This window comes from Falco punctatus (genome assembly GCF_963210335.1).
Source record: "Falco punctatus genome assembly, chromosome: 15".
Taxonomy (NCBI): Eukaryota; Metazoa; Chordata; class Aves; order Falconiformes; family Falconidae; genus Falco; species Falco punctatus.
In genome coordinates, this window is record NC_137595.1 from 16687650 (window position 1) to 16830628 (window position 142979).

The window sequence follows — 142979 nt, forward strand, 5'->3', positions numbered from 1 at the left end:
CTAAACAGATTTTTTGGGCAGTTCCCAAAGCCTATCTCCTGTTTGTAGCCCTGGAGGGAGCAAGATGAAACTCCATTCCTCTCTTGTTTAACAAATCCTCCAGCTTTCCTTAGGGAAAAAAAAAATATCAGTGGCTGGGGGTCAGATGTTGTCCGATTCCCCTTAAATTCTATGGAAAGCTATTATATTCAGTACTTGTAGGATTCAAGCTCTAACAAATACCCACTGTGTCCTATCTATCAGACTTCAGTAACGTAAGATCAAACTCATATAATCAGCTGTTTTCCTTTAACGATGGAAGTGTGAATGATTGTTAACAGGATGCAAAGAAAATGCCTTACCTTTTTGCTTACTACAGATAAATGATTTTGCATTTGCCATGATTTTGGGAGTCACTGATGGATGACAAATTGATCCTGTTTTCTAAGACATTCCTTTTGTTTATTGCTGGATGTGAAAATGAGGACTGTAATGTTTCTGTAGGCATTACATTTTTACTGTGTGGTATACTTAGTCTGATGTTATTAATTTTAGGAAGATATTTACACGTACTGAGAACAAATATGCAACACCTTATAATTTCTTTTTGAAGTTTTGGTTCATCAAGGAATATAAATTCATGCCTAATTTCAAATGTATAGGCTGTTCTGTGATGTTTGTTCACACCATATCTTTGCTGTCTAGCATATAGGTAATCCTTTGTGAATCTTTTAGCAGTTTTGACTGGTTAGATGTATCTGTAATCAAACTTTTCTTCACCCTGGGACTTGTAAAAATTGGTGAATGTGTGTGATCAGAAGAAAAGTTTAAGTGTTTAATGAAGCACTAATATTTCTGATCTCTGGTGCAGAAGAGTACAGTGATAAAAAGAAAGAGATAATACCTAGGACATGCAGTAATCACTACTTTGTTCTAATGTATTTTTATTCATTCTTTTAGATGTCTTTTTAAAAAACAGAGTATTTTCTGTATGTTTTCCAGGGGCAAGATTACAGCAGAACCAATTATTCCTTTCCAAGAGAATTTGGTACCATTTCACACATGAGGGATGGAAGGAGGGAGAGATTAACGCTAGCTGGAGAGGTCACGGATTCACTTGGCAGAGGGGGATGAATCACAGGGACCTTCTTGGGACTGTGCCAGCAACTGAGAGTTACAGGTATTCGCCAAAGTTTTCCTTTTCGTGCAGCCCCAGTTTGCAGCCTGGGGAATAAGGATTTGCTGTGATCCAGACACTGTAACAAAGACCATACATTGTCAGTATAGTGTGACATCTGCAGTGCTTCAGCTGTGTATGCTTGCCTGCTCAGTGGTGGAAAAGGGATGACTGCCTATAGCTCTGCTGTGCTGTTTTTGAAAAAAATAGCTTATTATCTAAACCACGTGAAAGCTGTGGTTCGCTACTGCTCTGAGCAGATGGCAGTGTTTCTGAGCTGTTGGGTTTCTGGAGGAGGTGGTAGTAGGAAACCAAACCATTAAATGCTGCTGCAGGAAACTGCTGAGTCAAGACTGGGGCAATCACGTGAAATGCCAAAAAAAGAAACCTTGGTGGGGAGGTGAAAAGATCAGAGAGCAGCAGACAGCTGCAAAACTTCGTGCAAGAGCACTCTGAAATCTCATGTTGTGACACAGCTGGAAAAACACATTCCTGGCTTAGCAGGAAGAAGCAAAGGCACAGGCAGCAGTATTTCATCACAAGCCTGTTGTACAAACATAACTTATAGACGTGCAACTTGGTTTAATCATACTCCGGCTGCTTGGGTGGGTGAAAGCGAGGCAGGGGCTGGGCTTTGCTGTGGTGCTGGTACAGCAGAGGCTCCTTTCCTGTCCCACCGCAGGCATCCTCAGTGCTGCGGGATGCAGGGTGAGGTGATGCCATTAATGCAGGGGTACCCAGTTGTGCTCAGAAGTATTTCCAGCTGCTGCTGGATGTCATGTGGACTAGAGCACTCGGCAGCTGGGTTAACATGCGGCAGCAGATGAGATTTATGCATTTTGTGGGTCACGCCAAACGAGTTCTAGATGTAGATCTGCTCAACGTGAAAAAAACTTGACTGACAACTCAACATATTTTTTGGGCTTGTAACAGCAACATAGAAAAATGTCAGTACTCTCAATTTTGTTTTTATTGACATACATTACTAACTTGCTGGAGATATATCTGTCAGCTTCAGGGCAGGAATTATTTTGTGAAAATGGCTTTGCAGACAAGGCACCTCCCACTTCCAACTCTTATGAAAGATGTGTTGACTGTAACTTTTTCTGAGAAATTTCAGCAGGGAAGGAAGTTAGATCTGAAATACAGGTTGGAAGAAAGACTATGTATTACACAGTCATTTTCATAGCTGGATATTTTAACTGCAGGACTTCAGTGCAGGATCCCTTGTGACCTAGAGTAACGTTACATTCCTTTTACAGAGAGCACATCAGGGTAGACTATATATTTAATTATCCAACAGTTCCCAGCTCTGTCAGAGGCAGGAAACCAGGTCTCGCAAACCCTGAGCTAGCAAAACCTGTGCACTGCATTGTCCTGAGCAACAAAACTCTTGCAAGGAACAATCTCTCTCCAATTTGAGGTTGTGTGTCTGCATTGTGCTTTTGGAGCTAGGATTTGAAGCAGCAGCTGCTGCCGTAGGAATAAAAAGGAAGAAGCTGAAGGGATACGCAGGTGGTGCCCAGTTCTGCAAGCAGCAGAATCATAGCCTTTTGGTTGCAGAACCCGTTCTTCAGAGGAGTGACTTGACCTACTCCCTGGCTGCAGCCTACAAGCAAGCCTTACCTGCATGGTGACAAAGTTCCAGCTCACCTCTGCAGAGGCTGTATTTTTTGTTATCTTTGTTCCCACCTCATCCTTGAAAGCTGTACCTCCTCCCTGGCATGCACCCGGCAAAACTTGGTCTGCACAGTGTCTTGCCCAGCTTTTAGTGGGAATTAGTAGCCTTGCTTTGAGCCTCAAACTAGCATCAACTGAAAAACTTCCTTGATATAAAGGCCTGCTTTTGAAAAAGTACCTGTTTTTTTTTAACCATGATAACAAATTGTTCTCAGATATGCTTCAAGCTTCAGAGACTGCACAAGGGTAAAACAGAACATGCATCACGGTAACTTTGTATGAGGTCTGTTCACATATCAAGTGAAAATCTTGCCAATAATCCAGCGCTGATACTTCATGCTGTATTAAAACTGCTTACCAATCCAAACAGTAAAAAAGAAATCCATTCCATATAAACTTAGATGCAATTTACTTGCATGCTAGACCCTGTCCATTTGCAAAGTCCTAGTGACTAAGCTTTGCTAAAGCAGCACTGCAACGCTTGAGCCCTGCAGGGGCCTGGGCATTATCGGTCTGATGCCTGACCCTCAGCTTTAATGCAATCAAGGCACGTAATCTAAATGGTAGAACTACAGGAAAAAAACAGTTACTGCAACTTCCTTATTACTGAAAATATTATCAGATAGAGCAGAACTTCTAGACTTACACTTTTTTTAGAAAGACAAAATTTCATAGCAAAAGCAAGTTAAGATTACTTAGACCTTTTAACACATAAGTGACATCCCCGTTTTCCTCCAGCTCTAAAATACAGCTGTTTCTAGTTGACAAACAATCGATTGTTTTAAGGAGTAACCTAAAGAACTATCAATGTTCTAGAAGACATGTGGTTAACTATATTTTCCCTGAACAGTCTCCTTTAGCATTAGCAGCTTTGCATTTAGCAGCTAAAGCCTTAGGCTGCAAGAGCCACCCAAGCATAAGCTTTTTGATACAAGCAATGCTGCCAACAACGAACTCCCTGAATCCAGCAGATCCGAGCAGAGCGAAGTTAAGGACCAAGGAGACATTCCCAAGAGAATGCAGGAACCAGAAGGCGGCCAGCCCAGCGACAGCCAAACCCAGTAAGGAATCAGGAGACCACTGACAACACTTATCTGGGGGCTGTGTGATGGTGGCGTGGATGTAACCGAGAGGTGACTGGGGTAGGGGTCCCTCGCCAGAGGCACCCAGCTCAAGCTGTAACCCAGGAATTAATAAAAGACTAATTGGAAACCTTCACTTGGGCTTGGCATTCTCAGCAGGATCCTCCAGTCGGACCCTGCTATGGTGGCTGGCACACATAAATCTGTAACATGCAATAAAAGCAGCATTTGCTGGATGTGAATTATTTTTCTTAAGCTTAAGGGGTTTATCTATGGTGCTGCACAATGTCTTACTGATTTTAGAAAATTAACTTCCAAAGTTATTTTTTTTTCTTTCATTTATATCCTAATGCTTATGTCCCATAACTAGTGACAAGGCAACTTACGAGTAATTTTAAAGATGACCTTGTATTGAGAAGCAGTTAGTTAACCAGAAGAAAAATCTGCTCCTTTGTAGGCTGACCATCCATTGTTCCTCCTTCCCAGTTAAATCCGTATTTTACAGGATACGCTCTGCACAAAGTCCAGCCTCTCAACCCCTCAAGTAAGCTTTGAGGTGTTCATTTTCTAAAGACCATAGTAGATCCACAAGCCCTTGCCTCTTTGGGGCAGAGTGTGTGTGTGTGTGTGTGTGTGTGTGTGTGTGAATCCAGAGCTACCATCTTAAATTCGATTTGGCACCACTTTTTCTCAAAAATCAGGCGAAAGTTACAGTAACTGGTATTGTGCTCACTTCATACAGCAACAGAAATTATACTCTCTGGTATTTTTCTCAGAGTAGACAGAAGATATATGAATCTCCAAATATTTAGCTGCTTCTGTAGGATTTTTTTTTTTTTTTTTAACGACAAAATCCTGTAGGATCGTGGAGAACGTAGGAAGCAGGAAATACTCTCTTTAAGGAGAAACTGTTAGTGGAAAAACCATTAAATGCATTTAGATGCCTCCAAACTGTAACAGAGAAAGCAAGCACCTCAGCAGTACTAGTGGAAGACATTTACTGTGAATATTTAAAGCCACCATGCACTAGGAACATTGTGTGATTACAGCAGTACTGCGCCAGGCCTGCCTCCCTGCAGTACATGCAAGCCTTCAACAGAAATCAAGTTTGGAGGGTCAGCACTGCTTTGCTACAGCTGTGTTTCCAAATCGCCTCTCCAGAGCTCAGAGTAAAATCAAAACACTTCACCTGCCCTCTCCACTAAGTCCTCAGAGGGCCTGCACTGGGAAGGACCAGGCTGAAGATATTCCTGAAAAACTCTGCTCAGATTTAGTCCAGCAATTCTGTATGGCTGAACAATTAATAAACTGTCCAGTCAACCATCATCCATAACAGAAGTTCCCTGTCCAGCCCTGTCCCTTGTACTTCACTAATTGTACCACAGCCATTAAAAAAAAATTACGGACTGTACTGGGAGACAAGGAATAATCATACAGCAGGAAAGTAGCCTCCTCTACTAGCAACAAGCCACCACCTTTGGTAGTTTTGTACCATTTCTGGCACTTCTACACCTTTTAATCCCAATTCAGAGTTTGTGAGGATGCTTATTTCCTTCCCCTCCAATACCCTTGTAGAAGACTTCATAAAAAAACCCCACCCAACAACAACAAAAATTTAAAAAAATTCAGGAATGGAAGCCACTTAGAAAACTCAAGGGATTTTAATGACTGAATTAAGAAGGAACTACTTATTGAAGTAGCAAACAAGTATTTTGCTATCAAAGCACAAGCTAAAGAATTTAAAGAAGCCACAAACATTAGTAAGCCCAACATACAGACCTTTTGAGTAAGAAGGCATTTTACACACAAGAGTTTATCAACACAAAACTGTTTAATATTTATTAAATGACACAAAATACCTAGATAACAGACTCACTCTCTGAAAGGACATGTATTTACATTATTTACCAACTTAAGAAAGACTCTCTGTACCCATATCAGACTTATGAAACATAAAAAAGGTTTTGCTGCTTTTTGCATCGAAGGATGCAACGGTGATACATGCCCTGTTTGCAAGTCTGCATAAACTATAACTCTTTGATGCAGTGAAAAAGCACAATTTCATGTTCTGGTAGCTGAGGGAAGAGGCTTCTGAGAAGTAACAGGGTTAGTTTTTTCCCCCCACTCCAGACACACTCTGAAGAACTGTTATACAAAAAGTATATTACATTTCTGAATGCTGCTGTACTCTTACAACTTTAGTGTAACATTTCAAAGAAAATATTCTTCCTACTATATGAAATCACTAAAAAAAGTGGTATTTGAATATTTCTTTAGATGCATTTTTTTTTTTAAAGAAAGCATTAGGGCAAATGATATGTTTAGGAGAAAAATGAAAGGCTGACAAGAAAAAAAAAAAAAAAAAGACCAAAATATGAAGAACAGCTAAAGCAACTTAATTTGCTAGGGTTTGTTTTCTTTTATTAACTATTTACTTTGGCACCTTTGTGTAAACTATAGAACAAAACAACGTTTACAACACATTTGCAATTACAGCATTTAAACAAAATGGTCACTTTTTAAACCAGCCAAGACAAAAAAATAGTCCATTTATGGGTATAAAGATTAAAAAACCTAAAATATATATTTCTAAGAATAAACTGCAATTTCTTATGAACAAGGTGCTATAAACTGCATGCAAGTCAAGATTAAAAATGTGTGGCCAAACAGACAAGCTGTGTTATAGCCAGATGAGTTGTGGTCCAAGCCCACTTTAATTTTCTTTTTCTTACAGAGATATATATGGCTCAATAGGCAGGCACATGATCCCAGCAAGAAGTTGCAGAGTTGTACGGCTGGACAATAAATCTTGGCTGCAGCTTTGTCATTAACCAGGAATGAGCGAGACCTTAGCAGAAGAGATGAACAAGTTCTTGGGGAAAACTCATGAAGATAAAAAGAGAAGCCTTCTCCCCTCCCCTCTCTCACCCCCTCTCTAGGCCTAGCCGGGATTCTCCAAGTCCGTTCTTTGGGTTGCTTTAACTAGATCACCGCTTTGGGTCTGCCTCAGATCATGGAAGTCTGATGAGATTTGAGGACATTTTTCTAGGTAATATTTTCTGTATTAAAGTTACTGAAATGGATGTGGTAAAAATTAAATAAGCCTTTAGACCTTTCTGGTTAGTTTGACTGAATGCAACACACTTGTCTAAGGAGGGAGGATTTTACCAGAATAGGCATTTTAAACATGTAGTGGTGTTAGATTTATATGCTACAACAGACTGAATGGAACCAGTTCAATACTGATACTCATCATCTCCTGTCTCCCAGAGTTAAGTTTTATGCTCCTTCTCCAAAACACCTTTTAAAAAGGAATCTTTTATTGGCTAAAGATACAAAACACATACAAGAAAAAGGAACATTGAATGCAAAATACAGAAGGTTAGGGGCGGGCAGGGGCATTCTTTCCTTCCCAGTGGACCTCTATTTAAACTAATACTTAAAAGATCTGCAGGAGCAGTCTTCAAGTTTCTTACCAGATAACTCTACTGTTAGTATTTTTCTTACAGAGGCAAGGGTGGTCCTGGATGTCTACCAGTGGTTATGTTGCAACAGTGTCAAAGGATAAGGTAGATTATCTGCAGATCACAGAGTTGTATGACAGTTACTAGAGGTAACAGCAAATAATTTAGTAGGAGAAAAACACATTTGCTTCATCTGTCAGCTGAGGACTGCTTATAAAAGAGCTTGAGAGAAAACACAGCCAGAGAAAATATGGAATTAAACAGTAGATCAAAAAAGCAATAAGGATGGGATGTGTCAGGTACAAAACACACACACACACACTCCCTCTCTCACACATGCACACCCCTGAATGTGGGATCACAGTGATAAAAGTTATAGATCATAGAGAGCTAAGTTACACTGCCATCAAACAAAAGTAAAATCTTGCTTTCAAGAAGTATCTGGTATTCCCCAGGACTATCAGTGCCTGAAACAAGATGAGGTGTTTCATTGTGCTCCGCAACACAGCTGATCATAAGGTCTAAAGCCTGGCTGGGTAAGGAAGAACTGTTATGTGGAGGAGTTACCTTTTCCGCTGACACTTTTTTCCATATATTCCTGGCACATGCTGCTATAGCAATAAAAAAAATGCGTTTTGTCGAAACAAAGCTCTACATTCAAGTGACTTATTCTCCCATGTCTTATAAAGATGCAAAGAATGCTCTCTGGTCATCTAAGAAAATATATTTTAGATGCCTTGTAGCAATACTTAACTTTCTATATGAGAGGTAGGCTTCTGGGTTCTAGGAGGCCTGCCACTTCTAGGGCTGAGTTCTTAAAGCTTTAAGTTAAAGCAATCCAAAGCAGGACAGTCTTAGAAGAGCTGCCCTGTCTAAACCTTGAGGTTAGTTCAAGTTTAGAACGTTGCAAAGCAAAACAAGTATTAAAATCCACTTGTAATTTTTGTTCTTACAGCTTTACCACAAGAACAGTGTGGCTTTTCATAGACATCTGTAAATAGATTCTCTTTTCTAGAGTATTGCTGCCAAGAGGTGAAGGCCTCCTACCCATGACTAGTAAAAACTGTCACTTTTTCCATTATGGCTGTTTTATGCTTAAAATTCCCAAAGGTGAACGCTAAATCTTATAGGCAAGCCATATAAATCTAATCTGAACTTGTTTTGTTGTAGCACTTATTTAAGAATGGTGTTTGTATATACAGAACACATGCCCACACTGCAAACTCTATACATCGTTTTATATTGGTACCATTTTGTCTTAATTGTGACCAAGAATAGTTTCCATTAGATCAGCAATAAGCATAGCTTGGCTTATTCCCCATTTTCCCTCCCTCAAGGGAAAAAAAATCCAAGTGTGGGCATCAACCAAACAAATGGTATGTTACTAACTGAAATGCATTCTGTACAGTAAATTAAAAGTTTGCATGCAGTTTAAGCATTTTAAAGGCTATTTTCTTATATTAATTAACCTTCTGTTTCCATTTAAAGGTGTGAAAGACATCTGTCATATATCAAGGGACTCCCTCTTCAGACCCAGAGACAAATGGAATCACAAAGACCAGGTACTTTCTTTCAGCTTTCTGCACATCTTACTAAATAACATGCAAAGAGTTCAACAGCATTCTTCTTAAAATGTAAATAGTACTCTTTTAAATGGGCATGTTAACCACTGAAAGAAGTCCACTCTACTATACTTTTCCATTACACTGCTTTCATTCAATCATCGGTAGTATAAAAAGTCAATTAACGGGATCAACAGGCTAGTTTATCCACTGGCAACTGTGTATGACACCAAGTGTGCAGTAAAACAAAGGCCAACATGTTTATGCAATATAGTTGTACTGATTCGGGTTTTCTTTATCTCTTTCCATGTAGTCCCTGTCAATTAAGGATTCTATTCTCTTCTTAAGGTCAGCAGGCTGTAAAATAAAGCAGATGTCAGCATTATTACTTTGCAGTCAATGTTTCTCTGTTCTTTTTTTCTACTTAAGCCAAATATCTGTACTGTTTAAGATGGCTGCGGAAACAGAAGTCACAGCTAAAAAAAAATTAATCCCTTAAAGCATCAAAGCTTCTAAAGTCTGCAATGTATAATTGATTGAAGAGAAGGTTACAAAATTAGCTTGTCACCTGCAGCTTAAGCATAGACTTTTTAGAGCAGAGAAAGATGCTGCTGTTTAGACTGAACTCTAAAGAACTGCAATTCATGTATTATGTACCAAACTGTTTCTATTTCTGACTTTTACCTGGTAAAAGATGGCAAAAGTTTCATTTTATCTTGATGTGATGAAGTTCTGCAACAGTTTGAGCACCCTATGATTTTGTTGGGTGAAGGACATTATAAAAATGCCTCATGATAAGAGTGACAAAAACCATTTGTATCATTTGTTATAACCCTGCAAAGCTCAGCTACAGTTTATGCAATACTTACAGGCCTGTAGGAACTTTACATGGTAACAGAACAGAATGAGATGGCAGTACCTTTTATTTCACATTTCCACTGATAGAAAGCACTGCATATTTGAACTCAAACAGATGCATTGCTATTTGAAAATCCATTTCCATTTCTACACAATAAGCTATTCATTTTATATTACAGCTGCGGGCTTCTTTGAGACATTCCCCAATATCTAACTTTCATTCCATACATATTCCTCCCCTCCCCCCCCCCATTAACCAATATAACCTCTCTGGAAAAACTACTGTATATTTATTGGTTACTAATTAATTTGAAAGTATTGGCCAAATTAAGAATCAAAGCCAATTCTGCATCATGTATCTGAAACATTTTCCCCTCAACCCCAAGAACAAGGAGAGCTAGCTTTACAGTTACTGCTAACAGGCTCTGGTTCTGAAAGCCTTTTGTAACAGATTTTAAACCACTAAAAGCTTGAGGTAATATTCAGATAAATGAATGCAACTGGAACTTTAAAAATTCCTGAAAGTTAGTATTTGCCCTTTCCTAAGAATAAAAAGATGTATGTTTTAGACAGAAGGACTGTTTAACTGAGGACAGGCCAGGGGACAGAAAAGGAAGTAGTAAAGTTTCAGAAGAAGAAAAATCAGTACCACACCTTTACTGGGAATTTAAGCTGGTTGTAGACCTCTGACACAAGCAGGTTATGACTCAGTGTCTTGCGCATCTTCATGATTCGTACAATTGCAGCGTCAATCTGGTATTGCCGGTCCTGGAATACTCTCTCTGTAGTGCTTGCCTGTTCCTCTACCTGAAGGATCCATTTAGAAAAAGTTTTAAAGAGAACACTTGAACTGTCAAAACAATTCTTTGTATCTCTAAGACAATTCTCAGCATAAGACAGTAAAAAGTCTGTTGTCAAATATTTGACATAAATCCTTTACAAATACGAAGACTGATGGTCTACTAGAAAAAACCTTGTACAAGAAAATAAAATCTTTGCACAGATTATATATGTTGGATGGCTTTCAGGGAAAACTTATTGTGAACTTGTTTCTATATGCACAAACAATTCAGTAGGGTTCCAGGGAATGATCAAGAGTGAAAAGAACACTGACTAACTGGAACTTCTCTTGACCTTACAAACATCTAGCATCACTGGTGTCTAGGTTGGTATGGAAGCACACACTTAAATCAGCATTGTAAGGTATGTGCTATCATCCAAATTATACATGTAACTTCTACAAAGATACCAGCATGTACGTTACAACTGAGTGGGAAAAGGCTTGTAAACAGGCAGGCCACAAGACACTTAACCCAAGGATCTAAACCCCAGAGGATTAAAAAGAATATACCGTTTCTTTCATCTGAATTTGGTTGATCTTTATTCTGAAGAGCTTATGTCTGAAATCATCATTACATGTGAATTTATCACCGTCTTCCACGTCTTTGCCTTTGGGACTTTTAGTCAGTACTCGGGCTTTACCACAAGCCAGGGATTGGAGTGTCCTTCTCAGCTCTCCATCCTCTAAAGCAGAAACAAGTTTAGATTTTTTTTTTTTTTAAATAAGAACACTTGGAAGTAGTCCACTGTTTTCAATACCAACCTATCCCAGTGGCTTGTTTTATCTCCTCTAAACTGAACTCTTCTCCTTCATTAAACATGAGCAGCACCAGTGTCTGGAACAAGGAGACCTGAAGCTCTTTTTTGCCCTGTCACAAGGGAAATTAACAGACATCATTAGGCTGTTCAGGTTTTTGTGTGGTTTATTTTGGGGGGGAAGTCTGAGGGACAAGGCAATGAACAAGCCATTCTTGCACGTCGATTATTTAACTTAAAAGGATGTGATACTTTATTCATTTGGGAATACAAAAGAATAAAAGTTACTGGTCACCTGGTGTTTACTATGAAATGGAGAATACACTAGAGGTCAGAAGGTTAGACCATTATATCCAGTAACAACTGGATATCCGTCAACTTACTCAAGACAAATCTCAAAGCACTGAGTGCTTAAAATTACAGTCTGAAAGACCTTGAAGTGAAAGCGTAACACACACGTTAATTTAAGAAACAGAGTATTAGGAACTATAGGATCTTTGAAATAACCAAGTTTGATAATACTTGTTTTACCATTAGTATTTTTCTGAAAAAATAGAACTGGTAAGCATTCCTATTCCAAGAGAAATTTTCTTGAAATATATTTGTGCCGATGAAGAAATGCTGAAGGAGAATACAAAGAGGCCCTTTAAAAACTGTTGTATTCTTGTACAATCCAAAACTTTTCTTTATTTCAGTAGTGAAAACTTACTGTAAAGATGCTTAATGCTGTCAGATGAAGTAAGGTCATCTATGAAACACAGTGCCTTTTCTTTTTCCCCTCTTCAGTATAAAAATTAGTGCCATTTTTAATATGGAACAAACCCACTGGACATTTTCCCCAAGCAGTAACAAACAGCTTTTTTTTTTTTCCCCACCAATACAAAAATTGGATGCGTCTTCTTAGACCTTAATACATCTATTTCAGAAACTACTGACTCTGGAAATCATAGCAAGAAGTCAAAGTTCAATGTAACTGCAAAACACCGCTAACATTTCCCATCACAGCACAAAAAAATCTCCTGATGTACCCCTAAGGTACAACCCAGACTTGGAATTGGCAGAGCAACAGGAATAAGAAAAACAATACACTCACCTCTTTAAATTCTGCTTTTAGCACACAGTGTCCTAGTGTTGACTGCCACTGAAGCTTCCTACCACTGTGTTTTCCTAAATAAAATGTCTTGAAAATCTCCTGCAGTTTTACCATCTAAGAAAAGAAAAAACCCAAAATGCTAAAACACAATTTCTACTTTAAAACCATCCTTCCCTCCTCCACAATCAAGTAAGCCTTCAGTAAAGGCTTGGAAAGATGAAGGGAATTGTAAGAAAAGAAAACAAACATTTTTTAAAAAGACACTTCTGCATTTCTTTCTAGCTATTACATACATACTTAAAACCAAGCTGCAGCTGATATGATACTTGGTATTATACATCCATATTCATTACCTCTGGGGGCAAATGGACCTCCATAGGCACGTAGGTTGGCCAATAACCCATAGTCAGAATATTCACTGTTAGTTCAATGTTGCCAGGGACATTCTGATTTTGCATATACTGCAGAAAGAAACAAAGTAAATTAAAATAAAGCAATGTTTATTAAACATGTTTCAGGCAGAACTGCAAAGTTAGAACAGGCATTACAAGAGCACAGAAGACTAATTCTAGCTACATACACATACGTTAGCATAAGAAAAAGCACTTTTCTGAAGTTCTAAAGGCAATTCCATACAGGAAGAAACAGCAAAGTAAGTGTTTTAGCAGGCTGATGTGAACATGTACCTAATTATGTGTGAATGGAGGAAGGAATGTTAAAATTTGCTTGTAATCAAAACAATATAGAACTGCCAGAACTAATGGGCAAAAACTTGCAAGCCAGTCCATCAGAATATAGTGGTGCTAAAAATGCTTTACAACTGGCATTAAAATGTTTTCCAAGTTTACAATTCTTCTTTTATTACTTTAGGTGAGGGTTTTTTGGGTGTTTTTGTTTGTTTGGTTTTTTTGTTGTTTGGTTTTGTTTTTTTAAGCAGGTGCTTGTTTCAGGTTTTTTGCTTTGTTATTCACGAAAACTATTAATAAATTAAGGAAGATTTTCAAAAGCACAGATAGCACAGAATATTAAGAAACATATTCTGACTGATTTTCAGTAGGGACTGTTTTCTCAGGTGGGCTTTTGTCCACTCCTTTTCAAAGCAATCACTTACAAAGTCTTTTTCTCTGTAGTGGAAGAACGTTACAGTCAACTGGAATAATTCAAAAGGAGTTTCACTCCATTACAATAGAAATGTTCAGAACTGAAGACATCCTGCACCCTCTCGTTAGGTTTTCTGAGAAAAACTAATTCAAAAAGCAAGTAAATGAAGGAGCCATGGCAGGCTTTCCCACAGTACCTGTTTAAATTGTATCATTATGTCTTTTGAAAGCTCCATATCTTTAAACATTCCTTCAAGTTTGCTGGTGAAAGCAGCTCCACATTCTACGAAAGAGAAAAATTAAGTCTTAAAAATTAATCTTGTTTATTTTCAACACCACAGAGTAGCTATTCTAAGTATCAGAATGTACTCTGAAGCAAGATGACCTATTTCAGCATACCTTCTTGCATAAAGGCCTGGATTCTAATTAAGACAATAGAATAAGGTTATAAACAAGGAGGAGGAAAAATTTTTTATGTAGCAGCTATTCTGCAACCCAGATGTTTTTCCACATGGACGTGACTGTTCATCCTAGGACTCCACTGGCACCCTGTCACTCAGATGACAGTTTGAACCCCTATCAGCTGCCTGCCAAACTGTATCTTGAGGGTACAACACAATCAGGTTCTAAAAAATCTTACTCTTACCACCCAAAACCTCCATCCTATGAAACAATGAAGACCAGACTAAAAGACTGCTAGCTGGCAGCTTCACATTTCAGACCTCATATGGAGTGAATAACCAGCGGAAGGCATCCTTAAGGTCTCCGAGCACATCACTGATTTATTCAGCAGGGAACCTCAACGCTATCCCACAGGCCAAAATACACTGTGTGCTTTAAGCTCCTGTTTTTTGGCTATTGCTGCTACAATTACAAACCTGAAAGCAACAGGTCTCCTCAAAACCTATCAGTCATTCAAGACTTGCACACAAGTCTTTTGTCCTCATATAAAGGGGAAATGCAAACAGCACTTCTGGAAAGGCCTGTTAAAATGTTTTTATAAGAAAGCAAGCCGATAGACAGATATTTACCATGTTTGAGTTTGGAAAGCATAGATTTTTCAGCATCTACTGATGCACTCTTTCCAACTAATAGTCTCTTTGCTAGATCTTTTTTATAAAAGGCCTCAAAGACATCTTTTCCTGTAAGAGATGAGATTTGACAGTGGTTACAATTTTTTTCTTTTTTAAAACAAACATTACCTACAAGAGGCCCAGTTAAAGGCTCAGTAAAGCTAACAAGGGATTTCATGTTAAGATTTCCACTGATTTTGAGTCAGGTCTTGTTACTGGCATTTTAACATGCAAACTACTTAAACAACACTACACCAACAAACTGCAGCTACAGAGAATGAACACTTGACAATGCAGACTGCAAAAATTATTTCAAAGTATGTTACTTATTAAACAACTGTGTCCCTACAACCCCCCCAATACTTACCATATATGAATCTAAATATGATCATAATTTTATCCAGCATTTTTTCAAGTTCTTCGTCAGTAGCTTCTTTGTTGCCTGCACGAAGCTTTGAATCTACATATTTAGCTGGAAGAGTATTGAGGAATAAGTAGTTTAGCATATGCTTAGTATCACAATGAAACATTTTAAATTTTTAATTATTTAAAAAAATCTAATATTGTGAAATCTTTTCAAAATGTAAAGGATCCTGAAACAACCTTTTATCAGTTTCATCACAGCTAGCTTGATATATTTTCATCGAGGATATAAAGTTATTAGAACATTATAGCTTAACCTCTTTTTGCAGATAAGCAATTCCCGCATCTTAACTTTACTGGCATATATAATGTTAAAACAGATTTTTGTGTACATAAAAAATCCTGGTCCATATTATGATCTCAAAGTAAAAAGTCACTATTGCTGTAGATTGATGTGGCTATAATACAAGCAAAAAAGATAAGACAAATATGTGAACCAGTTAAATATGTTGTTTATACTGCTGAATTTCTCTAGCAGATCACTTTTTTTTAAATTTCAAATGGTTTGGTTAGCACATTACAGTTAATCAATCGATTTAAAAAAGGAGGGCAGAAAGCATTACTCCACAAGCCTAACACCTGCTTTGCAATCTGTTGTGCTGTTATTCACTGTGTGGGGAAATGATTTAGATACTCAAAAGTGCAGAGAGCCAGGCCTGTAATGCACAGATCTATGAATAACTTTCTTTGCAAACTATAGAGGCTCTGTCCCTGTAACATGAGCAGTACAGTGCATCCTCATCTCTCTTATCTTTAATGTATTAAACCCCAGATAGCTATGTAGACCCCTTAATAGCTCTGCGCCTGTGTTGCTGGCAGTTATGTAAGCTTCTGAAAAAGTCAAGTTATTAGCAGTATTCTCACATCGGGACACCAGTCAGTTGCTGCAATGCCCAAGCTCTAATGTTCTTTACTGGCTAGGCTACAGAAAAGCAAACTGATGAGCAGAGCTTGTTCTTAACATTTGACACTATCCTATCAAATAATTCACTTGCATAATAAGGCACAGTAGATCCCAGTTTGATAATGCATTGTGCATAATGTCTTTTAACACACAATTCCATCACATCCCATCTATGAGCTGTATCAGCAACTTCCTCTTGTTGCCCACCCAAATTCTCACATGGGAAGAAACTGAAGAAAAATACCTATAAGTTCAGCTGGCTTATTTGGTCTTTTGTTAATGAATGTTTCAAAGGCTTCTTTCATGGCATTTACAAACTTTTCATTCTTCAGAAAGCAAACATCAATAATATGGTCAACTTTGTCCTTAAAGTCAAGTAGTTCTTGGACCATGGTTTTGTCTTTTTCTGGATTAATTACTATGGTGCTGCCAAATGCCTGCAAAATAAAACATATCTTTCAATTAGTCTGGATAATGAATTTAAGTGATAAGATTTCTAAAAGCCTAAGTTATCTTTGTAATGTCTTGTTTCCGGTACTAATTTCACTAACACAACAGAAGTAGTAGCATTATGAAGTATTTACCATATCATCATTCCTAGATCTTGTACGTGGATTCAAAACCAATCTATGAATTATGCGAATTAAGAATCTATGAATTAATGAATTATGATTCAGAACATTTGTCTAAAACTTAAACATGACAAAACAAACACATGATTTTTAAGCCATCTGTAGCCTCAGGTTTTACACAGGCAAAGCTACCACTAAACTCAATTTTATTCAACAGTATTCCTACGTCATTATAAAGACTTCCTTCACAACAACAATATTTTCTGTGACAGCATTTTCACTGACTAATAAGATGAAATGTCTAAAGTGACACTCAAGCACCTTTTGAACTTCAGTTGGTTGGTAACTTAAGCTACCACTCATTCTGACAAGAAATTTTAGCAGGGAAAAGACAAACACTCTGCCATTACCAAAATGTCTACTGGAGAAATAGTTGTCCCTCATAACTAACTGTAAGCAGAATAAAACCTCCAAATTTATTTTAAGTTCGGTAAGTCAGCTCAACGTTCAATATCTTCTGTGACAGGGCTAAAACAGTTACTGTACTTTTCCTAGTTAATAGCCAGCTTTTGAAACTGTACTAAGTTTATAAGCAAGTAGTCTTTAATTCTTAGAAAAATGTAATAGTTTATAGAGATGACTCAAGTATCTGTGTATAAACCCCATTAATACAATAGTGGTATCTGTTCCGGAGTTCTAGGCACAGTACCTTTATGTACTCAATCCAATGTTGCAAGAGAACCTGTACTCCGCCTCTCACACGACTGAACAGCTGATACAGAAGGGACAGGTCTTGAATACGGTTTTCATCAAGAAGGTGATTTAAACCTGCAAATGAGAGAATTTCAATAGGAATTAAACCCAGAGTAATCCAAAGAAAGCACAGCATATTATTTCAGTAAGGGACCTCTTCAAAGCCAGTTTTTTATTAGTAATTAGTGGTGTTGGGTGTTATTTTTTGGGGGTGGTGTTGGTGGGGTTTTTTTGTTTCTTTCTTTTAAGCTACCTAATTTAACAGCGAAACACAGAATGGCTATCTGAACCGGCTCAAACCTTAAAAACTTTGCTATTGCACTGGCTATCTTCGGCTACATTTACTTTACATAACACACTTACCACAACACCTTTGCTTACTTCTGCTTTACTATTCCCTAAAAATTTGTAAAGTTTATGCTCTACTGATCTGTAGGAAAGGTTCCTTGGCAAGACAGAGCTCTGAGTCTCAATTTCAGCTGTAAAATAAATTTTACAGATGTTTGAATGCAAGCGGCTTCAAGAAATATCTTTACCTTTTACTTACTACCTTTTTGGCAGAGAAAGTCTGAAGCTCCACAGCAAGGTTCTAAGAAAGTAGATGGGTAAATATTGCAAACACGATCCTCCTTTCAATGAAGAGTTTGTTACAGATGGCAGGAAGATGCTCACATACTTGTTTCATCCAGAATCTGGCTAGTAAGGACTTGGTAATTTTCTTTTGTTATTCAACTCTTGCTGTACCCCTATCTATTTCCTGACTATCCCTCTAAGCAACAGAGGGTCACTTCACAGAGATTATTGCAGAACCGCAGCAACATAATCCACTGCTCAAATTGTACTAAATTTTTAAAACTAGCTGCTTTTTGCGAGCAGCAAGTAACCAATGTTTCCCCTTTCTGGGAGGGCCATAATTCAAAGGCTTCTCATTTACTTCCAAGCCTTCAAAATACTATTTAACACACTGAACTTGGGAGTCCCTTACTCTAGTTTTCCTTTTGTTTTGCTGTATATCTGCAGACAGCATTGCATCTCCTTCCTTTTGACAAGGAGAACAGTATTTGCCCTCTTGCAAAATCGTCAATGCTATTTTATGAACTGAGTAGCAAAGAGTGTTAAAAATGATGTAGCTTGTGTCCTCCCCCAGCACCTGAATATGCCACTTTCTTATTCAGCACAGGAATTAAACCCCAAAGCATTAATTAGAAACATTTCTATAAAGAAGAAAGATTACCTTTCTGAAGAATGGCTGTTAAATGTTCACCTAGAAGTTGCTTTTCTACAGTAGCAATTAGTGGCTTCCTATAGAAAAAATGTTTAGAATTACTTTTCCTTTTTCCATTACTGACAGTTTAAAATCCTTTGAGATTATGTTAACTACACTTGTAATTTGGAATGCTCTAATCATCTGTGGCCAAGGACCTAAAACGATTATACACATATTTATCTGTTTTCCTCCCCAGTAAGCAATCTTTTTTCTTTTTGCTGACTGACGGTTTAATTCACACAATAAGCCTGTTGTACATGACCTCTAGGCAGCTGGACAATGAGTCCATCAATGAAGAAATCGTGCAAAAGTCAAAAAATACAGCTTCTCCTATTTTGTGGGAGGAGATTCATGTCTTGGGAGACAAACCGAGGAGAAGAAAAACCACACCTCACAAGTCAAGAGGTATTAAAACAAAATAGGGGACTGGCCACTAATAATGGTGTGGAAAAAGGAAGCCACTAAACAAACTCAATGTTCATAACAGCTGAAGGAGGAAGGAAATAAAAATGTATGATGGTAGCACTAAAACACCTTCCTCTCAGAGATCCTCTGTACCTGCTCTTTAAGAAGTTGCTACCACTTGCTCAAAGTTTTGTTTTATCAGTGACCTACATTGTCCTCTCAGACACAACAGCTGTGGCTTTATGTTAGGAGAACATTTCTCCTGTCCTACTAGTCATGACCTCCACTTGATTGTATTTGAGGAAATCCTGCCTCTAAGTAGAAAAGATTAGAAAGTGACATTAGTCAATAGCTTCCCAGACTCCATAAAGCATCTGCAAATATTCTTATGTAAATATTCAGAGCCTTTAGCTTGAGAATTCTCTATCCCAGGTCCTATCTTTTCCAGGTAGGACAGTAGCTGATTAACTGCATTTCAGCAAGAAAGAGGCATTTGGACTGGGTGCGGCAGCCTATTTTTCTCCAACCAAATGCCCAATAACATTAATTCAAACTAACTAGTGGCTTAGAAGAAAAGGGTATTGGCTGTGTGAGCCAAGACAGTGCTTCACTGTAAATAAGGAGTTATGGGAAGCGGGAAGCATTTGATGGTCAGTCAATAACTGAGATAAACTGTAGCTATTAGGTGGCCCTCAGTAGAAGAAGAGCCAAATGGCTACCAATACCAAGCAAAGAGAGACTGCACTTACTGTGTGCTCTGATCTAAATAAGTGATTATCCTGTCTGCTTCTTCTTCCAAGCGCTTGTTCACATGGTGAAGATATTCTGGAACCTGAAAACACCAGAGTAGTTTTGTACATTTAAAAAAAAAAATAAATCAAAAGGGGAATTAAAAACAAGAAGGCAGTACTGGTCTGACAGCAGCAGCAGCTCCAGTTCTAAGCAGAAATCATTAGCACTGCGACTGAAGGCAACTGCATGTGAATTTCCTTTTTCAGAGTACTATAAAACATAAAGGTCACATTATTACCCTGTACACTGGCTAAGACAGCCGAATAGTTCCTCTCCCTACAAATGCCGCATCATTAAGTATAACAAATACTGTTAAATGTTCAAATACCTCTCGCTCCTGCATAAGCCTCTGTCCCTCTGCTGCATACAGGCGGTTAGTCTCTTCCAAGAATCGATGTTCAAAAGAGTCTTGATAAATCTAGGGAAACAACATGGTAGCAATCAGAGTAAAGCTTACTGAGCACTAAATTAAGAATCTGAGCTGTTTATTGGTTTAAAGGTGAAACAAGTTTACTCACCTGCAAGTCAGAAAGCATGCTTAAAAGGCTTCGCAGTAAACTCCTATCGATAGCCTCACCATTTCTTTCCCGCTCAATCAGCAGAAGAATGCCATCAATAGTTTTGTTCTGAACCTTCTGATCACTGATTATATGAGTTCTGAACAATTCTAGCCCCATATCCCTAAAAACAAAACAAAGACTGTTCAATAAATTGTGTAAGAATCAATTCCAAGTACTCTCTATTAACGAAACGATCTAGATCAGAGGCTAACAAATACTAGCATTCTCCAAATTCCTTATTCCTCTGCACCCAAATCACTCAAGATGAACACATGTATTAACACTAAAATAAACCATGACAAGGCATCAACAGTAAGCTACAGATTTTAAAGACCAAAGCACATCTTTTTTCCTAAATAGCCACCTAACTTTTCCAGCATCTTTTATTTTTCGGTTGGTTGGCAGGATGATGGATACTGAATGAACAGCAGCTTTCATGAAAAAAGGATAATGTCATCCCAGGTCCCAATTCCATGGCTAAGCTATTGGACAATATTCTTTTCTGTCCATCACTTTCTAATTCTTAGGCAAAGCTTAGAAGAACTCAGTGAATTGAAAGACAAGGATCTCTGCTTTGGGCATGCCAGTTAAAACCTTCCATGAATCTGAAACTGTGGGTCTGGATACTTTTAGGAAAAGCCATGCCCTCCATCCACCACTCGTTCACTCTCTGGTCAAGTAATTCAGGTAGCACCAAAGGTACTGCAGGTCATTTGCTCATTAGTAAAATATTGGGGTGGTGGTGTGGGGTGTTGAAGTCCAAAATGAGAGTAACTTGCTGTTATTTTAAGTAACTTTTTCCCTTTAAAAATACTTCCAGAACTTTGAATATTATGCATATTAAAGCCAGTAACTTGGCAACCCAAACCCTCGCACTTCAGTTGCTAAACAGGCCCTTTCCTTTAACTGTGCAAACTGGAGGTTGATATCTACACTCAGCTGAAATTCGCTATCCCAGCTATTCTAAAGAATCCTGTAATTCATAGCAAATAAATTAAAAATGAAACCTCCCATTGCAACAAGCACGTATGCATTCACTAATTAGAGGTCACTACAAATTTTGTGTTAAAGACACCACTGAAAATCAGCAAGATATGTGATAATTTAAACATATTCCCTAATAATTACATTCTTTGTGCTCTTACCAAATAGACGGCAGCATTGAATTCTGAAGTACGTAAGTCCGATCCAAAAACAAAAAGATACTTCTAATCATAATCTGTTATGAGAAGGAATAAAAAAGCCACAATCATTGTACTCTTGAAATTAGCAACACAAATCACACTCAACAAAAAAATAAACACACTGACAGGTTTCAGGCAGTGCTTTCTTAGACTGCCTATTTGTTTAAAATATTCTGCCAATCTTAGTGAGCTGATCAATGTGACATTTAGCATCTTTCTGTATAAAGGAGTAATTCCTTTGATAATAGATATAAAAGTGGAAAGGTTTACATAGAAACAACAGGTAGGAGTTGTGTGCGTGCGTATCTGAGATCAGACCAATGTGTCAAGAAACATGCTACAGACAAGTATTTTTAAGTCTTGATTTCTAACAAACGAGCTATGGTTGTAGTTCACAAAGAAGCCTTATATAAACTTAAGACAACATTTCAGAAGCACAGTATGTTTATAAAGGAACAAAGTTAAGCAAAACGCAGGCTGACTAGGCAACTGGTTTTCTTTAAAAAGATAAAAAACTTACCATTTGTCTGCAGTGATCTTGCCAACATTTGTCTATTTTCTTTAGAAAAAGGACACTATCCAATGAATCCATGAAGAAATCATTAAGAAAATTACAATTAATAGGTAGTACCAGCGATTAAATGAACCAACATAATTTTTTTATAGACACTTGATAGCACAATAAATTCACCTACTCCCAAAACCAACCAGTTAACTTTTTGCTATGTTTATTTTAATTTTTAATGAGGATCCTTGTGTTAATAACGAGAAATCAAAATAATTTGAACCATTTGAAAAAAAGCATCTACATACTTTTGAGTGTTTTGTCTGATCCCCCATCCCTGTGCAGTGGGACAACATACACATTTCCACAACTCAAAACCTAACAAACCACAATACATGCAAGAGCCTACTACTACACAGGTACTGTAATTTCAGCTCATGTTAAGAGATATATTTTGTCTCTGAAATTTAACTTGCTTTCAGCTCACTGCATATTTCTGCTACTAATTAATACCTGCTTATCAGGATCTCAACCAGATGCAACTCAAAACTTTTGAAAATAAAACATTTTGAACATCAGAATCACTAACATTGTATGCTACCAGACCAGCAGCAGTTTTCAAGAAGAAAACAAGAACTGCTTGTTGGAACACTTTTCCATTTACCTAAGCATGGCAAGTTCAGCATATAACCCCTCCCCGAAATGATACAGCCAATACAGCCTTTTTAAACCTTGCTGTGTCTTATATGAGCTTTTCTAAGATGTCCAAGTGTTTCATAAATACCAATGAAACTTTCTTACAAACCTTTTAAATGGTTAGTGACATAAAGGAATAAGTAGTGTTCTCTGAAGTGTCCCCCTCCCCCCCCCCCCCCCCCCAAAAAAAAAGACAAGACAATAGACCCTATTATGCAAAAAAACAGGAATTCAGACTACCATGGCCTACTGTCACGAACTAGTCAAAGAAATCCATCACCCCATACTGGCAGGTAAGAACATTTTGGATTGTCAGCAGGTAAAAAAAGGATATTCTCTGAACTGGTGAATTTGTGCTTTAATGTGGTCTTCACAGATCTGTCTCAACTGTTTGTACAAGTTTGCAGAAATCTTGTAGGAGCAGAGATTCTCAACAGCCTGAAGTAAAGAGAAACAGATATGAAGGAATCTGTTTATATTCTTCTATGTAGTTTTACAAGGAAAGGGGGAAACACCCCAAAACAACCATGGAATTATTCTGCTCTTCACTCAAAAATCTACCAGTTTTTAATTGTAACAGAGTTAACAGCTGCATGCAAAACACCAGAGAGAGACATGGCACTACATATGGCACTATAATGGTAACAAGAGGCAAAGGAAGGCCATGCCCTGAACAGCTTACAGTTTAGTAATTTCAGTTGGAGTACCGATATCGCGTAACGAACTGCAGGGTTTGCATCTCTAAGAACAAGGATGTTAGTTTAATATGTTCCAGCAGCTTGCTGGGTTTCATACTTCAAAGCAGACATTTAAGGTCTTAATTTTATTAACTGCTATGCTCTGCACGTCATATTGATATTTGTAGAAAAGCACTGCTAGCGTTACTTCCTTTTGCAGTCCTTTCCTTGATAAAGCTCCCTGCATCCCCAAAAGGACACACATACACATATTTTACATATATCTATCTCCATCCATCAAACCCTTGCCTGAGTAAGTTTGGTTATAATCCTGAACAATTTTTAGTAGTTTGACTATATTCCACATGTTTACAGTGACACATCTCAGATTTCTAGATCATAATCAAATATTAGAAGAACTGTTGCTGTGCTTCACAGCTAGAAGCGAAAATAAGTTTAATGGGGACATGTCTTGGATACCGATTAAGCAAACAAGCATTCTCAAGCACATAAGTGTAACTCAAGACTCTGGCAAAATTTATACCAATTGCCCAGATTTGGAAAGCAATTGAGCAACTTACTCTTTGTGGATTGGTGAATGACACAGTATGTGACTATTCTGTAAAACATCTGTAGAAGCTAGAGGAGAGGTATACATGATTTTCAACTAATGCCTCTGGATTTATGCCTTTTTTTTTTTTTTTTAATGGACAATACTTCAGTTGCCAATACAACCAACTTAAGAGGGAAAAAAAAAAAAAAAAAGAAAAAAGGACTGGAAGATCAAGTTTGCTCTCCAGCAACCACAGGCAACCATGCAGGGATGGCATAGTTCCGAATTATACAGAGCAGATCTACTTCATTACACTGAAATCTCTCAGAATATTTCCCAACAGTCCAAACAGAAGTCAACAGCAAAGAGTAAGCAGCCACCACTAAAAGCACAGCAACAATCAAAACCGCTAAACAAGGAATTCCTCAGTTTATCCGAGTATACCAACAGTAATCATTCTTAGTATCAACAGTAAACAATTTATGCTACAGCTATTACTGGCTCTAGGACACAGAGTTACAAAAAACACCAACCAACCACCTCCACAAAACCCCAAACCCCACAACAAAACCATACCACACAGTAACAACAACAAAAGAAAACCAAACCTGCATAGGCTTACTGTCAGAAACAGGTATAGCAAGAGAGCAAGTGTGCCAATTAAGACTAAACCAAGTCTGAATGACGATTATTAGGAAAGCCAGAATTGTCACTGAAGTCTGCATATCTTAATATTTGGAAATAGCAACAAATTCAACTCTCAGCCTTAACACTTAAGAAACCTCAAAGCCAGTGATTTGACTGGAAAACATTCTGCAGTTCACTGTTCAGAACAGGTTAGGGACACTGCTCACCTCTAGTCTGCTACTGTACCCACTGGCTCTAAGCGGAACAGCAGCTAAACAGGAAATAACTGCTACCATGATTTGAGAAGAAAAAGGGGATAGAAAACACTAAACTTGAAGAGCCTGATTACACATTCAGCAAGTGCAATAAATGGGTTGTTTCTTCTCTCCTACTTACTTTGGAGAAGCCAACTGAGAGCTGGGAAGATGAATGTTTTAGACAGAACTTGCTAGTCACCTGCATAACCACAGTTAAGTCTCATATCTACCTACCAGCCTAGGCCAGCAGCAGCCACTTTGCTGTATTTCTGGCCAGTTCATCCATCTCAACTACCAACATTTTCATAACTGCTATCAAAACAAGTGCTATTTAACCATGCTGCTCCAAATCCTAAAAGAATTAGCCTCTGCACTGCTGATTACCATTAACTCTTAGTGAAGTAAGTTAACATGTATTACTATACACTTATTTTTATGCAGTGTTCATATAAAGCTGTGCTTCTGCATTTGTGTATCAGAAATTCCAAAGTATTAAACATGTGTCTGCTAGTACCAAGTGCTTGAACATCAAGTGCAAAACTTCTGCATCTTCATTGATAACATCCATAGATATGTTCCAATTTTCATTTGTGAATTCTGCTTAACTGGCTTTTTTTTTTTAAATGAGATTAAGCTTTTGAAGCACACCAATAAAAAACCTTCCACTAAGATTTGTTCTGTGGAGCATAACACCACTACAGCAGTATTATGCTTTGCAGACTTTACTGGTGTTACACAGTGATAATTAAAAAATATCAAAAATTCCCCAACAGCTTTAAGGGCTCTAGTTCACAAAATTATCTTGTTCTGAATTAGGGGAATAAAGCTTTCTGATCTGGGAATCTGTGCCCTTAAGATCGTCAGAAGGCAAAGCATCACATTTCCTTTATGTAACAACTTTTTTTTTTTTCTTTTTTTTTTTTCCTCCAAACTGCAGCATCCACACCTGGGTTTGTGTACTGGGAAAAAGTAGGTAAGAACTGAACCTGATGAGAGAAAATCTCTCTGATGAGAGAAAATCAGAACTTTCCAGAAGTACTTAAATTTGTGATTGATTAAAAAAAATAATTAACTATGGATCTGGTACCAAATATTTAGATGTCTATTTTCTGGTACTAACATAAGGAAAATTACTCTAACAAAGAAGCTTTCAATTCTGTAGCACTTTAGTCAAAGATGTGTATTGCCTCTCTTGCTGAGGAGGAACAAAGCAAGCGCAAAGCCAATGTGCCACAAAGAAATAAAGCTTCAAAATGTTTTCCCAGTGGGGTTTTCCATCACAGACAAAATTTAAACCAAATTCAAGTAGTTTAACTCCATGAAAGAAAGCAGTATCTTATTTTAAGGTGTGCAACCAAACTTTTTCAGACTCTTTTGTAATTCCCCTCTGTGCTTGGATAATGGTGTCTGCCAAGGCATATTTGGCATCAGATCCATTTACCAAGCAGCTGTTCAGAAATGACATTAGTTTAGTTAGCATTTAAAAACACCAGTGATTCCTATCACTATTTTTAAATCAAGACATTTATTTTTAGATTTATATAAAAAAATCCTACTTGATTGCACTCTATTTCATTGAAAAGTGTCTAAGTTATTACAATGTCTAAATTGCGATTTAAAAGAAAAAAGCATATTTTTCGTTTTCTGAGCACAAGCAACATTAAATTAAGCCTGTGGTAAAAGTGAGCAGAAATTTGAGTGATAACTGAAGCAGAAGCAAAGCTTTCAATAGAACTTTGTATTTTTAAACTATTTTGGATACCCTTCAAGTATTTAATTAACAGTTATTTGTTCTGTTGCTCAGTGTAAAGTACTTTACAATACCAGCCAATACAGTGGGTTGTAATTTATTGTTAGTTTCACCAAGTTTTGTGAAAGTAACAATACTAAATATTATCCTGCCAAACTGTTAAAAAAGCTATTTTTAGATTAATTGAACATTATAAAATATAACGAGCTCAAAAACGCACTGGACTGAGGAACTTGGTTCCGCAAGGAACAGCAATTTATCCTTCCCTAAATCTGTCCCCAAACGTGTGCAAACAGATTTTTTTCTCCTCAACTTTTCACAGAAACCAGTCATATCCAAATGCAACTTCTACTGAAAAGGGGGGGGTGGGGGGAGGAGGGAGAGAGATTGAAAACAGATGGAGGGAAGGCTATATGCACATAGAGGAACAAATCAAATAACTAACCAGGTAATAAAGGCTTTCGAAGTGTAAAAAGTCTAAGTGCTTCTTAATACCTAGCTAAAGCAGTGCTGTTGCTAGGCCACTAAAGCCACAAGTACCACAATGTTAGTAGGGAAAAGGTGAGAAGGGGGAGAAGTCTCCCTAATGCATTCAGTTGAAAAAGGGGAAGTGAGGCTTATAAAAAAAAGGTTAGGAAATGTAGTTGAAGTCTAATCACTTCCTAAGACATTTAGGGCAAAGCAATCAGAGCTGTTGCTTTTAGTTTTGATTCTCAGTTGTTATAATTGACAGAAAGCTGAATGATAAAAAATTACAGTAAAGCCAAAACAATACAATTCACAAAGAAAAATGATATTCCATTTACTTTTAATACTTCAAATACAAAGCTTCAGTTTTAAAATGATTTATGATCCTCAATTATGAACACATACCATCTTCAGAAAAATGATTATATTTTAATATAAGTCATCTTTTTCTTAGCTAAGCACCAATGTTTTCATCAATCAAGGATTTCACATTTCTCCTTTAGCAGCTACACAATATAAACCCTCAACCAGTAACAGGAATACAGCTCCTCCCTGCCTTACTTAATTCTTGCCAGTTGTTTCAAGGGAAACCATATCTTGGGTTATCTTGTAGCAAGTAAAACCACTAATTTTTACTGATTATTTTAAAATTAGTGAAACTACTCAATGAAAAGTTTTTCAATGACGAAAGCAGTTATCAAGCAAAATGTGATATTCTCACCACTGTATCAAAACTGTTTTAAGCAAAAAAAATCCAACAACAAAGCAAAAAGCCCTAACGTATTGCTTTTACTTAAAGCACTTACCTGATAGAGCTCCTCTAAATTGTACTTAATTGAAGTACTGTTCTGGATAGCTTCTACAGCTTCTTTCAGTTTTTGCCAGGTTTCGTCTGTGTAGTTTTCAGGCAATTTAGGTTTATCTTTAAAAGAAATTATATACAGTTTGAGAAAGTACTTAGAAAAAGAACGTCTTACCGTTTACAGAAATGAAAAATATAGCTTTGAGTGGAAAGGTGTATAGGCTGATGCTCTTGACTTTAGTTTACACTTACATGAAAAGAAATAATTTGTCTAAAAGCAGTATCTTACTTACATTTGGAATAGTAACGCATTGTAAAAATTTAGCATTGGTCTTTTCATACACATCACAGCATCTGTTGCCCTAACAGTATGTGTGATTTATAAAAATCAAAATACCATGTCTGAGCAGCTCAAGAATGATCTACGTTTTCTTTACACACTTTTTCACTACCAGGAAAGCACAGCTAAGAGAAAGTGAATATCAAAGCTGAAAATGATGGACTAAGAGATACCGAGTTGTATAGAGCTTGGTGTTGTTTTGTTGTTTTTGGTTTTTTTTTTTTTTTTTTTTTTTTTTTTAATTTACTGCTCATTAATTCTACTCTGTGTTAACAGTTGGAAAAAACTGTCAAGAAACATGCATGGAAATACTGTGATTATAATACAGGCTTTATGGTCACAAGGCAAATATTCCTATTTTAAAGTAATCCATTTACATCTCTCTTGGGTTTGGCTGGTGGAAATTACTTAAGAGTTAAGCCCTCTTAATGTCTAAATAGTTCAAGCTTTGCAAACTTTATTCCTTCCACTATTTTTTTGGCCTTTTCTGTAGAGATGCCCTTGCTACGCAGCATCTTCAACAAGACTAAAGCATTTACAAGGCTAAGAGACTCCCCAAGTCCCATTTACAGACTACGAGGACTACATTAAAATTCTGTGTGTTCTCATAACTGGTTAAAAATGACTGGTTTTGTTCTAATAAGCACATTCCTAAATGGAGAAGGAAGGACGAGGAAATTTAGGGAGGCACACACGTGCACATCCATGGCACCAACAGGTGAAACTGGCCCAGAGCTCAAATGCTATTAAAATGGACTTTTACATACCTAAAGATAAAACCCAAATTGTAAAGCTTTGATTTCTCTGGAAATAACAAACAGAAGGAAGCAATTTTTTTGTCCTCTCAATATTGGCAATATCCCAACATTAGCTGTATCGTAAGAATCTAGAGACTACTAATTACAATAAGACTTGCCTATTTTCACTGGCAACCGAGTATGCTACTCAGCAGTAAATACCAAGATTCTGGATTTTAGGAAGTTATTTAAGTTGTAAAGTATGTTACTGCTATCACACTAAGATAAAGACAATAATATTAACATTATTATTCAGTTTAGCATCTGAGAGTAAATAAAAAGCAAAGCTGGCAGATTCTTGAGACAATCCTTTTCAGGCAAGTGATTCAAATACCAATTCATAAGCAATGATGATCACAGCACTATGCAATCCATGACATTTAACAAATATTTTAAACGGGAAAAGTTGACTTCCCTTAAAGATAACACTATACAAGCAACAGAAGAGTGGCCTTTATTTCTCACTATCATGCATCATAAGTATAAATTTTAAAATAATCATTCCAATTAAATGATGATGACATGATGGGAGGAGAACATTTTTGATAGTTAGGAGGACCTTAAAGCAGAACGTCACACTGTAATCATGAATTGCTGCAAAACATTACAGTGGCTAAAATAATCATTACCTTCTCCAATCTCACTACAAAACATTTTTATCAGTGGTGTATTTAGAAACTGATCTTAATGTCAGCAGTATCTTTTACACCCTCGAACCCTGAACACATGAAGAAAAAACCCAACAACCCAAGAAAGCAAGCCACTGGACTATTTTAGCAGATAGCAAAAGGCAGGAAATGAGAAAAGCACACGATTTCCCCATCTTTATGGGGGAGGGGGGAATAACAGAATTTTAGCTAAGCTTTCTGCCTAAACCCATTTGTACTTTTGTTTACTAGAAAATAAGCAGCATCACAGCAGAAAAGTTTAATTTCTCTGCTTCAATTGGTCACTAGTAACAATACTCAAGAATCTCAACCACATCTTTTGAGAGAATTTATAAAGGAATGTAAGCTTGTAAAATAAAGAGTATGTTAAAACAAAGAAAAGACATTAAAGAGTTAAATATTAAAAATTACAGCAAGGATATTGCAAGGAAAACACTCAGCAATAATCTGAGCTACCTACTTTAAAGGCAAGTGGGGAAACCAGAAAGGAAATCCGCCATAATAGCCTGATAATCACCTTAGTTCAACATTTAAAACTAAGCACAGGCAGATTAACCTATAAACAGACAATGTGAATAGAGGAAAGACAGAGATACAGGCCCATTTTTTAAAAATGCGTTCTGTGCAAAGACTTACCATGAACTGGGCTACAACACATACTAAACCCTGATTCAGAACTACCAGAAAAGAGGTATCAAACATTCCAAGTTTGAAGAAAGGCAATTTATGCACTTATGCAGTAAAATCTTTCGTCTAACATACAAGTTAAGGCCTTCTCCAGAGGCAGAGTAAAAGGAGCCTGATAAATAATCCCAAGCAGTGAAGTATAGCTCAGGATGTGTACATGACTGGGCAAGTATGCATCATAAAACATTATTCCCCCTTTACATAAGTATAGAAACATTCACCACAGAAAAGCATTTCCTGTAGAACTTGGAGCTATTTGAAAGCCAACCGGTTTTCATGTCGAAAACAAAACACAAAGCTGAGCGTCAGCTCCCCATAGGTTGTGACAAATTATGGCCTGTTACCTTTAAAGTTCTTGATCACTAATTTCTTAGCGGAGCCAGGTTTGCTGTTGGCAAAACTGGAAACAGTAGAGGAGGCAGCTTTGGTCAGGCCATTTGCATGGTGCCCCACAGCCACTGACGAAATTAAAAGGCTTTTATTTTTGAGCTGTTGTTGGTGCTGCTGTTGAGAAGAGGCAGCAGGAGAGGAGGAGGAGGACGACTCTTCAGCCATCTTCACATCGAGTCCAATAAAATCCACAGAATCCTCGAAGCGCAGCTTCTTCTGGAGATGATGGTTTGAGGAGGCAATCGCTGAGGAGGAGCACGAGGAGGTGGTGATGACGGAGGAGGATGATGAGGAGGTGTTTTTGGAAGGCGAAGAGGCGCAGGAAGATATGGAATCAAATTCTTCTCTTTCAGAATTACTGTTGCTGCTGTTATTTAACTTTCTCTTCTTGCAGGAGGAGCTGCTGCTGGTGTTACCATCAGTGGCAGGTCTGACCTCCTGGGCTGCAGCTGGGGGGTTGGGGGAAGAGAAACCTGTGGGAAACATGAACACACAGAAGTGAACAGGCTGAGGGGCATCAAATCCTTGTGGTGTGACAAAGAGAGAGAGAGAGAGTTTTAGAGTCAGTCTCTGGTGTCTCTCGCGGGGGGTCTTTTAACTCCTCTCTCTCATCAGTGGAGTCCTTCCGCGTTCCCTCTCCTTTGCTTTCTTCTTTTTCGGAGGAATCACTGGATGTCCTCTCTTCCTCTTTTCTTTATTACTTTGTTTTTTCTTGTAGTTTGTTTTCCTGCTTTTACTCCTTTCTCAGCAGAGCGTCTCCGTCCCTGTCTCTCGCCACCCACTAGTTCCTTTCGGTTCTTCTCTCCGACACCAGTGTCTCCCCGCGGCTGCCCGCTCCCCCAGCTTCTCCTCCGCTCCCCTCCGGCTCCGGCCGCCTCGTCTCCGCCGAGCAGCAGCGGGGAGGGCTGAGCGCGGCTCCCTCACGCCTCAGCTCCAGCGCCCCGCACGCCTCCCGCTCCCTCGCCGCCGCCCGGCCCGCTCTCCCCCCGCGGCCCGCTCCGCTCGGGCTCCCGCCTCCCCCCTCTCTGCCTCCTGCTCGCGCTTCCTGAGGGGGGACGGCCCGGCCCGGGGCTTGTTATTGTCAATACACGGCAGAGAGGGAGCCTAAAGATGGCGGCACATCCGGTCGCCGTGCATGCTGGGGCGCGGCCGCCCGGAAGCGCGGCCGGGCAACCCGAGTAGGCGGCAGGGCCCCACCTCCAGCCCGGCGGTCCCGCTCCCGCCGACACCCCCCGCCCCCCCGGCTCCTTTCCGCTGCCCTCTGACCTACCGGAAGTGATCATGGTTGCCGGCCGCTCGTAACGGGCGCGCTTGTTATCTTTTCGCGCGCCGGCGCAGGGCACGTCGTGCGGGGAGGGGGCGTGGCCGCCGCCCTCCGCGTGGCGGGAGCGCGAAGGGGGCGGGGCCCCGCGGGCGGGCGCGGGGCTCGTCCCTTGGCGAGCCCCGTACCGGGGGGGAGGCCCCGCTTCCTCTGAGCCGGTCTGCTCGCGCTGCTGCCTGCTGCCTGCGGCCTGCCGCCGGGCCGGGCCGGGCCGGGCCGGTGCGGTGCGCCGGGGAGGCCCCACCGGGGCTCGGGGACCGCCCGGGTCGTGCTTGTCGCTTCGCGCGCGGCCGCCGCCGAGGTACCTGCGGCACAGGGCGGGGCCGCACTGGCAGCGGGACGGGGGGGCCCTGCTCTTGGCCCACGGTCCGGCCACAGGCCTCGGCCTGTTGGGTTGGTTCGGGCATGATTTTTCTTCCTTTTACTTATAAGCATCACGTCTCAACGTTTTCGTATGATTTTAATAGATAGAGGCTCGCACTAAGGCTGTTGGTTTGGTGTTCTGTTTTTTTTTTTTTTAAAAAAAAAAAAAGGTCTGGAAGCAGAAATAGAAATCGTGAGCCTTTCCTGGCTGACTTTTTGACGCTGGTGTGTCTGTTATCGAAGGGAATGTAAACTCCAGGAGCGTTGTTATGATTCAGTTGCTGTTGAGAAATAGCTGCAGAAAAAACGGTGAAACAAGCGATGAGGTTTTGTTCCAGAAGAGATTCTCCCAGGACTTCAGCCGAGAGCTTACACCTGCCTCCCTGACAGCAGAGCCCCTTGGGGCAAGGCTCTTAGCAGTTCTGTGTTTGATAGAAAAAGATATGCTAACTTGATTTGACAGAAACTGTGGTTCACAGAGATACGGTGTAATTTTACTGAGGTTTTTCTGGAGCATGTTTTCTGTCTGAGTAACTGGCAGACAGCTCCTGAGGCCTGAAACCTAATGCTAGTGATGTGTGAAATACTTTTTCCAGATTAAAAAAAACAAACCACAAAGCTTCAGTCTGTTTTTGACTGGCTTTAGAACATTGTATAGTTCCCAAGCACTAGTCAGTTACATTCCAAAAGTCGGGTGTAAGAAATAAACAGGTTTGCTAAGTAAAGAAAACTTAGATGACTATGCTGTAAGTTTTTCCTCTGTTCCCAGTGAACTGTCATGTTTGCTTAAGCCAAATCAGATAAGAGGGGTACAGATGTAAGAAATCTTGAATTTCTACAGATTCTTAGTTTGTGGAAATGACTGGCTTTATAAAAGAGGAGAAATGAGTAAGTGTCCTTTTTCCTGGAGAAGCAGGAAGGCTTATCCTGTCGGTGCAGTCATTCAGGTGGGGAAGAGTCGGTGCCTGTGTCCTATCAGTCAGAATGCGCAGCACCTGACTGGTCACGGTCTGGGGGCACAGGTGAAGGCAAGGTAGAATCCTGGGAACCCAGGAGGAAGCAGAGTGCTATGGATTTTGCCCTTTTCCTACTGGAGCATATAGGGGGAGAGATTCTGAATGCTTTCTATTTAGCTTATGATCCTGAGGGGTGGCTTCCATCGGGGCTGGAGGGGTTGTCAAGCCATTTGCTGGATGTGCCTCTTTGCTTTTTCAGTCTTATCCGGGTACCATGCTTTTAAAATTCTGTTGCTTAAAAGTGACACAACAACCAGAGCAAATGTCTCCAGCTTTTTGGTGGTGAGGCTGAACAATAATGAGAGCTGTATTACAAAATTCCTAGGTGCTAAGGGCCTTTTTCAAAATTCCTTTATACAAGGAAATATAGAATGGGCAGTTAGCTGGCCTTGAAGTCTTTGCAGCCACACCAACAGAAAGCATTTGGAAGAGAAGACGGAAATGTTGAGACCAGACTTGAGGTTAGCTCAGCCCTGAAGGGAGCCTGTGGTCCAGGTGCTTTTTGGAAATTAGGAGCTAATCTTGCTGTTTTAGGCTAGCATGAAACCAGAGGTTCAGATGGTTTCGGTGAGATGTGCCGTATTTTTGGGGAGTCACAGGGTGAAAGTTTACTACATGTTTCTAACATTTGAGGTGGAAGTATTATAATTTTTTTCACCATAGTTCTTAAAAATGCAAGCATACCTGCAAGGGTTGTTTACATGGCAAAGTATTGTTTAATAAAAGTTATTCTGAGGCGCTCAAAAATGTATGGAATAATTTGAAGGTGTAATAAACTCCTTTTCTCACTTTCTGATCTGGGCATGAGCCATGTCGCTGTGTTTCAGTTAAAACTGAATTCTTTACTCTTAGTATTTTTAGTGATGCTACACAGTAGGTGGAGGTGGCATTCATGACTTAAAATGTCTGGATATTTCTATAATGCTATAGTTCATTCCTATCCTTTTTTAACATTATTAGTGTGTTCCTGACTCTGTATTTCACGATATGAATAAACGATATTGTGTGTAAAGGCTTGATTTTACTTTGTATGACTGATGTAACTATTAAGTATTAGGTTTCAATTAGTTGTTATATTATCAAAGCTGATTATTTTGTTTTGTATGGAAAAAAGAAGTTGGCAGGTAGCATAACTGATGAACTGGCCTTTTATGTCCTCTTCCTTCTCTCCTTTATGGCAGTGATAACATTGCTGTTACTCTAGAAAGAAACAGGTCAGTTGCCGATATGTGGGCTTATATAGCAGCTACCTGTCTCAAGAACAAAACCAGGCATGTCTGCTCTTAGAGCGTTAAAAAGCAGTAGGGTAAATCCCTTCTGTGTTTTTCCATTGATATTCTGCAGCCACCACCAAGCAAAACCTAATTTGATTCTAACAAGTGCTACGTAGTGTCATTGCCTTCAGCAGAAGCCATCTCTCTCTCTCTGGGGGTGGTGGTCTTCAGCACAAGCCATGTTTCTGCTGCTGCTTCTCCACCTCGAAGGATGCAGTAGCGGATTCCCTTGGGTGGCTCCAGGATCTGCGGTTTGAGAAGTGGATCCCCCCTCCCCCAGCGCTGTCCACAGGATCGCGTGGCCTGCTCTGAAACGGGGATGGCTTCGCCTTGGCTAATTTGAAGGTGGTGGCTGCGTTTTTACCCGTTCAACTGACGTTGTGTTTAAAGGATGCGAGCAGTTACCAGCACTTTGATTGCTCTTTTAAAGAATTTATTTTAATGAAGTGATACGTTACCTGGGAAAACAGCGCCGTGAAGAAACGGCTCCAGCGTCGAAGCTAACACCGGGCTGGCAGCGCAGGCCGCCGCAGGGCACTACCGCGGCCCGGGCCCGGCCCCCCGCACGCGCCGAGCCCCGCACAGCTCCCTGGGAATTGCAGTTCCCGGCCGCCCCGGTGACGCTCGCGCGTTCCGTTGTTATGGAGCGGCGCGACAGGCCGTAAAGCGTGCGGCGCTTCCGGCTGGCGCGGAGGGGAGGGCCCGGAGCCTCGTGTGAGGGAGCGCCGAGGCCGTGGGTGCCCGCGCCGCCGCCCGCCGGCCCCACGCCCGGCTCCAGGCACTCGCCCGCCCGGCGCCCACCGCCCCCAGGATGTTCAAAAAGTGAGTGGGGCTGGGCCGCGCCGCCGGGGCTGGGGGGCGGCGGGAGGGGGGAGGGAAGGGTGGGCCGGGGCGGGCCCGGTGCCCCCTCCGCCCCGGGGCTGGGCCCTGCCGGGCCGGGCTGAGGCGGCCAGGCCCTGCTCGGGGGCTGGGGCAGCCGGCCCCGCTCCCCCCCCGCCCCCCACCCCGGTCTTCTCGGGGCGCGCCCGCCTGTCCCGCGCCGCCCCGCAGGCGCCAGCTTTGCCCTCGGGCGCTGGGCTGGGCTGCCTGGGCATCTGGTTATTAAAAAAACCCACAAAACTAACCTAAAAAGTAAGCTGAGTCATTAACTTGTGTGAGCTTTGGGGGGGTTGGGAGCACAGCTCGTCTGGCAGTGGTGAAGGTGAAGGGCTCATGCAGACACATCCGAGGGGCGCCGTAGGTGCTGGGGGTGCCAACAGTGTCTGCTCTTAGAGTTGAGTGAAATAACTTTGTGTGCCAAGGTGCATCCGTGAGACTAAAAGCATGTTTCATGGATGTACGCAAAGCTTAGGAGCAAAGGCAGCCTACTAGTGGGGACCCCCTGCCTTCCCCCCAGCCTGGTGTTCCCAGGGAACAGATTTACACCTTATAAAATCTTAGATTTGAAAGTTGGGCAGGTGTGGTGCTGCTGAGGTCTTAGAGCGAATTTCTGCAGAATGCTGCTGAGGTATGGCAGCTTTTGGGCACCAAATTGTGCATTTCTGAAATACTTCTGCTCAATTGACAGATTTGATGAAAAGGAGAATGTATCAAACTGCATCCAGCTGAAGACTTCAGTTATTAAAGGTATTAAGAATCAACTGATAGACCAGTTTCCTGTTATTGAACCATGGCTAAACCAAATTATGCCAAAGAAAGACCCAGTCAAAATAGTAAGATGGTAAGTTTCTTTTCTCATAAACTTTGCTTCCAAGGTGCTGGGATTGCTTTCTTTATAGATTTATTTTGTATTGTAGATGAACCTAGTGTTTTTGAAAAGTATCTATAATTTCTTAATAGATAATAATCCATGTTATGGCCAAACCATAAAGTTTGCATGTGTTTATCATGCTCTTGAAGGCCTGTGCGCTAGTAGGATGTTTGAGGAAAACAAAAATGCTGCAAATGTCCAACATATCTGGGGACTCTCCAGGGATCAGCCTGCTGGTGAAGGGAAGCATTCAGCTTTATGGATATGGAAGCTCAAACTTGTTTGGATTGCTTCCAGTAGCATTTTTTTTACCATGTATTTCCATATGTTATCTGGATTATTTTCTTTCTTTTGAATAAAGAGTAGCATATTTCTGCTGATGTCTTCTCCTTGTCCACTCTTTGTATTGCATTTACAAAAAAACCCCAAAGAAATGCAGTTTGTGAACAGCTGGATGTCTTTTCGTCGTTTTTTTCTTTTATTTCTTTTCTTTAAGAGAAGGAAACATGCAGAAGGCCAGTGTTGAAGAAGAAGTCATAAAAAAAAAAGACTTTTTAGTTTTAAATTTTCTTGCTAATTGTCTATCTTTTCTCAGATGTCAAGACAGACCAGAGTCTGTGAAGTGATATATTTCATTTAAACCATAAGAGGGTTAAGTAGCTATTGGAATAAGTTTTTTTTAATCTTGCAGTCATGAACATATAGAAATCCTCACTGTGAATGGGGAGTTGCTGTTCTTCAGACAAAGAGAAGGGATTTTTTACCCAACACTACGGTTGCTTCATAAATGTAAGTTTCCTGAGGATGGTGGTGGTGGGGAGAGGGGGTGAGGGTGTGATTCCACAGAACTTTTGTAGAACCAAATTGAAAAGAACTTAATGCTTATATATATATATATATATGTATGTTCCAGAATAGATCTTAAAGGTATAGTGTGTATATACTCAACTGTAATTTATTGCTCGCTATTTCCGGCACCTGAATGGATTCCTTCCCCCATAATTACTGTAATGTTATATGTTAATCAATCTGAACTTTGATTTGTAAGAATTAAACTGTGCAAAACTGTGAAATATCTTGAGAGAGGTTTCCGTAGGCCAGAGATCTAAATCTCCTGTTGTTAGTCCCTATCTTTGTTCTTTCAACTCTTCCTTTAAACCCTTTTTGCTTCCTTCCAAATACTTGTAAGTTCTTACCAGAAAAATACTCTTTAATCATGAGGTTAATGATGTAATGTGTTTTTTTTCTCCTGTTAAAGTTTTTGTGTGTGGTTTTTACAACTTACTCTCATGCTAATTTTTCTTGCTGTTCTCAGTGTTCTGCTTGTTTGTGTTACTCTGATTTGGATGAGCACAGGTGTCGCTAAAAATGTTATTCAGTCAAATCTCAGTGTTTGAAATACTTCAAGAAAGTGCGTGTACTTGAAAGGTTGCTTGGAGAGTTGACAGCCTTCATGAATTTTGTCCGTCTGTGCTTTTTTTGTCTGGTTAACATTAAACACTTTTTCATCTAAGAGGTTACACATGTAATTTGAGGGATTTAAGACCTCTTAGTATGTGGGCACTTGTATGATTGTTTCTCGGGGCGGGGGGAACTTGTTACTCAGTATATGAGTGTGCCAGAGGCATAGGCCTAGTGTTGGTTTATCTTTTGGTTCTGAGATGAAAGATGTGGTCTGGGAGAACAGTACTTGTGTCCTTTTGGGACAGTACAGCTCAGCAGGAGCTCTGGTAGTGGTTTCTCAAACTTCCTACCCTTGCAGCACACTATATATATCTAATTGCCCCATCTAAACTGACTTGATGAGAAGTTATTTGTGTTGTCATCTTACCGTATTAATTGTAATGCTGTGTCTTTCTCCTCCTAGACCCATTTATTCTACCACATCAGCAGGTTGATAAAGGCGCCATTAAATTTGTACTAAGCGGAGCTAATATAATGTGCCCTGGCCTGACATCTCCTGGAGCAAAACTTTACCCTGCTGCCGTTGATACTGTTGTTGTATCCTTCTTTAACTACGAATTACTGCTTGCTGTAAGACCAGTGAAATTTCTGTTCTTGTGTTCTCAGCTGATTATAATCTGAATTACTTTGGATTTTAATGGTATTTTATGAACTAACTGGTAATCTGAAAAGAGCTGCAGAGGTTCGGATGTCATTTGGCAAGGTTAAAAGTGTATTTTTCTTTTACTTACTGTGATGTTCCAAACCAAATAATTATTCCTGCTGTGCTGTTGGCTGGGATGCTGTTGCATTCATGCAACCTAAGTGAAGCTCCTTGGTGATTTGATGCAGAACTGTAAAAATAGATGAGGTACAGTGCAATTTGTCCCCTGCCTCCTTAATCAGTCTTGTATCTCCTTCAGTTACAGAAGAATTTGCTGTGGTTCCTAGGGAATTTGGAAAGATGTTCAGGACTAGCTTTGCTGTAGTCAGGACTTGCTTTGCGTGTCTGATGGAATTAGCATTTGTAAAATGAGGAAAGTACGCTAATTCACTCCTGTTCATTATATTACTGAGAAAGGAGCCCTGAGCAAATACAGAATTAATAATACCAAGCTGTGCTGCTTTTGTTGATAGTTGGATGCTATAGGAAAAGATCAGCAGCAGTTAGCATTGCGTGTTGCTAAGCTTTGAAAAGGACATGTCTAATTTCAGTACTTCTGGTTTTTAAGATTTGTGTCTCAATTCTTCTGCACCTTGGCATCTAAAATGGCCCCACAAATGTGTAGTTTTGTTCCAGAAAGGATGAGATTACCATCACTGTGTTGGGCACAAAGGGGGAAATGTAGTGCTGGGAGATCTTTTTCTGTAATTGCTGTTCGAAGTTCATAAATACATGCTTTGTTCTACACACTGTGATTCAGTTGTTAAATGCAGTGCATTGTTTTGCTTATCTTTAAGAGCTAGAGCTCTAGAATTACTAAAAGGGTAAGAGTTCAACACGGGATTTTGAAACTTTTTGGAAAGTCATTTCCTCATATTGCTTTTACTTTTCTGAAATAGTTTAAAAAAATCTGTTTTCCTTAGCGGTAATTTGTAGGCAATAATGGCAGAGGGAAAACAACATGCATTATGTGTGGGAGTAATGAAGATGTCAGCTGAGGACATGTAAGTGTTTTAAAAATTGAAATATAACCTGTCCCACATCATTATTCTTCTGTTAGTTTGGAATATAAGCATCACTGTCAAGGTTATTGCATCACTGTTGCAGCATATGCCATTCAAGTACAGAATTTTTTAAGATTCCATTTTTTTGATCAATATTCAGGGACAGAAAAGGAGGCAGGGAACATCTTCCTTATTTAATAAATGGAATAAAAATAGTTCTTTTCATGTGGACATAGATTTTAAGATGCCAGCATCAGTACTACTACTGGATGTTAGTATTTTTTGCTCTCTGATTATACTTTCTCAAAGTTCATGCTGAACAAAGGAACGTTTGTACAGAGTACTTACTACCTGGGCTGGGCAAGAGATGTAATTTGGGTTTGAGGGGGTTGAAAGCATCAAAGTGATTTTTGTCTGCAGGGCCAGCAGAGACTCGAGTATCTGGTTGACCAGCCGGGCTTTCCTCTGCGGCCTTCTCTTTTTCTTTACTTTGTACCCACATGCAGCATTCCTGCTTGATGTGCTTACTGGTTTAGCTGAACTTGTGAAATGTAGAGGTCTGTTCTGGGGATAAACATCAACTGAAAACTATTTGAGAAGGAAAAGAGATAGAAAATGAAATGGATGTTCGTTCTTAGCATTCAGATAGTGCTGAATTATAAGTAGCTAAACCTCTTTGTCATTTTAATTTCTATAATGTGTTGCAGCAGGATGTAAGCTGCACCAGCAAGTTGGGGCTGTGTTGATTCCAGCCCGGTCTAGTGCTTGTGTGGGCAAGGAAGCTGATTTTGATATGAGCAAGTCACTGTTTCTTGGGATAACTCTCAGCAGGATCATCTGTACAGGGTCACTCCGTGGTTTGAAGTCATCATGATAGCATAAGGGAGAGAGGTGGGAAGGCATTAGAGGACAGGGGTCAGGTGGGGCTGCAGTAACCTGGATTTGGACCTGCAGTAGCTGTTGAGGAATCACATTCCTCAGGATTCTTTGTAGTGCCTTCAAAAGATTCCGAGGGTAGGTGGAAAGAATAGTTACTTTTGACCCAGTCCTGTATCTGCAGTGATCTGCTGTGATCGCTGCAAACCGAGATTACCTGTATTCCTAACCCTAACTTCAAATTCAGCAGCCTTGCAGCTGAATATGCTGTTCCTGTGAGAAGCAACGTGAACTGGAGAGGAAAACAAAATGATATGGATCTATGCAGCCCATTCGCATGCTTTTTTTGTGTGATATTGTTTAAACCAGAAGATTGTGAGACAGTATGATTTCAGTCACTTGCTGTGATTAGGATACATGATGTGTTAATGCAATTACCCCAGCAGTATTTTCCTTCCTGATTACTTTTGAACAAGTCGTAAATGAAGTAAGTAATAGAGCACTTAGTGTAAATACAGTAAATTATATTTTTCAAGGGGGCGAAACTTGTTCTCAGCCCTAGAATAATGAGTTGTCTTGTTTATTGTGACAAAACCAGATTTATCTGTGGAATAACGTATTAGAAATCCAGTGCAGACACACAAAACAATCTTTTAAAGATTACATGACTCAAAAGATACAGAAGGGTTGTATGTTTGTAACGTGCTGCAAGTCCTTGGCATGTAAATTCAGCATTTATATTATTAAGTGGATAGATGTCCTGCAACTAGCAGCAAAGCAGCTCACCTGCATTTCATTGTGTCTGTGGTGCACTTGGAACCAGAACTTGTCAAATTCCATGTTCCAGCCAGGTTACACCACCTCCTGTGCTAGGAAAGGGGAGAATCACTTAAAGCTGCTGTGCTGCTTTGATAGAGGAATGCTACAATTAAGAAAAGTAGCAAAATGTTGCCTGAAGAACTGCCTCCCACAAAGAAGTATTGTGGGAGGTTGTTGACAAAACGTGGAAGGCAAATATTTGAACTCTTATCATTCAGCAATGTGGTTATGTGTAGTAACAAATAATGTTTCTTGTCCACCTGCTGTTGGAGATTGTTAAATTGTGAATGATAGCTTCTCCCATTCCAGTTGAAAAATGCTGCATTTTCTACTTTAAATATTGCATTTTTATACTGCTCTAATATTTAACCTAGCTAATACTTCTGTACCTCTTTCCTACTCCTACAGTGAGAAGGTCAACAAAGGGATTGGTATCGAAAATATTCACTATTTAAATGATGGCCTTTGGCATATGAAGACATACAAGTGAAACAAAAGGAACTGTGTTACTCCAAAGGAATGCACTTAGATTAAATGTGGACTGCTTTGTAATTCCTTGTTTCTAATGTGACTGAATGTACAAATTATTTTGTTCTGTGGCTATGCTAAATAAATCAAGTGAATGCGAAAGTACTGTTAGGCTACAATATTTTTCTAGATTTCTTTTTATTACAGTTCTTTTTGTTTTGTCTTAAACCTAAGTCTTCAGTGACTGAAGATATCTGGTGGAAAGATCCTGCATGGACTGTGAGTAGACCATTTCAAACAAAAAGGAGGAAAAAGCCAAGAAATGTTTACATTTTTATGCTCTTCTAAGAGAGTGATATAAAGCATATGTGAAATATTAGGAATATGGTTTATAAAACCTCTGAAACATTTCAGATTTTTTCTTCTGATTAACATCTTGTTAGTCTACCTGTTGCTTGAATGTGGAGAAATCAGTTTTTTTGACATTTATTTTTTAACTTAATTTATTAACAGCATTAACTTCAGTATTTTACTTAAGGATTTTCTCTTTTTAATATGCGTTTATCTGTATAGGATTTATGAACTTAGACTGGTATGTGGACTAGAAATTCTTTTATGCTAGTTCATATCTGAAGAATATGTGCGTGTTAAAATTTCTACCTGCCAGCACTGTTTGATATCGCTCTCCTTACGGCGGAGTTTATACAAACGTTGGGCATACTCCACATGGAGTGTGTGCCAACTTGGTGCCTGATGCTCTACTCCCCGTTTGCTGCCTTATTTTAGGAGCAGAAACAAAATCACTGTTTAACAAAGGCTTGTTAGCAAACCACGGTTATCAGTGTAGCCAGGAGCAACTTCTTCAGGTGGAACTTCAAAAGAATCTCAGCTTGTGTACACTGCCACGTGTATGTACATCCACAGAACGGGTTAAAGAGCACTGTGTGTTTGTTCGGATAATCCAACTCTGTTCAGCAACTGCATACCCAAAGCTCTGCCTATGGAAAACAGCCTGTGCCATGGAATCACTTAATAAACTAAGGAAACTTTAAGGTCTACCACTCATAACTCTTGTCTCTGGAAGCATTTATTAATATTTCAAGTCTCTATTCTGACACTTATAATGGCAGAACTTAATTTTGTATGCAAGTGCCTTGTCTTGGTGTTCTGCACGTTTGGTTTCCCCACCCTGGGCCCTTCACAGAAGATGGAGGCAGAGGTGTTAGTCTGATTCTAAAACTGGATTAAGACATGGGAGATGGAATGTGTTACCTAATCTGTGCTATTTTTAAATTTCTCCTGTAAAATTTACAAGATTGTGCTTTAGAAAATGACAGGGTAAACCTGAAACTATTAATGTAGGATGACAAAAATTAAAGTGATTATTACAGCAGTGTTGCAGAAAAAATTTTGGTCAAACCTCAGACCTTCCCTTCAGAATGCTAATGGACGTTTTTATGCATTCGAAAGGCTCTGCTGTAAGTGTACTAACTTGCTAGTGCTATGGGAAATCAGTTTGTGGTTCTTTTTTTGCATAAAATGAGCTCGTCTTGAGTTCTTTGGCTTGCTTTTTCCCCTTCTGTCTCCTGTTGTGTTATGGTGCCGCTCAGGTCTGTGATAAATGACACTTACTCTGGTTTAGTTGTTAACTCCCCTTATTTTTCCTCAGTTTGCTCTATGGCTGCTGTTGTTCCAGTGGGGTCAGAACTGTCTTTAATATCAGAAACACCACTGAAATCAAAGTTTTACTTTCTTCATCTGGCTTTGTCAGAGTATTCCCAGCTGTGGATCTAACCTTTCAAAAATGATTCTGTAAGAAGATATAAGTTAAATCATGCTTATACTAATTTGTATACCAATTTACCAAAACATCAGAAATACTAACTTAAGTTTTATGTATGTTTTGGCACCGATGATGTAGATGTTTGTGTTGCTCTGTCGGTGGAGCTCTGGCTGAAGTGGAGGAGGAGAATGTGCTAACAGTGAGACAGGGTGTGCCTTCTGCAACAGCAGTGCTGTGGTGGCTTGCCTGGGGGTCTGAGCACTTGTCTTGCCATTCTTGTTCAAAAATGATGGACATGATGCTTAAAACAAAGATAGGGATATTTTCATTAGCTCTGAAGCTCTATTTCACTTCCCCACCTGCCTCCTTGCCGCTCAGGATAGGGTGAGATTTTTACAAATGGTCTGTTAAAGAAAGGTGACATGACATACCATCTTCTGGGGTCTTGTGTGGGTGTTGTAGAACCAGCAAAGCCTGTGCTAGTCCCAGATGTAGCAGATGGATGGAGTGCCTGCCTTAAGTCTTGAAACAGCCAGGAGAGGTCAGTGAATTCTAAATGGAGTAAATAATGAAGTGTGTTTAGTCCCACTTGCTGTGACAGGAAGGGAATGTGACCTGGTAACTTGTACAAAACAGATGTCAAGTGTGCTCAATTGTAAAAACAAGTAACCCAAACCCCAGAACAACAACAAAAAAAAGCAGCCCGCTCCCCCCATCCCAGCACTGAGGAGTTTTGCATATTGCTTTTTTTGTGCACAACACTCAAAGAAAGGCTGGGAGTGAAGCAGTTGCTTTCTGCATCTTAGTGTTAAAAATACCTGTAAATACATCTCTACTACATCTGTGTTGATGGTTAACCAGCTTCTTCCTTGTAAACGCTATTAGCACTATTTTCACGGGAGTGAAATAAATACTGTACCATTACTGTAATATGCTTATATGTGAAATGAAATCGGTGAGCAATTACTCTTGTGCTAACAGGCTATCTGACCATGATAATACTTATTCAAATACAGTTGTCTCTTTCTTTTGTCTGCTTAAAAGCAGCAGTCCAAAGGTCCCTTAACATTACACTGCTGCAGCTTTCTTAACTGATCTGTCAACTTGGCTTCCTGCTAATTCCTCGCTGGGTTAGGCTGTATGTAAAGCAATAGGTGCTGCGTGAACAGCACACCTCAAGCTGTTGCATAGTGTAGTGTAAAAGAAATGACTTAAAGTTAGTATTTGAGACTCAATCTGTTGTCAGTTTTATTAGTATATCTTAGAAAGATATAAAGACATTCTAGAAATGCCTGGAAGAATCGAAAGAATCAAAGTCTTGCAAAAATATATTTATAATGGTAGACTAAAGTTCATTTGAGTTTTCATTAATAAATATTTACAGGTACAAACCCCAATGGTAGACTAAAGTTCATTTGAGTTTTCATTAATAAATATTTACAGGTACAAACCCCCATATAAACTTAATTTCCTTTTATCATAAACTTTAACAACTTCATCATTTCATTCCAACACTGTCAAAAGCCAGAAGCATTTCTGTATAAAAAAATGTAGAAAAAAAGTTCTCCTTCCACTTAAGAGCTTTACCAAACCTCAATGTGCAAAAAAAATTGTACACCAGTACCACCAGATACAAAAGTCACAGTCATGAGAAGCGCCGACTCCATGGTGCCAGGTCTTCTCTGTAGAGATGTCAGTCATTGTCTGAGTCTGCAGGTGGCAAGAAGACAAGTGCATCCTTGTACGTGTGGCCGTAGGGTCTCAGCCTGTAAACACCATACATCATCACGTGCATGTGGTTCGGGGCCAGTCCGCTGAATGTGATGGCCATGTCGGAGCAGCAGCCATCCACCACCTGCTGAGGGTGAGTAGACATTGCTTCCTTAATGAGAGCACCAACTGATTTAGTGTTAAAGACGTCTTTTCCTTCCGAGTCTTCTGCGTTTTCAGCAAACACTCCAGTATACTTCAGGCAGATTGCTAGCTGTTTATCCTCAGCGAGTTTCCAAATCATACCTCCCTGCTCGGGACACTTGTCAGAGTCATCAAGAACACCGGAGAGTCGTCTTAGTGATTCAATGCTTAAGACGATGCCTCCCTCACCATCTACATACTCAAGGTCACCGGATTTCACAGTATGGCCTATATAAAAAGGCTGCGAGGGGTCTTTTTTCAGTAAGAAATACTTGAGATTTTCAATAATAGCAAATGTTGTTGGATACGCAAGGAAGAACCAGCTGAATTCATCTTTATAGCGTTCATAGGTTATCTTGAAAGCTTTTCTCATCATTGCCCACATGTCATTTGTGTTGAGGGCTACAGAATCAAACACTTTGACGTTTTCAGAGCTGTAGAATTCCACCTTGTCGCAGTGCTTGCTCCACGTCTCTTTCACAGCAGCCCAGTGCCCCAGATCTTTTGGTTTCACAAGGACGATACAATAAACACGGATACTTTTACTAAGCTCCATGCGTTCACCTTCTGAGAGGTTTAAGACATCTTCTTTGTTGGGAGCCTGGATGTGGTGATGCTCGTGGTGATGTGCCTTAGTCCCGTGGCCCACCTTGATGTGTCCCAGGAGTGTGACCAGCATGCAGAAGGCTCCTCCTAGCACCACGCCCTTCACGAAGGAGCTGCTTTCAGAAATCATTTTTCCTGGTGAGGAGACAAGCTGTAAGAATGTACAGGAGTAAGTTTCCTACTGCAGATTCCGTATTGCTTTAACGCGTTCCTCGATTTCTGCACCCGCTGCAGCTCCCTCAGTGCCAGGCCCATGCCGCTGTAGCCCAGCTGCCCCGCGGAACGTCCCGGCTCCCGTGGCCGCTGACGGTACGGCCGGCCCCGCCCACCGGGCTCCCGCCCCGCCGTCTCCTCCCTACTCCACGGTACGGACCGTGCGCAGCCGCGCGTACCCCGGGGGAACCACCCGCCCCGCTAACGGCGGCCGCAGTCCCCCGAGGCACCCGGAGCGCCGGGGGAGCCTCGCAGCTGCCGGGGCTGCAGCCGGTCCCCGCTTGCTCTTCCCTCCGCGCGGCCCGGTGACACGACCGACCAGCCCGCCCGCCGCTTACCGGTGCCGCCGGGGCTCGGCCGCGCCAGGACAGCGGCACCGGAAGCGCCGCCCCCCGCCTCTTCCTTTTCCCGGCCGGAAGCGCCGCGAGCGGCCCTTCTAGGCACCGCCCGCCGGCAGCTCGCTGGTGCGGCGGCTCCGCCTGCGGACGCCATCTTGCGGTGCGGGCGCGGGCCTTGGCCCGCTGCTCTGCGTGGGGGACAGCCGCCCTGCCGCCCGGCTGGGCCTGCTCCTGCCCCCGCCACCCTCCTAGGCCTGCCCCACCGGGCCTGCCCCGCCCCCGCCCCCTCGGCGGCGCTCACCGCAGGCGGGTGTCCCCTCGGGGCCGGGCCGGGCGGGGTGAGGTGAGGCCTCCTCACCGCTGCCGCCTCGGCAGGCGCCCCCGGTTCCCCCTTAGGCCGAGACCCGCGGGGAAGGGCCGCTCGCAGCGTCCCCCCGGGGCAGCCGGGCCCGCGGCCCCAAGCACCGCCCGCCCGGGGAGGGCCGTCTCTGCCGGGCTGCGGGCTGGGGTAGCCTCGGCCTTCGGGGCTGTTACCGGAGGGAAGAGGGGAGTGGTGTAAGTTCCAGGGAGTCAGAAGGTGAATGAACGGGACGGCGTGGCAAAGGCAAGGCAGAACCGGCCTGAAGCCATACCCAGGGCAAAAGCAGCTGGAGCCCCTTGGGTATACGGCCTTCAATCCCAAACCAATACAGTGTGGGAAGCATACATCGTTTGTGTTCCTTTCCCCTGGTGTACAGCACAGCACACAAGATTAGTTAGTACTTAAAGAGTAAAGCCAAAATACTTTTCTACCAACAAAACTTTTTCTTTCCTTTAGTGACAACTATTCCTGAGCTCCAGATTGAATGAATTCCAGATTCATCTCTCAAGATCTCAGAATTCTGACACCTGATTTGAAGGAGCTTCACTGAACAATAGTCTGCCCCTGTTTACCATTAACTTCTTAGAAAAAGGAAAGGTTTTACGTGTTTTACCTCTGTTAGCTGATTATAGTGTACTCTTAGGCCAACATGGAGTCAGGATAAAGTCCTGTAAAGGTTTTCCCTGATTTGTAAAGTATGCCCTGGTTGGATGAATTTAGTGGGGTTTATTTAAGTCAATTTACAGCTGAGCTGCTCTGGATTCTGTGGCATCTGGCTGGGTTCCCCAGATGCCTCGGTGATTCAGGTGCGTCTTTCTTTTGGGCTCACAGTTCTGCTGTAGATGTCAAAGCTTAATGATGTTATCTTTGGAAAAAAAGATTCTGTGAAAACATTGCTTGCTTGGCTCTTCTGGGCTTGGGGAGCCATTGCTTGTGGTTCAGGTAAAAATGTTGCAAAATAGGGATTTTGGTTGGTCAGTGCATGTGCAGAATGGCTCCATTTGGTGGAACTAAACCCCAGTTGCACACTTTAATAGGAAAATACTATCAGTTTGTATGTACAGGTAGCTCTGTTACTATACCATGGGAACATCACTCATCCTATCTTTTCCCACCTGCCTGCTGTTAAGGTATGAGTAGGTGGACACTCAGGCTGTTACCACATACCAGAGACTGGAGGTCAGTTCAAAGTTTGTTTTACGTATCTCCTGTGTGCAGCCTCAGTTGTGCCTTTCAGGGCTTCAGCACTTGCTTGATGATGTATATTAGAGAGATTTGAAGGAGTTGCGACTCACTGCTTCAGCTTATGCTTCAGCAAATTGTTTTCCTGCTTGACTTCAGTGAGGTTCTTTCCAAGGCTCTGACAGAATGACTAATGTAGCTACAGATCTGGACTGTCGCTTTAATGCATTTTCAACATTGCTTTTATCCCGCAGCAGATCAGTGAAGAGAAAGTTTAAGCAGCACGTAAAGCATGTTATAAACCTGCAAAGACTCTTCTGGCTTCTGTTTGCTTGAAATTGTTACTTGGTTTTAAAATGGCATAACAATGTGTAAGACCTCACAGAGGCCATTGTTAAGTATTCTGGAGCTATTTGAGAGCTTATTTAGACACACATGTACTCCTGTAAGCTATCCATCTCAAAATAGTACAAGAAACTGTTTTTAAGAATTGCAGGTGGTAAGTGTTTGAAGCCATTTCACCATGGGCTGGGAGCTGGTCAAATGTCATAACCAAGGAAGGGCCAGCCCTAAAATGGAAGTTAAGTGAGGCAAGCCAAGGGAGATGCTCAGTCATACAGTGGGAGCGAACCAGGAGAACTGACTCCTCTGAGATCATTGCAAATGGCTGTGCGTTAGTTTTTTTTGTATTAAAGCGTGCAGTTATGTATGCATACAGAGTATCTGTGGGTCAGAGTACTTTGAATACTGACTTGCTGTTCACTGAGATGTTTGTTAGCTGCAGCTTCACCCCTTACTTCCTACTGATCCTTTGTAGTATCTCTACCGTACTCCGAAACAGGAGCAGCTTTTGAAACCTACAGACCTGTGCCAGGATCTAAACTGCTGACAGAGCTGAAGAGCTCCACGGCTCGTTGCTGGTCTCGACAGACAGCTGATCCCCTGCTGTTTTCTGTTTGTCTTTCCTTGCTGGCTGCAGCTGCATTTGCCTTCTGATGCTCATTCTTGCCTCCGAGGAAAGACATCAAACATTATGTTCTCGCTGTGTGGTCCAGAATGTCCATGAGAGATTGGCTATTATCAAAACATATTTGATAGGAACTTTGTTCCAATTAACGCGAAATGTTTCAGCAGGCACATGAGTTGTCATCTTTTACAGTGACTGCTTGTTAATGATCACAAATGACTGTCCACTCTCTTGGAAACAGACTCATCTGTCTCTGTTGCATAGGCGTGCAGCAGAGAGGCTGGGCTAGAGCAGTGCAGTTTCATTCAGAACAGGTAACTGAAGCTCAAGGTGAGGCGTCGCAGATGGTTCTGTGCAGTTAAAACACCAGCTGAGCTATATGCCATATAGAAAGAACCCCTAATCAGGAGATACCGTTGACATTATGAGAAATGCAGAGGTGTGGTTGAACTGGGACAGCTGGCTGTTGTCGCATCACCCATGTATTTATAATGGTGAAGCTACTGGAAAAAACACAAGTTCTACCCGTCCTTCTGACTCCATCAGAAGAGGGGATCAGTGTGCTGGTGGTCTGAAGGGTGCAGACTCTCATCCTGGATAGCTGAGCTCCCACCAAAGCCAAAGGAGACGTGCAGGAAAAGGGCTTTTACGAAGAGGCCGACTGTCACTGTTCTGTTACACGCCTGGTACTTCAGTTGTTTCATTCAACCCATAAAGTGCATAACTGGACAAATGTGTCTGCTGAGGTCTTCAGTCCTATTGTTGGAAAAAGTTTGGGAATCTCTGTTCTAAAGTCATAAAATAGTAAGGTGGAGATTCCAGCTCGCGGGTAGGTAAAGCCAGATTTCTCCGTTCATTTCACAGGGAGCCACTCAGCTCAGCATTTCTTTTGGAGAAGGATGGATTCTGGAGCCAAGTTTCAGAAAATGTTGCCCCACATCCACTTCTTCACTTTAGTTTCGCACACAAAATCTGGAATCTGGAAAAGACATGGACTCTTTGCAGGTCATACATCTTGAGCAAGCATGTACAGCCACATGTGACACCAAGACCTTGTCACAACAGTAGGCAGTGGGCAAAGGAAGAAAATTTTAAAGCCAACCAAAGATAGTGTTATATTTTTAATACTAATTTCAAAAGTCGGGTCGAAATATTTATCTCTGAAAAAATATTCTCTCCAGTTGTTGGACAAAATACTGGAATTACAGGATGAAATAGCATAGCCCACATTTTATAGGTGGTAATGCATAATACAATCTTTTAGCCTTGAAATCTGTTAAATTGATTAACTATGTTAAACAATAGTTCTAAATCACTTTTCTCTCCTCTTTCATCCATGAGCACTGTCAAGGAAGGGCTTGGCATTGAAATAGCCATTTTTTAAATGGTGCCCTCAGGCGCAGGAAGATATATGAGAAACAAGAGATGTGTGACCAAGAGAACTTACAACTTCGGGCTGCTTTATAATTTCTTCAGTTTTTAATGTGTGTAGCTGAATGCAAACCCCATCTTGTTCTCTGGGTATGTTAAATCAATCAAGTGAATGCTAATGTCCTGCTAGCTCCAGCAATTCAGCTGGAATTGAACTAGCAGAGACAATGCCCAGAGCTGAGCTGACATCATTGTGAATGGCTCTGATGCACAAATACAACAGAAAGAGAATAGGACCTAGACATTTTAATGTCAACTCTCTCAGAGGCACAGGAAAAAAAGAATCATCATTGATCGAATAGAAACAGACAGGGGGAAAAAGGGCAGAGACAGAGAAATTTTATTTTTCAAGCTCCCAAATGAAAAAGAAAAAGTGGCGATGAAAATAGCATTCTATCAGACAGAATGTGTTCTTAATAGTCCTTTAAAATAAAATGCATGAAACAGCAATGAAGTGATTTTGCTGCATCTTTAAGGAGCTTGCTTTTGTCAGCCTGAGGTTATTTGAAAAAGGCTCTCTGCAGAAAATTATGGGCTCAAATTATGGTTTTCAAGCTCCGATTGCGTAGGTAAGAAGCACTGCTGCGAGCAGCAGTGACAAAGACAGCCCTGTGGCACGCAGGGCAGCCAGAGGGGAACCTTGCTTTTCGGGCACTGCCTTGACATGGTCTACGGAGAGTTTGTGGAGCCTGAGCGCAGGACTAGGTTTGTGTTTTGGTTTGCAGGAGCTCTGGTCCAGTGTCTGAGGAAATCTTCAGACATTGCCTCAGTTTGGTTACCTGCAAGCTGGAGATACACAAAAGCTTCTGGCATGGTGTTTATTGTAAAAGGGGTTATGGTGAGTAAATAGTTATCGTCAGTAGATGGAAAGATCTGTGAAGTTCTGTTGACATTAGCACAGTAAGGGAAGAGCAGGAAGAGGAGGGATGGAAATTGCAGAGCATTTGACAGGCCCGAATGTCAGTAGCTTCCGTGACATGCTCTCTTGTACCAAACGTTGACACCCCTTCATTTTGCCAGGGAAACAGATTTTGAAGTATTGGATTCTCCAAGCAGACGTTTGCTTTCCCATACTGATGTTGAAACAGGAAGCTCCTGAGCTGTAGGTGCAGAGGCAAACCAAACATGCCTGCTAGGGACGTGTTTGCAACAAACTGGAATTATTAATGATATTAGAGCAGCAACTCAAAGCCCTGCACTGCAACTGTAGATCTGCACTTTAGCAGAGAGGAGGGGTACGTCAAACATTGTACGCCTGGTCCTGCGGTGGGGGAAGTGGTGTTTCATCTTTACCCGCTGGCTGAGAACACATGAAAGAGAGAGCCTGACCCACATAGGAGGGAATGCTGCCACCACTGCGATCAGATGTAGCAGCTTTGTGCTTTCTGGTGAAGCAGGGGTGTGAGCGGTGCCACTAGCGTGTGCGTGTGAGCAAGGAGTAGCACAGGCTGCAGGCAAAAGAGGAGAGTGCATAGGGTCTGAAAGCGTGCCTGAGATAGTCGGTGCGTCAGATTTTAGCCTCTCTCTGTTTCGAACAGATGTTGGCAGTGTTATGTTGTCTCACAGGGGTTCGGTTTGGCCACTTCTAGCGCTCTGCCTGGTTTCTGCCAGTTTGGTTTGTAAGTAGTGGCTGTATTTAGACCGGTGACTTGCACAGCCTCCTCTGGCTGCAGCCTTTAGCAGAGGCACTGCTGTCCGCAGCTAAACCACAGCGCTCCTGTGCTCTGCCTTTTATCGGCCTTTATGGGTCCCTTTAACATATGCAAAAATGCAAAGGTGCCACTGCTCCTTAGCACTATGGTAGTAGCTACGGTGTGCCAGAGGCTTAATGGTATGGGAAGGGGCACCAGGAGAAAGGCACCTGGGGGATCGCGGACCCTGCAGTGCTTGGTGTTGCTCCTGGCTCCCTGCAGCGCTGGCGTCGAGGATGGCAGCGGTGCAAAGTGAATATTGGTTCTGTTCACAGCGGCTGCACCTCCCAGCAGTCCTTTGATGGCAGGGAGCGAGCCGTTGTTGCTGCAGATATAGATAAGATGTCACATTTCCTAATTCCCCAGGGAAAGGTCCCGGGCAGTAAATACAGCTGGGTCTGTTGAGGGGCAGGGGAGGGGATGCTCTGTGCTGCGTAGTCTTCTCTGTTTTCTCCTCATTTCTATAGAGCTTCCATATACTTTACACTCTCTGTGTGGGACTAATTTATTTTTTTTTTTTAATATGCACAGTATCTAACATGCTCATAATCCTGAGAGTACACTCACAGTTTCAAATGTTGATATGCTGATATGTGGATAATGGTGCCCTAGTTCCCACTTATATGGAAACATCTACCTTAAGGTAAGAATAAAGCAGTAGCTGATAGTTACACCTTCTTTCATCTGGGCTTAATTTTGCTATCTCATTATTCTGAAGAATTTTTCTTGAGGAAAAAATTATACATGTTTGGGTCAGTTTTATCAGCACAAGAGGCTGCGAAGCTGCTATGAAGGAACAGAAAAATCTCTTTGGGAGTGTGAATTGTCAGTGATGTACAGCATCTATTCACACTCTAAAAGATTGAATTAAAAGTGATAATTGTGTGCTGTTTTTGCTGCTTAAGTGGTTTAATGCCATTATGACTCTGCTACTTAATGGAAAAGCTTAGAATCAGACTAGCATGGGAATACTAAAAATTTTAATGGATTTCTGCTCAAGTCATTTTTCCTATTAGGAAACAAACCCACCAAAATATATAACTAGGTCTTTGGATTCAATTATTAATCCTCTCTCCTAATCTGAGGAGCAAAATTATCACTTAATAGCAGCTCTCTGAAATAGAATTTTAATGATACTAGTCATCTCATAGTTGAACATGATTTTTCCCGATCAGAACACAGTTAGAGGATTCTCAGTGCTGAATCAGTTTTAATTATTAATCCTAAGCAGTTAAAAAATATACTGTCAACAGTGCATCTTGAACATCTCTCAAAGAAGCTGTCAAAAGTGTTTTCAGTGGGTTCTCATGTGTTACCTGGCTTCTCTGCATGAGGAAAAGGCTTTGGAACATGGTAATTGGCATGGGATTGTAGGAATAATGCATAGGAAGAGAACTATGCCGTACACTTGGAAGGTTTTTTATGGGCTGATCCTGATGTTTTACAGTTCTAAACCATATCTGGTGGGCTTCATCATAATGCAATCCTGTCTCCCCAAGGAAATTTGCAGTAGTGCTTTTTTTTTGTAGTGAAGTGCTTTGTTTGACCATGAAATGAGAGAAGGAAGCAGGTAGAAGACTGGACAGTTATGGGTCATTCTTTTGTAGGTTGGTGCTAAAGCAAATGGATTGAGGTATTGAGGTGGTTTCACTTGTGATCCTTGAATGTGGATGGAGATATTCGTGCCCTGTAGGGAGGCGGTGCTGGTTACAACTGCTATTGCAAATTCAAAATCAGAAATAATCCCTTGTAGATGCTCTGTAAAACTTCTTTAGGAGGAATACAGCTAAAGGTGGGGAGACCACGTTCAAAAAGCCCTTCTTTTTTCATGATTACCCACATATTATAGCTGTTCATACATCTGATTATTCCCTTGGGTTTTTTACATCCCTGCTGAAGACTATATTAACTCAGGAGAATTTTCCTCTGTGGTGTTAACTGCCAGAGCTGCTTTGTTCCCACTGTCTCATGGCAACTATTTGTGCTTTTTGAATCCTATCCTAGAAAACTAAAGTTAGCAATTAGCTTACAGATTGCATGTGATTTGGGACAACAGTAATTTGCTAGGAGCAAGTTCCTGACACATCTGAAAATCAAGTCACCTCTTTAGGCCAGCCAATATGTCAGTCCTTTCTCACAGCTACTGTTTCGGTGTTTTATACAACATGAGTCAAGTTGATAACTGACCAAGATCCTTGTTTGGCCTGTTAGTAGGAGTAAACGTCTGGGCATTCATGGCAGAATACCCAGTGTTACAGCTTGCAAATCTGTTTAGGTTATTACGTATTTTTCCTTTCCCATATATTTGTATTTTGCCTTGTCTCTTCCAGTGCTTTAATGACAAATAAAAGAGTGTAATAGACTTATATGGTATGTTTCCAAGGTCTTTCTGATAGAAGTGTTGGGACTTCTTTACAGTTGTAGTCACTCAGTTTTCCTGACTTACAGCAGGAGAACAGAGTAGAGTCTTAACAGCCATGAACAAATACTGTGAGGTTGAATTTCCATCCCTTTGAAGTTGAGAGATTGGTTCAAGTTGGCAGAAATGCTCATATGCAGATGAATGTCTTGAAAGGCTGACACTGAGGTTCATGGATGCTATTGGGGTCAATGGAAATATTGCTGCTTTATTTTCTGCTATGATCCCAAATTGTCTATCGGCCGTGGCTAGGGTAACTGTGTGAGTTTTCTTCTCTGGTGATTTTTCTGGTTGAAAATCCATCAGGAATACCACCATGATCAACATTAATATAGGTCTTAATACTGCTCCCCCTCCTCAATTTGAAGTGAAAGGGAAGTTGGAGTGCAGGATCAAGCCCTCAATTTGTTACTTACATTTGATTTGAAGCTTGGTGTCCAAGGTCGAGCTAAAAGGGTAACGGAATAACTCAGGCCTGCGAACAACTCATCATGTTAGACAGAAAGCAATTTGGTCCAAGGCGCAGCGTGTTGGAAGATTGCCACTTCCTTTCTCTTTCAGCACTGTTCTGCATTCTCTCTCCTGTAAACAGTCTCTTCATCCCTTTCTGTGGGTAACTGGGCTTCCTTCCTGAAACCTTCCTAAATTCAAACTGCATTTGGCAATAATTTTGTATTTGTGTGTGATACAAAAGTTTTCAAAGGAGCTTCACAGACACTAATCAGGGTAAAAATGCAAATCTAAAATGTGTCTTCTTCTAATGTTTCCTTTGGAAACTATTTAATTTCTTACAAGCACACTTTGGCAGATGATGTGGCCCTTATAGTAATAAATCACAGGAACATAAGACACTTCACTGCAGCTGCAACGTGGCTAGTTAGGATCCTATTCAAGAAAAAGGCTTAGGCAGTGCATTTTCTTTCCTATGCTCTGCTGTACCATTTCTCCCCCTTATAGATCAACTGAAAAGACTCTCAGAATGCTCTTATAATTGTCTCCTTAGAGTTATAATCTGCAAATGCTTTTTTTCTATAAGATAAAAATACCCAAATCTTAATGGAGCCTTTTTAAACGGCACATCATTAACTCTCCAACCTCCTTCACGGTTTTGTAAATCTCTTTAATAAGGGTGAGAAGAAGCTTACAGAGGTCTCTTTGATTAAAGGTTTGACCTGGAATTACTTTGAATTTGTATTATGGAGTCAGCAGGTTTACTGTGGTAGTCTTAACAGAGAATCTTTTGAAGTGCTTTGCAGGTAGAGCTACAAAGAGAGTAAGTATTATATAAAACTTGCTAAAACCACAGCAGAACCAGTTAAGCATCAGGGCATTATGTTGAAAAGCCATATCCATAGAGCACTGGGAACAAGCTGCCTCAATAGTTTAAAGCCTGAATTTGCAAGTCTTGTGAGTGGGATTGTGAGACAGAATTTCAACAAAGGAGGCTGGATTCAGTGATCCATGAGGTTCCTTCAGCCCTGTGCCCAGGGTTCCTGCAAGACTGTAATCACTGGAAAATAACAGTTCTAAGAAATTACTCAAATCAGAAAGAAATACAGCCAGGGCAGTGAGTTTCATGGGACTTGATGCGCTCAGTGCTTCATCACCATGCATGACTTGGCTCAAAGGGAACAACCAAGGACACAAAAGCCCGTGAGGCCTTTTAACCCCACTAATTCTGAGTCTTTGTGGGTACAAGTTTCTTAGAAGTTGATGTTCCCTTCAAGGTCACCAAACTCTCTGCTAACAGATTTGCTCTATTTGTCAATGGTGGCCCTAGAATTCTGATTAATGGAAATACTTCTGTGTAGGATAGGGGGCCTTGCTTCCCCCTACTATAACTTTTTGCGGGATATCTAAAGCTTGGGCAAAACTTTCAGTATAGAGCAGTGAGTCTGCACTGGAGTTATTGTATAATATTTAATGGCTGACTTCAGGAGGGCTCCTAAAGGAGCAGAACCATCTAACATCCACAGTACTCATGATATGTCAGTCTCAGAAAGGTCAGATATTCTTTGGCAATGTCCTTTTCCTTGCATGTTCGTTCTTTCTTTCAGTTTTTGCTTTCATGGTTGGACGGCTTGGCATGCATATAGTGACAACATTCCTGTAATGGCAGCTTACAAACATCAGCATTGCAGCACGAGTAGCCTTTGCTTCGGAGAGCCTGTTTCTAGGCCCGTATGTCAATGCCACAGCATGATGGGGCATGCCTCGTATATAGCTGGATTTGCAGAGCCATAATGTTGACAATGCCATTATGAAATCAACAGGGAAGGTCAGTCTTAATTTCCCTTGCTTGCCTGTTCTTCCTGGTGCTCTGCAGAAACGCAGGCAGTATATGTAGAGCAACAAGTGTGTGTGCATTTATTTGAGTCACCCATTCACTGCAGGGTAACAGGTGATGTCAGCTGAAATTCCCACCAAATCAACACCACCTCACTAGCAGTGATGATATCTTTCATCCTCTCAGACGGGGTGCGTCTTTCCCCGCTAGCTGCACCCAGCCCCGCTGCTCTGCTTTTGCCAGGGTGTCAGGACGTGTTCCTGGAGACATGCCTTGCGTGGGTGGCAGGCCTGTGAAGCATCCCCAGGGAACGCTGGTACTCCTGTTGTCTCTTCCCACCTACCCTGGGTACAGAGTATGCCACCCAGAGCAGCTTTTCCCCTCCGACACACACAGGGTAGCTCCACACTGGCAATTTGCTGGGCAGAGAGGGAAGCGTGCTGCTGGTGGGGAAGGGGGAAAGATAAGAAGAGAGGAGTGTGTTTTTCATCTCCCAACTGCTAGAACAGAAAGGCTGTTCAAAGGTGACCCAGATCTGGAGAAGGGAAGCAGGGAAGACCCCCAGAAGGAGTGGGCAGACCACAGATGGTGAAAAATAGGACATGAAAGTAGCATTGCAGAAAGCTTTTTTAGCCTTAAAGAAAAGTGAAAGGTCTTTGTGGCTTCTGAAGGAAAGCCATTTTGGTGGCTGTGGGAAGGGTTTTTTGTCAGATTTCAGGCAATGGTGAAAAAAAGAGACTTCTGTTGCTCTCATAAAAATGTGCTTTCCTGCTGGCAGTGATAGCATTAAAGACATTGCAAGCAAATTATTAGGCTCTTGTGTGACACATGTGCATCCTTCCCCGGAACCTGGTGGCTGAATGTAGACAGATTTCTTTGCAAGATGTTCAATGGTTGTAATCCCTCCTGAGGTCGATGACAGCGGAGGCTTCAGCTCGTATCAGAAGCCCTTAGCATTCTCTTAGAATAAGCCCCATTTCTACAGACTCTGGGGAAACCGAGTGCTGATCTGTGTAGTGTGATTAGGTGGCAGCAAGGCTGAAATACTGTTGAGGGAAGCATTGATGCAGAGTTGCTTGAACAAGAAAAATATCTAGGGTGATCCCAGAAGTAGCTGGTATTCAAAGCACAGCTTGGGTGAGTACACCCAGCACACCTGATGGGACAGGGTGGAGGACACAGCAGAGCACTAGCGGTGCCACATTCAGAGAGCAGTGCCAGATGCACTGTAGGCTTTCTGAACGCCTCAGAGTTTTTGGATATTTGAAGTTTTATTACTGTTCCTTTTGAAGAAAGATGGTAGGTATAAATTTCTTAAAGAGCAGTAGCACCGTACCTGCCTCCATGTGTGGCCAGATAGGATGGTTCAACGGCAAGTTGAACAAAGTAAAGCATTTCACTGATTTTGCTGTAGTTCTGGGATGCATTTCCTTTACGACTCCCCAGCAATCTGCATACATCCTCCTGGAGAGAGAGGTGATTATTCCTGCCTGTGACAGCCTAGCCTTTTTTTGGAAGTAATACTGCAGTATTTCAGTCTACTCAAACGCTGGATGACAGGAGCCAGGGCCTTAGTCTCTGTGCAGTGCTGATGTAACTGGTGGGATGGTCTGATGGTAATGAGATGAAAGGGCTCCAGGTCACTGTCCTTCATCCTGCGTTTGATCCAGCTCCAATTAATATGATGCAAGAACACTATTTTGCTATGGGAATATATATTTCTATAGAGAAAGCTCAGATCTTTAGTGTTTGTTGCTGAAGTATGTGGTGCTACTTGTGCACTGTCTTTACAGACATCGGCAAGAGCAGAAAATGATCACATCTCATTGGGAAAAATTCAGTGTCCGGAGAAATGTATGTTCTGTGACTTACGCTCCATGGCCCTAATGTATTTCTTGTGTGGACCAGCCGATGCTTGAGCCATCCCATAGTCCCAGCTGCCTGTGAGATCAGGCCTTTGTAAGAAGGAAGGAATACATGGACCGATGGATGTGACATCGCTGCAGGGCATTACGAGTGTATGATGACAGACTGGGGCTAAGCCTGCGCTGCTTTTCCAGTGCTGCACTCAGGGGAGTTTGCTTGTACTAAGCTTTCTCTCATTTTTGTTAATGGAATTTCAAAGCAGTAGCAGAGTACCTGAAGGGCTAGCGCTGCAGCAAGTCCACCTGCTTTCCAGGTCAGGGGATTATTCACCCCTTCCCCCTTTTAGGCACGTAATCTTTTGGTCCTCTGAATCACCACCTCTGTTGGAAACAGCCCCTCCTTTCACCTTGTATTCTCCTGGGGGGGATACAAGCTCCTATCTTTGGATACTGTGTGGAAAACCAAAGCAGTCTCTGTGTGTGCCCCTTCATGCACACAAAGCTGGAGTAGGAAAAATAAAAATATTACCTTCTTCTATTCCTTGGAACTCTGACATATGTCTCCTATTCTCTGATTTTCATACTATGCCATTTCCTCGTCTATTTTACTGGGTGCGTAGGAGCCTTTATTGCTTCCCGTATTTAGATAGAATGAAAACTGTTGCTTAAATGAATAGCTCCTGAAATTGTTTCCTTGCTGGGAATTGTTAATATGCAATATGGATTCAGCTCATGTATCTGAGCTAATATTGCACCCAGAATTGCTGAAACTATTTCTTTTGAACCCTTAACACTTTATTGGATAGGAGAAGAGGATTTTTATTTTTTTAGTAGCTGAGGTTTCAAATGTATATATGCTGCAGCCATTCAAGAGGTCACATTTGGGCATCTCCTTCTCCCAGAGTGTTGTATGTCTTACGCTTTCACCAAGGATCTCAGAATGTTTTCCAAAGTTATTTTTGATTCAGTTGTGAGGGAAAGGAGGCATAAGAAATGTCAAAATATCTGTTGCAGAGCCGAGAATAGAGCTGCCCTCTGCTTTCCTAGGACAGCCGTCAAGCCTCGCCACTTCCCTGTGCTGGTGGTCCAGATGCCTGCATTGCTCAGGAATACATCTCGCGCAGCACTCAGAGCTCAGCGGGAAATACAGCAGGAACCGGCTGGAGTAACCAGTGTTGGGAGAGTTGGAAAAGGCTGAAATGAAAATATGGAGTAGGGACAAGAGACTGCAGTTGATGGAGATTTGAAGTCAAGTGACTGTTAAGTGGCTGACAGCGCTCTCTCAGCCTATTGCAAATGCAGAATTAAACATACTGGCTTTAATCACCTTCCTCGAGCCTTTCTGATGTTTACCTGCTACATGCAAGGCAATACTCACTCTGGCTCAGCTGACAAATGGTAGTTCATTAGGGTATGGTAATTCGATTGCTTGTGATTGTCTTTCTCTGCTGTTAGTATCTGAGAAAGAAGAGTATTCTAAATTGTAAGGGAAATAATCCATCCTGATTTATGCCACCAAAAAAAAAAAAAAAAAAAAAAGAATCCCAGAGGAAGATTAATTCCAAGAAACAAAAGCGTCTATTAACATAAATGACTGTTAGCTATTATAAGCATTAAACTTAAACGCATCTATTCTCTCCATGTGGTGCCACGGTTTTTAGTGTAGAGGTTTGAGTGCTACATTAAGCTGAACAAGAAATAGTGGAGGCTTTATAGCTCAGCTAGGCACTGAAATGGTACCAGTTCGGAAAGCCTGACAGATGAGACAGGCTGGAGAAAAACAGGTGAATCAAAGCTGTAGTTAGAAAACCAACTCAGCTCCGATACACCCATTTCTCCTATGGTTTGGTAATGATACTTGTGTTGATTTACTTGCCTCACCTTGTCTCAGGAGATGAGATCTATAACAATGATAGAGCGCTCCCTTTTGAACTTAGGTGAACTCACTCAACAAGGGGATTAAAATTGGATTTCAGCTTAGTAGCTCTCATGTTGTCTAGCATCGGGAAGGGTGTTGCTAGCAGGGTAGATATCTTGCCTGGTGTGTGCTGGTGTGACCTTGAGTATTAATGTGTTACATACATGCCTCCCATTTTTAGGGCAGGGTTGCTCAGACTGCAGCTGGAAAGCCTGTTGTGGCTGAGACACTCTGTGAGCTGTTCTCAGACCAAATGGGTTGTGCTGGTACCAGCCCCCCCTGCTCCCTGCCTCCGCTGGGTAGCCCTGCCATCTCGGCCGTGGGAGGACAGTGCTGTGCACTTGCAGTTGCCGTTCTGCGCGCTGGCAGGCAGCCACAGCATTTGCGCTTGTCTGCGCTGCTTCAGCTCTGCAGTAAGCCTGGTGTGTTTTCCTTAGCTGAAGAAGCACTTGGAGAGCAAAGCACGTTTGCTTAGGAGGTGTCGGGGCTGTGTGTGTGCACAGTCAGCCCAGCGTGGCAGGAGGAGATTTCCCAGGCGGACGCTGGGGAGCTGACCCAGCTAACCAAAGACGGGGTAGTTGTGTCCGTGCTGCATGGTGGAGCAGTCTTGCAAGGGGGCTTTGCACCCTGAGCTCCCTTCCCTCCATTTACATTGCTCCGGCATCTTGCGCTCACACCGGGTTGATGAGTACTCAAGAGTCAGTGTGATGGATTATTGCGCTGTTGCAGTACTATCAGTGCTGTTAAAAGAAATGGGAAGAACACCAAAAATACCTGAGATTAGCAGATACAATATTGCAAAACTGATCTAGACAATGGCAACAGAAGCGGTTACTTCCACAATTAGCCAACCTGCATTTTTAAGGGGGAGGGAGTCAACATATTTTACAGATCTGTTCTGAGAAGGATGCTGGAGAGGCAAGGGTACGAAGGTGTCTGTACTAGGAAGTTAAGGCCTGGTAGAAAATTCTGGAGCCTACTGCAGCTGATTAACAGGCAGCTGTTGGAGAAAATGGAGACCTGGGGACTGTTTCTGGTCTGAGCCTCCCTGCAGGATGAACTCTGTGGAGGCAAACAGAGCAGTGACTGCCTCCTCCTCTGGCTGCTGCAAAATCTTCAGCTAGATGGTTACCCCAACGATCAATCCTGGACAAAATAAGAGGCCTGATTTTTTATTTATTTATTTATTTATTTATTTTACCTGACATGTCCTTTGTCTTCGTATAAGATACATGTGAGAATAGCCCTTGAAGTATTATCTTGGAAGATAACTATTTCTAATAGCCTGTTCAGAAAGGAATAGAATTTTACTCTATCTGCCAACGATCCTGGCTCCAGCCCTTGCTTGTTTATTACAGTTGGAATACTGAACGAAAAGAGTAAGTGAAAGCTCAGATCATTTGGTGGTTGGACTTCACCCAGGAAAAAAAGTAGATGAGGCTGCAGGACAGCTGCAGAAGTAGCAGTGTGGCTTTCAGAAAGCATCTCAAAGCAGACTCTGTGTGTTCACCACAGCTGGTGGAACTGAAGCAACAGAAGTTCCTTGGCTTGAAGGTGGTCACTATAGTGCTGACATGTAGAAAAGTATGGTAGAAACCAGTCTGGCCAAACAGTATATTTGTGAGGCTGTTCCATCTGTCATCCTTGGTACCATTTATCCAAAGGCTGGCAGTTCTCTGCATTGGTTTAGTTGATTTTGAGAGCTGTTTGCTTCTGATTCTTCCCACTGGAGGAGGATAAAGTAGATCTGTGGAAGGGTTGCTACTGGATCTGCCTTTAGACAGACTTAGAAACTGAAGAAAATGAAACTTCTTAATTTCAGGTGGAAAGGCTAATGTGCTTGGAGGTTGGTAGAAGGAGATTGCTCACTAAAGTTGCGTTGCTTGCCATCTGACAGAGTGGCCAGTAGACTGGTGCCTTGATTGCCTTTGTTTTTAAGCAAACATCTTTCAGCCTTACCTCAGTAAAAAGAGTGCTGCTCTTTCCCCAGCTTGCAGTCAGCACCACCTCTTGTTCTGAGCCAGCCCCAAGGGCTGGATTACTAAGTACAGTTACAAGCCTTTACAATATACAGGCAAAGCAGACCCCAGAGGAGCTGACTGTTTTTTCAGAGAGAAGAAACTGTCTGAAAGCTTCATCCTTTGTTAAGGTATGGGTTAGTCTACTGCCTGTTGTATTTTAACTCCAGTTGCCCTTCAAGCTCACATCTAAACGCTTGCCAGTAAGAGATCTTGTAAGCCATTTCATTCTGACTGCTTGATAGCTGCTGTTGAAAGACTGGTGATAAAGTCCCATGCATTAAATTACACTGGAAAACTAGCAGCATGATACACAATAAAATACAGTGTTTTATGCACGTAGCTCTTGGCAATATTAGTCTTGGTCTGTTAGGAGGATTCCCACAAAGTAAATTAAAAAGATGCATGAAATTTCCCTATTCAAAGCATTGATTCTACCTCTGTCAGCTCTGTAGTGCTTTCTAAAAGACCCTGTGCCGGATCTGTACATGGCACAGCTGAACAAAAGCATCTGGGGAAGACCTCTCGTTAAAGAAAACACTGGCTGTGTTAAGCCTTTGCTTTAGCGCTTGACTGTGGAATAGATAAAAGGTTTGGGAGTAAAAGGAGCAGTGGTGTTTTCCCATTTGTCTGCTTTTTCCTGTGGGATCACTAGAGGTGGAAGTGCATGCCAGATCCACGGTTCAGCATGGTGAGGCACAGACAGGTAAGTGCTAACGCCTAGTTAGCGCTTCTGTCCTTTCTGAAGGAGAAGACATTATAGTGCTGTACTGCAGGAAGGGAAAACCTCCTCCTGCTCTGAAGGACTGCTGCTGCTCCTCCCATTCCCCTGTCACGCAATTAGAAAGAGCTAGTATTGCATCCCCATAGTCATGCAATTAGAAAGAGCTAGTGTTAGACTACGGTGCCCGAGCCTGGCCTCTTCTGCATCTTGAAATGATGGTTTTGGAAGTGGAAAGGACACCAGGGTTGGTTTTCTTGCTCTGAGACATTTCTCTTAACTCCAGAGGCTGTTGCAAGTTGCATGGATAGAGGGCTTGAGTGACAAAGGATGACTGTGGGGGGGAGGCTGTTCAGGACTTTGGCAAGCAGCTTCTACAGCAGCTAACCTGGGGCTCTGCTGGCTCCCACTGCTCTGGTTTGCTCTGGGTGGGTTGAGGTGGTGATGGAAATGATCTCCACTCACAAGACGCAGTAGGAACATGGTATCCTACTGTAAGAACAGAAATCAGATTTTTCTAAGTACAGCTAATGGACTGAATGTTTGACAAAGAACCCACACAGGTCACTCAGTGAAGCTGAAATAACGTGAGCCTTAACCCTTAACAGCTTCCTGGTTCAATAGTGGCCCTGGAAATAGAAATCTCTCTTTCTGAGTTCCAGTGAGTGCCAGGCTGCATGCTGCATGCTCCTGCAGCACCCCAGTACCAGAACAGGTGCTCTTTGGCAATAGAATGGGGTGTTAAGCAGTGAAAAGGATGGGTAGAAAGCCTCTCTTGGCCCTTGCTTCCTTTCTTCTTGCCAGGTCAGACAAGTGACTCTGAGGCTTGGGGACACTGTACAGAAACAAGCAGGTGCATATGGGCCAAGCTGACTGTTCTAGATGGAGGAGGGACTGTCATGTTTGACTCAATATTTCTCTTCTTGTTTCTCTTTCTCTTCATTTCTTTTTCTTTCTTTTCCTTTATTTCTTTCCTGGTTTTGGCTGGGACAGAGTTAATTCCCTTCACCGTGGCTGGTACTGGGCTGTGGTTGGATCCTGCTGGAGCAGCGCTGCTGACACAGGGGGGTCTTTGCTATTGCTGAGCAGGGCTGGCACAGAGCCAGCCAGTGGGCTGGGGGGCACAAGGAGCTGGGAGGGGGCACAGCCGGGGCAGGTGACCCCAGCTGACCCAGGAGATGTCCCACACCGTATGGCGTCATGCTCAGCGTATAAAGCTGGGGGAGGAGGAGGAATGTGGGGATGTTTGCAGCGATGGCGTTTGCCTTCCCCAGGCACCGTCACGCGTGCTGGAGCCCGGCCGTCCTGGGGATGGCTGAGCACCGCCTGCCCATGGCAGGTGCTGGATGAACGCCTTGGGCTGCTCTGCCTGCCTGCGGCTCTGGCTTTACCTGTTAAACCGTCTTTATCTCAACCCATAACTTTTCTCACTTTTACCCTTTAGATTCTCTCCTCCATCCCAACGTGGGGGGAGTGAATGAGCAGCTGTGTGGGGTTTAGTTGCCAGCTGGGGTTAGACCATGACTTTCTTTTTCTTTCTTTTTTTTTCCCTACAGATGGCTTATTTTGTTTTTAACTCCAGTTCTATTCACATGTTTCTCAACAGAGGTTTGTTTTTATACCTAGGAGCTGAGGCTTTTTGTAGAAGAAGAGTTATAAAGTGCTTAATTAGGAGGGTGGAGAGCAGCTTTAAATGCAACCTGCACCTTCTCAGTGAGAGTGACATTGTGCTTCTGAGCTGTGGAGGCTGTGTTGATTAATTCACGCTGCCTTGAAATGCTATTGCGCTAGTTACCTTAGCTCTAGTAAATGGTGTTTTTATAATGAAGTGGAATGGGTTTAAAATAATGAGACACAAAAATAATCACAGCAATAGAGCGATAGAAAACTTCATCTTCTTAAAAAATGTACGAAGCGTCTTTTCCTGTGTGATCGGTCAGCGCAACAGCAGTGGCACAGCACAGTGGCTGCTCTGCTTTCTTCCGTCTGAGGTGATGGGGAGAAGGCAATCTCTGAAATGAAAATGAGAACACAATGAGGGTACTTAAACCACTCCAGACACCTTGATCAACGTGATGAGTAAACGTAGGCAATGAGCAGTATATCAGGACAGAATACAGATTATGTTTGGCTTGCAGAAGGGTGAGAAGGGAGCCCTTGCTTATGCCCTAAAATACCCGCACCAAAACAAAGCCTAAAAAACCTGTTGGGCTATTTCTTGGCTATTTTGAAAGGAAGCTATCTAGCATGCGTCTAGCTCTAATAGGCTGTTTTCGAAGAGGAGCGAAACCAAATCTCTTAGTGGAATAGTGCCATGAGATCTCTACCTTGTGGCACATTCATTGCAGGAAGAAGCTGGGGGGAAAGGAGAAATGAGAAGGAGACTCTTGTTCTTGACAGTATTGTAAAATAAGTTTGTGACTGAAAATCTTTATTTGAACTGAATGCAAGAGAGGATCAAAGCTATTGTATCACACCCTGTGAATAAAGGGGGTGAAGGAAGAGTGTTTAGGTACAAAGATTTCACTTCCTTTGAAACAGCATTTCCTATAGCAGCAGCAGTTATCAGCTGCTAGCTAGAATTCTTATTTGCTTTTATATAAAACAGACCAAAAAAACCAACCCTCTACCACTTCAACGGTTCTCAACGTTTGTGTATCATCCTCTATTTCATACCCACCAAGTACTTCTACAAGCTCTGAGTAACTTCAGCTGGCAAAACATCAAAAAGTAGTTAATAATATCTGCTCCTTACAAATGGGATGGTCTCAAGCCCAGTTGATTTTGAATTGTAATTCTCAGAGCCGTTGCCTTCCAACATTATAGTTGAAGACAAGGGTCACTGGAGGAGTTTCTTGTAAGAGAAGATACAGCCGGATTATGTTGTTGCATATGGTGCTGTGCTGACACACAGCCTTCAGCGGTGCTGAGCTGCGAGCAGGGGCAGGAGGCTGCCTCTCTTCCACCTGCATTTTCCAGAAAGCCCTAAATGACTTGCCAGGAATAGAAACCAGGTCTGTGCAGTGGTAACGATCTTTCTGCTCTCTGCGTGTATGTTGAGATGAATATTTGTTAAAACTAATCGAGTAGCCCTAAAAATCACTAAAATCACTTGAAATAAAAATGTCAGACCCACTTGCGATTATTTAAAAGGAAAAAGTCATCATGTGCTGCTTTAGAGATGAGGGCTGTGCAGAAGAGATTTTTAGGGCATTCTTTGTATTCACTCTCAGAGCAACACTGATGGCTACTCTGGAGCACAGCTATTTAAAATAATAGTTTGATGACTTCATTAAACTGTAAGTTTCTCCAATACAAAATATAGTCCAGAGAGAAGGTTTTTTTTTTAGTATACTCCTAAAAAGTCAAGTCTATCCCTTCCTGAAGTATATCCTTGATTGTTGGAACAAATGGTGCTGTAACTAGTCTAAGCCCCATGTTTATTCTAAGAGGCAAAGTATTTTGTCTAATTAAAATAAAATTGGGATTAATTGTCTAAACTTTTCTGTGTAACCTGAATTAGACAACTGTGGATTTGGGTCCCAATGTAATATGGATGCAATTGCAAAAATCAATGCATAAAACAGAGCCCAGAAGAGAATTATATTTAACAGGAGACAGAAAATCAAAACAGATTCTAAACAAATTAGAAATTAAGACTGCAGCAGCTTGAGCTGAGTTTGCCTTGTGGGTAGAGCTTATTAATGTAACTAAGGTGATTTTTTTTCCAGAACTCCCTATCAGTAGTATTTGCCTATGTCAGGTCTCTGTTCTGTGACTTAATACAGTGATACAACTAGCAGATCAACAATGGTAAAATGACAAGAAGTTAATTAAAGCTTTACTTTACAACGTGTTGGAACTTTAAAGATATTAGAAAGTGCTAATACAAATTCTGAGCACCTGAGCTGTAGCAATATCACAGAACAGAAGATTTATAACTTTTAGTCTAAAGAAATACCCTGTACTTCCCAGATCTAATAAAGTATATTGGTTACTTTGCATTTGCTTAACCTAATCCAATCTTAACCAGTGCTAAATGAAAGGGCTCTGTCTTGCATGCCACACAGAGAAAGATCTACCAAATGTGTGGGTTTTGGAAGAGAATGGTCACTTGTGTTTGCAAGAATAACCAAAACAATGAGAAGACCTCCCTCCTTCATACAGGTTCAGGTAGTTTAAAAAGCTCTGGAAGTCATAACTATTCACTAGCTAAAATATTTGTGGGAAGAGAAGGTTCAGGGGAGACCTTATCGCTGTCTGCAGCTGCCTGGTCAGAGAACATGGAGGAGACAGAACCAAACTCTTCTCCTAGGTGCACAGGGACAGGACGAGAGGCAACGTGTGCAAGCTGGAACATAGGAAATTCTGGTTAATAAAAAAGAAAATAATTTTTATGGCAGTGGTGCCTAGAGAGGTTATGGGATCTCTGTCCTTGGAGGTGTTCAAGCCTCAGCTGGGCAGGTCCCCAAGCAACTTGCTCTAATGGACCCCGGCCTGGGCAGGACCTCAGGAGGACCCTTCCAACTCAAATTATTTTATGACATATGATTTTTGAGACTGGAACTGTGTCTTTAAATCTTGAACTAATGTTTATGACCTCTAGTAGTACTAATATAGATATGATCTCCTGACTGTCTGTAGCAGCTGAAATGACTTAAAGGCATTTGACTTTACAGTGCGTAAGGGAAAATCATTTGCACCTGGGTCAGTATGTGTCAGGCTGTATTTCATGGAGTCTGGAAGTAAAGAAATGCCCATGGGATTGTTTCTGTATTTCCCCAATGTCAACACTGTTGAAAATAATGGGATTTAGAATGATGATTTGTGCTGAGGGATGATAATGGGAAAGATAAACCCATTCTAATAATAATAAAAAAAAAACAAACCCAAAAAACTAATTCAGGATATGGCAGTGTGATATGAAGTTGTTTATGTGTCAATGCTATGGTGAGAGTAAGAACAACTTCTATGTTACAGACTGACAATAGAATATATTTTACCCTGACTTTACACTGGATCCCAACATAGATCTAGATGTTTCCCCAGTACTTTCCTTCAGGTAGCCTGTGTTGTAATGGCAAGTGTTTTATGGACTGTTCTGTTCCTATGCCCAATTCTGCTGCTTACCTTTCTGATCCTATACCATTTCTGGGTGCTAGCATCAATTACTGAGGAGCATGTGCTTTTTTATCTTTACTGACTGAGATTTTTTCTGTCTGAAGCAGGTGAAAGAGCTGGTTCCTGAAGGAACCAGGTCAGCTGGTTATTTAGGTATCCAGAAGTCCATTAAATGTCTGCTCTGGGCACCTGAGGTCCATGGGTCCATTTGGATAGGTGGTTTAAAATGTATTTAGTGCACTTAAGCACCACTGTCACTTTTCTCCCTTAAGTTACTGCAGTATTCTTTAAGCCTCCTCTTTGTTTAATTCATCTTGCAAAATAAGAAGTTTAATAAGCCCCACTCATGATTTTCTAACTGTTTTTTTGGCTGCAATCTGTCATTTCCAAGAGGATATATTAATAGTGCCCTTATCTCTTGATCATGTCAATGTTAATGCATGTATGTGCTGTTTCTGCCTTGTTCTCACATAATTAGAAGCCTATTTGGCAAATGAGGATATGTTTGCTTTCTTGATTAAGAAGGTTCTAAGAAATTTTTGCATGCTTGGTAGGACATAAGTTATGAAAAGAGCTATTTTGGAAGAGAAGCCCAGCAGCAGAGATTCTTAGCATTTCCCTAATACTTTCCTCTGCTGGGCAGAAAGCAGTTTGTGAATGCTAATGAAATCAGCTTTGTGATACCCCGGTGGAGTAGCTGTGCATTATTCCTATGAGAAGATGGAGGCACAGCATGATTAAGTGACTTGTCTGGGTTCGTGTGGCTGCTGGGATTCTAGCATTTGCTCAGGTGTTGGCTTTCAGCACTAGACTCGAGGGCCAAACTGGGATACAGTACAGACTTGGTAAAGTGGTAATTTTTTCCTGCTGGAAAACTGCTATTTAATGTCCTAAAAGCTAAACTCTTGTTTAAACTAAAGCTTCTCAACTCTTTATGGTTGGGAACTTAATATTCAAAACACGAACTGCATGTAATCAATGCCTCATTCCTGCAGCCAGCCTGAAATAATAAATATTAGAGAGAAATGGACTGCAGGCGTTTCTTCCATGATGAGTTAGTTCAGAGTTTGTCATGAAGGCTTGGATGCTGCCAATGAACTGCTTGTCCTCCCGTCGAATAAGCCAAATGCAGGGTGGGTGCATTAATGTGCCAGAGGGATCTGTGTACATCCCGGGATCCGCATCAGAGGGAGTGGGTGTTGGGTTGGGTGCAAGTCCCCATTTCTTTCCACTCTGGGTGATAAAGGGAGGAGCTGTCCCTTAGAGCTGATCGGTGGTGCCCCATCGTTCACATTCACCTGTTAGAGGCCATCATTTAATAATATTTTTTTCTGATGAGCCTTCCAGTGTCCCTTCGTAGCTCTGGCACTGTCAGGGCAGCATGTTTCCAGCTAGCTGCTTCTACTGCAGCATGTGGTATAATCTGCCGAATTGTATACTGGTGATTATTTTTTACTAAAGTTGTTTTAGTAGCTATTGTTGTTTTAATTCTGTAATATTATAGTAGTATTTGTCAGTATGATCTTCAGAATTTTTAAGCTTCTCTGGAGGAATTGGGAAGTCTGGGAAGAACTGGCTATGGAAGGCCCAAGCCCTTTCTTGATGTACTCATGCACTCTAATATTTAAACTCAAATAATGTCAGTGAATCTGGTCAGGCAGCTTTGTTGGCACATGGGGATGGGAATATGTACAGGGATCTGTTGGCTGGGTCCGTGTTCAGTTCAAGAAAGCTGCTGAGATGTTCCACTGGGTGGAATGAAGCCACTCTCTGGGACTCAGTGGTGCTGCAGCTGCGTTACCGGCGCTGAACCCCAGCCAGCTTCCGAGCCGATGCTCCTTTCTATCTTACCCTGCAGAGAATGGCGTCAATTAGAGCCTGTGCAAGAAGGCCAATAAATGGTTTAATTTAGTGGTTGGTAAGTACTCCTGATACCCATCATCCTTCCAGGGTCTAATTTTCTAAGCACCTGTGTCAGTGACGTCACTGTTAACCCTCAGTTTGCTGGCAGTGTCGCTGTACTGAGTAACTCCGGGCTCCAGGAGCAGAGGGGTACGTGTGATCTCAGGTGTTCTTGAGAGGACAGAAATGATCAGCTGAATGAGAGGCTGGACTGTAATGCAGAACGGTCTGTTGTGTGCTAAGCCAGGGGGGAGGAAGGGACCCATCCTTAAAAGAACCAGCATGCCAGCAAGCAGCAACAGGAGTGACAGCAGAGTCCCTGCAACCCAAATCTGAAACTGAGGTCATGCCTGATGCTTTGGGAAGGATTTCTGTTTACCCAGATGAGCAACTTTTGTCAGAGTTAATAAAGTGGCTGCCTGAGACGGTGGCCTGGAGCTGGCTGGCTTGCTGGGATGCTGCTCTGCGGTCCTTGTCTCAGCACAGGAGTGCAGGTGACGATGGAGCCCGCGGCCCCGTGGCTGGCAGGCCAGTGCATCCATCCTGCACCTCGTGTTTCCAGGTGCTGGCTTACTACTCCACTGCCCTTCCATCTCCCTATGGCTGGTAGCTTCTGCATGAAACCGTGCCCGGAGCAGCCTGCCCATTACTGTTCATTTGGAAATGGTATTAACAGGCAAGCATGTGCCTGCGTGAGCGTGTGTGCTGGGAACTGAAGAGCAAACAGCCCAACACCAGCTTTTGATTTAGGTTTTGGGGACGGGCAAGCCTCCACCAAATGTGATTTTTTGTGATGGATAAGCAGCGAGATGCATTTATATGGCAACTATTACGGTATGTGATAGAGGCTGGGGACAGTACTAAATTTTTTCCTTGAAAGGCAGCAAGCTCTAAGTTGCACAGAAAGAGCTGGGGAACTTAAGAGGAATCTTATATAGATGTGAGTTTGTTTGTGGTGTAAGCATCTCCTCTGTTGCCTGGTCTGCTGACCTTAAAATTTTACATCAGTTTCTGAAGCCTCAACTGATAAGGACATTGCGCACACAAGCACTTGACAGAAACTGGGTCATGTCAGTCTTCTCACTATTGTAGAAAAAGACCTTAGTAGTATTAGTGAAAATTGCCCTTTTTTTTTTTTTCTTTTTGTGGCAGAAGGGAGGGAAAGAGTACTTTGCTGTCTTAACAGCCTCACCCCTGGCAGAGTGAGTTAAAATGGGAAGTTATTGCAGCGTGAAGATCAGAGCAAAGACTCCGACAGAGTGCAGCTGGTTCAAATCAGCCTTGATTAATCCATCATCTATGATTGAAAATTGGTGGTGCAAAGTTGTCAAGGTCACTGCATGCAGGACAAGGCTGACGGTGGTTATTCCTTGAGGGGCTGGGCTTTCACCCCCATTTATACCAAGCCCTAAATTAATAATATTTAAAAAATGAAGGAAGACAGCGGAGCCTAGCAAAGGCTTATTCCTTTCTTTCTGAGTTTAGTTGGGCTTAGATCCTCAAGAAGGCAGATATGGGACAGCTGCTACTTTTGGGACATTCAAGCCCCAACCAACCACAGTTAAAATCCTTACAGAGCTGTATTAACCCCAGAGGAGCCCATGTCTCCAGGTGTATTTGATTTTTGTAACTGAAGTGCCACAGGTGCCTTAAATTCTGCTGCTCGGCTCAGAGAGGAGTCCCACCTGTGCAGAGTGGCCCAGGCTGTAGCTGGGACTGTAGTCTTCCCTGCCGTGTGTCCTAGGAGGTGGTTTCTCTGCCTTTGTCTTCCTTGTGGCCGTGGATCTAACAGGTATTTATTACAGCTTATGTAGGAGTAGGCTCTCTGGTGCTCTGTGGAAGGGGAAAGCAGTGTTATGGGAGGATTAATTTTGTTTCCTTTGCTTGGGAAGTCTTTTGGGTGGGTGCTTGGGCTGCTGCACCACTTGCCCTTGGACAGGGGAGCAGCTGGCTGCTGAGAGCAGGAGCAGTGAGTGTGGTGTCTTCATTTTGGGATTTGGGGCCATTGGGACAGGGAGGAACTGGGAATCCTAAATTATGTAAAATAGCAATACACTGGGGGAGGTGAGAAGGAGTACAATCTAGGGTGTTTTCCCCTGCTAGTATACCTTGAGTGCTGCACTGCTCTCTGGTCAGCGATTGTGTAACAATTCAATATGGAGTAGATCTGCCTCAGTTTAGGTGAGTGCAAGCATTGCTTTCTCTCCTTTGGCCCAAGCAGCCTGTTGCCAAAGCATCATCCTTGGAGTAGTGTGCTTGCGTTTCCTCTGCGAAGGAGCCTGTGACTTCTGCTGGGTTGGGTCCTGGGGTTAGATAGGCTTCTCTGTGGCAAAGCGTAAAGATGGCATGTTCCCAGTGAATCTGCAATTGCTGTTTGCTGGCCGGGTCAGCAGCTTTTGTGTATTGGTAGAAAACATATTGCAGGTAGCAACAACGGCTGGGGAAAGGTATTGATTTAGCACAGAGGAGACTCAAAAAACCTGAACAAACCCAATAACCCCCCCTTCTCCCCAAAAAACCCAGGGGTGGTGGTTCAAAGAAACAGCTTTTTGCTCAAAAAGTTGAGGAGACTCTTTAAGGTACGTGGGGAGGCGCATCTCTGCAGCTGCGAGAGAGCAGTTTGGAGAAATGGGCTTTCTGTGCTCTTGGCACTTCCCGCTGACAACCTTAAGAGGCTCCTGTTGTGTTCTTGGGAATTCCCATTAATTACCGCCGGAGTCAGGCCCCAAACGACAGAGAGCCCTGAACATCACAGATGACTAATAAACCACAGAGGGAAGAACACGGAAGGGAGCGGTGGTGTTATTTTTCTTCTGGGCTCCGTGCCGAGTAGTGACGCTGGTCCCAGAGTACGTTACGGCAGTTGGGTTAGGTTTCCTTCGTGGGGCAAAATGACAAAAACCCATGGGCAGCTACAAAACTCTGCTGAGATATTTTATGGCTGCAGCTTTCATTTCTGGCCAATTGGTGTGTTTTGATACTGTGTTTAAAGAACCCAGGATTGTAATTAGTTGAGCCCTGTTTTTCTAATGGCTGCTTAAACCTTAATATCCTGAAAAGCATGGCCTATCAAAAAGGGTTTATGGTCCATATTTCTATAGAACCTCATCCTTAAGGAGAAATGGTCTGTTACATAGAGTGCATTTCCTGAATGTTTTTCAAGTACTTATTTGCTCAATAGGATCATTAGTACCACAATTACTTATAAAGAAAAATGCCAACTAACCAGAAAAACGCTTTGCAGGTCTTAGGCTGTTCCTATGTATAATGCTGCTACATACTTTATAAGCAAGGAGATCCTTCTGTATTTATTTTGAAAGCTGGTATTGTGTTAATAAGCTGAAGGCTTTCTTAAAGCAAGGCTTTAGGAAAGTCGGATCCTACTGAACTTACAATTGCTATTTGCTGGCGGGGTCAATAACTTTCAGATCTCAATAGAATACTGAATGGTTGCAAAACTATGCTATCCAAATACAGCTGCAAATATATCACCCTCCACCTCTCTTCCACCTGCACATCGTAAATAGCTAAGGGAGGAAAACATCTACTGCTGAACAAGAAGATTTCTAAATGATAGGCATCAATAATTTAACCAATTATAATTTATTTATTCTTTCATTACTCACTGCACTGTGGCTAAACTGAATGTTTTTGTGTCTTGCTCTTTTCTAGCAGTAGTACTATAAGGAGAGTTTGGTTTTTTTTTTAATTCCTGTAGATTCAGTGCATCTACAGGCAATAATTTATCACAGCAGAATGAACTAGTGTAGGCAAAGAATGGCAGGCTGAGAATTAGCCTGCGTACGGAAACCACGGGCAGACAATCTCGAGAGTGTTCAGGACACAGGGGAGAAAATGTGCTTTTCGTTAGGTAAGTAATTACACTGGCCATCAGGAGTTTTATTGTGTGTTATTTTTCTTTTTAATCTGTGAAATAGCTGACCTAAGATTTGTACCTAATTCTGAAGGAGAACCTGAGTATAGTTGGCGTAATTTGCCTTGGAAGTGGCTACTGAGCTCAAAATGTGTCACCGTCACAATTGCCATCACGGAGTGGCAGCGCGGCTTGAGGAAGTCTCTGTACTCATTAGTCCTTTCATTGCAGCTTAGTATTGAGTAAAATCTAATTTAGCTTGTGTCAGAAGCTAGGTACTTTAGCAAAAAAGAACCCTGAAGGTAGAGTGTTGTTCAGGTTTCTGTAACCCATTGTAATATTGCACAGAGGGTGTACAGAAGCACAGACCCCCCCTGTTGATATATTAACTAATGCTGTTGTAGAATAGCTTGGGTTGGGAGGGACCTCTGAGGGCCACCTCTTTGGAGGTGCCCTGCTCAAAGCAGAACCAGCTTGGATCAGGCTGCTCAGTTTTTTTCCAGCTGAGTTTTAACTATCTCGAAGGACAAAGCTTCCCCCAGCTACCTGCCCCTGTTCCAGTGTCTGATCACCTGCGGGGGCTGTGTGGGGGGGAAATCATGCAAATACCAGGATTTCAAGCCCTGGTCTCAATTTGGTGTTGTCTGTAAACTTGCTGAGAAAGTTGTCTAGGTCATTTAAAAAAGACTTGAAATAGTGTTGGCTCTAATTCCTGTCTCTGCGGGATGTTGCTAGTGGCACCGGTTGGACTTGGTGCCATTGATCGTGGGATTGGGGTTTTTCACTTAGGCCAGTTGTGCTGTGTTTGTAGGCGTTAAGGTAGTTGCTGATGACTTACGTATTTCACTGTGTTGCTCAAGGCACGCCTGGGTGTACTCCCTCTCCTGTTTGCTAACATTCCCGGTTTCTTCCCCATTTAGAAAAGAAAAACAAAGTGTGTGACTAGTGAGCCACACAACCACAACTGGCATTGAGACCTCTTAGGGAGCAGTCTCTGGAGTTCAGTCGTGCTGGTTTGAAGGGCCCTTTTCCTTTTTCCTCCCCATCCCACCCCCCTATTGCAGACCACCCATGAGAATGTACCGTTCTGTGCATTGCCCAGCTTGTACTTCAGAGGCAGATCGTCAGCGCTTCCACCTGGCGTGGGTTTGGGAGTGAAGTGTCCCGAGGCTGGCGCTTTGCTGTGTGTACAGCACCGGTGGGTCGGGACGGGTGCTGCGCAGGTGTGGGGCAGGCAGTGTGCCCGGAGTATCAGCAGCAATAGCCACCGTAGCTCACTTTCTTTTGACTCATTGCCTTGACTGTCTCCTGTCTGAGTTATGCTACTAATGATGGCCCTAGGGCCGGTGTTGGCTATAGTGCAGGGTTTGGGAATAGTTTCTATTAGCCATAATGTACTTTAATTACAGATGAGCAGAGGTTACTTAGCTCCCGTTAATGCGAAGCATAACTCTGAGTACCACATGCCCTACCCTGGTGGTGAGTAAACAAATGAAAAAGATGTTAGGGAGCAGCGAGGGCAGGCTGTTCCGCAAGGGTGGTGGGAGCTGGGGGTGATGCTGAGATGGGCACAGCAGAGCCCTCCCTGAGCTTACAAATGCTTCTCAAACCAAGGACGAGAGGCCCTGGCCAAGACCTCTCTTGTATCTTCCCCTCTGCCCGGCAGTTGGATGTCAGGTTAGCACTGTGCCAGGTCAGAGCAGGCTCCGAGCAGCCAGAGCCTGCCAGGGAGAGGTCACAGAGCATCTTCATGCGCTTGGACCCTTACATTGCGGCAGGAGATAGGAATCTCTTTAACTTCCACACCCAGGACCTTGTAGGCGCTACTGAGGATTAACAGTAAGGCTCATTATTTTGTAGCGTGGAGTGTTTTCTTACAGTTGATAAAGGGAATCAGGACCTGGAATTTAATGTGTTTTATCTAGCAGCTTAATCAGCTGTGAGACTGGCTGTGCAAAACGGGTCATAGGCTGTTAATGAAGATTCCTCTGATATGTGTAAGACCTGAGGTGTATTGACAGCAGGCAGAAATGAAAGGAAAATTTATGTATTTCAGCTACAGACTTGACAGAAGGTGAATTAGAAAGCAGTAAAGTCAGCCTGAGTGTGATGTCTAGACTGTATTATGAGAAACTTATTTCCAGATTAATATAATGCAAAAGAAAGGGGATAGTATTTGCAGATCGAGACTCAAATCCATAGCCTTGTCTCCCTGACCGAGAGCAGGACCATCTCTTTCTTGCTAGCATTTGCAAGTGTCAGCTTTTATTGCTTTCCATTTTCCTTGCTGCTCAGAGAAAAACACTTGCTAATTAATGAGGAAAACCTCCCAGGATGTAATAAATAGAGACCTTTCTCGAAACCTTTTCGGCTGTACTGAGACCTGTCTAATCTTCAGATGGCCGGCTCTTGCCGAATGACGGTACACTTCATGAATAGCTGTTGTGTCCCCTGTGATCTTATCTACTCTGCTCAGGAGAATGGCAGCTTGTTTGGAAAACAGATGGCCTTAAGTCACGGTTCTGCTGCTTTGCTGGCCAAATGGCAAGGCACTTCTTTTGCTTTTACTGCTTTCCTACTATTTTTCTTGCCATGATGTTTTCATACTGGGTAAAAATAGTACGGGTTTGTTGCATTGCAGAGGGTTGCATGGTCATAGTTTCAATTCCAACCGGCTCCTCTTTGTTCTCTACAGTTACTGTTCACAAATCTAATGTGCTACTTATTTGCTCTTCCAGATGCTTCAGTTTAGATGTTACATAAAATAGAATCTAATCATAATGCCTGGGGAAGCATACTTATAAATGCCTTTCTTGTTGAAAATGCTACTGCCCAGTGTTACTCTCTGCTTATGATTTCCAGTTAACTTTCAAACCATCTGACAGTGCTTCTGTCCAAACTAATTTGGTTCAAACATTATAGTCATTTTTGTGAGGCACTGTAGTAGGTGTTTGAAAGTCAAGATATTGCATCTCTTGCATTCCCTTCAGCTATGGGATATTGTTTTTGTAATTCAATCAAAGCAATCAATCTTCCTTAGCCCACTTTGTTTTATTGGCTATAGTGCCATTGCAAGTTGCAGCACACAGCGTGGGATCGTCACCCTGGATTGAAGTGGGAATGTCTGAGTGGCAGTTACTAGGGTTGCTATCATTTCTGCCTAGACAGGCAGGCATTATCATGCAGGTGATGAAAACGGAAAAGACATGTAGATGATGGAAATGCAGCGCTCTGTGTCAGGAGGAAAGGTGCTGCATTGGCTCCGTTCCAGAGCTGCCACCCAGATGCGAAGGTAGTGGTAACTTCAGCACATGGTCTCAGCCTCCTCATTGTTAGGCTTGCCCATATAGGTTCTTCATAAGTGTTTCTCTGGACGTTTCATATGCCAGTCTCTGGTTCAAGCTCTAGGTGCCACAGTAATGCATATGTATTAAAACACTTTTCCCAGGCAAGGGGGGCCAAAGGGGCTCCTCAGACTTGTGTTGAAGGAGCTGTGCTTCTCCAGGGCTAACGAATTTGGTTTGGCTGAAAACTGACAGCATAACAAACCAGTGACTAAAATTCAAGATGCTGCAACTCTGCAAGACCTAGTCAAGGGAGCTTGTTCACTGCTTGGAATAGAGTCAGAATTATAACGAACCTTGGCAAATATAAACTCTCTAGGGCTGCTGCTCCCTGCCAGCACAGTAACATGCTGCAGCCGGCTCTGTCCTGCAACAATTGGCCCTGTTGCTGCCTGTGTAGCACTATATCTTCCCAGCTAGCCTGTCGGCTGTTTTTCAGAGAAACCTGTAGCTTTGAAAGTGCCCCTTAGACCTGCAACGGATCCTTTGCTTCTGCCTGCCTCCGCTCTGGCACGAGGTAAACTGTGAAAAGTGGTTTATGGTTGGCTAAATGCTCAAAGCTGGGAAGAACCTTGATGTGTGGAAATGATGCAAGAGGAAAGCTTTCCGAGGTTATCTGCAGCTCCTGGACTGAGAAAGGTTGAGAGGAGAATGAGGCTGAGCCCAGCAGCGTGCAGCCGAAGCGTGCAGGGTGCTGCTGGTGACCAGCTGGTGCTGCGTGCCAGCCTGTGCTCAGCTTCCCTGGCAGTGCTGCCGTGCTGACCGAGCTTCCCTCAATGGCTCTTGCGTTTGGAAAGCTGTCTAAAAGAGCTTGCTGTTGCAGCTGTTCGACACACTGCTTCGCAGCGATGGCCAGGCTGGAGCTCTGCGTGTGTGTCTGAAATGGTTCCTGCAGGGGCACAAAGCAAACCGCTTGCAGCGGTGCGATGCCCTGACTCTCTGGGGAATTGCAGCACTGCTGAGGTGCTGTGCTAAAAGAGACTCTATGTACTTTTTTTCTTCAGTGCCTCTTGAAAAACAAGGATTCCTGCTTGTGTGTGTGCTGCAGAACAACCTGTCTGCAGCTGGCAACTCGCTGTGGGAGGACCTATATCACACGCGGAATTTGTGACTGCAGTTGAGGGGTGTATTGATTTTGGGGGTCAGGATTGTTACAGCTGTGCCCAGAGCTCCTGATTTCTTTCCCCTGTCCCTTAACTGGCTAAAAGCGATGCAATATGCACAGTTTTCTGGAAAATTGAGAAATAATGTGGAAAAAAATAGCATGTGCTCAAAACCACGTCACGCAAATAAACAAAGTGGGTAATGTTGCCCTGAGCAAATAGGATTTATAGCAATTTCAATATGTGGGTGTGGGAAAAAATACAGACAAGTATAATAAAAGAAATATTGGTTGTTTTTTCAAGCAATTGCTATGTAAAATATTGTCCTTGGGACAGAAAAGTTACCTTGATGCTGAAATAATGCACTTGGCCTCTGCCTGTCAATGCTATATCAAAACCTCAGTACGTTTTTCATTCCCCCAGGCTTTATTTTACAGCTATTGTCCTGCATACTAAACTCCATTTATAACATGTATTTATAGCTGGAGTGATCTTTGAGATTCTTCATAACATATAAAAATGAGGAAGCTGCCACAAAATGGCTTTTGGTTTCCTCTGAGACTTGCAAAATAGATGTTAAAAGCAAATGATTTAAACCAGCAATTTTATTAAAAATGTATTATTGTCATTTGTAGCTTTGACAGCTATTTTCCAGAACTGTCCTGGGCTTCTAAGGATGAAGTGTGAAGCTTTGAATCTGCAGCTTTGTTTTTTAGCTTATTTTAAGCTTTGAAGCAACAAATCTGCTGGACAAATTTATGCCACATAAATGTGTGCCAGACTTGTGCCAGTAGAGCTTTTGATTCAGTCTCTCAATCTCTCTCCCCCTCGTTCTTCAACTTTTGTTTTATTTCAGTGGGAGACAGTCAAGATGGAGAGAAACTAAGGGCTAGCTATGTTGAGATACTTAGTTATGCAGACCAATACCCAGGTGGATTTACAAATGTCTAAGGAGATTATGTGTTTCCTTGCCACTGGCTTTGGGAAGGAGCGACCTACCTAGGCCTTTGGGAAAATCACCCATAGGCCAAATGTATTTTTCCAAATCACAGAGAAGCTGGGATAGAGTTGGAATTTCTACCTGGACTCTCACGTTCCAGCTGGTGCATCCCTCCATTTGGAGGCCAGGCTGTGCAGCTCTGTGTTGCTGATCTGGGGTCAGAATTTGCATATTGATCCCAGGTCTCATTTAGCCTTTTATTTACTTCCAAACGATCGGCATGTACCAGGCTGTATTCCACCGGTCAGTCTGTTAGCGGTAAAACTGATGGTGCTTAATGAAGGCTGGTTAAATAGGCCAGACGATGCAGTCTCAATTAAGATACATAATTCAATGTGAAGATCACGAATCTCTGAAAGAACTAGGAATCTACCCAACATTATCAGTGAGAGGAGCAGTTCCCAAAGCGGCAGGAGAAGACTGACTGTTAGCACAATACATCTCCATTTGAGATGTAGGATACTTGGCAAATGGGGAATGCATTGGTAAAGACAGATAATAGTTTTGAAAGTGTTGAGATTTCAGTGTTGTTTTCTATATACTTGTGCTGGTGCACATGAAATGTTTCGTGTAGACAAAACTCTTGGGCCAGAGATGAAAGAGGCCTTCGTCAGTGGTAGAGAAGGGTTTCCTTAGCACAGGACTGCGAGGAATAGCATCTCCTGCCTTTGCTGGAAGCATGTGGGGTTGGGGCGAAAGCGTTGCTGTCCTGTGCGCTTCTCCTTTGTACGACAGGTTGGAGAACAGTGGGAGTGAGGTTTGTCTTTGCAGGCTGCAGGAGAAAGGGTTTTTGCAGTGGTTGGCTTTACGTTGGTTTAGGTAGCTCATTTTTTCCTTCCTTTCTAACAACTGAAGAGCAAGATAAAAATCCAAGTGTAGGAAAGGCTTTGGCAATTGAGTATAACCTATTGATTAAGTTGACATTTATGTCAGCAGCAGTGGAAGAAATTCAGCTCGAGTTAGAGGGTAATGTTTGTGCTGCAAACCCTGCTTTGTGAGCCTGTTTAGTGAGAGAACACTTTTTTTTAATCTTGAAAAACAAAGATGATCTTCACTGCTCCATTATGGTGTCAAGAAATTGCATCATAAATCGCTATTTTTGTCATTAAAACTGTTGGGCTTTTTTTTTTTAAACTAAGTCTTCATAAACAAAACAAAATGGAGACATTAAAGCAGACGGGATATACTTCAAGTTCCTGACTAGTTCCCTGTTTTTTTCCACCTCCTGTTTTTATTATTCTTTGCTTCTGATAAAACCTCCTCTAAAGAAGCTATTAAAAATGGATTGTCCATGATGTTCTTCAGTGTCAGATATAAATAAAGGAGAACTGCTGCATGTTATTTTGTTGAAAGCTTCTTATAGAGCTATGTAATCAGGGCAATTATAACTTTGCCTGTAGTTTGTCTTGTGGGTTTGCTGTGCATGCCAATTAAATCAGTCAAGAATTGAGCGTAATTGCCTGGCCTTCTTGTACATCTGGAAACTTGCTCGGAGTGGAATGATTTCTATGGTTGACTCCCCTGGATCCTACATTATTTACGATAGCAGTTTTTTTTATTCCTTCAAATCTATTTTGAGTGGTTTTTTTTTTTTGCATTTTTCTACATTTCTCGCTTTTTGCAGTGTGTGGATCACAGGCAGTGGTGAGTGATGTACATCTGAAAAGCCCAGAGCTCCTGTTTTTTCTGTTAATGCAAAGACGTGAGAAGGAAGAGGCAGTAGAAGCTGGGCAGAGGATGGGACAAAAAAGACTGGCCCACCTGGAGAAGTTAGAATGCCTAGGACTTCCTGAGAAGCCACTATTCCAGTAGAATGAGACTGCTGGCATGGGTGCATGTACTTGGATGGGGAGGAATGAGACTTGGTGTCTTCAGATAGTAGCTTACTCTCTGCTCTTCTCCCTTCAACCTGTTGACCATCCTAATTTTGTGAATGCTCTTGTAATCCTCGGGATGATGGCATAATGGTCCTTGTACATGGACCATACATCTTCCTTTGTGCATGCTGCTGTGGTTTAACCCTGGCCAGCAACCAGGCACCACACAGTCACTCACTCACTCCCCCTCACCCAGAGGGATGGGGAGGAGAATCGGAAAGGAATGTAAAACTCTAGGGTTCAGATGAGAACAATTTAATAGGTAAAGCAAAAGCCACATGTGCAAGGAAAGCAAAACAAGGGATTAATTCGGTATTTCCCATGGGCAGGCAGGTGCTCAGCCATCCCCGGGAAAGCTGAGCTCCATCATGTGTAACATGGGAAGACAAATGCTATCATGTTGGATGTCCCCCCTGCTTCATTCTTCCCCCAGTTTATATACTCGGCATGATGCCATATGGAATGGAATATCCCTTTGGCTAGCTTGGGTCACCTGTCCTGGCTGTGTCCCCTCCCAGTTTCCCGTGCCCCTCCAGCTCTCTGGCTGGCAGGGCACAAGAAACCAAAAAGTCCTTGATTTGGGCAACAACTAAAACCATCAGTGTGCTGTCAACACTGTTCTCACATCAGAGCCAAAACACAGCACTGCACTGGCTGCTAAGAAGAAAACTAATTCTATCCCAGCTGAAACCAGGACACAAGCAAACTTGGCTCTCCTTTGGAAATGTTTTCTTTGTAGTAAAAAAAGTGAATGTATTTTATGCACTCTCTTGGGAGCATAGTCTGTCATGGTCCACCAAATGGTAACTCTTAATGACCAGGTAATTCACCTTAAGAATCTGTTGTTTCTTTCATACTCTTGGGGTTTTCCATCGATGCCAGGGAACTGGCTGGTGAGCTGCAGATGGGAAGCTGCTCCGCAAGCTGCCCTCGTGCTGCCTGCCCGGTGCTCCAGCCAGCCCCAGGTGCACCAAGCACCTTGATGGAGAGTGCACCGGCATCCGTAGGGAACAGCTGGATGGGCAGTCTGAGTAATGTAGTAAATTCATTTCTAAAGGGATGCTTGAGGCTTTTGATGATTATAAAATGCAATGACAGAAAAAGTGAGGGAAGCCAACATCATGGTGTTGAGGGAACTTCTGAACCGAAAGCCTGAACTAGTTAAAAACCAAACAGAACAACCATCCCCCCAAACAACCAAAAGAATGGATGGTTTTGGGTTCCAAGTAGTTTTCTATGTTTCTATGCTCTGCTCTAGCGCTGGGGTTGTAGGAGTAAGAAAATGGGGAGTTTCTCTGCATGTTAAGTACTTAGGAATTGATTAGTAATGATAAAGGACAAAGTCTTTCGAGAGTGAGTCCAGTCCTGTGATATGGTAGCCAGCGAACACTGAAATGGGCATTTATCAAGTTTATTGCTATTACTCTAAAAGCAATGGAACTTCTGCATTTTTTAATAGATAATTGATTTAGTTGATTTGACTGATTATAAACGCAGCTATGTCTCTGCCAGGGGAGAGTGGGAGTGAGTGGCTCGTTTGGTTATCTTATGAGGGCTGCAAGTGGATTTCTAATCTCTTCATTCTTTTATCTTCGGTTTTGTTTTCAGATTGTAGCAATTTGCTCAACACACTATCCAAGGAAAAAAATTATTCATTAAAGGTCTCAAAATGGTAAAACGGGGAAGAACAGCCGATGGATTTCATTATAGAAATTAATTGCTATGTATTGTCGAGTATAGGCAGTTTGAATAACATAGCACAGTCTCTTTACTACTAAGCCTTGCTATATTGAATATTAAATGCTCAAAAATTGGTTACAGTATTGCATTGGTTTTGGATGATAATGGTTACAGCTCATAACACACTGATGGCTTGATTATAGCTCAAAATCTTAGCAGAATCGTAAAATGATGAATAGCCTTAGAAGTATGTAATACTGCTGCAGTTCTTTAGTCTTCAATAATGATTAGTAGGACTAGATAATATATTGAGGAAAATAATAAATATTAGTGGAAAGGGCCTCAGGAGGAGTTAGGAGTCCTCATGTTTCTGACTTCTAACTGATCCGTAGCATTTATACATCATTTGGTCTGGGCTTTTGATGTGGTTGGTCCTTTGTACTGAACAAAGGTGGGGTTCTTGCATGTTTATTGTCTGGGAAATCTCTTTATTGCCATTAGTAAATCAAAGAGCACGTTCAAATATAGAGATGTCATCTTTCAAATTGTTGCTGAAATGAATGTCTGAGTCATTCCGTATTCCAGGAACATTTGGTAGATTTAGAGATGTGAGTCTGTTTGCTCATAACAAATTTCAGAATTGTACTTAAGAAAAGAATCCCTGCAAAATGTTATCACTGTATGATGTTTAATTGGATATGATATATCTATACATTAAAACTTTATTACTTTTGCTTTACTATGAGAGGTGTTCTAAAAAGGGTTTTATTTAAGTAAAATACTAGTGTTGAGGAGAAACCAGGGAAAATGTCAGTGAACTGTTCTCAGCAGATGGGGAGAGAGGAAAGCCTCTGATGTACAGAGGGCAGCCAGCGAGGAGCAAATATAGTGTGGTAGGGAAAAACAGTCTCCGAGGTGGTGCAGAAGAGTTGGTGACTTGATCCAGGGAAGAAGTTGCAATCCTGCCTTGCAGACTGCCTGTGTCCCAGGATTAACCTCTTGCGCTTGGAGTTGATGGAAACTATTAGTTGATGTAGCCTCAAAGATGTTGCTCGACTCTCTGTAGCAGCCATGGCAATAATAGTAATAGGGAGTATTATTGCCGAATGTGCCTGCCATTGTCTTTTAAATAGGCATAAAAACTAGCAGATGAGTTTCCATTATCGTGCCACTGGTTTACTGAAAATAAATGTTTGATAGAGCTAGAGAAGCTATTAATGATCCATGTGAATATATTAAAGTAGACTTTTTATGGCACTGTTAAAAAATAATTGGTCTCTTTTTATACTAGGCCAAGTTATAACTCCAGTGTCAGCAAAAGTTTGGAGACTACCATTGCTTTTGGTGACATGAGCTCTCTAGCAGTTGTGCCCAGTGGGTGCAGCTGGTTGGAACTGGGGGGGCTGTGCCGGGCACCCCCACCAGCTAGCCCTGGGGCAGCTCCCTGGGGAGAGTTGGAAGGGCTTGGGCATCCCTAGAGCTCCAGTAATCTCAGTGTTTGTCTCTTCTGGAGTTTCAGAAAAAAACAGCAATAGATGCATTTAGGATTAAAAAACAATAAACACATATATTCTACAGCATGTAGGCAAAGTTGGATTTCCCCCCCCACCCTGGCTGTTGAGCTCTGTATTTAATAAATGTTATTAGAATAATGGTAGGATGTGAGATATCCTGTTGAGTCTTAATAGAAGCATTAGCCATCTGCTGTCAGATCATACTGATGTGTTAATACAGTGACCGGGATGGGTTTTGCCACCCCTGTTACAAGCTTGGCTACCCAGTCGTGGATGATACTGCCTTCTGGGATGGTACCCTGACTGCTGCTCAGGCCCTTGTGCTGCATTTACATGCTTCAAAACTTAAGTGCAGGCAGAGGGTGTTTCTCAGACTGGTACCCTGAGCAACACCCTGCCTGGTAACCCTTCTTAGGACTTATTCTTGGGTCCAAGTCTAATGTGTTTCCCCTAAAGCAGTCCCAGTGACAACAGCTTTCCTGTGCATCGCTCTGTGCTCTGACTGACAGCGTAACGCCCAAGAGCAGGCTGAAGGAAGCAGGATGGAGCTGAATACAGCTGCTCTATCAATCATTCTCTGACAAACTGTAGAAGATGCATATATCTAGGCCCAATAATGAAAACTGCTGTATGTGTAGCAGAGGTGAATCTCTATAAGTGTGTGCCATCCACGTCAATAATCTGTGGTCTTGAAGTATCCTGGGGACCTTAACCTAGACCCCGCCCTTCAGCTCAGGTTTTTCTTTTCTTTTTTTTTTTTTTCGTTCCTCTAAAATAGTCATCTTTATGAACCAGCATTTCCAAATTCTGTTTTTAACATCCTGCTGCTCTCCCCACCCTTCTGCTTTCAGTAGCAGTCCTCTGTTCAGATGACAAGACAGCCCTCTCTGGGGTCCACGTGCCACCTCCGGAATCACTGCGGTGCCGAGGTTGGCCCGGTTAGCTGGGTGTTGCTGCTCCTGTCCAGCTGAGGCACCACCCCGGCGAGCAGAGAGCTTGTTCGGCATATGCCAAGATACTGGCAATAGAAGTCTTGCAAATGAAATGGAATTAAACCACAGCAGTGATGTTGCACCTCAATTGCATGGTCCGTGAAAGTGTGTTTGTGTTTTCTGCTCCTCTGACTACCCAGTGCCGGGTGGGTGAGGAGCCCAGGGACAGGAGGGAGCATCCTTAGAGTAGGTGTTAGGAAGTGAAGGAACAATAAATAGATCTGGAAGACAATTAAGAGGGAAAAGCACCTGCAAGGGCACCCTGAGGCAGCTTGAGAATTGTTCTTTCTCTAAATAGCCAGGCTTGCAACATAAGATCGTATCTCTCATATAATATACATTCAACATAATGTCATATAGTAGTCCTTCACCTGGCATGATTTTCTGGCTTTTAGAGATGATTAAATCAACTGTAACTTGTGGAAATACCAGGAAAATTCAGTTCCTAAAATATCCTGTAATCTTGTGTTAATTTCTGATTGAAAACTGATAATTTTGAAAACAATTTTTGGCATCTGTATTCAATTGAACAGTCAATTAAACCTGAGATGTAGTATGGGGCCTTTTGTCTTCTATAAACTACCTGAAAGTGCTTTGCAACAAAAGCTGAAAAGCCTCTTACTAGTAAGTTGCAAAACTCTGTTTGTTTTCTTTTTTGGGAGGTATTGTCAAAATTCTTTTATAAGGCAAACTGCTGCATTCTGTCCTTTTTCCTTGTTTCCATTAGTGGGAACAAGTGTTTTTTATGTGAGGCTTGATGTGTTGGAAAAAAATGGGAAGGGATGTAATAACAGGTTGGAGATAACTAGTTGTGAGCAGATTCAAGCTCTATAATGGCCTCTTGAAACTTACTTTGTGTATACTTTTACTGAAGAGCAATAGTGCCGTGTAATTATGACTATAAAAGTGTAAAACTTACCACCTCCCTGAATAAATTATAGTGATATATAAACACCCAGATACATGTTTTATTTCTTTGAGTGATGATAGAAGTAGTCCAGGGATTTGCAGTTAAGAGTTTTCTTCCTCTCATCCTTTGATTGCACTCCTTGTCTCTGGCCTTACCTGACAGTTTTTGTTTTCAAGGAGAAACTGAAAAATAGTTTTCTCTGTGACAAGATATGGTTTGCTGTTAATAATGAAATTTGCCTTTCAGCTAGTGTTCTAGTGAGTTGCATAACTTCTTTATGAAACTGAACCCAGCACAAACCTGTAAAGAACCATTATTCCAATAATTAAAATCTAAATAAATAAACGAACCAGATGGTTGTTTGTTTTTTTTTTTAATCCAAAATACTCCATCACTGATAGTTTAAAAGCAGTCATCTGCTTCTTTTGCCAACCAGAAGTCTTGAATAAAACCTTTTCAGGGCTGCCATAATTGGATTTTAGGGGCAGTTATTTGCATCACCCTTTGTTTGCACGTGCACAAGTATGCTTGGCTCCCCCTCTTTGGGGGTGAAAGGTTGGGGAGACTAAGGAACTGCATCTGCTTGAGGACTTTCCAGGGATGGCTTTTCCACTTAAAGGTTTCTTTCAGTGGGAGAGGATTCATGCATGGAGACTGGGAGTAAGGTCGAAGGTGGCAGTGCAGGTGAGCAACCGTAATGCGTGCCAAAGAAATGGTTATGAGATGCCATTTTTAAATTTGGTTTCTCTTTGCTCTCTTTTTATTTTTCCAGCCTGTGATATTCTGGGTAAGACGTGGGGAAAAGTAGTTAATTATTTTGTGAGGCAAAAACTTGAAAGCAGATTAATATATGAGTGCTATTCTGCGTTCCTGTTTTGAATTAGTCCTGAAATATGGCACAAACAGCCTGGTCTGTCCCTTACTGATCTCAGATGACCCGGTGTGCCCAATCCCCAGGACAAAAGATGGGAGCAACAGCAAAGCAAGGGTTAGGATTGCATCCCTGAGCAGCAGGAGCTGTGTAGTAAAGGTCTTGGAAATATTACTCAGTACTTGCAACAGAGTAGGAGGGTATGCGGTTTTGTTATTTCAGTGTCACTGAAGATCACTTTTTAACTCTGCTTGCTTTGTGAACCTGGGGCTCTGTAGCCATTTACCCGAGAGCCTGCCGGGCAGCCCTGCTCATCCATCGCCTGCCACGTTACCGAGCCCAGGTGATGCAGTCACCAGTACCTGGCACAAACTCTGTGCAGAGCCCAGCGGATGCCAGCGGAGTTGCTGTGTTGGGATGTGTGGGTGGACAGGATATAATCATCTTGGCTGACAACGGGCAAGACCCTTGGTTGTAAGAGCAAAAACCACGAATAGAAAATCGCTGAACTGGCGAGGTGGAGTTTTTGGGCAAGGTGTTTACGAACCCAGATCTATCATCAGGTAATAACAGTAGGATCGCTGGATAAATGATGGTGAACCCTGACAGAGGCTGCAAGTCTAAGTGCTTCTGAGAAAGGGAGGAGCTGGCTCTGGGCTGAAATGCCTAGGTATTCTTGATGCTGGTTGACCTGACTGTGACTTGCTCTGCTGAGAAGAGCACAAATTGCCAAAAGAGCAGTAGTTGTTCTGTATCTAATCAGTGATCACAAGGGCAACGAGCAGTAGCATTGTTATAGAGTAGCCTGGGATTATGTGCGGGAGAAGAGGCTGGTACCAGAGGATTTCCTGACTCTTTTAGGAAAACCCAGTCTGCCAGCTGAGAGGAAATTAAGGTCATGAAACCCCCTCTGTCTAGCTGGCAAGAAAAAAACCCAATAAAGCTAGGTTCCGAGAGTTGCGTTTTTAATAGAACCTTCCTTAATGAGGTGACTGTTACCTGGGAATAGATGAGTGCCCTCCAATTCAGCAGAACTTACGGGCTTCGACTCCTCATGTTAAGAGGCCACTTGTAACAACAGCTTACTTGATTATCTTCCTCCATCTGTCCATGCATTTTACTTCTCTCCTGGCCTTCATACTTGACTTACAATCTCTTTTATGTTGTGTTTCTGCATAATTACAGCTTTGTTCTTTTCAGTTAGGAAATACAGTCTCGAACACGTGGGGTCATTTTTTTTTTTTTGTTCCCTTTCCCTGCTAGTAGCTGCTGTTTTGTGTGTCCCTCTGAACGTGGCAGGATATCTTCACTGTTCCTCCCTGCTCTAGCTGCTGAGATCTTTTTCTTCAGGGGAATGTTGAGGAGAGCATAATAAAGTGAGCTCAAGTCAGTTTGAAGGAAGCGGATCTTTAAAAGTTTAAAATTATCCTTGATGCATCTGGTCCCTTCAATGCGACTGGGCATTGACTAATAAAATCAATCTTGTAATGCGTGGGTGAAGAGGTGGCTTGAGTGCACGCAGACCATGGATGAGCAGCAGTGCGGTGTCAGCTATGGGAGTTTAGCAGGAGTAAACGTGAGATGCGTGATCCTTCCAGTCGCATGCTGGAGTGATGAGATGAGGGCTGTGGGTGCAGCAGCCCGTGATCTTACCATGGAGTGAAGATGCTGCATGGAATGAATGCACAGAGCCTGGGAGTAGCTGTTGTCCTGGACTACTTAGAGCTTTTTTTCCCCCCCCTGGATATTTAAAAAAAAACAAACAACTTGAGAACTTGTTCTGTAGTAGTTAGAACAAAAGACATGCAGCTGGGAAGGATTTGTGCAGATCCAGGCATCTGGTCTTACCTGAGGAAAACTGAAGGCCAAGGTAGTATTAATAATCTAATTTAAATGTGTGCTCTGGCAGTACATACTTTTCTCTCTTATTTTTTTTTTTTTTTTTTTTTTAGCATGAAATGTTGTTAAACTTCTAGAAACTTATAGCTGTTGTCCAGTTGCATTGGCAGTATGTGGCTCAGGTACTCTGAGTTATCAAATTAACTTTTTTCTTCCTTTCAACTGTGATTACTGGTCTAATTAATAGTATAATTACACACACACACACACACCCCCCCCCCCATTGGTAGCAGTAGAAATCACAAGGTGTTTTCTTGTCAGAGTAGCAGCAGGGCGCAAATTTCAGCTGAAATTATGGGTGTTCAAGTGGCGTTGAAAAACCGAGCAGTGGCCTGGCTTTGAGCTCTGGGCCGGATTCCTGCTTCCTGGCAGCAGGGATGATGCTCTGCACCCGTCTGGCCTCTCGTTGTTCATAGCCAACAGCCACTCCAGCAGCCCGGTGTCACCGCATTGCCCGTACCCCACATGCCAGGTGCCCGTGGATGGGCTGTGCCCGTTGGGCATGAGCGTGGGGCAATGCTCTCCAAAGGATGCCCGTGGATCCTTGGATCCTGCTCCAGAGAGGATCTTTTTCCCAAGACACGACTGTAGATGTCAGTGTTTAACTAGCGCAGCGTTGCTGACTGCCTCGCTGCATTAAGTCAACATTTGATTCTGGCTTTTGGCTGCAATAGGGAAAAATGTGCTGTCTGAAGTGGGGCTCCGTGTCTGGGAAGAGCGGGTCTTCTTCAATGAAAGGGTGCTTGATTTAAAAGCTTGCTTTTTTTTTTTTTTTTTTTTCCCCTCATTCATAATGAAATTCCCTCTCAAACCTTGGATCTTCCCACCAAACAAACAAACAAAAAAAATCATCTGAAGTACAGACTTGTAAACATGTGCTGTTGACTTGAAGATCCGAGGATGTTTTTTTATTTTTTAATGTGACAGGATGCCATACAATGTTGCCAAATGATATTCATTAGGAGCATAGGATAGTTCTGCATGCTTTTCAGTATTTCCTGAGTTTGTAAAGAAGTATTTTTACAAGGGCTTGTATAGCTCAATTTAATGTATGTTTGTTAATGGGACAACTGAAGCATAGTGAGGGCTCCCATGGACAGCAAAACCCTATAACTGTAGAACATGGCAATTTTATGCAATATATGCATTTTTTTAGCATCTTTAATTGTATTATCTCATTAAGTCCTGGTCTTTTTAAAATCTGATTTGAAGGGCACTGAGCATTTCAGAGTCCTTTCTGACAAACATTTCTTCAAGATGAAGGTGGGATGAAATTATCAAATTTTGGAGCATCTGCTGAACCATGGAGTTGAATTTTGTGTCATGTGAAGGCTGCTGGTTAGAACACAAGTAACAAGTATATATTGTTTCTGAATTAGCTATGCTGCATGTGTTAAAATATGAAACACAGCGAACCTCTGAAAATCAGAGGAGTATAACGGGCGTTGTGCATTACAATGGGCTTAAAGGCAGCTGCATCCAGTGCTACCCAGTGAAAACTTTCAGCTGATGGAACAACGTGTAAACAGGACTTGAATTCAACACGCTCTGACTGTCCAGTGCCAGAAGTAAAGCCTGCAGGGAGCTTGTTGCTAATACTCATTTTAGAGGGCTTCTTCAGTGTTCTAGCTAAAACTTAGGCAGCTGAATAATATCAGTTCCAGCTGTAACTGTAAGAGATGAGGAATTGCAATAAAAAAATTAAAGGGAAGACTTCTTGTGAGAGAAATGAGATAGCAGTCTTCTGGATAAGAAGCGCTAGAAATGTTATGGGTGGGGCAGGTAGGGCGGCAGTCCTTTAATCTGTTGTGGTATTTCTATGCTTGGGGGGGTGTGTTTAAAAAAAAAAAAAAAAAAAAAGGAAAAAATCTGGTTGGTTGCAATTGTTGTGTTGAAGTTTCTAGCCAAGGAAAACTTGCTCAAACTTGGCCAGATTGTGCTCTCAAACACTGCAAAATTCCAGCTGGGACAGCACTCTGCCACCTGCATCCTGTCCGGTGTCCCCAGCTGCTGTAGGGTAGGGGATGCTGGCTGGGGATTGCCTCCGCTGGGAACCTCTCCTTGCTCCCCAGGGACTTGGGCCTTGGATGTGGAAGCGGCAGCTGCTGGCTTTGCATCTGAGGGGGACAGGAGTGATAGGAATGAAGAAAACGGGAATGGAGAGCCTGCAGGAGACAGGGGTGGAAGTGGAGAGAATGAGAAGGTATCAGTGAGAGCTGCTTCCAGTGGGAGAACATAAATGCTACTTAACAAGGACCTGGTTTGATCTCTTCTGGAATATTGTGTACAGTTCTGATGACCCATGTCTGAGCAAAATAAACTGGTGCAAAGAAAGCTTGCTAGTGTTATCAGGAAAATAGAGAGCTTACTTTATGAGAGGAGAGTGGAAGAGGTTGGCTTGCTTGCATAGTATAACGAAGGCCAAGAGGGGATGTGCTTGCTATAAATATATCAAGGAGATGAATATCAGGTAGGGAGAAGGCTCCAGCTGGAGCCAGCTAAAGCTTAGTTCTTAGTAAAGGATGAGGGTGAGGGAGTATAAAACACCAATTCTTTTGCTGGCCGTGAAAGTGAAGGCTCTGGTGCCACTGTTGGTGGGAGATGAGGCACCGTGTTGGAGGTGGTGATCCATCAGCCAGGGGTTGACAGATGAAGGGATCTTGTGATCCCTCATGGTGGGTTTCAGGTGAAGGGAGCAGCCCAGCGTTTTGGCCAGGCTGGTTAAGATGCACAAGGACCTTCCAGCCTCTGGCAAATGGGACTTGATCCTGCGTTTGTGTTTCTGTTAATATTTGTGGGCCTCAACACAGCTTGGCACAGGCAGGCGTGTTAGCCCATGTAGATGTCAGACTAAAGCTTGCCCAGAACCTTTTTTTGTTGTTTGCTTTGTAGCAGCCTGCTGTTTCTAATTAAATTTAAACTTGGTGGGTTTTTTGGAGCATGGGAGAGCTTTGGGGTAAAGCTGGGAATAATAACAGACCAGTTGTTGAGGTGCTGATTTGGCAGGCTACAAGTTCAACTCTTGGTCAGCCTGAACTGGGCTTGAGAACTTTTGCTGAGCATCTCGTGTCTTTGGGTGGGTGCATTTATTCCCAGTGGAGTCCTATTTTATCCTCTCTCCCAATCAGTTAAAAACATTTTTTTTAGATGTATGTAAAATAAATAAATAAATTTGGAAACTGAGATGTCGTAAACAGGGTCTTAAGAAAATGTGTTAGAGGCAAGAACTGAGAGCAATGTGTGCTGTGGGAGCTGTGCAGTTGCATTTTCCTAGGGTTCAGGTGGTTATTAAAGGCTTTCAAGCTATCCTGTCCATCTCCATTCACGTGAGGTGCAGACTTGCCATACCATGCAAAGTTGCGTGTATTCACTTAAAGGAGAAGGCAGTTGTTGGCTTTGCTGGGTTAGCTCATCTCTGAGATCCTCTGAGGTCAGTTCACATGTCACTGTGCTCGCTGGACATAAAGAGCTATATTTCATAAATTACAAAAAAAAATTCAGCATGCTGTGGGAAATGGGAAATTTTGCTGACCGTTTAGTGAACTTGAAAGATTAATTTCTATTCTTTCTGCACTTTCTCATTCAAATGCACACTAGGAAATGCCACTTAGATCAGTATAAGCCTGAGACTTTATTAATGTAGAACTCCTAATTAAATCTGCCAACAGAAGAGATTTCTCATCACTTGTATACCTTTATGGAAACATTTAGCCATGACAGCACAAACTTCTAGGGCCCATCTGCTGCCTAAACATGGTCAGCGCAAGGATTTCTGAAGCAGATGCATGTCTTTCAAAATGGACCATAGAAGGCCCCATGGCTTTTAATATGTGCAGAGGCTGTTCTCTTTCCGTGCTCCTAATTGCCAATAATTTAACTGGAGTGGCTTTACCCTGTGAGAGGGCTGTCTGCACGCAGGCACAGAGTTCTGCCTGCACTGAGGTTCTGTCACTGGGAGCCCTTTTAAATTGAAAGCTGACAGAGAGCCTTGTACAGGGCAGCTCCCAGGGGAAACGCTTCACAGCAAAGAGAACAATAAAGAGTAAAAGGCTACCCTGTGGGAAGACTTTCGGGATTATATCCAAGCTTTGGACCACTGTAGATTCTGTTCCCTATAGGAACCACGTGTCCAATTTTCTGTGTTGGGCTAAGGTTTAATTTTAGCCTTAGCTTGAAGGTCTTGTGTGCTTCAGCACCTTGTGGAATGACCTTTTTTCTTTGTAAAGACACTGCTGAGATAACTGCGTTGCTGAAAGATCCATCTTGATCCCAAAACACTGACTGCATCCTATCTGCATTGAAGAATTTGTTCTGCATTGTGAATCATCTGTGAGAGCTGGTTGTGATTCAACACCTCCTACAGTCACACCTGGTCAGGTCTTCATTTGTACAATCTCCACGGCTGTCGCTCAGCTGAAACAGGATTTCCTCTGGTGGGATCTGAGAGTTACTGTAACCCAGAAAAAAATCTGTTAGGAAAGTCAAAACCTGTGCCACCCAGGAGAACCTGGAGGCTCAGGGACCTCACTAGCTCCGTACTTTTCTCACCTCTTGCAAGAGCTAGTATCCAAAGCTCAGGTAGGCAGGGTATTTTGTGTTTCCAGCAGGGAGAGCAAATGCTCTCTCTACGTTAGTATTTTAGCTGGGATTAACAGTGTGTTTTTGAGATTTCCCTGAACTGTCCTCACTTAGGGCACCTTGGCTTGTGTCATGGGACTGTCTTAGACTATATAAGCTGGATTTCTTTTGGATGAAACTGAACTGCAGAGCACAGACTAGTATTGCATCTAATGCTCCAATGACCAGTGGACATGTTGGTCTGTGGGACTAACTAGATTGGGTCTGAAGGGGAATCTCTCAGAAATGTGCATAATGTGAATGTTGGGTGTCTGGCGTGACCTGTTTTAGTCTGTAAATCTGCTCCCCCCTGTGCTGTGCTGCTTGTCAGAGTAGATGTATAACCTGATCCCTTCAGAGCTGATGGCGAAGAATTTCTCTGAGCCAGGAATTTGTTCGGTGTCAAGAAGATAATCCTATGGGAACATATGAAGACTGCCAGTAGACAGCCGTTCTTTTAACTCCATGACTCACAGTTAAGACTAGGATATAAGTTGGTATTACTGACATAAGTTATGCTGCTTCATCTGCCTGTAACTCAAGGTAACACTTCAATATTTCTTCAATTTACCTAACCTCAAAACCCAAACATTTCAAGCGACCTAACCTGATTTTGGAGCAGTCCTGATACAAACAGTACAAGAAGTTGTCTTGAGCAGCTAGAGGCTGTAACTGGTGAGATGCTCAGTGAATGGCAGACATGGACATCTCTAATGCAATGGAAATGCAATCATGCTGAAGCACTTGGTAGAAGGGTGCTTCCCTTCTGCTGACCTACACCTTCAGGTAGGATTGCACTGCTCTTGAAATTGGTGTCAAAATTCCTCTGGATTCTACTGAACAAGGCTCATGTATCTGCCAGCCCTTGTCTGACACACGGCTGTGTTGCAGGGGGAAATGAAACCTTTGCCCAGGTCTGCATATGTTGTAAACAAACTTGAATATTTTCCCCCTAATGTACTGCCCACCTTCTCAGGTTTAGGTATTTTGTTTGCTTTATTTACAGCAAAGTAGGGCGTTCCTGGGAACAGCAAAAGTTGGTGACATGCTGATTGCAAGCTTTGTGCTGTGCTGTTAAATGGGATGGTATCTCGTGCTCTGGCGGTGGGTATGGGGCTGTGGTGGTGCATTCATTGGTGATAGGGGTGGGGGGGGGGAATCTGGTGACTCCATGTGTATGTGGCAGGGACTGAATTATAATTCCTATCAGTTGACATGGGGCTTAGGGTTGTTCTGGGCAGCGTGTTTCCTTTAAACTTGATTTAAATCACGTCAGATCCCTAGGGTCTGGGGCGATGAGATAGGACTGTGTAATTGCAGAGTATTAAAATCCTCAGGCAGGGTTAGTTCGGAATATGAAAACTCAGTTACTTGTTCTGGCAATTACTGAGACACCACAGGCTTTCGTGCTGCGTGCCACACTGTTTAAGAGTCAGTTTCTAAGTTCACAGCTTGCTACAGCCTTAGCCATCCTAGCTTGCATCCAGCAGGCTTGTAAGAACAGCCCTATTTTCATTAAAAGTAATAGTTTGTATTCTCCTCTACCTGTAGTACAGAGATCTGAACCACAGAGGCTGCGTAATGTGACACTGAGCAGAACTAAACCAAGGCAATTCATCATGTGCTGTAGGTTATTTCCATACATTTGTGTATCTGCGGGCTCAGCAGTGGGAGCTGTTGCGGAACACTGGGCCATACGTGGTTCCATCGATTTCAATACATCAGCTTTGAGGCCCTTCTGTGGAGTATTTGGTTGCATTGGTCTTTTCCAAGGTTTCTTAGGAAAGGTTTCTCAGTGACTGAAGTATTCAGAACACCTAGAAATAATGTGTCTAATTCCCAAGAGTTGTAAAGGATGGGAGGAGGATACTCAGCAGAATGCAATGCTTCAGCTTACAGGGGACCACCCGAGAGGAGATTGTTGCTTTCAGGTGGATTATCTGCAGTAACGAAATTGTGCCCTTGTTTGGGCTGTCCTCACCCCACTGATCTTGCTTCTGGAATTATTTGCTCTGAATCCCAAGGACAATTTGCCCTTTCCAGCAATAGGGATAGGTCTGAAATACAGCCTTAACCTGGCTTGCGTTGCTGGGTCAGCTCTCTGGTAAGCAGGACAGTATGATGCAAAGCCATGTTGACTTGGCTTCACAGAATGCTGTCTCAGCTAAGCCTGGACAGTGCTCTTGGAATACTGGCATACGATGTCCCCAGCTTTCTCCAGAACTGGAACAGTAACATCAAAAGTTGAAGCTAGTGGATAACTTTACCCAATTACAGAAATGTGTTGATTTGACCCTACAGACAAACTTAGCGATTTCATGTGGCTTGCTCCTAGCTACTTTAGACTTTTTTTTTCTCTACATTGGACATATATTTCATATTAGACTTGCTTGCAGTAATCCTTAGGGATGTGTAGTCTGTCTTTCCAGTAGATCAAGAACAATTTTTTTTTTGAAGCATAGTCATTCCAAATATGGTCTGCACAGAATAAAACCCTGTAACTGTTAATTAAAACAGATTGAGGTTTGTACCTTCTGTTATATAGTCATATTTGGAATGACAGAAAATGAAGAGTTCTCTACGGGAAAGCTTTTTCTCAGACATCACGAGTATCATCTTGCCAGGCGCTGATTTCCAAGGAGCGATACAAAATACCTGTTTTCCTTTACATTTGTAGCTGGCAATAGATGTGGTATGTGTCAGAAATTATTAATATTCTAACGACTGCTGTGGCGATTGAGAACAAATGCTGATGTAATCGGAGCACAGGTTGATGTGCATGCAGAAAAGTCCAGTTCAGGCATGACTGAACTGTTAATTATTTGAATACGTTTACATGCTTTGCAGTTTGCTGGTCACTGGACAGTAATACTGTAGCAGCAGTGACAATATTGGAAAAACAGAGTATGCAGGGGTGGCAGTTATCAGCTCACCAGGTTACCATCGCAGTAATTCTCTCTAGAAGTTCCTTTTTTTTTTCCCCTCCTCAAAATTTCTGATCCTGTAAGCTTGCAATGTACATGCATGAAAAAGGTGATACAAAATTGCTGCCAAAGATCCTTCCCTGAAGGCATTTTTCTTTTTTTTTTTTGCAAAACTTTCTGTTAATTAAACTTGAAAAGTAGGTTTGCAGTGTTATTTCATGTGTAGTACCTGAAAGAAAATCTATAGATTGCTATGTTTTTAGGATCAGACTCAAGGGAGGTGCCTGGTTCCTGGCCAATATGCACGTTCTGCAGAGCCTGGGGTACGTGGAGTCACTGAATTTCCAGTGGCCATGTCAGGGCACAGGGGGATCTGTAAAAAAGCACAGTGGCTGGCAGAAGAGTGTGGTTTGGTGGAGGCTTGGCCTCCAGAGAGGCAGCCTGCAGTGGCACAGTCTCTAGCAAAAGCACTGTGAGTAGCTGGTGGTGTGGAGGCTGAGCAGAAGTGTGGAGTCGTTTCACACTGTCCTGGCTTGAGAAACCTTTGTCTTAGTTTCATGCTCAAGTGAAAATCCTGAACTGCTTTCCCTGCAATGGATTGTCCCTTGATTTTTCAAGAAATCTTTTTGAGAGTTTAAATGTTTCGAGACATTTGTTATTGCTGCTAAGTGGGCTTTGAATCTAGGAGTTTACCATGATGCTGCAGGGAAGAGAAGTCATTAATTCACACAAATTAGTGATCTGTCCCCAGACCTCGGGTCATGCGTGGCATAGGCAGTCTGGTCACCTCTGCTTTCTGTCATTCTGTAGTAGAGAGTTAGAAACTCAGGCTGAGGATTATTTTTTCTTTTAATTCAACTTTGCCTCTGAAGGAGAGTGACAAGTCTGTTTAAAAACGCTGAGAAAGAATATTGTGTTTGTTACCCTTACTGCTTCATGGGTTGCATTTTTTTTGCTACAAGTACTTACTGTAAAATCTTTTCCATCCAACAGTACTGTGCTCTTAACCTCAGCCTTTCTCTACTGTAGTTTTTAAAACAGATCATCAGGGGGGTCATACTCTTATATCTTTGCGTGTTTTAGGGACCTGTAGTGTATTCTCCTGTGTCAAATTTGTGTATGTCTCCATCACTGCGAAAAAGTCACTTCTAAGGTTAACTGCAAAGGCTGTTGGTGAAATTAAGTTTTGCAGGGTGCCAAAGGAAGCACCTTATCAAAAGGCACTGCAAGGGTGGAGGTGTAGTGTGGAGTGCCTAATAGTGCAAGCACAGCCTGACAGGTGGAATGGTCCAGCAGGGAACATGTTATGTAGGGGCTGACCCTGTGAATTGCAGGTTTTTATTTGTGACAGTAAATAGAAAATGGGGAATGTTCAGCATGGGTTGGGACTGAGCCCTGACTGTCGGCAATTAATTCTCTAATGAATTAATCAGATGACTTGCAAGATGGCATGTTTGTCTTTTCTCCCACCCATTTGAATTGATGATGGATTGTTTGATTTCATGCAAAATAACTTCAGCGAGTTTTCAGAGGGTTCAATAAATGCTAGTTCCGCTTTCCATACACGCGCTCATTAAATGCTGTTGTGTCCAACGTGTTTGCAATACCTTGCTTTCTAGGTACTGCCTATGTTAGTATGTTTTTACCGGAGTTCAGCTTCTACCTACTGCAAGGATTTAAAAAACAAAGGCAAGCAAAAAGGTATTTTCAGGGTTGTAGAAAATGCCCCTAGATAAAGCAGAGGGAAAACTAGCACAGCTAACCTTTCTTTGCTGCCTGTGCACAGAGGAAGAACTGACCCTCTTGATTGTTTTCCTTGTCTTGTTAGCAGTAGCACGTAATAAAAACACCATGAAGCTCTTGTTTCACTAATCTGCCCCTCTGTAGTATTGCTGGTCTTGGGGGGTGACTAGATTTTAGGGCTGTACCTTATGGGCTGTGGCCTCTTGATGGAGGGGCTGCACACTGCTGTGGGCAGCTCACGGCTGGACACCCCCCAGCAGATGCTTTGTATTTGCTTATGGAAGCAAAAGGAACTGGAAAGTTGATTTTTTTTTTTTGTTGTTGTTGTTGTTTGGGGTTTTTTTATTTCTTGTTTGGAGATTTTTTCCAGCATAAGTTTATTCCTGGGTGACACAAAGGTGGTGTAGCTGAATGCATGTGGGCTCTGCTGGGAGCTCTCCTGCTTGCTGGCCCCAGGCACGCGGGGAGGGGAGTGAGGAGCGATGAGTGTGACCATAAAGCTGCTGTACTCTGAGCCTGGGCTATTAGAATAGCCCCTCGCAGTAGAAGCAACTTGGTCAGATAGTAAATCCTTTAGGCTATTATGATTTTAGCCCGATGTGGTTTTTCTTTGCTAAGACAGAACACAGGTCCCTCTTCTTTTGTGCTTCCTCCTATACGAGAAATTGGTTTGCACACAGTTTTCTTGAGCATGGGGAAGGTTGGCTTCTGTTGTTTCGTCTGGAAGCTTTACTGGCTAAAGAGACACCTGACATGGTGCCTGTGGTATTTTTTCACTTAGTGAGTGAAGTAATACTGGGGCTGTGGGTTTGAGGGCTGTGCGGTGTAAAGTGCTGCCATGGTGTTCAGCCCAGAGGTGTAGTTTGAGGAAAGAGCACTCCTGCTTGCCCCATTTGTCCTCCTTTATGTAAGAATCTACTCCTATAAAGAAAGCAAATTGCAGAGGACCTAATTAAACCTGTCTTGTTCTTAGTAACATTTTTATCTTGCTCCCGGTGACTGTTAGGAAGGGGGAGGTACACATCCTTGTAGCTACGTAGCACCTCTTAGGTGTCTGATGGCATGGACTCATGAGCAGGACGTATGGCTACGAGGGGCAGCCTCTTCAATTGGGATAAATCTCTGACTTTCCAGCCTAGAAAGAGGCCAAGGTGCTTTCTTCCCAGAAAAGCTGTTCATTTGTGCAGCTACCATATGACAATTGCCTCCAAGCTTTTGCCTTGACATTGCCGATTGAGGGCAAGTTTGTTAGTACTTAATGCGCCCCTGTCCTTTTTGGCTGCTAAAAACCTCCAAGGGCCTCGTCTGTGGGGATGATGCGCTTAAAGGTGGTCTCAGCTGCTTGTGTTTACCTGATAGTGAGCTCGCTCCTTCCCGGCACGGCTGTGTGGTGGGGCTGGAAGGAGGTTTGCAGTGGTTGCTTCCCACAAGTGCCTGGCTGTGTTGGGCAGCTCAGCTGGCCCATCCCTCCCCACTATGGTTCCCACATCACACCGCTCTGCTGCGAGACCTGCGTGCAACTCCCTCTGCTTAAGCGGCATTGCAAGCCTTCTCCAAGGCAGGTATTTTTGTCACTGAACAAAAAAATAAAGATGATGTTTACTGGACTTACAGTTTGCCCGAAGCCCCCTTTTGCAGAACAGTCTTATTAGTATGTTTTTAAATGGTATAAGCAGGGCTTGTGTGCTTGGTGCCCCAACCTAGGTACCTGAACTTTGGGAAGCAAAATTGAAGACAAAACATTGCCAGTTCTTCAAATATGACCACCTCAATGGAGTCTCTTTTCACAGGCACTGTTAAATATAGGTGGACAATGCCCAGCAATCTTTTGATTTGGAAATGACAGCTCTTGCTGTGCTTTGAGCAAGGTGGGCACCCAGAAGCCGTGCTGGAGCCTGGTGTCCATGAGTTGTGCTGTGAGGGCTTCCATTGGTGCCTCTTTAGCATGTGCAAGCCCGGTGCTAACTTCTCCCTCCAGCGCCCAAGGACCGCGTGTACTTATTTCAGAGCGGAAACACAGCTTGCAATGAGCTAGTTCCTTGGTGTCCTGCATCTCCCAAAACCTTTGGGACAAACTCCTGTCTGCTGCAAACCTTACGTGCTGAGAAGCCTGTCTGGGGGTGGCTCGGTGTGTGCGTGGTAAAAGGGGCAAACACTGCACGCTGTGGCTTCAGCACTCTTTTGACTTCTGGCCTTCGGGATGAAAGGCTGCCTCATGAAACACCACCTCCTGACTTGTCCCGGCGTCCACCCTTGCCTGTGGTTACAGTGCCTGTTTGACGTGGTATTGAATCGTTTTGCGGCACCCAAAGGATTTATCAGCTTAATGCTGTGTGAGGGGCAGTGTCCCCAGCAGCCAGCTGGTGCAGCATGGAGCAGCTTGGGCTGCTCTGAAGGACCTTTGTGAGATAATTATTGAAATCAGGGGCTCCCTTCAGGTTAGTGCCCAAACCTTGCATCTTCTCTTCTTCCTTGCTGTGCCTCCTTGCACAACAATGCAGGCGTTGAATTATTCCTTGGTCATTGCTGACCTCAGTAATTGCCTGGAAAACTTCTGGAAGGAAAGAAGTATCTTAAAGCCATCTTAAAAAAGTACTTTCTTTAGTTAGTCACTTCTCGAAGCCTCGGGGACTTTACTACCTTTTTCTTAACAGCCTGTTGTGGGAGACGGCAAGTGATGAGTATGTTTTTTGGGGCTGGTTGGGCTTACGCTGTCCCTCAGGCCCATGTGATGCCCTGGAGGGTGGAAATGTCCTGCTATCGGGTGTTGAAATGGGTGATGCTGAACGTGTGTGGGTTTTAACCTGGGACAGTGCTACGTTATGGTTTTGTAAGTATGTTTCTGAACTTTACTTGGTGATAATGGAGAGTCATTTCATCTAGGTTCATAGACTCAGTAGTAAAATAGGTAAATGTCTCCTAGTGTAGACACATATTCCTAAAAACCCCCCAACATGTCTTCTGAGGGATGTTTGTGTCTATAAATACTAAACAGTGTACTAGCTTAACAGCTTAATATGTTGTTTCCCTGGCTAAGCTCTTTGTGTTTTAAATTTTCTGTCTGTAACAGTGAGAAAACTTTTTAATTATATATGTTTATATTTTCTTTCTGAAAGGCTTTGTTGTGAGACAGTTGTGCTGTCAAAAGTGGTAGAAAGCTTTTGATTGTGATTACAGCATTGCTTGAACCTTTTCCTGGAGATGAATGCAGAAAAGGAACCTGTTCCTTACAATATACCCACGTTTCACTTAACGTGGTGGTATTTTGACCTGTGATTGCTGTGGATCGCCAATTTGTTGTCCTGAGGTTCTTCCCGAGGCTCCAGATGAGGATGGCTGATGAGGCTTCACTGGCGAAGGGGAGTGACTAAATCCTACAGCAGCATCAATTACTGCCTGCAGCAGCTCGAGAGAGGACAGAGGAGCTGGTGTGTTACTGAAATGTTCCTGTTGTGGCTAGATTTCTGTGGAACTAACAGGAGAATATAGTCATCTTTACGTAACATTTCATTGTTTACTCCTAATTAGGAAGGATCATGCTAAAATGACAAGCTTCTTCTCATATATACTTCTAATTTTCCTGCTTTTGAATTGCTTTAGATTTCTGGCATGCCTTTTTAGGGATTTACAAATTGTAAGTGCTCCTGTCAAAGGAAAAGAATATCTTATTGGTGTATGCTGTTGTTTTCATGTCAGGGAGATGTGAAATATTTACAAATACACTGCAGTGGGTCTCTGTGCTCAGTAGTAGTGATGTGTGCTATTTGTTCTTAGAGGAATTTCATCCTTAATTTCTCTTTTATTCAGCAGTAGTGGAGTATCAACTGTACTTAATTACCCTGAAGATCCAATGGGGCAGAGAACCCCGAATAGCTATGCCGTTATTTGTGCTGTTTAAAATAGTAGAGTCCTTGTTTCATGTCGTCTAGCTGTACCAAATCACGAGAAATGATCATGTTCACTGAGGTGCTGACAGGATGAGGGCTCAATTTTTATTTTAGAAGTAATATTTCTGGTAAAAAACCCAAACACTTAGGAGCCGTATATTTGAAATGGTTGGTGGGCAATAAATGCGATAGTCTCCACTTAGGGCTAATCCATTTGACACACGTGGCATGTTTCAGGCTAATCAAAGGCTGTAGATGCTTGTGCTGCTCTTCAGCTCACTGCTGAAGTTTTGTTCCTGGTCATGCACTGAAGTGAACCTGTGACCTGCTCCAGGGTCCCTTCTTAGTACTTTTGGTAGCTGACAAGAGGGTACAATGTTGTTCTCCGATTGCCTCTGCATCCTTGCTGTAGGTGATGCTTCGTTTTGACAACTGGTGTGGGTGGTTGTCCCTGGGTCTGTTCACCACCCGTGTTAGCGGAGCGGTTTGCCTGGTGGTTGCTCTGTGTGGAGCCCTTGCACCCCCCTGTGCTGTTCGCCGTGACTAGGCACCAGTCAGGAGCTCCTCTAGTCCCTGTTGGCCAAGGGCAGAGTGAATTTGCTCAGGTGATGCTCTGTCCTGCCTCAGACTGGTCCTGGTGATGTGAGAGATCCTTGTGCCTCAGCAAATGTGCTGGGCAGCAGTAGGAAGGTCTCACTCCTCCCCTCTTATTATTTTATGCAAATGCACAAGCATTGATCACCTCTGTTTTGCATCCCTAATCACCACAGTTATTTTCAGGTACGGATTATGGGCTGGCTTTTGCCAAATTGTCATACATACAGTGTAAAATTGAAACTTCCTGACAGAGGCGTTGTGGATTAACAGGAGACAAGGACTTTAAAGCTTGCAGACTTCTCATGTGGTTTAAAGATTCTTGTCAGAGCTCCCATCGTGGGCTGAAGACCCCAGTCTCTGTTTTTAGGTCTGGCAGTGAAGGAGTAGTCTGATGAATCCCAGTATATGTTTTCAGGGTAATCATAGAACCATTCAGGTTGGAAAAGACCTTTAAGGCAGTGCTGTGCTTGTGGTTGGACTTGACAAAGTCCACCACTGAACCATGTCCCTAAGTGCCACATCTACCTGGCTTTTTGATCCCTCCAGGGATGGTGATACCACCACCTCCCTGGGAAGCCTGTTTTAATGCTTGGCCACCCTTTTGGGATTAATGTATCCAAGGAGATGAATTCTCTCATAAAATTAGCAATATGTGAAGCATTAAGTAGGTACATGACTCTTATTAACCACAAACAATTAAATCTGCGCCTGAAATGACAATGTGCATAAAGCAAGAGGCTTTAAGGCAGAAAGCACAGGATGAGCAGCGCTGGCATGGTGATGACTGTGGTCCCAAAATGGGCCCCTCCGTGCAGACTCGAGCTCTCTCCGTGTGACACGGAGATGGCAATGCTTTGCACTGGCATGACACTGTACACCTTCACAGTGCTGTGCAAACATTAGCTATAATTAATCCTCCGTGGGGAAGTATTATTACTGATTCCTGTGACAGTGCTGGCAGCTGTCACAGGTGGGCTACCACGGCTGGTTATCGTTGCGCGCAGAGATCCTCAGCAGTCGGCACTTTAATTTGTGCTGGGATGTCATCAGAAATGTACTAAGCATCTGCAGCTAGTCCCTATTTTTGTGTGCCTCTTTAATCGCGTGGCATCTCAAACATGGGTGGCCTTAGGACTGTGAGTTGGGCAATGCCCCTTTCCTGCTAAGAGTCTCTGGGCTGATACAATCTGTCCCTTGTGTCACCTCCCTGCAGCCCACCCTCCCCTTGCACTCCCCAAAATGTTAAACGGAAAACTAAGGTATCGGTGTTGGACAGTCATGAACAGCAGCGAAGTCCAGGTTGAGGTGTTTTTCTGTGGATGTTTCTGCATGAATTTAACATTATTTCTATATACCATATAGGTTTAAAGTTTTACTTTGATCACTAAATACCAATGCTATTACAGCTTCACACCAGGGTCCTTAACTAAACTTTAAGCAACCCAGAGAAACAGAGATAGTCTACCCAGTGTCGCATCTTACTTGCACTCGGACTTTTGCATCCCTGTGTTTGTGGGAACTCTCGCTGTTTGCAGCCAGTTGTCCTTTGCAGCAATTCTCTCCTCGTCACTCAGGTTACCTCCATGGTGTGCCCCATGAAGGTGTCTTCTTGTTATGGGCCAAGTTATTTTAAAGTTGTGTTGTGAAGTCCTGCAGCCTAATCATGAGCCTCTTTAACTTTTAGTCTTACTACCTATGGATGAGAAACGTAAAGGTATTGTAGTTTTTTTAACTTTGTGCAGGAAATGTTTAAAACTGATTTGAAAATAGTTGAAAATTCTTGAGAGGCTAAAAACGATGCCTCTTATAAAGGTTGAAATTCAAATGGAATTGTCAGGATTATTTCTTTTTGTGTGTGTGTCTTTGGAGGAGAGATGTTTTTGCTGTAAAGATTTAGTTGTGGTGGCACTTGACAAGAACAGAGCTCTTGGCATTGGGAAGCTCAGTGTTTCCTGCCTGTTCCTAGCTTGGGAATGTGCCCGCTTACTGCTGTAAAGAGGTGGTTTTACATAATACTCAGCCTTTACATAGGCTGTTGTTCCTTTATTCACAGTTGCTGAGGACACTGAGATACCAGAAGAATATGAAGATGTATAATATAGTGCTCAAAATAATGTATTTGTTGTTTGAAGTTGAAGAGGAGTATGTTTTATACCAAGTAATGCTGGAGATCCAAGTGGGAGTTCCTGGTTTTTAGCAGAGCCAGATCAAGTTTTAGAATCAACTTGAAAATGTAAAGCTGCGTGGAGATTTATGTTTTGGAAGAGCTCCCTTATTCTCATGGCTCCTGCCCACAGGTTTTAACACGCTGGGCCATATCCTTATGCTGAACGATGTGCTGTGCTTGCTTTCATTCTGATCCACTCAAGGAAGAGTGATAACATACAGATGTGTATCATTGGGTGCTGTTTCTGTTTTATATCTACCTTAACGCAGGATTTTCAGCATTTTAGTGGCTTTAATCTAGTCTCTGTTGGTGTCACTTTTATGGCTCAAAATGAGCTTTGAAAATGGCTTTGTTATAAAAAGAATAATAGAGGGTAAAGACCAATTGCTTGTGCAAGAATGTTGCTTGTGCGTGTTATTGGGTGGTTGTACTTGCACTTGAATTAATGCAGACATGTGAGGTAGGGTGTTTTGACCCTGCACTGTCGATCTGTATGTGCAAAGGTGTGTGTACAATTGCATACACTTCCCATGTATGAATCTGTCATCTGCATTGGAAGCTACTACAGATATGAAGAATGTTTCTTTTGTTTCCATTTGCACAAATGTTTGTATGTTTGTTGCAATTGCATATTTTTTTTGTTTTAGGTCTCCTTGGTGGCTTTGGAGATCTTGCACTAGAGGGGAGGAAATGCTAACCAAGCTCTTCATCCAAGGTGGTTATTTGGAAGAGTCTGTTTCTTATATCAAATTGTGTAAATGAGAAAGAGGCCCAAAGGAAAAGGCTGTGGCTAGAAGCAGAAGAAAAACATCAGCCTGGCTGTAGAAGAAGGGAAATAAATATTTATTTCAACTAGGTTGGGGAACAACATATGTTAGGCAGGCTTGACTTTTTTCGAGCATAAACTTGACTGTGACATGCTCTGCTACACACAGCAACAAGCCCTCCCTAAAGCAGAACATCAGATGGAGCGTTCAGTGAGCACAGGGTAGCGGATGCAGGATGGTGTTTGTTTAAGGAGAAGCTGGCATTTGTCAGGAGCCATGGCGAATATGCCATTATTTTTTATTTTCTACACAACCTGGGAGATATCAGACATGTTCTAATGAGATTCTGAAATACCAAGCTTATAAATATTGATAGGGAAAGTTTGTTCTCATCCATGGAGAGAGATTGCATTTTGCAATTATACAGCTTCACTCATGTGAACTGTATTGCAATTTGTTCTTCTGCCTCCTTCACAGGAGAAACCATTCAGAGTTACAGTTCAATCTCTGTTCTCAATCAACCCTCTTTTGCCACCTGTATTTCCTAGTTGATGAGAGATTTAAAATTGCTTGGTGTTCAGAGGGTGCCAAACAGGGAGATTTCAAAGGCTTATGTGCACAATTTAGGAGGCAGCAGCTCTTTTCTGTTAGAAGAATGTGAAAGATGGTCACAATTTGTCATTTTAAAGAAAATGATTTGTTTTTAATGAATGCTTTTAAAAATATTGACCTGTTACTTTTTTTTTTAAGGAAATTCTTTATTTCAGGGTTTAATGGATAAATTCTATGTACTATCCTCTGGGATAAGTCACAGCATGTTCCAGGTAGTGCATGTTATTGTGCGAAACTGGGCTGTAACCTGGTAATGTGCTGTGGTTCTTGTATCGGCTGCAGTGAGAACAAGAGGTTCTGCATCAGTCTTCAGTTCATCGTGGTAAAACCCATCAGAAATTTCCAGGCCTTATTTAACTTCAAACTTAAAGGCAAAACAAAAACTAAATCCCCCAAACCCCAAAGAAATCAGCACAGAGCTGAGTTTTCCTGGTTCACAGCCCTGCTGGTGATGTTTCATCAGGTGGGCTTAATTTTTGAAGTGTGTGAATATCAAAACTGGACCACCTTTCATTACGGAGATATAAGTCTCTCCTTAAGTCTGACTGGTGCATTGAAATTTTTTTTTTTTTTTTTTTTTTTTTTTTTTTTTTTTTTTTTATGGAATCGTAGAATGGTTTGGGTTAGAAGGGACCTTAAAGCCCATTTGGTTCCAGCCCCACTGCTATGGGCAGGGACACCACCTTCCCTTAGCCCAGGCTGCTCCCAGCCCTGTCCAGCCTGGCCCTGAATGCTTTTTCAAGGGAGGGGGCAATATGTGATTGCAGAGAGCACTTTCAGTTTTTCAGCCTTCCGAGATACTTTTATTACTGCATCTAAACTAACACCCGCTGTGAACGATGGCTGGCAGGTACATCGTCTCTTGTAAGCTGCACAAGCTGTGTACGTAATCTTACGTGGCTTGTTTAGTGTCATTGAAACCGAAAACAAAGCTTTTGAATCTGGTTTGAAGTAAAAGATATATCAACTTAATGCTCCCTAGGGGAAAAACGACTGACCTCCACTGCTTACATATAAACCTAGCCAGGGAAACTGAGCTTGGCGGTCCCCGTTTTGAAACACATTCGGTAGAACTGTAGAATAGCCAAGTGGGTTGTCACGCACCTTGCACCCAGAGGGATGGCGTGGAGGGCTGTTCAAGCTGACTACTGCTTGCCTGTAGTCCTGTCCCTGGGGTTTGATCTTGCAGAGGGTCTGTGTGCTCCTGTGTCACGCCTGGAGCATCACTTAGGGCTCTGCTGCTCTTCTCCGCTCTCCTGCACTTGCTTGACATGGTCCCTTTCTTCTCTACTGCATGGAAACCCTAGAGCTGTTTGACTGGAGGGCTTGTCCTTGCTGTGGTCCAAAACCATCATGGGGACTGGCTGCCCCATCAAGATAACACAAAGGGATGAATCCAGTGGCTTTTCAAAGCTACTTCCCTGTGCCAGCCACGGGCTTCTTGCCTGGCATCCCACAGTTGGCTGTATTTTCAGATCTTGGCTGTAATTTTCTATGATTGTGACTCTAGTCTTTGTTCTCGAAATAGAAACTAGGGATAGGCCATGCAGGGAATAGATCAAAGCTGCTTTAATAGTACACTTGTTGTGAAACATACGTATGTATAGCCGAGCTGCATTCAAACTGAATGTTGTTAAGCTTTTATTGGTACCCAGTGAGAGCATGTAAATACATAAGATATTGAAGTAAAATTGCATCCTGAAGTTCTTGCCCTCAGAATTATACAGGCATTGATTTTCAGTATATATTGCAGTTCCTTCATGCAGAACCATAATGTATTTACTTACTATCTGGTAGAAGGGCTTGTGAAATTACCTGCCTCGGGGAGTGTGAACCCATGTCAGAAACAAGCCAAAAATCAAACACAAGAAAAAATTCTGAATCTCTCAGAGTGCCTGAAGCTATACATCCTGGGCTGTGATGTGAAAGAAGCAGGGGCATCCCAGCTGAGCACTTGTACCTGAGCCCCTGTAGAAGTAAGCACCTTGTTGCAGGAGGGAATGGCCCTTCAGGCGCCTCCTTTTCCTTGGGTGATAGCATTGAGGCTAAGTGACACGTCCTTTCTGTGACTCTGCCTGGATGCTTTTCTGTTGGTGATGTGAGCAGCTTTGTGGGGCTGCCGGGGTGAATATCACAGCCACGTTGCAGAGGGAAAAATCCTCGTGGAAGGAATGAGGCAGAGGAAGGCAAGACTCACTTCTCCAACTTAGCAGAGCCTATTTGTTGGGTCACTGAAATATGAGCCAAAGTTAAAGCGACACGAACTTAGAAATTGTTTTTATGATGTGCAAGCCGTGCTGATAAATGGACTGTGAGGGAGAAACCTGTGGTGGATGGGAGCTGCTCTGGGCTTTGTGCCAAACCAAAGCCTTACGGCTGTGGCAGGTACCGTGCTGAAGCTGCACGAACAAATTCTGGCAAGAGGCTGAACAAATGTTTTTTGGCAAGAATCTAGAGGACTTGGATTCAGCAATGCGTGAGTGGGATTGTATATCTTCTGGCCCTTTTGGCCTAATGCCCTATCGAATGGACATCCGCTGGATATTTTCCTGGGCTCTGGCGTATCAGTTTGGGATGAGTGTTCCCCTGGAATAGTTTTCCTACCACTGTGCAAGGCAGCACAGGATGATGGAACAGCTGTGTGGCAAGAGGTTTTGCCCACTTGTGCCTTGTTAAACTGGCACAGCAGGTCTTGCAAGAACAGATACTTTATCCTTTGTGTATAATGAAATTACTTCTCTGCGCAATTAAATACAAATACAATGTTCTTCATTTTTTTCTTTTTCTCTTTGTGTTGGTAATTGCCATGCATGCTCTGTCCCTTCTTCATCCCTTCTATCCCCCATACAGCTGCATTTCACTGGTGGCTCTGGTGACCTGCCAGACAGTCACTCCAAAGATGCATTCCCTGCTTTGAACTGTCCTTTGTAGCATTAGTGGTTCTTCCTGCAGATGACTCCGGTATCAAGCCCAAGGCATTTAAGGACTGTTCAGATTGACTGAATGAAAATGCTGGGAAGTATAATTAGCCTGAATTTAGAGTAAAATTTAGTCCCCTTGAAGTAAAGGCATGTAAAACTTACTTTTAGCTTTGGATGGAGACAAGACCATGATGTTCAGTCAGGGATGTAAACTTCAGCAGTGTTTCTGGCCGGTGCTGTGGTCAGCGGTGGTATAGATAAATGCCAGACTTGAAGCTCTGCCCCATGTAAAGCAGCGGCAATGTGAAGCTGTCTGTACTTTGTAAGTCCCTCAGTATTAAAGAGAGCTTTTCCAACAGCAGGCTGTGGTAAGATGGACTGCAGTCTCTGGATGTTTCCCTAATGCACTGCAGCATGTATGGAAAAATTAAATACTTTAGAATGTGTGAAATGTTAGAAGAATATCTGTAGCAAGTGTGTCCTGCTTGATATTAAGGGGGAGGGATGAGGACAGAGTATGTACTAAACCACGTTATACTACCCCATCAGCGAAGGCAGCAGATGTAGGTTTCTCATTGAAGTGTGATGCTACGTGTGCCTCAAGGACACATGCGGATATGTTCTCTAGGCACTTACCTGTGAAGGTTTTTCACAGGTTGATGCATTAGCTACCTTGCATTTGTTCAAGGACAATTAATGTGTAGAAAGAGAGGAATTCGAACAGCCCCAGGCGGTGCTTTTATTATAATTCAAAATTAGAAGGACCACATTTTTCATAATTAGGGTGAAAAGCAGGAGCAGCTGACTAACTTCTTGTTATTAAAGAATAACTGAATATTCCTGGCGGATATGTGAACATGGACACAAATTATGCTTTGGGATTTTTAGTAATAAGGTAGCGAATATTTCTTGTTAATGCAGGAGATATTTCCCTACAATTGTTTGCTCACTTGCGGTGTGGTTGCTGTATCCTAGGACAAGAAAAATTAGCATTGCACATCACTGTTCTCCCCATGTTTTTGTAGCCAATTACAGCTCACAAATCCATAAATTCTGATGGATTTTAGTAGAATACAAGTGGAATAGGCAGATCATATGCTTATTTTTGTTACTGTTATTAACACTGCCGCCCATGAAGACAAACACAAAGGAATGGAAAATCAATGTAACAATAACTCCTACTAAAACTGGGAAGAAAGTTGGACAGTAAGGAAGGAGAGGAAACAATATTAGTAAATGTACTGAATGATTCCTTCAGGAATGGCATCCTTAGTGAGATCTTTCCTATTGGGAGGTAAAGCTGCATAGTTTTGAATTTCAAGATTAAGCTGCTACTGTTTCATTTAAATAGAAAATAAATAAATAATAAAAAAAGAAAAACACTTGAAATCCCCTAATGACTGAGCAGGCCACACTTTAAAACTGTTTCCTGATAGAATTTTGTGGTGTGTCTGCTGGATCCAAGAGCAGTTTAAATATTCTCGAATACCTGGCTCAAATGCAGAGTCGTGGAGCTGCGATGTGCCGGAGGGGAGCTGAGCTCCTGCCACTGAGGGTGCCAGGCCCACAGGGTGAGGGAGGGTGTGCACAGACACAGAGTGGTTTTCCTGGTCCATGCCATACAGTAAAGGTGTCAGGAGCAGTCTCCTTTGCTGATTTAGAGTTTAACAGTGACTCTTGCATCACACATCTGCCTGTTACTTCTTGCTGCCCAGGATCTGGGTCTGTCTGCTCCATGGGTTTTCACAAAGAGCATCACTCAGGCAAAGACTGGTTCTCCACCAGCCACTTCAAGATTGCATCGTGTGGCTGGAGTGGGAAAAAGCACATTTTGTAGGTGGATGACTTACAGGAGACGATCTCACTGGCTAGCACAGGGTGTTTCGCTTGCTAACACAGTATCGCTCAGGTATTTGCGCTCTTTGCTCTGATTTGGAGAAGTTCCATGTGGGAGTTTTTTGGTCGCGTTCCCTGGGAGGGTGTTACTTACTGCTCTTCCCATAGGAGCATTCCTGCTATGGGGATAAGCCATCAGATGCAGGCATACATTAAGGATGCTTCTAACAGCACAAGAAGCACATATGTCCTCTGCTGCCTCAGGGTCAGTTTCATAATAGATAGATTTAGTTTTATCCAGGTGAAGCCTTTGTAAAGCAGGATTATATTCATGGTATTTACGTTCTAACATTGGACTGTTTTTAAATTTCTTTTGAATGTCATCACTAAGATAAGGATATCGCTAAGATGCCGTCACTAAACATAATAGATGACTTATCATTTCAATTCACAGCACACCACAGGTCAAAATATGTGCTGTAAGTACGTGTTAAGTTCTTGTTCAGCCCTGCTTATCAAACAACAGTTTTGTAAATGGATAATACAGTTGAGAAGAAAATGTTTCGGTCACAGTGGTTGCTGGGGTAAGTTGTGCAGCACAATACACTTCATGTGCGTAGGAGTGGGTGTTGTTGAAAAATATGTACGTGTCACGTTGAAGCAGTGAGTCTGTAATCTGCTGGGTACTTTATGGCAGTTGACTTTTGCTCCTGCTTTCTGATTATTGACACTGGGGCTTTGATCAGATACATTTTCTTATTGGTTTAACCAATTACTTGGCACGTGCTTTACTGTGCTTAAAGCACATAAATAATAACAAATGGACCTTCATCACTTTGTGCTTAGGTGGGGAGGGGAAAGGGAAAACGGCTTCGTGACTTTTATCTAATGAATTTGGGTGATAGAAGGGGTTAAGCATCCTTTCTCAAGAATGAAACACACAGAAGAGGGTGAGATCATTTTAAGGGGAGCTTGCGGCCACGTTCGTTTGTGGGTTGCTGCTGTAACCAGCCCATATGGCTGTGTGATGCTGGTAGGAATGTATAGGTTTAAATAACCACTGCCTGTGAAGACGACAGTGCAACTATGTTGGCATCGGGATGTTCTCAGCGAAAGCTGGCATAGCTGCTGACTGGAGCAACAGTTGAAATCAGCCGATTTTATGTTTATACTTGAGACGTGCTTTTTTGTCACTGCTGTTTGATTTGCATGGTGGCTAGGATGCTGTCCAGAACTGGCGTGAGCATGCTTCATCCATAAATGCTGGCAATCTGTTGTGTGTGAACAGGGCAGGAGAAAGCCTGCTCCGGGTGTCAGGGTGGCTCCGCACACCGGCCCCATCAGCGTGGCCACCTGTGGCACAGTCCTTGGCCTGGTTCCTGGCTGGAGCAGCCCAGCACCATCCAGCGTGCAAGTAGGTAGCCAAGGGTCCTGCTAGGATTTTCTGGAGTGCTTCAGCAAGGGGCATAGCTTGGGTGGAGGACCTAGGGAAGGGGTAGGACCACTGTTTGTGTAAAACAAAGTGGATGCCAGCTCCCTTCTGTGTCTGGAGCCAGAGGGTGGGAGGTGATGGATGGGAGGGGGAACAGCCTCCCAGAGCTGCAGCGTGGGGAGAGGCACCAGTGGGCATCACGCTGTTCAGAGCAAGGGGTGGGCTACGGCTGCTAGAGCTCTGGTCTGTTTGGGGACTTTCCTGATTTTCCTCAAATTGACAGCATCGGAAGGGAAACTGAGTCGGGGCACTCTGTGGGAAACTAAGCTGGCCTGACACAAACCTGAGGGGACGGATGGTGTGAGTACTGGCAGTCCCCTGTGCCTTCAGGTTAATGGAAGTATTAACATAGCTTCCCCTTCTGCATGTTGGGGGAAAAGATATCCCCTTAGCTGATCCCCTTGCCCTGATGCTTTGAGTCTGTGCATTGCTCATCTTTCCATTAATTTCACTGACAAGAGGAATAAAAAGACTTGGCCTGGCCTGAGTCCACGCTGTATATATGCAGGCTTGCTGCAGCGCTCTCACCATCATAAAGTTTCCTTGCAGTGCTGTTAGCAAGAGTATTCCCTGGGTGTATCATTCCCATGCATAAACCACTATTCCTTGCTTTGGCTTACCCATTAGTATGAAGGCTTTCTTGTTGCTTTTTCTTCTGGAAGAAGAAAGCTATTTTCATATTGCTAAAATCATGTTCCCTCTGTGTCTGCAGAGCTGTGTTCTGCTCAGGTAGGAGCTGACAATCCCTGCTACCTTGCTGGTGTTTGATATAAATAGATTCTGAAAAGGTGAGGCAAGTTCAGCTGCTGGAGATAAGGAGGCAAAGGGAACTCAGCCAGGATGAAATGATGATGTTGCATGACTGAGAATTTCTTGCTGAAGCAGTTATTGGCTGTGAAATGGTGAGAGTTGACAAGTATTGCATGACATCCCTTATAGAGATTTCCTAGAGATCTTTGGTTGGATTTGACTTCCCCCTGCCACCACCTGTTTAGGTAAAGAAAATTTGAAAATGGACAAAGTAAATAATCATGTTGATATATATATATTTTTTTCCTGCTGAATGCTGTTGATGAATTGTTACTAATTTCATTGGAAGGAAAACAAAGTAATTTGGGCCGGTTTACAGCTTTAATGCTATTTTCTGATGCTTGCCTTGTGTAATCTTCAATTAGCATTTAGGTCTCTATTAATATGTGACAATTCTGTCTGTTACTTTAATGCATTGAGAAATATAGAATCTGTGAACAGATTAGAAGGATAAAAGAGAGGATATACCTGGTCATTGCAGGAGACTAGAAATATAAGTGAACATGTATGTGTTGCCTTTCATTTTTGGATCCATTGCAGAACATAAATACTTCCACACAGGTCTTATTTTCCATTTAGCACAGCAGTCTGTCTCTAATTGTGGCCAAAAAGAGGATGCCTAGGGAAAGAATACATGGAACAAAACAAATATACTCCAATCTTCCTGTTGCAAATACTCTCAGCAATCAACAGTTTAAGATTTTTGATCCTCTGGGATTGCAGAGATTCCTTAATGTATTTTATGGAACCTGGCAGATTAAATCATGCTTCGGTTCCCTGTAAAACGATTATGCCGAGGAGTGAAAATTAGAGTGAATAATTAGGAGTGAATTAGAAGATGGGTTCTGAGAGGAGATATCAGAACATTCTTAGTACAGAACAGAATTAGAGCATTGCAACATTCTTGGTCAAAGCTGGGGGAAGCAAAGATGGGAATGATGGATAAACAATAGCTGAGATCTTTAAGAAATGAAAAAACTTAGAAGCATCCATGAAGGGACTGGGTGGTTCAGAGACTGGTAATAAATGACGTGCCATTTGCCCGTTCCGATTCTGTATAGACCTGCAAGGATGCTGATTTCTCTGCTCATGACTGTTATATAGCTGATAATGCTCCTGGACTCGATGTCATGTATAGCTGTGCTGAATATTCATCTGTTTTGTGTATGAATGGAATTTCTACTTTGTTAGAATGATGGATTATACTCGGTACAGATGGGACTGGTGTTGGTCAGGACCTTCTTTCATTAGCTCAGTGAGGAAGTTCCCATTGATTTCAGTGGAAGCATGATTATGCCAGTGCTGGAGGGCCTTTGAAAGCTGACTTTGGCCCATGGCCACTTTCAGGGCAAAGGTAGGCTTTTGTGCCAAGGCAGCAGCATTTAATTGTTTGTGCTGTTTATTTGTGGAGGAGGCATGGGTGCAAAGATACAAACCCTTAATCCTTGTTCATGTCACTTTTCACCCATGGCGCTGGAACTTGGCACGTTTCCATCCTCCACAAATGTTACTGCAAACACATGGCATTGTAGTCTGTGATGTTAGTTACCCCTTGTAGTGTGTCAAGTATTAGTGACAGGAAGTTCTGTTTCTCTAATTCATTAAAGAAGAAAAAAAAACCCAACACTTTGACTTGCAAAATAATGCTGTGCAGAAACTCTATTCTGTCTTGAAAACAGCACTGTCTGAAGAGCGCAGGGGAATTGAAATGCTTGGGGACTTGCTAATGACAGCACTGTGTGGTCTTTATCCATCTTTTGCTCTGTGTAGCTAGCCTGTTCCAAATCTGTACAGCTAAAGCAGCCAGGATCTGTAACAAACCCCACAGAAACCAGGAGTATTGAGAGGTGTAGTTCTTGGTTGAAGGTCTTGATTTATCTGTTTAATTGGTTAGGAATGAACTGTGAACTTCTGTGCATCTTAATCTGGAGTTATCAGTATCTAGGAGTGTTGATTTGAGTCCCCTTTCCTGTTAGAACTGTTAGGTTGGAGTTATGGAGTGATTTTGCTTCGTGTGTTTTGTCTGAGGGAGATGTGGTTAGACACTCTCCTCTGGGTGCAATCTCAGATACTCAGAGTCAAGATGGGAACTGTTTAATTGGCTTTTGATACAAATCCCAAGCCCTTTCTTCCTGACATTCACTGATAATCTGTTTTATAAGGGTCTTTACTGGATGATGGACACTGTGTTTGAGGTCTCACAGCTGAGATCAAAGCTGTACAATTTCTTTCCTAATTTAAATTTTCTCCAGATCATGTCAGTCAGAGGAGTTCCTGGCTGAGACTTTGCTCTGTTAAATTCTTTTTTGGGCCTGAAAGAAATCAGTACAGGAAAGGACAGAAAATGCAGTTCAATCTTCTTTTCTGCTCCTTTTCCCACTCTGCTGTTTTAAGAGAGGGCTATGTGACCCAGCACTATCTACAGTTGTCTAGAAAAATGTGAATTCTTTTTACTGTAGTCCATTCTATTTTCAGCCAAGGAACTTTTTTTTTTTTTGGGGGGTGGGGTTGGGGGGAATGGTTTAGATGAACCTAAATGTGATGGGTATTCTTGAAGTGACAGCTATCTCATTTAAGTGGTAGGTTGACTGCTTCTTTACAAGCTCACAGAAATTTGTCAGTTCTGGTTCTGCTCTTGGTTTTGTTCCCAAACATTTGGCTCATCTGGTATTTAAGTGGGCATGTGATCCTGAGTGATAAAGGCACTGAATTCTCACAACTGGGAGGTGACTCTGTTGAATGAAGAACAGTATTTCCTTCACCGATGCTAAAATAATTGGTTTCCTGTGGGAAATCGGGTATCTTTGCAGAGCTCAGGCTTGCATTTTTCCGTATGTCAGGTGTTTGTGCAGCAATACGTAAGATAAAGAGGTGTCTCCATAGATTGCTGAAGTTATTCTGTAAGTTGCTTTTGGAGGAGGGAAATACTTGGTGGAATATAGGACATACTGAGTTGGTAAAGGACCAAACCCTCATATCTCTCTTTCCCAGCCTTTTGCATTCCAGATACCTGAGCACGAGCTGAATAGATGAGTCCCAGAGCTTATGACTCAACACCATCATTTAAGCTCATAGAAGCACATTCCAAAAATACACTGAAAAATAAAGCTGCTCAGCTGGTCTTTTCTAGTGGTAGAAAATGAGGTTTCCTGTGATATAGCATTAGTTATTGTGTAGTGATTTAGTAAGCATTTTAAGAATCCATTTACTCAGGGCTAGAGTCAGACATTTCTGTCCCGAGCAGCATCTTGCTTTGTTGAATTCGGGCACTGCTGACAGCAGGGGGTACTTAGAGACCGCATGACTAATTCCGTAGCTTTGTTAGCGGTAAATAGCTTTGCTTCAGTGTTTGTAGGGAAGGTCCTATACGTGTATATTGCTAATTCTAGTAATAATTTTTATTAATTAGCTGCTCAGGCGATACATTTTTCCCCAGTTTACCTAAGCAGGAGAGTTTTACAAGCTCCTCTTACTGCCATCTGTGGAACTCTCCTACCCGGGCTGGTTGCCTCTGGCCAGCAGTTGCCCCGTTCCATCGAATTGCTCCGCTGAGGAGATTGCTTCACACCTCTGCTTCTCTGCAAATTGCTGGCTGAGCCCTGGCACCGAAATGCAATTGGTTATGCTTCATTATCTCATTCAATAGAAATTCAGTCTCCTGAAGACTGCAATTAAGTTTCCTCTTTGTCTGAAAGACATAGCATTTAACTGCAATCTTGGTCTTCTCTGAAGCAGGGGAAGGGAGAGAAGGCAGAACACTGAACCAAATCAGAGACGACACGCTGTGAGACTCTTTTTGTTTGGTAACTTTTGTTTTCCTCCCTGTAACTTGGATCTGGAAGCCGTGAGAGCTGTGGATGTGGCAGCTCGCCCCCAGCGAGGGAGGCAGGCTGGGTGGCTGGTTGCAGCCCCCCCGCAGCCACTAGGCTTTGGTGACTTTGGGCCAGTTGTTACCTTCAGGGACTGGTGCCTTGGCCCTAGTGATTCCTGCTGCTTGTGCCACCTACAAACTCTGTGTCCCTCAAGCAGATCCCTTGTATTTATCATGCTTTAACTTTATCGGGGGGCTGTATAGGTACTGTCTTTTCTGTTCAGCAAGGATAAAGGTCTGGCCATAAGGTACAGAAGTAGTTCAGGCAGTCATAGCTGGAGGCATTTGTTATTGGTCAAATGGAGGATAAGTGGCTGATTGACGGTAAAAGGAATCCCTGCTTTACTGTCTAGAATCCTTTTCTTGTCTGGAGATGAGCTAAATGCACGAGAGAGGGCTCTAGCCTTAATTTCTGATGCTTGAACTCCTAGTGAGACGAGGACTGTGACTAGCAGTGGAAGGAATGACTCAGCAGTACGAACGTTCGGCCAATCCTTTTTCCTGTAGGTTGTGGAGGAGAGAGCAGGAGATGCCATAAGTTCTGTGCAAAACCAGCGCTGCTGTTCTGCAGAAGTCCAAGAATTGGGATCTATGAGCTTTAGCTGCTCCTGCTCCCAACCGCTGTCCCTCTTAGTACTTCTCTTTTCAAGTCTGCCTCGTTCTGCCCGCTGTCCCCAGGCTTGCTGAGTTATTCCATGCCACCGTTGTGAGCTCAGTGGATTTTTCGAAGTGATGGCTTTATTTTTACTCTGCTCTTCATAGTCCTGCCAGACCGCCCTGCAGCAAAACACATTTCAGTTACGGGCTCTTAGCAGTTCCTCTAGGAATAAGTCACTGCTTCGTTTCTCATCTGAAAGGGGAAGCAACAGCTTCCTCTGCCTCATGCAATATAGAAATAGAAAGTTCATTTGTAGGTACGGGATGCTGGGACTTTATAGACACAAGGCTGTCCAGGTTTTAGGAGAGCTGTAGATGTTTATCGTCCAAGGCACTTCCTTTACCTGCTGCTTTTTTTTTCTCTAGGATAGTCCTGTAAAAATCATTCATTAGTCTACTGTTTTGGCAGAGAAAAACAAGGCTGCTCTTCAGAGAGAAAGCAGTATGAAGAACATCCCCCCCCCCCCCCCCCACACACACACACACTTAAGCACTGTGGCTGTTAGCTTCTGTTGGATGGAGATGAATTGAAGATGAATAGTAGCTTGTACTTCCCAGTTGTAATAAAAATAAACATTTTTCCTAGGCTGTTTTTTAAATTCAGGCAATCCTACCCAGGTGTAATATAATGTGGTGGTCTCACTTTTCTTAAAGAACCTCCCAAGATCCCACCAAACAATGTATTGGTGTTTCTGCCTATCTTCTGTGGCTGGGGAGAGAAGGTGCGTCTCCAGAAAGCTACAGTGTGCTTCCCTCCACGTTCCCACTGCTTTCCCGTGGGCTCACCTGTAATACTCCCCTGCCCACTGATGGCACTTCCTTATCTCTTGGACCTCTGCCCTCCCCAGACCCTCTGAGGTGGGAGCTGTGCCGTGGGGCACTCCAGCTGGCTTGGGACCTTGTAGGCAGGTACAAGGCTTGCCCAGTAAGAGCAAACAGAGTCATTGCTGTCAGAGGTAAGACTCAGAAGCAAGGGACAGAAATACAGCTTGGCCATGGGATAAAAGATGGGAAGGTGACTTCTAAAACCTCCTGGAAAGCTGTGTTCAATGGGGCTCAGAGCTGGAGGAGCCATCTTACTGGGGTGGAGGCCTCAGGCTGGCAGCTGGTCACCAGTGGGGTTCCCCGGGGCTCAGTTTTAGGCCTTGTGCTCTTTAATGTTTTTCTAAATGATCTGAATGCAGGAATGGAATGTACGTTGAGGAAACTTGGTGACGATACTAAACAAGGAGGAGCTGTAGACCCTTCTTGAGGGTAGAAGGGCCTTGCAGAGAGATCTGGATAGGCTGGAGAGCTGGGCAGTCACCAGTGGTAAAGCATTTAACAAGAGCAAGTGCCAGGTTTTTGGCCTTGGATGGGGTAATCCCGGTTATACATGTGAAATGGGGGACGAGAGGCTGCAGAGCAGCACTGTGGGAAGAGCTCTGGGGGTTTAGGTTGATGGCAAGTTGAATACAAGTCAACAGTGTGCCTTGGCAGCCGAAAGGGCAAACCAAGTTCTGGTGTGCATCAAGGACAGCGTATTCAGCCAGCTGGGGGAGGCGATGGTCCCACTCCACTACAGTGTGGCCCCACTTGAGTGCTGTGTGCTGTTGTGGGAAGGACAAGTAGGAGAAGGACATTAAACTATCGAGTGTGTCCAGAGGAGAGTGAATGGAGATTGTGAAAAGCCTTGAGGGCAAGACTTCTGAGGAGCAGATGAGGTCACTTGGCTTGTTCAGCTTGAAGAAGAGAAGGCTTGAGGGGTGCCCTCACTGTGATCTACAAGTTCCTCAAGGGTGGTGGTGGTGGAGGAGCTGCTGATCTCTCTCTGGTGACCAGTGACAGGACATGAGGGAATGGAATGAAGCTGTATCAGGGGAAGCTCAGACTGGGCATTAGGAAAAGGCTTGTCGCTGGAACAGGCTCCCCAGGGAAGTGGTCATGGCACTGAGCCTGTCAGAGTTCGAGGAGCACCTGGACAACACTCTTAGTCATACAGTTTAGTTTTAGGTAGTCTTCAGAGGAGCAGGGAGTTGGATTTGATAATCCTTATGGCTCCCTTCCAGCTTGAGATACTCCATGGTTTCCTTGCTAGTGGTGTCCTTGCTGTAGTTTGGGTTTAGCCGAGCACCAGTCAGCTCGTTTGTCCTCAGGATATTTAGATCATGTTGGTTATTACTGTACGTGACAGCAGTGATATTACCTGACAGGTTGCATCAATGGTAAGTGGTTCCCTTTAGATTTGGCTTTTCTCAGTTAGCCTTTTGTAGCCACATCAAGTTGAGACCTACTGTTAGATCTCTGGGGGGGAAAAAAAACCTTGGTTGTAATAATCCCTTGTCTCTTATGTGGCCAGTTTCTGCTGGTAGAAGCATCTCTCCTTGAAGATAAAACGTGGCAGATACGAATTTCCCCTTTCAGACATCTTCCCTCATGAAACAGCAGAATCACTTTTTTTCCTTGAAAGGTTGGTTATGTGCGTCAGCATGAAGTGGTCTCTTGCTTTTCTTAGCTTATCTGCTCCAGAGGTTCTCCAGCTGTTTGCAGGGTATCTGTGTTACCAGAGAACCTAGGAAAGCCCTTCCACCAGACCTCAGAGCCCCGAGTGCACAGTGAGCCCCAGCCATCTATTGCTGTCCTGGTCCTTTCTGCAGCCTCTCCTTATGGCCTGACCCTTTTGCAAATGAGGATCTGAATCTTGAGAGGACTTCTGAGGTACTAGACTCCTTCATCTCGGTTGACTGGAAAGGGAGTGGGATGTCTGTATCTTGTGCAAGTCTCTGCTAAGATGACTTGCTCAGTGCTTTGCAGAGATCTGTGCTGGAGCAGGGCGTTAAGAAAGTCCTGCCTGGTGGCTTTACAGTGGATCATCCTCCACTCCGAGGAGACTATTCAGTAATGCGGGCTGTCTCTGGCCCTTGATGTGAGCTATTTTCTATGTTGACTTTGCTTGTTCTTGCAGAGCCAATTTTTGATTGGCTGGTAATAAATTTTTTTGCTGCTGCTTGCCCTCTGCCCTGGTTAAATTGCTGATGCATCAGGCTTGTGGAAGGGGTTGGAAAGCTCTTTTGTCTCGTTGTGTGATGCTGTACTGTAGAACAGGCTGCTGCAGATACGGATAGCAGAGTGTAGGCAGGTAGTCTTGCATGCAGCGCTCAAACTATCTCACACTGACATTTTCGAGAGCCAGGTTAAAGGGACTTCACCTTTCAGAGGTGAGTGATAACTTGGGACACTTACTCACAGTGTTTTCCTTGCTCTGCTGTTAGATTCCTCTGGATTTTCCTGTTGTTGATGGCATGCCCCTGGCTCTCATCACCTGCCTGCTTTCATTAACACGTCTATTTCTTTTTCTAGATTGCCAGTAAAGATTGCAAAAATACAGCTTGCTTTTTAGCAGATTTCTTGCCTTCACCTAGTGTGCTCTTCCTCAACAGATTGGGTCTTTATCTTGTGATGCTATCTTTTTTTTTTTTAATAATGTTATAGGCAACTGTCAGTAATCTTATGTCCCAGCTGTTCTTGGTTTTGAGAGTAAAATTTGAGAGACATTGTACAGAAACCAAATATGTTCCAGCTGCTTCTGTAATAATAAACAAGTACTTTTGTGACTAGCAGAACTAATGAAAACTCGTTTCCTATGGCTTTGTGTCCCATGGTTGATTGGCTTTTTAACTAAATTATTCTAAAACTACAGCGGCGGGGTAGAGCTGTAGAAGACATTAGAGAATGCACAAAAAGTGGGAATGAGTTGGGGAGGGAGAATATTTTGGTCATGGGAAGAGCTTTAATTGAGTTTATAACTAAGAGTGAGCTCTAGAGGATTCATAGCAGCATAAAAAAATGTGAATAAGAGGTGGAATTTCTCATGGCTAATAACTGCAAAGTTTGAGAGATGCTTTTTCTGCAATTAGGGCGCTCAAAATAAATCTTTCCCATGAATGTTTCTGGATGATTAAAAAGGGCTGAGCTCACACTGATGTCTTACCCTCTCTATTCACCATTACATCTTTTTTCCTTTACCAGATCATCTATATCTTTCATGAAATTTGAGGGCTTTAGTAACCTTAAAGACCTCTTGTCCAAGTGGTTTGCCATCAACAAATAGGTTTATTTGTGACAGAAAGACACACACACAAAGATGGCACTTTCACATAAAGCTCCAAAGTAACCTGGTGTAATTTCGAGGAAGATGATGCGATCTCTGCAGTCAATGCAGAACAACTCCAAAGCAGGAATTTCTTGGGGAATGTATGTGCTGGGGCGCTGCAGATCAGTCTGCCCTGACACCCAGCTCAGCTCAGGCTTTGCTGTCACTTTTCACCATGGTTGCTCTGCTCACCTTTCCAAGCTTCTGCTTGAGTGTCCTTATTCCTTGTACAGTCCTTCCATTTCACGTGTGCACATTCACACGCACACAACACGCGTAACCACTCAGAGTGAAGGGCATGCTTGTTACGAAGCTGAAGGGTGGTTGGGAAGACAGTGGAATTTTGTCTAAAAGAAGAGGAACTTTGTCCTGTGGACAAATTTGTCTAATACTTGAAGCCCATTTTCTGCATCCCGTGTTTTTTTCCTCTGCTTCTCAGTGATACCTGTCAGCGGTTACTTCTGGTGAAGAATTTGCTAGCTGAGCTGCTGTGGGTGATGAAAAGCATATTGGTTTTGGTGAAAAAGCGACTAAGAAATAAAAAATAACATCTGAAAATACGGATGTAAAACATGTCAAAGTCCTAGCTGCCCCAGGGAGTGAAATGCCCTGAAATCCCAGGGAGAGGTAAAATGCAGCACAAGAAGTGTGAACATGTCTTCCTTAACAGCAGGCAAGCTAGTGACCAGCGATGCTGGCACTGGTTTTATTCCTTCCAGTAATTTCTGTTTTGGGTGGTTTTTTTTTTCAGTTCCATCCTATGAAAAGCATTAGTATTTGAGTCTCTTGCCTCAAGATAGTGTGAAGTGTTCTATAAACATCTTGGAGTGCCTGTCTAATATCTTCTGAAATGATTCTGGGCTCCCTGGTAGACATGCTTTGGCAGCCTGGCTCCATATGTGTTCAAGATATAGAAATTGTTTCATGCAGTGATGAATGAAAACACTTCTTTACTCCCCCCCACCCCCCGAATTATTTCTTTGTGCTTAGTCGGGTGAGAGCAGTACTTTTTACACAGGTACAGATAAATACAGATGGATGTGATCAGTTTCCCATATTGCACCAAGCCACAGACAAGTTTGAGGGAGGCATTAGAGTGAGTGAGTCTGTCTCTGGGGCATTTCTAACAGGATTCAGGCTGCTGTTTGAGGTTGTCACAGATGAATTTCATCCCTGTATTTAAAACTGACTGATGGACGTGTCCTGCCATCATTGTGGGCTTTAACTTTAACCTGGAAGTACCTGGAGGCAGTCTCCCCTAAATACCTTGAACTGTGAAGGGATTTGGGTATGCACTAGACAGACAGCTCCAGGATTTAGCGTTTAAAATCCCTGCCCATCTCCTGCCTAACCAGAGGTAGCAGTGTTTCCTTGGGCGAAGAAATTCCTTTGGCTCTCGGTTTCTGCTTTCCTGCTGGCAGGGCCAGGAGCACCGAGACCTCGGCACTGCTGCGTGGTTAGAGCTCAGCTTGCCTCTTGTTCCATGACAGTCCATCCCAGCCCAGCTTGTGTATAAAGCTCAGCCTTTTCCCCAGTTGCTGACATGGCACCTCGTGCAGCAATGCTTGCTCTGCCTCGTTGTCCCAGTGAGCATCTTAATTATTGCATGCGAAGTGGGACAGCTCTAGCACCTGGGATCGAGTGTGTGTGTTACATCGGCATTGTGCTCAGAACCTCCCTGCGTCTGCACACAACTTAAAGCAGTTATCTGGTGCCTTAGGTCACAGTTAGCAGTCTGCTTTGGAACAAGAGGAACTCCCTCTTTAGAAAGTATGTTATGTTATTCTTAATTTCCCCCTCCCCCCCCCCCCCCCCCCCCTTTTCCTTCTTCCTGGTAGTCTTCCAGCTCCTCTCCTACGCTGCATTGCCCTGTGCTTGGCTTAGCCTGTCCACGTACCTGTGTAAACCCCAGTGGGCTGGTTTATTTTCAAGCTGCCACCCGTCTGTATGGATGCTTCCAAAGGAGACCACCTCTGATGGTTGCTCATGGCGAGTCCACACCTGCCCTGTTGGCCTGTGATCCTCCCTCACTCTGACTTCCATGGGGTTCTCTTCAGATCTTCAGGGTATTATTACTTATTTCAAGAGCTGTCCCCCCAGCCTCTTCTAGGGGAAAATGTTGCCGTCATGTGTGATAAAGAGCATCCTTTATGTCTTGAGATACTTTGGAGAAATGCTTTCTTGTTTGTCATTGATGTCCGCTTTCTTTTCTTACTCCACGTCTTCCAAGTCTTATCTGCCTGGATTCCTCAAGTGTGCAAAAGATTGCATTCAAAAAAAAAGACAAAACACCACCTTGCTTTTTTGTGGGGAATTTCTGCTGCCTTTTCAGTCTTCAGAAATACCTGGACAATGCAATCTCCTTCCTCACTTGCTATCTATATTCCCAGTGTCAAAGTGCTGCAGATCCCCATGTAACCAGAAGGCAAGTCACTTAACAAAGGTAGAAGATTAATGGTGGCAAACTAGTGAATGAGAGAAGAGGAACTCCAGGAGTTCTAGTGTGAGCCGTTGTTCTTGTCCAAAGCCTGTTGATTCTGATGGGCAACCACAGCGAGGACAAGCATTGTGGGGTTGTTTTCTCATGATGTTCTGGGGTTTATTTGGGTGACCACACACTGGGTGACTGCAATCACTTTCGAGGCTGGGACTTGACCCTGGCATAACTGTACATGCGTACATGTATGTTCACAACTTCTGTTCTGTGTGCTCCTTCTGCTCCACATATAGCAGTCAAGAGATCAGAGTGATGCTTCTGTATGCTAAAGACTGATCTTAATAATGTTATTGATGTTTAAGATCATGGAATAGTCTCAAGTAAGGCTTGGCAAACCAGATGGTGTGCTGCTCTGCTAGGTTGTATTGCCACTTCTTGGGAGCTCATGTAGGTTTTTAAGAAGACCTCTTTGTCCTTTGGACAATCAGATTTTTAACTGAAGCAAGCACTAGCTAATATTCTTTATTGTACCCTCTCAGATGGCTGGTGTGTTCAGCCTTTGTAGCAAAAGTAGCTTCGTGAAGGGTGCTTAGTCACCCTTTATGGTGCTGAGTCACGAATGATGAAGGTTTTGGCAAGCTGAGAGGGGGGTCACAATTGATACAGAGAAACTGTTGTCATGGAACAGAACAGGCATGTTAATTTTTGATTTATTTGTAACACAAGGGGAAAAAAATAAATCATTGTTTGCCAAAGGGAAGGAACAGAATCAATAGGGAAAGACATTTGCTTTTCAAGCCTAGTGAGAGGGTATTAAAACATGAGTTAAAAAAATAAATTAAAAGCTATAAAAATGTCTTGACAGTGTAATTTTAATCTTAAAATTGGCAAAGCATACAAGTGGTTTATAATATGTTTTGCAATAATGGAGAAATGATTGATGACTTGAATTTTGAGTGACTTTTTGATGTAAAGCATGGAGAATGGGGTAAATACATTTTACAGTGACAACCCATTACTAGCCTTTCTTTTTTCTTTTTTTCTATTTTCTTCTTTATATTTTCCCTCTATGAGATGTTTTTTCTCCAAGGGGGAAAGACAGGTCAGTGTTAGGCAAAGAGACAGGAGTTCATCAAAAGAATTAAAGCCTAGGGACAGGCAGAGAGAAAGGCTTATGTGAGGCTGGGAGAGACCCAGCAGAGCAGAAGAAAAGAAAAAGATGAAGTGAAGGAGCCGGTTCTAGTGATGTGCATTGTATGAAAAGTATTCTGGGTAGCAAATTTATCAATTTAATTTCTGCACACCTAGAAGGTGGTCTGGAGTTTGATAGATTTTTCCCACATTCTTCAGAGCCCCAAGAAATCTCTCTTCATTCTTGAAACTACCTCCCCTCAAGAAGAACAAGTGAAAAAATCTCTTTTTTAGAAGCTTTGCACCTTTTTTCAAATAGTCACCACAATCTATGTGCCTTACAAAGGCCTGGACATGCTGTTCTTTAATATCCCTGTGCCTGCTGCTCTGGATTAGCTTCCTTTCTCCAGCATTTTCCCTGACCGCTGGCAGGTTTTGTACTGAAGAACCCCATTGCTATTACTCTTGATGCAATTTCTCGTGAAAACTTTAATTTCCAAGTATTAAATCGATTTATCCCTGGGTTCTTGATCAGGCAATGGGAGCGTCTAATTATGGAAAACAGACCGCATCCGTTCCCTTGGCATGGGTCTGAGAAATGCAGTGTGAAATCTTTTATTACTGTTGTCTTGCAAGATTTTCAGCTGCTTTTGGCTTCCCTATGAGCATAGTGTGGAAACAGTTTTGCGAGCTACGGGGACGTTTCACCTGTGTTTCCTGGTGAGAAGCAATAAGCAGTAGCTCTGCCAGCAACAGCACCTGGTCCACAGGAGGAAGGCATTAGTGGGAGCCACCTCTCAAAGATCTGGTTAAAGCAGATGGATGTGATCACCCTTCCTGCTTCAGCCTGAATGGATGAGGCCATTTCACCCTACATGTGGTGGTGGAAATGGTGGGAAGTTGCAGTTTCAGGCCAGGGGACATATGCAGTAAGAATGATTAAATTAGAGAGGACTGATGGCAGCAGCTGGGGACTGAGTCGTGCCGGTGTGGGTAAAGCTAACGGTGAGGAAGCTGGGAGCAGTGAGCACAGCCCTGGGAGGAGGGCAGGGACAGAGCATCACTGGGGCATGGGGCTCACGGCAAAGGCTGGCCGGGAGGACTGAGCTGGGAGATGGTCATTCTTGTTCGCAGCATCCAAGCAAATGGGATTTTGTAGGTTCTTGAATTGCAATGGCACCAGAAGAAACTTAACCATTCACATAACCCATTCTTCCTCTGGAAAGGAAGATGCTTGTAAGACCCTGAGTGCCTACCTGAACATCACGGGTTCTTAGCCCTTTGCATCTTGAAAATGCTTTTACAGCCTATGGTACTCGATCTCATCTCAGATGCCTGATGCAAATCTCTGCATTGTGCGTAATGGGTAGGAGGGAGATTCAGAGAAGGGGGAGCTCATGAGAGATGTTTCTTTACGTGGACCCATGGATAAGGGGAGGAAGGGGAACAGTTTCTGTTCCACAGAGATTGCAAATAGTTTATCAAAAACTGCTTCTTGAGATTTAAGACCCGTGGAGGTCTCTCGTGAGAAGAGTGCAAGCCTTTTTATATTCTTTCAATTTTCTGTGCTCCTCTGCTAGCTTTATCACCCACTTTGGAATGGACATTTGGATCCTGGATGAGCTCGGAAAGCATTGCCATGTGTGTTTGGTGCCATCGTGGTAATACAGATGGTACGAGCCACTAGCAAACGAGCTTGTTTCTGTTCTAGTACTGGGAATCGCTCAAGTTTTTGACTTAACTGAGCCAGAAATCTAAAATGCTAATGGCAGGAATAAGTTCCTGTAAGGGGCACGTCTGTCCCTGTGGAACCAATGGGTAAAATGGAGCATTACATCATGCCTTTTTCCCACAGACTGTGGTTTCCCAACATTGATGGCTAAGTGCCAAAAATAGGCAGTTAGTGAATTCAGAAAAATCAATAAAAAGCATGTGGTGAAAGTGAAAATAGAAAAATCATGTATCATAGCAATTTTATACAGTTCTAGTGCTGATAATCGGGAGACCTTTAACACAGAGACTAAAATAGCTTTTAATAATTTCAGTCAACTTCATTTCAAAAGAATGTTCTCGTCATGTATAAGCCTTTGCTGAGGACTGGAGCTGTTCAGAAGGTTTTGTCATCCTTTTATTAGTCTTGATAATGAGGCCTCATTTTAGAGGAAAACGTAATTTAATGGTCTTGGTATTGAATGACCTTGATGTGGTTAAGACACTTGTCTATATGTGTGTGGGAAATGCAAATAATGGAGACTGTGTTGGCTCCCAGCCTGTGAGCCTCAGTAAGGTGCTGGATGTTACTTTAAATTTGCTTGCTTTGCAGGTCAGATTGAAGGATGCCTGAGACAAGCAATAAATTTTTTTTCCTGCTATTGGGAGGTTGAACCTGCTGATTAATGCACCTCTCATTTTATTTTTTTTTTTTTTCAAATGCTTGAATTCATCCTCCCTTTGAATTTTCTTTGTGGTGCTAGAGGCTTCCAAGTTTTTTTTTTTTTCCTAAATAGATGCCACATGAGGGCTATGACTCATCAGGATCTGATAATTGAATCCAAACATGTAATTTACCTTAACTACAGTAGTTTTGAATGTGCTGCAAAAAGTTTCTGTAACATTGCTCCAGAAAGCAAGATTGCACTGGAAATAAGGGCAACTGTTAATGTGTGATGCCCTCCTTCATTGGGAAAATACTAAAATATATTGTATTTATAATATATAGGTACTTTTGGCTTTTTTTTTTTTGGCATGGTTTTTTCCCCCCCCTAAGCTTAAGATCCCAACTGTAGTTTATTTTAGCATTTGCTTCATATTACATCTTTGTTTTCTGTCCTAAACTAACTCTTAAACTTCTTGTATGAATTGCTTTTTCAAACTTAATGGGGGCCTGGGCCGGAGCACACAACGGCAGTGACTGGAACAGGTTTGAGTTATAAAGCAAGCTTTTTATTGCATCCTGATGATAGTTTAATTTGTGAGAAAAGAAAGCAAGCTCCCACTTCACTGGGAGAGCAGCCAGAGAGCATGGTACATGGGACACTGGGAATATGGGATTTCTGGATCCATTCTTGCTGTTTGCTAGCTGGATGGTGCTTGAGTCACTTTGTTCTCCTGGATCTGTTTCCTTATCTCCAAAGAGGGGATGGTGCAGGCTGCCGTTTGAAGCTTGGTGATCTGCTAATGGAAAGCTTTCTCCAATAAAAGCCGCTGTTACTGTCTAAGTATTGTTAATTGGGCATTGCAAAAAAAGTGATTGTAAGAAAAACGTGAATGACCTCTTGAAACTGAGCAAAAGTAGTCTCCATGTGGGTGTATGCGTCGGAGAAAGATGGAAGGATGGGAAATAGGAGGGAAACAACTGGAACTATCCAGATCATATTTATGTTGTTCTGTTTAAAGGGAGGGTTACCCAACTGTGGCACAGCCCCAGTCATTACAGAGCTAGTGGGCCTTTGCTAATTGGTCCCAGCTTAGGATAGCCATGGGTCTGCCCTGTGTTTTGCTTCACTTGAAGCTGACTTTGTGCTTGTACTTTATTGCATTGGAAGACCAGAGTAAGCAGCTGGGATTTGGGGCCGAAAGTGCTACTTGGGAAACCATTGAGGTGAGAAGAGTATGAACTCCTCTGTGCCTCGCTTGGCTTATTTACGGAATGAATACCTGCTTGTGAGCACACCTTGTGCTTCAGCTTGTTGATCTATGGAAGAATGTTTCCATGTGTGTTCAGACCCAGAAGACCTGCAGCTGTGCTGAGGGTGTTGCTGGGTCCGAGCAGCACACTGCTGAATAAGGGATGGCTACTGATCGATGGATTCTGTGATTCCACATTATTTATTTTTGACCTCTCCTGAAGTAAGCTTATGAGGCAGTATTAGTGGGCTTGGGGCAAAGGCCAAGGTGAGGGCTGTACAGGGTTGATTGCTTGCTTTGGTGCCTGGCGAGGCCCTGGATGTTGTCTTCTATGTTCTTAGCATTTTTAAGTCTGAAAATGGGTTAGGGTTTAGACTGCAGTCACCAAAGCACCTGAGCATCCACCTGATGCACTGAGAATTTTCTGTGACTATTCAGTCTTCACGTTAGGTATGTGCTTTTGCTTTGTTTAACCAGGCATCTACCATATTTGTGCCAGAGGTGTCCCTGTGTTCTGGCCATAGTATGACTCTTCTCTAAACTGATGCTAAACCACTGGTCATGCCTTCTCTTGGGGGGTGTGTGTGTAATCATGTGATGTGGCCATGTCTTGAGTGCCTCTAATACCTGAGCCTTTACCATAATTCACTGTATTTCCAAATGCAGGATCATGCATATCACCCCAGAAGCTGCTGGGCAGCATAGTGTTAAATTTTGCCTGTTAAGATTGCTCTTATGTCCAGTTTCTTTAAACAGAAGGTACTTTTCTGCCCCACTGAAGCATGGCTGACATAGATTTCAGCTGCTGGCACACAGAGATGCTTTGCTGCAGAGCAGACAGATGTAGCTGGGGAGCAGGGATAAAACTTGGGTTTTAAAAAAAAAAATTAAAATTGTGTCCAGGTTGTACCTTTTTAAAAAAATTTTTTTTAAAAGCACGTTAGCTTTGCTGCTCTGTGGACTTGCGTGCTTCCTGGCTGCGGATGAATGCTGATTAAACTTCTGCCATTACACATTTGAGCAGCAGCAGAGGAATGTATGGTTAGGAAGAAGATAACATAGCATTTCACCAGCTGTTAGTCGGGACCCTTTCTTGTGTTTTTGTTGTTCCTAATCCTTCTTCATGGAAAAGGGGGGGGGGGGGGGGGGGGGGGAAGAAACTCATGGAATGATGAGCCAAACTTGAGCATATGTCAGGCACTGCACATTACTAAGTGTCTGTTCATACAGCATCTCTCCTCTTACACACTGGGACCACTGCCTTTGAACTTGTGCAATGGAACAAGAATAATAAAATATGTTGTTGGTGCCATTTTAGCACATCATATATTTGTTTCTGCTGCACCCTGTTTTGCTCGTATTCTAAATACTGTGAAGTTAAAATGAATCCTTTTGTGTCCATAAATTATGGTGCTTAAAGATTCAAATTTTGGTCCCTGCATATCCATAGCTTTAGATTTATGAACCTGTAAAACACTCGCTATGTTTCTTTGTGACTTGTATCTGACTGTTTTTTTCCAACATAATGCATAAATAGAGTACAGTGTTCCCAAATGACATCAGCTCTCTGGAAACCTATAAAATCCTTCTTGTGTTTAACTGACTTTACACTATTGCTGCGTAAAACTAGAATTTTATGAAGATGAATAGGAAACTTATAGATTGCATAAGGCCTGCTATGGAGCTGCAGTGCAAGCTGTTTACAACAGAAATGCAAATAGCCTGATGATCTTCAGCCTTCCAGTCTGCTCTTTGCTCCTTGGATTATCATGATGTTTCATTTACATTTACTTTGACAACAGTACCTGCCACTGATAAAGAGGTGAGAGTCAAGATTTGAGGGGAAACGTCTGAAGAACAACAACATTGTATTTATAAAAATTGTCCCTTGGGGGCAGAGCGTGGCTGCAGATGAGCAAAACTCCGTTTACTGCTTGTAATCCATTACTGTTAATGTGTTGTTGTGTTTAGGAGCCTTCAGCTGGCCAAGGGAGAAATTATTTCCCTGGCCTGTGTATGGAGCCCTCTGAACTCCAAAACGTCAAAGGGAACAGTCAAAATGGAAGGGGAGGGGGAACCATCCCAACTTGGCTTTTGAGGTCTGCAGTTCAGCCTTGGCATCCCAAGGGCAGCTCTGGAGCGCCTGCCTCCTGCCCATCTCGGTTAAGGAAAAATAATCTGTTAAAGTGAAACGATGACAAGATGTTCAGAATTTTTCTAAGCTCGTTAGACAGCGAGGTGGGGGGAACACCAGTGAAGCTGATTGTAGTGGAAGGCTCAGTCGCAGGTCAGGGAGCTCAGTCTGCAAGGAAGTAGGACAGTGAAGCTGGAGGCGAGGATCCTGCAGCATTGCAAATAGCCTGGTCACAGGAACTGCTGCTGAGAAGGGGATTCAGAATGCAGGAGGTGGGAAAGAAACATAAGTCCTTCAGAAATCCAGGAGATGCCCTTACTGGATGGATTGTGGGATGTCTGTACAACCAACAAGGCCAGCCTTTGAGTGAGGCCATCATCTTTAAAATAGAAAAATAGAATTCCTGTTTATGGTACCAACTTTCCTCAAACAAATATCCCATTTGCACGGGAATTGATTACAGGCTGCATCCCTAGTGGTCTGGGGCTTTGGGGGCTAAAAGAAAATGTAACTAACTGTTTCCATATGGGTATCCGTTCTCCTACACACCTTGTCCCTGTGCAATCTGTTTGGATAAAGCTGATGGCTCTTTAACATAGCTTGAGTGGATACAGACAGCTTTGCAGGGTGATGATCCTGATGCTTCTTTTATGATCTCTTTTCTTTTGCATTTCCCTTCCAGCAGTTTGCTCCTTAGAGCAGAGGACTGTCATCTTTTATGTTCTGTACTGAATGGCAGCAGCTGAAGCCTGTGGAAGGGAGGTTGCATGCTGAGGAGAAGCTGCAAAGCAGGTTACATGCTCTGCAGTAAGAAGCAAGCCGCATTGTGTATGTGTTAGAGCCCTGATGTGTTTATGGATCTTCATTTCAGGCAGTTAGTGGTGTAGGTAGCCCAGGTTAGCTGGGTCGGTACGAAGAGTACTGCTGGTTATATCTGATACGTAGTGGAAGATGTGAGTGGAGCACTATATGGCCACTAAAAGCTATAGGAGAAATAGCGTAGCCATGATTTTGTTTGGAAAAGTATGCCAACAACCAGTTGTAGCAACTTGTTTTCTCCGTCTTGTTGGTGTCCTGTCAGAGGCACGCTTACCTTGAGCATGTGGATTCCAGCTGCCGCTGGCTTTGCCTGTAATGCTGTTATAACTTCATGAGTTTTTGGTGTCGTACCTGTAAAGCTTCTATTCCAAGAATTCTGACATTTTCAAAGTACTTCAGGGAGGTGAGCTCAAAGCTTGCAGGATTTGTCACCTAGTGCTTTCTGTATGCCTGGGCACAGCAGTACTGCCCTCTTAGAAAGAGGTTCTGAAGCTTCTGTGAATGAGCCGGGGACAGATGGGAGCAGAAGAGAGATGATCTCTGTCACTTCTGGTATGTTTTAAACCATGGACTATGTAATTGTTTGGGACCATCTGATTGAGCATCTTCTGCTGGTCCATCTGGTCTCCCTGCATCACGATGGACTGGGTGACACAGTTTTTTGGATCAGCCCTTGCAGTAATCTCCTTGTGCTCTGAACATTTGCAAAACCTATCTTTTGGTTTTATTTTTTGTTAATTTGGCACAACGTTCAGTGTGCCTTTTTTTTTTTTTTTTTTTTTTTTTTTTTTTGACTCTGTAGTCTGCAGTCTGAATTTTCTCTACTTCAGTTTTAAGCCTGTTTGCTTTTCTGGGGTGATGACTAAACTGGTCATTATAGATTTTTGATGTTTCTACAAGCTAGGCTCCAGTTTTCTAGGTTTCTTCTCTATTTGTGAATTCCTCTTTAAGTTCTTAAGTCTGGGAAAAGTTCTTGACTTATTTCCTTTACATTTTGCTCTACTGTAGCTGGGAGGTTTATGGTTAGGATCCAGATCAAGTAGTGCGAGGCTGATGCAGGTGAAACACTCTGCATGGCACATGGATAGCCTTTCATTTTAATTTATTTGAAAAGTTAAAACTGTGCAGGAGTGGAGTGCTCTCCTGCTATATTTGCAGTGGTACAGGACAGCAATATCTCTGACAGTTGTTGCAGTGGAGGCTAATTATATAGGTTAGGCAAACTAACATAGAAAGGATTTCAGGTCTTCTCCCTAAACCCTAATGTTTTATTCTAAGAAATCATTGTCATGAGACCACCGTGAGCATAAGTAGACACACACAAAGAAAAAGTTGCAGAAACTTGGAGCTAAGGCTGCTCATTGATGAACCCTTCTTGTTGATGTATGGGCATAACACACAGATTATAAATACAGGATATAATGCTGTTTCACAAGTAACGTAGCTTTCTACTTTGGGATGTCTCTTTGTTCTAGGTGCTAAGCCAAGTCTGTGAAAGTCATTTACGTCTTCAGTGTGTAGAACCTACTATCAGTTAAACTGAACAAAGCAAGTATCTGCTGCTTTCTGTGAGGATAAAGCAAGTTCTCTGTGTTCTCAGCCAAATTAGCTTTATGGTTTAACTGCCTTCTCTCCTGGGCTGTGCCTTGTAAACTGCTGAAGTGACTTAACAGGGGGAAAAAAAAAAAAAGTGAGGCATTCGGTGAGGTCTGTTCTTGGTTTAGTGGTTATAACTCTGGTGACAGTCAGCAGCAGAGCACAGTCTTTAATCACAGGGTGTGCTGTGCTCAGAGCCTGGCTGTGACAGGGGTGCTGCATCGAAGTGCGGGGACAGTCTGTCACCATCGGCTGCTGCTTGCCCAGCTCTGCAGATGGTGTTTGCTTTCTCTTTCCCCTCCTGATATCACAGGACTGATCTGGAATGTGCAGAAAAGTTGGGTGACCTGGAAAGAAACGCTCTGTACCTCCCCAGATAGGAGATTCTGCATCTGAGCAAATAAAATGAAGGGGGAGCTTCTCTTTACTTCTGGCTGTCCATGGTAAGGCACAGTGAGGTTTTCCAGCTCTGAGCCTCTTCTGTTGCTGCCTGCAGAGATTTGCTGTTGGATAAAAGTACATGAAGCTCCTCTTGGTGGTAGTCATTAGGTATGGCCAAACTCTTACCAGCCCCTCAGGTCTACACCAGATTGTCATGTCTTCTTGTGAAGACAGAAAACCCAGCTGGTATTACTAAATGCTTGAGTAAGGATCTGAGAAGTTGAGGAAGACTGGGACGTTATCTTTTTATTTTTTAAAATTACTCCTGTTCTAACTTCCCTTTGGCCTCTGCTTATGGCCAATGTCAGAACACACAAAGGATGACTGACTGAATGTTTGACCTAACCCTATATGGCTGCTCTCATGTTGTAATTTTAAGTGTAACTCTGGGAGCCTGAAGCCTTCTCTGCTTTGGAAAGCTGGGCATGAGGTGTGTTTCTCTTGGTGCTACGTGTATGAAGCCACCAGATTTCATGACAGGTGGGTGCTTGAGGGTCTGTGCTGATAATGATCAGCCTTGAGCCTCTCCCTCACAACAGCCTTCTTGTCTGTCTGGTTTCCCAGCCCTGAGCTGAACAGCCTCATCAGACCCTCCTTGCCATTTGTCCATGCACCTCGGATGGGAAGGAGCAGCAGCGTGTTGCTGTCCTGGCTGGGGCTGTCTTCTGGCTTTGGCTGTTCTGGGCTGTTGGCAGGAGTTTCTCCTGGACACCAGCTGCTGCGGTTAGCTGGGCTCTCCCTGCGTCTTCAGGTGCACTGGGACTGGCAGAGGGACACAAAAAACTCACAAAGCCAGAAAGGACATGTGTGGTGGACCACACTGCTCCTGCAAGTTCTGACTCCCTGTAACAGAGATGAACTGTCCTTGTTACCACAGAATGTGTATTTTTCAAATAAAACAATAGATGGGGGTATGTTTGTTTTTTTTTTTTTTTGTTGTGGTTTGTTGTAGAGCAACGGAGGTGGTGGGTTGATCAGCACTGATAACATGCAGCTGTGGCCTCACCTCAGAGGCAGTGGGTTCTTTGACATGGATGATGTGCAGGTGTAGCTTGTTCCTGCTAAGTGGTTAAATAGCCCTGAGGATGGGGGGAGAGGTGGTTGGATGGAGGAGGAGCAGTGTGGTCTGACCTCTGGAGGAAGGAAATACAGCACAGACAGTAGAATCTGACCAATGGTAAAAGCCTTGTTGCAGCATACTAGTTTGTTTGTGATGCAACAGTTTGGTTTGTTTGGTGCGTGGTGTTTTTTTTTTTTTTTTGCCCACTGTGAAAAGGAGTGGGCACAAATGCCTCTGTTCTCCCCAGGGAATTGTTTTCCTTTTTCATCTCCAACCTCCCCCCATAACCAAAAGCTTTTGGCTGGTGTTTGAGAGAAAAAGGTGCTTGTTCAAATAATCCTGCCTTTCTAGTGTGGTGCAGTAACAGGCTATTGTCCTCCACAGTCCCAGCAGCACTAATGAGGGGCATGTGCTGTTTGATGCAGCATTTTATCCCTTCTGTCTGCCCTGCCTGGGGGCTGTTCATTGTATTGCGGTGCTCTTTTTATGTAAGATACTGCATCAGGCAGGACAAGGGTTGTGGTGCTGAATTTAGACAGTTGGAGGTTGTGTTGTGTGCTTTTCAGGCAGAGTGGAAACAGCCACTGACTTTTTTTCACTTTTTCCATATGATTCTGTCCATTCTAAGTGTTACGGCCATCATATATTTCCCGCAGTGGCTGTTGAGTTAGTAGCCAGGTTTCTCAGTGTGGTGTTCTACCTGTAAACCTGTTGGAGATTTGTGTGTGTGTTTGGTTTTTTTTTAATCATCACCACACTCCAATGTATTTTTTTAGCAAGCCATATTTTACCCATTTGACATACTCAAACAGTCTGGCTTGTGGCTGGTTGTGATGGCTTTGCTAAGTTTCGTGGATGGCAAAGAAAAGAGAAAGCGTAAAGTTTCTGCCTTGGGCACAGCACAGCTGCCAAGTGTGAGTTTATTGGGTTGTTTTCCTCGGCCCTCTGGAGGGTAGCGATATTAGTTTGTCCTGCTGGTCCAGCAGCCTTTCACAGATGATTTCTCAGAGCTGACTCCCCTCGTGCAAGTCTCCGTGGCAGGAATCTTGGTGAACTACTGCCTTGTATATGTGCAGGCATCCTGTGCATCCTTTGCTTCTGGGGAAGCGAGGAGTTGTCAAAGCTTTACACAGATGGCTCTGCATGCAGGTCTGTGGAACTAGCTGTGTCCTAGCTCATCACTTTTTAACTTGTCTCAAAGCTGTTTGTTAGCATGACCTCTTGGCTGGTACTTATACATCTTTATTTCATGTCAGATTCTCCTTTTTTTTGTGGTGGGTTGCTGCTTTTTTTCATTTCATAGCATATGTTTGTTTTAAATCTTGTTTTTCAGTTGGTAGAGATGACTGCTTTGAAATGAAGTGGATTGTGTTATCCTTATGCAGAAGGTTTACCGTCATATACCACTACTTATTTTTTGTGTAGTCTGTCTGTAAGCAAAATCAACCTAGAGGGTGAGAAATGCACATCTGATAAGTTATCATTGGAAACAGTTGGTTTCCAGTTTGCTAACATGAAAATAAATAATTCTAAGGCTGGCTTAGTACTTGAATATGGCAAGAACTAGAAATTAATTGCCCTGAACTGCACGGTTACTGATCTGAGTCAGGTTGCATTTGCACACATTATTTCCTGCCTTGCGGCTGCATTGCTTTTGTGTTCTGGACTGTGCGAGAAAGGTCTTGGCAGAAACTGAAGCTTAAACTTATCTGTCAACCAAGAATATATTAAAGAGGAGGTGGATGTAACTTTTTCTGCATGTCCATTTTGCTTGTGAAAAGTAAACATGAGGGTTTCAGGTAAGTGGCAGGAAAGCTTATGTCTTGGTGATGGTATGATGCTGCCCACAGCGTGGTTCTGTGGAGAGTAGCTGGTGATGGAGGAGCACAGAGCTGCCTGCAACATGGGTAGTGAAGCCATTAAAGTGAGATATACACTGGGGAGTTTCACAAATTCCCAGTGCTCTTATCTCTTAAGACTGCTAGGATCACTGTCTAGCACGCACATACGCTTAATCTTACTGGTTTTATTTATGGGTTGTTCCATGTGCGTGAACGTTATCTCTCCAAATTATTATTTCTCCTACTATAATTGATATCTGAAGACGGCTGTTCCAGGAGCGGTATTTGTAAAAGGGTAAATCATCTGAGATGCAGATTAGATGCATGAATGTATAAAGTATATCTGAAGTCCACAGCACGTACATCTCTGTTGAGAGAGATCTGGGGGGAGGATTTTGTCTCGAAGGCACAAAGTGATTCAAGTGCATTAAGAGCAATTCTGCACTGATCTCTGGATAAGATGCCCCACAAACACTAACACAAACAGGCCTGTTGCATTGATAGCCACGATGGTCTTTCCATGCTTGTTAAGTTGTAGGTAGGACAGACGGCCGTGTTCCATGTGGCTGCACCCAGGTGGGTCTGTGTCCTGGCCGGTACCGTCTGTGGTGCTGCGTTACGGACAGTATGTGGCTGAGCTGTGTAAAAAAAAAAAAAAAAAAAAAAAAACAAAAACAAAACAAAACAAAAAAAAAAACAAAAACAAAAAACAAACAAAAAAAAAAAAAAAAAAAACCAAACAAACAAACAAAAAAAAAAAACAAAACAAAAAAAAAAACCAAAACAAAATTGACCTAAGCTGTACCTATATGGGATCTGGAAAATGGGCTGAAAAACATAATTTAGTTTTTATCCCTAGTATTAAGAGCTTTTATTTGCCTCAGTGTTACTTTTTAATTAGAGAAAAACAACCGGCTGGGTGTCACTGTCTCCTTGAAAATAAAAAAAAGTAAAACAAAATTCCCTGATACAATAATAAAACTACTTCACAGACTGCAAGAGAAGAATATTGCCTCTATATGTGATTGACTCAGGTCTTGAGCATAAAGTAGCTTGCAAGTGCATATATTTTTATAGTCTGTCATCTCATGAATCTCAGGACTACTTCAGCAGTACCTTCAGACAAAGCAGTATTATAAATTATAAATATAAAAAATTAAGTAACTTGAACAATAATCTTAAAAATGATTAACGCAACATGTCAGACTTCTTAAAATCTTGGGAAGATTTTGGAAATTCTCATCCTCTTTATATTGTCCCTCTGTAAACTACCTATCTCTTTCCATTTTGAGAAGGATGCGAGCTCTTCATCAATTTTTCCTCTAGATCTTTTTATTACTTTTTTTTCTCTGATACCATTTTGATTAAGAATTTTGGCAACAAGCTGACCATTCCTCCAAGTTTTGCTACTGTGTTGCTATGTTTGGGAGGTAAATACCACACTGGTGCTCGCTTATATTCAAATAAACCCGTGGTGGGTTTTTTTGTTATATATATTTTCAAACACATAAGGATATTTTGGCCTGTAGGTGGACTCCCTGTGTTCCTGCTGTGGAAGCAGACCAGCGGTACGTGCTTCCAGTTCTTAATTTATTTCACGTGGGGCAAGAAAGTGAATACATCGGTGGTTACTTGTCAGCGTGTTTTTTCTGAAATGAGTTCAGACAGTGTCCCTTTTCTCCGAATTACCCAGTGGTCCAGTTCTTCCATGTTACTCTGATTTATTAGGGAATGTATATGAAATGTGCTAATTTATTCATAATGACATGAAGAAACCAAATTAGTACCAGCAACATTAATTTAACAACAACAAAGTGTCCACTTTGCGTTGGGACTTGTGTTGATGACATAATGTCACATCAATAGCAGCCATCACAGACTGGTTTAATAACTAGCTTAATTATGTTTGTTGATGGCTGTTTCAGGATTGCCATTACATAATTTTGAAATGGCACTTTAAAACCATGCTGAAAAGAAGAAATAAAAAATACTGATGGAACCTTTGTACTCCTCACTGTGACACCATATTCCTGCTGCTTATTCATCATCTTTGTAATTTTAGTGAGAAATTTTTTTCTCATTATTTTTCTTTTTTTTTTGTGTGTGTGTGGGGAGCGGGAATACTGCTTTTCTGAGCAGATATAAGACTCAGTATACTGCTGTCTTCTGTTTGTTCAAAGGGCTGCCTCCTGCCTCTTCAGCAACAGTATGGCAACTAAATACACTTTGAATTTTTGTGTCTGTCTAACTTTGGGTGGCCTAAATAGCTGCTTTCGCTCAGGAAGTTAAAAATGTAAAGATACTTTACTGTCTTCACCATTAGGAATATGTAGCTGCTGTGATAATTTTCTCATGCCTGGTTCCTCCTGTTGTTTTTTTAATAATCTTTATATAACTGATATTATGTAGAGGAATGAAGCTGGGTTAATTATCATTGATAATATACAGCTGTGGGCTGGCTTCAGGGGTGGCGGGTTGGCTGATGAAGACAAGGTACAGCTGTGGCTGGTTCTGTTAAGAGGTTGGGCAGCCAAGGAAGAGAGGGGAGGAAGAAGCTGAGAGAAGAGGGAGAGCGTGCACCCTGGACGAGGAGAACTGGCATGAAGAGTATGTTGGTATGTGATGGTAAAAGACTTAGTTGCAGCTGGCTAGTTTTGAGAGTGCTGTGACAATATTACACTTTTTTTTTTACCGGAAATTTTGCGGTACTTAGCTTATTCTTTATGGGGTAAATACAGAGCAACTCTAAATAAATTTCCATTTTATGGTCTCTTTCCAGATAGTATGCAACTTAGTCCTGTATTGTTAATACACAAAACAACAGTTAGAGGCAGCATTAGCATTTTCTTCACCTGGAGTGAAGGAAGGTGTCTGATGGTATGAAAAATAAATAAAGAGATGTCATACCCTCTATCACTCCTTTTAAATGATTGAATTGGAATTCCTGATGTTGCAAGTATGGCCCTGGTCTTTGCACAGGGGTTCCAAAATTCCTGGTGGGGTGGGCAGGGTCTGGCTAAGCTTGGCCTGACTTGCGTTTTGGTGAGTGGTGAACTGGAAGAGTTGATCAGGAGTACTTTTAACTTGGCGCTGCAGTCACAGCCATCAGATACCAAAAGCTTGAGCCCTGTTATTGAAATGGAAGTAGGATGGGGAAATGGTCTTCCTGACACGAAACCAGACTGAAGGAAGATGACAGACTGTTATTACCTAGGTCTGTATTTTTTGGTAACTAAGAAAACTTGTGCCTCTACCCCTAGTCTGGTAGAGTTTTATTACGTTCTAGCTGCAGCTGAAAGTTTGTATCTCTGCTGGTGTAGTCTATCCAAAGCAATTTTTTCCCCTTTAAATGTAATTCAGTGATTTAGAGAAACTATTTTTGCAGCCTGCTTCCTATGTTGTCGGTAATGGAAAGTAAATGCACAGCAAACAGAATTTCATACTGACAGGAGTTACGAGGGAACTAATTTTTTATACATTATGAACAAATTCTGTTCTATATAGTAAAAAAAAAATATGTGTAATGGACTTCTGGGTTCCCCTGCTCCCCTCCATTTTAATCTGTCCTGGCTTTTACATAACTAAACCTATTTTCTCAGTTTTTAAAGTATTGGCCCAAGTTCTGCTGACTGCCCAGTGACACACACTGGTGCTTTACAAAGTGGTGAGTGAGAAGACCTGACAGAAAGGTGAACTTAGGTGACCTTCCTAATCTAAAAAGTTTCACTGCATTCTATTTTTAGAGTGATCCCCTGTGTGAAGAGGCAGAGGTCCTCTTGCAATTCTGCCATGAAATGTGACCTTGAGCTGGTGTCAAGTGTTGTGGTGAATGTGCCTCCTTCCTGAAAGCACAGGTCTGACAAAAACTTCCACCAGAATGTGACTCTTTTTTTTTTTTTTTTTTTTTTTTTTTAATATATGAAAGAAGGTTTGGATGTTGTTCTCAAGTGAATGATGGAGTTGTGAAGTAAGAAGTTCCTACCCCGCATCAGCTGTGGGGCAGCCCTCAAATGGGCATCGTGCCTGTGCTTCAGGGCTCTCTGGGGGTTTGGTCCCAACCACAAAGAACAGCTCCAGCTGCAGAGGCAGTAAATTAAAACTTTGTGGGAAGGATACTGAATCTTGTAGTTTGTCATATACTGGCTATGTGTCATGACTTATCTTTGTATCTTGCCTGCAGTAAACACTTATTTATAAAAGTAGCACAGCTCTAAGGCAATCCTGTCCCTGCCAGACAGTGATAACTAGGGATTATATCACTTACTGGATTGTGCAAGACCTATGTTCAAATCTCTGGCTTGAACCACTCTCAGCAGAAACATAACCAAGGTTTTTCTGAGGAAAAACACTCTGAGGAGTGTCTGAGTCAGGTCCTGGCTTTCTGCAGTCACTAGTCTCCCCCTTCTTTAGGACTGAGTGATTAATCAGGGACCTCACTGTCTTCATTCTGGAAGCTTTTTTCCCCACACTGGAGGAGTCGTCCTGCTGAGGAGAAAGGCGCTGCAGGGACAAGGTGTGATGAACTGATGCAGCCCCCGTTCCCCATCCCCCTGTGCTGCTGTGGGGAGGAGACAGAGAACTCAGGAGTGAAGCTGAGCCTGGGAAGAAGGGAGGGGTGGGGGGAAGGTGTTCTAAGATTTAGTTTTTATTTTCTCATCATTCTACTCTGGTAAAAAATGATCTTTACCATCATGGGCAACAGAGTCAACTTGGAATCAGTGAGTGATTTCTCCCTGTCCTTATCTCAACCCATGAGCCTTTTGTTATATTTTCTCTCCCTGTCCAGTTGAGGAGGGGAGGTGTGGGCACCTGGCATCCTATGGAGGTTAAGATAACTAAAGCTCAGTCTTATTGTCTAGCTTTTAAGATGATTTCTGTAGGACTTGCATGGGAAATTTCCTCTAGTTGAATCCTTTCGCATGTAGTAGGTGTATAATGGGTTTTTTCCTTTCTGATGCAGTCATTACCTGGAGCTATCAGGTGAAAACTACAATGTGGCTCTACTGACCTGCCATCCACATCCCAATATGCACAACCATGTATTCCTGATTTCTCTAAGTGAGGATAGGGGAAGATGATCACTCACTTGTACCAGGCACAACAGAAGCAGGAGGCACCATATCCCTGCAGAAAAATTGGCTTGAAAGAGATAACAATAGGGAATTGCATATAAACTGTTTAGCTCCAGTCCTTTTTGCCTGTATATGCGTTGAAAACAAGATGATGATGTGATCTTGCTTCATCAATTTAGCAAAGACTGCTCACAAACTTGTTTTCTTTAGATTTTTGGGGAGGGAGCAGGAGATGTCTGAAAATACCC

General features: G+C 42.6%; 3 protein-coding genes and 1 long non-coding RNA gene across 6 annotated transcripts; 2 read left to right on the top strand and 2 right to left on the bottom strand.

The window, feature by feature from the left end:
• Positions 1 to 5560: 5560 nt before the first annotated feature.
• On the bottom strand, positions 5561 to 32480 carry CUL4B (cullin 4B). Its single transcript, XM_080365693.1, has 21 exons — positions 32012 to 32480; positions 30696 to 31214; positions 27864 to 27979; positions 23060 to 23163; positions 22045 to 22114; positions 21486 to 21559; positions 20299 to 20461; positions 20109 to 20198; positions 19738 to 19820; positions 18551 to 18618; positions 17273 to 17391; positions 16236 to 16428; positions 15032 to 15136; positions 14623 to 14733; positions 13789 to 13874; positions 12845 to 12952; positions 12492 to 12605; positions 11406 to 11511; positions 11154 to 11326; positions 10457 to 10609; positions 5561 to 9301 (listed from the first exon to the last, which is right to left on the bottom strand). Exons 1-21 carry the CDS (start codon positions 32022 to 32024, stop codon positions 9206 to 9208), a joined length of 2664 nt encoding a protein of 887 aa, XP_080221819.1. The 5' UTR covers positions 32025 to 32480; the 3' UTR covers positions 5561 to 9205.
• Positions 32481 to 35322: 2842 nt separating this feature from the next.
• On the top strand, positions 35323 to 41904 carry MCTS1 (MCTS1 re-initiation and release factor). Its single transcript, XM_080365811.1, has 6 exons — positions 35323 to 35537; positions 36283 to 36435; positions 37157 to 37254; positions 38333 to 38466; positions 39509 to 39576; positions 41680 to 41904. The coding sequence occupies exons 1-6, from the start codon at positions 35527 to 35529 to the stop codon at positions 41759 to 41761; spliced, it is 546 nt and encodes a 181-aa protein (XP_080221937.1). The 5' UTR covers positions 35323 to 35526; the 3' UTR covers positions 41762 to 41904.
• Positions 41905 to 44917: 3013 nt separating this feature from the next.
• On the bottom strand, positions 44918 to 47412 carry C1GALT1C1 (C1GALT1 specific chaperone 1). Of its 3 annotated transcripts, none has more exons than XM_080365788.1 (2): positions 46895 to 47412; positions 44918 to 46193 (listed from the first exon to the last, which is right to left on the bottom strand). In XM_080365788.1, the coding sequence occupies exon 2, from the start codon at positions 46170 to 46172 to the stop codon at positions 45216 to 45218; it is 957 nt and encodes a 318-aa protein (XP_080221914.1). In that variant the 5' UTR covers positions 46173 to 46193; positions 46895 to 47412; the 3' UTR covers positions 44918 to 45215. The 3 variants fall into 3 exon arrangements, with proteins under 3 accessions (XP_080221914.1, XP_080221912.1, XP_080221913.1); XM_080365786.1 differs by lacking the exon at positions 46895 to 47412 and adding an exon at positions 46594 to 46801 and having other exon boundaries at positions 44918 to 46177; XM_080365787.1 differs by lacking the exon at positions 46895 to 47412 and adding an exon at positions 46594 to 46675.
• Positions 46837 to 53079, top strand: LOC308053911. Its single transcript, XR_013923854.1, has 2 exons — positions 46837 to 46936; positions 47411 to 53079. It is a non-coding gene; the product is annotated as an uncharacterized lncRNA (long non-coding RNA).
• The last annotated feature ends 89900 nt before the right edge of the window (positions 53080 to 142979 follow it).

What these genes read in the sequence shown, in the direction of transcription:
- CUL4B (XM_080365693.1), bottom strand. An exon ending in AGTGATCAAGAACTTTAAAG is followed by an intron (nt 27,980 to 30,695) that starts GTAACAGGCCAT and finishes TTTCTTTTAAAG; the next exon opens with ATAAACCTAAATTGCCTGAA. An exon ending in AGGTCCATTTGCCCCCAGAG is followed by an intron (nt 12,606 to 12,844) that starts GTAATGAATATG and finishes TTCTTTTCTTAG; the next exon opens with ATGGTAAAACTGCAGGAGAT.
- C1GALT1C1 (XM_080365786.1), bottom strand. Translation starts at nt 46,747, where the DNA reads ATGGCGTCCGCAGGCGGAGCCGCCGCACCAGCGAGCTGCCGGCGGGCG. An exon ending in GCCGAGCCCCGGCGGCACCG is followed by an intron (nt 46,178 to 46,593) that starts GTAAGCGGCGGG and finishes TCTCCTCACCAG; the next exon opens with GAAAAATGATTTCTGAAAGC.
- MCTS1 (XM_080365811.1), top strand. An exon ending in ACTACGGTTGCTTCATAAAT is followed by an intron (nt 37,255 to 38,332) that starts GTAAGTTTCCTG and finishes TTCTCCTCCTAG; the next exon opens with ACCCATTTATTCTACCACAT. An exon ending in AAGATGTCAGCTGAGGACAT is followed by an intron (nt 39,577 to 41,679) that starts GTAAGTGTTTTA and finishes CTACTCCTACAG; the next exon opens with TGAGAAGGTCAACAAAGGGA.